General features: G+C 55.2%; 1 protein-coding gene and 1 long non-coding RNA gene across 4 annotated transcripts; one reads left to right on the top strand and one right to left on the bottom strand.

Annotated features, from left to right (window-relative positions):
• Positions 1–16,583: 16,583 nt before the first annotated feature.
• On the top strand, positions 16,584–104,564 carry NECTIN1 (nectin cell adhesion molecule 1). 3 transcript variants are annotated; one of them, XM_048063374.2, is made up of 10 exons: positions 16,584–17,865; positions 58,123–58,473; positions 59,156–59,458; positions 59,829–59,946; positions 63,321–63,472; positions 90,804–90,951; positions 92,245–92,332; positions 92,803–92,913; positions 97,349–97,533; positions 103,997–104,116. In XM_048063374.2, the coding sequence occupies exons 1-9, from the start codon at positions 17,784–17,786 to the stop codon at positions 97,487–97,489; spliced, it is 1,494 nt and encodes a 497-aa protein (XP_047919331.1). In that variant the 5' UTR covers positions 16,584–17,783; the 3' UTR covers positions 97,490–97,533; positions 103,997–104,116. The 3 variants fall into 3 exon arrangements, with proteins under 3 accessions (XP_047919331.1, XP_047919330.1, XP_066837160.1); XM_048063373.2 differs by lacking the exon at positions 97,349–97,533 and having other exon boundaries at positions 103,997–104,564; XM_066981059.1 differs by lacking the exons at positions 90,804–90,951; positions 92,245–92,332; positions 92,803–92,913; positions 97,349–97,533; positions 103,997–104,116 and adding an exon at positions 71,782–75,966 and having other exon boundaries at positions 16,608–17,865.
• On the bottom strand, positions 94,654–101,405 carry LOC106039801 (uncharacterized). The gene is made up of 3 exons (XR_010826136.1): positions 101,292–101,405; positions 96,389–96,558; positions 94,654–94,816 (listed from the first exon to the last, which is right to left on the bottom strand). It is a non-coding gene; the product is annotated as an uncharacterized lncRNA (long non-coding RNA).
• Positions 104,565–138,268: the final 33,704 nt, after the last annotated feature.

Below are 138,268 nucleotides of genomic sequence, written 5' to 3'. Positions count from 1 at the left end.
TAGGATTTACTGCACGTTTGACACCCGTGGTACAGAGCTGGTGCACAGCTGTGCAGATGACAAGGGATGGTGCACAGCAGCGAGTTTTGGACCCCGGCAGCACCCCAACACTCCCCCTGAAGGTGCTCCTGCCCTGCGGGTTGCACCACAAGAAATCCCCTCCGTGGGAAGGGGCTGCGGATATTCACAGGGATGAGGAACGAGGCAGTTGTGGCCTGACACTTACGGAAGGTCCCCAAAGAGCCTGGAAGGTGCTGAGAGCTCTGTCTGTCCTGTGCACTGAAATCACCCCGCTCCCTTACCACGGCTGAGCCCACCCCGCAGACCCAGGCCAGCAGCTTTTGTGCAGCCCTTCCCTCTGCGTGGCAAAAGCCGTTCCCCCTTCCACCAATAAAGCCTGCTAGCGAGGTAGCTGGCTACAGGTTCCTGCCCTCCCCTCCTGCTCCTGTAAAAAAATCTTCACCCCATCCCCACGGGCTGCTCTCAGCTGCCTCCAGCCGCCCTCCGCAGAGCCTTAGTGCAGGAGTCGCGGGCAGGCACAGACATTTCTATTCGCATCCACCCCAGCGCCTGCGCTTCATCCGCTTGCCGATAAAATGCTCCCCGCCACACAAACAAAGAGAAGCCTCTGAAATAATCTGCCCGCCTTCTACCTCCGAACCACGCTTGACTTCTGACAGGCAGCCCGGGAAAGTTCCTAATGATGTCCCCTGGACACTTCAGAGGCGACCCGCCCCGGAGCGGGATTTGATGGCTCAGCGAGCGGATGGCCTCGTTTGTACTGCCGAGCCAGATCTAGCCTCATCAGCCGGGCCTGACCTAGTTTCTCTCTTGCATAGGTCAATAACAACACAGCAAACAGAGCTAATCAGACACTGACGATGCACAGTTAATCTGGGCTGTTCCAGACTCCCAGAAACACGGCAAACCCTGCTGTCACGGAGAAGGGGAAGATAAATCTTTCCCTAAAAAGTCAAAGGGAGCTGTACAAAGAACATGCTGCAGATAATGCACCAGCTTTGCTTTTCTTTCTCTTTTCTTTTCTTTTTTTTTTTTTTGCTTGCTTCCTTTTTTGTCCGCCAGCATCTGGAGGATGCTGCACGCTTCTTCCTCCCCAGACAGCAGTGAGGGCTGGTCCCGAATAACCAGGGCTATGAGCAATCACCAAAAGGGCATGAAGTCAGACAAAAAAAAAATAAAAATAAATAAATAAATGAATTGCGCAGCTGGCTCTGGAGTGTCCAAATAAATCCTGGGTAAATGCCAGGCTGCCTGAGTCACCGGCTCTGCGGGACAAGGACGGCCTCTTCCAAGCTGCCTGCGCGGTGCGGGAGCAGCGGCCGCACTCCGGGCACGGCCGTGGGGGCACGGCGGGTGGGAGCCCGGGGGGGACGCACGGGGAGCAGACACAGGGGACATGCACGCCGCAGAAGGCACCCTGAGGAGCAGGCACGCACATCTGGGGACCCACACGGGCACCCAGGGCCATCCTGACCCACTGCTCGGTTCACAGGGGACGTCTCAGGGACCCGCAGACAAACACGTCTGCAGACCGGGCTGCGGAGAGCCGCGATGCCTTCCGGCCACACACATGCCATCCCTATGCCATCCCTCCTCAGCCCATCGCACCACGTGGACGTGATGTCTGTGCTCAGGTGCTGGCATAAACATTTCCAGGGCAGGATGCGTGCCTGTACCGCCCACGTACGGAGGCGGTGCGCAGGGACCTGGTGTTTTCTGTACGCACATGGCTGTTTTGTCCCCCTGCGGTCCCGCTGCAAGCACACTGCCGAAGAGGTGTCCCCTGTGCAAGACTTGTCCCCTGGCAGTCCCACTCATCAGGCACGGTACACGTGCTGGCCAGTGTCACAGCAGAAATGCATCACAGGTGGGCATTGTGCAGACCATGCAGATGCCTGTAACACAGCACCGGCACACACGTGCACACCTCTATCCCATACGGCCCCCGTGTGCAGCCTCCTTAATGATTCTCTAAGCAACCTGTGTGCTCCCAGCAGCTCCAGCAGCCCTTTGCCTCCCAAAAGCAGCCCCTGAAGGTGCTCCGTCCCCTTGTCCTGCCTGGATTCACGCCAGCCCTTGCCCATGCCCTCTCCTGGCTTATTCCTCATGCCAAGGATTTCCTGCCTCGAATTAAGGCACCCAGGGCTGGGCAAAAGCCTAATGAGGGCCTCCCACATCCCCTGCACACCCTGCTCAGCAGCTGGAGAGAGTTTGGGGCTGCCTGGGTCGGGGCTGAATTTGGGAGCATCCGCTCCCCTAGGGCAACTGAGAGCCACTTTCTCCCAGGATGGATGTGTGCACGGCCGCTGTGCAAAGGGGGCGGGGGGTGCTGTGCCCCTCAGGCCCTGCTGCGGAGGGGTCAGGGTCACCTGCACCCACGCCTGCACTCAAGGGCAGCGCTCCCAGGAGGATAAAAGCTGGCACCAGCTCGCCAGCAGGGCTGAGCTCCCCGCTTCTGGATGGGGCCGCTATGTTCCGGCTGGGCTGGAGCCACCCTGGGAAGAGCATCAATCCCTGCGGGTGCTGAGCTCCCACTGCTCTCCTTCCGACCTGGGAGGGTATTTTGGCATCAGGAGGCAGGCTTCCCCCTGCTGCACAGGGAAACTGCAGCTCCGAGCCCAGGGCCTCGGCTTTGGCCTTCTGCTTCTGGGCGCGTGGACGGCAGGAACTCGGCAGAGCCTGACACTTTGAGAGCCTCGCTCCTCGGGGAGGGAGTTGTGCAATCCCAGCTGCTTGCAGTGACAATTTTGGAGGAAGCCAGGCTGTTACTCCAAAGTTATTCCAAAGATTACAGCACCTCATGTTAGCTTGGAAGGGAAGCTCCACCAGCAAGGTCGAGCTCCTAGGCCAGCCTCCTTGCTCTGATGCAAAAGCAAGTGGGAAATGTGGATGCACAGAATTAAAAATAGACCAGTGTTTAAGGACGCTGGAGGCTTCTGGATTTATTTCTTTTTCCTACCGCTCCAGAGAAGAAGCAGCACTCGCAGAGCGAAGCCATCTTCCTCCCTGCCGGCCCTCACCACGTCCCACTCGGCCGCGCTGTCCCCGCGTCTCTGGTGCCGGAGCATCAGCATAATGTGATGTGACACCTTCCCCCACACTTTGTTATAAATATCATGTGTCGCTGTAACTGTGTCTGACACCCCCTCGGGGGCATTCTCTCATGCTCCCAGCCAAGATGTGGGCACGTGCAGATCCCCCAGCGTGCGCTGTCCCTGCTGGCACGGGGCTGCCCTCCGTCCCCGCGCCTTCCCCACGGACAGCGGCACGGAAACCGGTGGCACTGGGACGGGTTGTGCAGGGTGAGCCGTCTGCAGCCAGTCCTCTGTGCTCAGCCTGGCTCTCCAAAAAATAACGCTGCTACATCGCGGATCTCTTCCTTTCTCCTCCCATCAGATGGACGCCGACAAAAGGGACTTTTATTCCCCAAAGCCTGCTATTTATCTGACCATCTCCTCACCGCCAAGCCTCACCACTGCCTTGCTACAGGGACACGGACAGCAGATGTGCCGTTCCCATGCAAGCCAAGGGCAAAAACAAGTGTGAAACCTCGTAGGAACTTGCTACGAGGACAAAAATATTCCTGTGACGAGTGGGGATGCCCTGCAAGTGCCACATCATGTTCTTGTCGTCCTGCTCCCAGGTGAACGCGTCCTGTCCTAAGCTCACCAGGTCCCAGCTGTAGACATCCTGGAGCACATCCCTGTCCCACCACTCCACTCTCTTTTTGGCTCTGCTCTCCTCGTCTTCTGGGCTCAGCCTGCCCACCCTGGGGACTTGCTGTGGTCCTGCTGGGAGCTGCGTCCCTCCATCCCAAGGGGAGCGATGAATCTGGCCTCACGCCGCAGCTGCTGCTCCACGAGATAAATCACGGTGACAGGAGCCCTCAGCGGCTCCTTCTTCATTTATCACAAACCCGACCCCTGTTGCTCCGAGCTCTGCACATGCCGAGAGGGGTGGCAGGCTCCGGAGGGCGGCAGCCTGTCTGGGAGGAGGAGGCAGCCGCCCTCACCCAAACACACATGTGGTCCCCGTCGGGTCCCCGCTCCTGCCTGCAGGAGGAGGCCAGCAGATGCCCTGCACGTGGCAGGGAGCAGGGGAGCTGCGGAGGCTGTGCCAGCCTCCAGAGCCGCGATGTGCAGCTGGGACGGGGCACCGCAGGCAGCTGCCTCCCCTGGAGGGGTGCCGGGAGCCGAGGTCACGTCCAGCAGCCGCTGCCCAAGAGGCAGCGCGAGGCTTTTCCCCGCGCCAGGACAGCTGCCGCTTCGCGATTTCACCTCTTGGGCAACTCTTTGCAGCAGATGCAATGCAATTACCATCACTGATGTAAGCGCAATTACTGCTCGAGCTGCTTGAGAAATGCTGGTTATTTTTCGGAGGAAGGTTGGGAAGGAAATCGTCTCTTCTTGCGTCTCAGGAAATTTTGAATTTCCACTGGCTTCTTTTTCTCTCAAAGGAAAAGCACGAGAAGGATGCTTTTCTTATTACCGTTGATGCAAAAACATACTAAAGAAACACAAGATTAAAAAAATGTAAAGTGGGAAGATATTTATCAGTGGAAAAGGGATCATTTTCCATATTTTGTTTTCTTTAACCAAATCTGTAACAACAAATTTTTATTTTTTAGTTCCAAGGGTGCTTATGTTTATACGCAATGAGGTTAGCTTGAGAAAGAATTGGACAGCTCTGTGTCCGGGTACACCCAGCATTCAGAGATGTCCCTGCCCACAGCAGCAAGGCCAAGGAGGCTGTGCAGGTCCTGGAACAGAAAAAAAAGCAAATTTCCTTCCCCATCATTTGACAGGCTGAGCACCGGGTGCTGAGAGGGAAAGGCGAGAGGCGGTTAGGAAATAATGAAGAGGACAGATGAAAGAGCCCCAGGTAGGTGCTTGGCTCCCAGGTGTGGGGCCGGGGCGAGCACAAAGCGTTTGGAAGTGCTCAGGGGCTGTGTCTGAGCGGCTCCCCCGGCTGATGCGCCAAGGAGCTTCCAATAGCCTTTCAAAAGCTTCCCTTCTCCCCGCCGCCGCTCGCTCCCTTTGTAATGGGTGGCTGTTTCTAATTATCTGTAAATGTTAAATGTTCCCTAATTCAATCAGAACAACTTGTTCACAGATGGCAAAGCCTTCATCTGCTCGGCTTTCAACTGAGGCTCCGACTGGAGAGCCATTGATCCCCTCCTTCCCGGAGAGGAGAGGCTGCCTTCAGATGTGCCAGGGGCGCGAGAGAGGAGGGCTGCGTCTCACGGGGCATGGCCGGGGGGCTGCCCGACCCCCGCACACCTCCTGTGCCCCCCTCTGCTCCTCAGATCCTGCATTTCGTATTGTATTGCCTGCTGGTGCATGGCACGTGTTGACGTGGTGTGTCCCTGTTTCCACTTGCTGCTCTCCAGACGTGGTTAGGGCACGGAGCTGCTGCCCGCAGCCCAAGAAATACCTATAGCAGGGACCCAAAATCGGGTATCTCCAGCCACGTCACTAAAATCTGCAATTTATACTATTCAAGCCAGGGGGCAGGGGGAAAAACACAAGGGGAAGGTGAGGTTTTCTTGTTAAATCTGCGGGAAACTCCCTTTCGTGCCGACTCCCAAAGATTTATTGCAGCACCAAGTCTTCCCCTCAGACCCAGGAGAGGGCCCTGCCTCTGATCAGCCGGTGACTCACCGAGGTGCTTCACGAACAAGGCGAGCTATTTCTGCACGTGGAAGGGGAGAAAAATAGTCCTGCTCATCACCGGCAGGGTGGGCAGGATGAGACCCAAGCCGCCCCCGAGCTGATGCCGCGTGGGCTTCACCCCCGGCACCGCAGCGCCGCACGAGCTGCCCGCGGCAGGGAGCTGTGGGGGAGACTCTTACATCTCAGAGGAAGGGCTCCACGCCAGGACGGGAATAGAAGAGCTGAAATTATCCTCCTCGCCTTGCGTCGCAGGGCTAGGTGCGGGTCTCCGTCAGCCCGTGCCGATGGATTAGGGCTGCGAGCATCGGCAGCCACTGCCAAACGTTTCGCTCACATATCCCGATCACACCTGCAGGTCCCAACCTGCTCTTTGCAATCCCCACCTCTCCTTCCTTTATATCGTAGCCAAAAGCTAATCTCTTCCAGATCAGGCAAGCGCGTTTCCTGGAAGATCGCTTTATTCAGAAATCTCTCTCCAAATCCTGGCACAAAACCCAAATCCTTCGAGACCCCAAAACCCTTTCCAGGACATTCCTAAAACCTGAAACATCACCTCCACTTCCTCCTGGTCTTCGCTGCCTGACTCTGCAAAAATACCTCTAGCTAGAAGACAGTTAGGAGAAGGGAAATGCGGTGGTGTTCAGGACACGAGCAGATGCACAGCCAAGAGCCAGCCACCCATGAGAGACTCTCAGCACAGCGAGCGCTGCAGAACCACGGCTCCGTATCCTCCGACAGCTCACCGAGGAGCAGCAAAGTCATTGCCGTGCACGTCGCGCTCGCCGGAGCAATCCTCGGGCAGAGGCTTCGTGCAGAGCCCCACTGGGCAGAGCGCTCCGCTGCTCGGGAGCAGTGATTAGGGAGGGCTTGTTAATGAAGCGGATTTTAGTGACTAAAGGCAAGTGGAGAGGGAAGAGAGAGGGAGCGGGCTCTTCATCAAGTGCCATAACGTGGGCTTGCTGCAGCTGATCTTCAGCGGACGTAAATCAATTCAGCTCTCCCAGCTTTTATCAGCCGAGGATCCGACCCACGGGACGCGCGCATCGTCGGAGGGCAGAGCACCAATCACGCCGTAATAAAACTGCTCAGCGCCGGCAGCCGCCTGCCGCAGGTCTCAAAGCATTTCGCAGCCGTCCGGAGCCGCTTCGGAGCCGTAAAAGCTTCGCTCGCGTCTCCAAACTCACCTTTTTTCACACTCTCCCTGAGGGTTCAGCTGCTTTAAATCAGGGCGATCCCCTCGGGGCATAGAGGAGGGGGGGTGAAGGTGAAGGGTCCCTGCGTGGCAGCCCTGCTGCTCGGATCTCGCTGGGCCACCCGCCTCTGTAATGAAAGCCAGCATCGCCCTGCGGCCGCCGGCGGGACGGGACCACTTTGCGCAGCCTGAGGCCCCGCTCCCAGCTCGGCGGCGCGCGGTTCGCCCTGCGTGAGACGAGGGGGCAGAGCAGTGGGCTGAAGGGACCCCGAGTGGCTTTGCCGATGCGCGGGGTGGTGTGCGCGGGGGGATTGCACACCGGCTTCTCACACAGCATCCCCAAGCGCAGAAAAACATATTTTTTGTTCTTTTCCTCCCTTCTCCAGTTCATCACCCCTCGTCCCCCACCTCCACACCTTTCCCCCCAAGTGTCCAAAGCCACAGGATAATTCCCATCCTGCAGCAGACTGCCAAATACCCAGGGACGAGCTTTTTTCCCCCCCGTGATGTAACTCCCCCAGCCCAGGCACCCCTGGAGCTGTGACCCCAACTCTTGCACAGGTTCGGCAGCAGGTCGGGGCTCCTGTGTCCGTGCAGACAGCCCACAGGGGAAAGGGAGAGCTGGGGGCGAAGGCACTTAGCAAAAGGAGAGAGGCAGGAGTCCCGAAGTCACTAGAAATGGAGCCCATGGGGGATTGCTAGCCCAAGTGTAGGCACCACCAGGACAAGCCCTTCCCCGGAATGACTCCTGTTGTATTCAGGAGAGATGTCCCAAACTGCTCCACAACACTTTCCAGAGGACCCAGGAACCTTCTGCATGGCTTCCCAGTGGATTTCTGTCAGAGCCAACCTTTATTCTTGGTTATCATCCACAGTGTGAGCCCTTCTATCTCTGCTCTCCCTCCCCACGCCGACCCCCTTGTGACAGGAGGACCTCGGGTTTGATGGAGACGGGTTTGGGGAGGCATCCCCTTCCCAGAGGGAAAGTGGGGAGGGAGGGAAGGAAGGCCCCCCATGGTGCTGGGTGCTGCACACGCATGAAAGCGAGAGGTAGAGAGATTGTAATCGGATCTTCCGCAGGCTTCCCACATGTCCTTCGGGCACAAGTCGCTCCTTTTGGCAAGACCTTCGAAATCTCTGCAGTTAGCAGTGAAAATGAAGCATTTTCCCAGCCACCGTCTGCTCCTCTTCATCAGGCAGTGCTCCGCACCCACCCAGCCCCCTGGTCCCGAGGATAATACCCACTTGGCCGAGCCCCTTCCCACACAGCCCTCCGCCACCAGGGATTGATTTCCCATATTGACAGGACAGCCCCAGCCATTAACGAGTTCATTTTCCATCACTTAGCTGCAGATGGATTCCCCCAGGAGCCCCAGGGTCACCAAAGTTTCATTAACAGACACTGCAAAAGTATTTAAATACGTTAAAAAAATGACTCAACAAAAGGAGTGAGTCCATAGAGCTGCTCCTCTCGGGTTATCTTGAAAGATAACAGCAACCTGTGGTGCCCACAGACGGACAGAGAGCCCTTAGCAGCTTGTCCCTGCTATTATCCACCTCACAACACATCACCTTTGAAGAGGTCCAACGTCCCACAGTGCTCCCGATGGAGACCATCCATTTATTCTCTTACCCAGGCTCTGGCTGAGCACCTTCCAGCCACTGATGGCTTTTGGCCTCCAAATTTTCCTGTTAGCCACTTTGGCTGGTCATAGACAGGTGCTGGTGGCTGTGCTGCAAAGTGATTTCTCATCCCAATATCCCATATCAGGGCAAAAAAATTATTCCCAAGCCCTATCCGGCCTTGGACACCACCCAGAAGATTACACAGGAAAATATGTGTCAGAAATGCAGGCTGAGCTGAGGAGTTATTTCTGCTGCTGAAACATCTCTGCCTTCTTCCCACAGATCCGTAGGAGACACGTCGAATTTTACTACCACGAAGCTCCACGTAGGTGCTGGCTTAGCTGTCACTCCGCGAGAGGGGGGTTGGAAGGCAGCAGCATTGCCAAACCCCCACCAAAAAACCCGGCCGCGGAAAAATTCAGCCCTGCAGACAGCTTCCACTGCGAGCTCGTTTGTGTCGAGAGCTCAAACTACACACTCGAAAATTTGCAAACAAAAATGTAATGTGACATTTTTTCTCCCTGCTCGGGAAGAGATGACTCACGGAACCGGGCTGCAGCTCTCGCTGGGCGCCCGGGATGGCAGGGCCTCGCAGCGCTGGGAAGGATGCTTGCTGTGGTCCCCGGTTATCCCCGAGCACTGGGAGGAAGGGGTCTGCAAACAAACCTCCGAGGAGCTCAGCGCGAGGAAGGTGACCTCCTGCCTCCAGCCTCTGCAGCAGGAAGGAGCGAAAGATGGAGGAGGAAGGTTGCTCCCTCCAGAGCTGGAGACCAGAGGAAACTGGCCCACGAGGAGAGGTTTGTCCTCGGGCGGGGGGAGCAGGAATGTCACTTTGCTGTCCCCACCGCTGTGACTCCGGGATGATGGAAACGTCCCCTTGGAGCCCCTCCAAATTCCCACCACAAACTGCAGCAAAATTCCCCCGAATAGGCATCGGCCAGCCCCGCTTTGGCATTTACAAAACTGGCTGCAAGGGGGATTTGTCCAGGTTCTCAGAAGCCCTCTTTGCCTTCCCTGGGATGGTGGCAGGGCACACCCGAGGGACCTCCCCGGCAGGCACAGCCCGGCAGTAGTCTCCCCCCGCTCACCCAGGGGAGATTCATTAATGCCGACAAGGTAAACTCAGGCTGTATTATTCATATCTCTATTTATCAAGTATTTATGCTGACAACCTAGAGGGCGATAAATCAGCATCACCGGGATGTGTTGATTCCTGCGGCCGATGGCGATGCTGACAAGGCTGATGCCTGCCTCGCTGCGTGGAGGGGGGCAGAGGCCCCGCTCGCAGGGGAACAGCTCGCTTGTGACAGCTGGGAACGAACGGAGGCAGAGGGTGCTCTTTGCTGGATGTGCCTCAGCAGCAAATGGCAGGGACTGAATGGGGAAGCAGCTCGTGGGGCAGAACTGTTTCCCACTCAAACGTGGATTTTTAATAAAGCCGGCACCTGGCTGCACCACCCAGGGACGGGCCTTGGGCTGCCCCCCGTGTCCCATCACACCAGCAGGACGTGGGGGGTGCCACGCGGCCTCACGCAGCTCCGTGACCTGCTGGAGCTGCTCCGTGTTCATAGCAGCAACTGTGCTAAACGCAGTTCGCACCACAGACTCCCGTGTCTGGGCTGGATTCACCCCAAATTTGCTGAAGTTGCTGCATTGGAGCTGCTCCAGCGGTACGTCTGGATGGGAGGACATGGTCTGGTCTGACCACAGCAATTCCCATCGGGACAGGAGAGTCACCCTGCTGATGGCAACGCGCCCTCCAGGCTCCCTGCGCTGGCTGTAGGGGCATTGCTCCATGTCCCAGCATCAAATTTACGCTCCCATGCTATTGACCTGAGGGCCTGCAAATGAGACAGGCCTGCACACCTCTTGGCTGCTTGCCCTGTGATCCGGAGATCAGGTCCCAGCAGAGCTTGTGCACGGAGAGAAGCCAATTTGTCCAGCTACTGGAAGCAAAGGGCTCGCTTCCACTTGCAAGTCTACAGCAAAACCCGATCCTGATGCAGATCCGAAGCAGAGCCTGTCAGTAAATTTCCAGCGCAGAAGAAATCTCTGTGGCTTTTCCCTCCTGGCTGACTGCAGAGCAGCTTCTACACCCCTCCGCCAGAAGGCTATTCTGGGTACCGGTTTGGGACTCTGTGTCCTGCCTTCCCCGCCACGCATGGGCATGGCCAAGGCTCTCAGGAAGGCAGAGCTCTGGTGCTGTTCAATAATGCATGCTATTTTCTAATACTGCAGCCGCTGGGGCTTGTGCACGCTGTGAGCGAGCTGCACCGGGGCTGGAGTGTGCATCGGTTCAGATGTTGGAGCTGAGAGACGAGCCTGGAGGAGAGCAGAGGCAAATTCCCTTGCCGGACCTCGTTAACAATGCCTGCAACACACGTCCTCTGAAATAGTTCTGCCGGTTCCGTTGTATATTTCCCCTCTGTTTTCCTTCCCTGTGTCACGGTATCTCTGTGAATGTCGCCTTCCACCCTCTGCCCAGCACCTCTGTGCAGGGCCATGTGCATGCACGATACCAAGGGGACACAGTCCCAAGGGCATGCACAATCCTGCACGCACACACAACCCCAAGCACACGTACAATCCTGAGTGCACGCACGATGCCAAGCACATGCATAATCCCAAGCACATGCATGATGCCAAGCACATGCATAATGCCAAGCACATGCACAATTCCAAGAACACGCACGATCCAAGCACATGCATAATCCCAAACTCATGCACGATCCCAAGCACACAAGATGCCGAGTGCACACACGATCCCATGCACTCATACAATCCCAAGCACACACACAATCCCAAGCGCACGCACAATCCCAAGCACAAACACGATCCCAAACTCGTGCACAATCCCAAGCTCACGCATGCTCCCAAGCACACGCATGATGCCGAGTGCACGCACGATCCAAGCACGCACACGATCCCAAGCGCACGCACAACCCGACGCGCACACGCGGCCCCACACACACGCACGATGCCGAGCACACGCCAGGTGCCCATGGGGGATCCAGGCGCCCCTTTCCGTGCCCTCCTTGCCGCCAGCTCCTCCACCAGCACCCCCGGCCCCCGGCCCCGCCGCCCTTCCCACGGCCCCAGGGGCGCAGCGGGGCGCGGGGCCGGATCCTGCCCGGGCCGCGGCCGCCTCGGTGGGGCAGCGGCGGCGGCCCCGCTGACACTAGGTGGTGCTCGGCGGTTGTGCTTGGTGCTCTGCCCGCCCTATTTCCTCGCAAGGTGCCGGCCCGGCTGCAGCTGCGCCCCTGGTCCTGCAGCTGGAAGCCGGGAGGCACCTCCAGGGCGCTCGGAGAAGGGCTGCTCGCCCTTTTCCTCACCTGTCCACGGATGGAGGCTCCATCCCTTCCTCTGCCTAGCTCAGAGGGGAGCCAAAGCTAAAGGCACCTCCCCGCAGGATGCTCGGTGGCAATGGGACAGGATGCCCAGAAGAAAAGAGCAGACGGAATTGCTGCACGGTGCAGTTGTTTGTACTAGTTATGGATGCTGCCTGCAGCAGCGTTGTGCCCTCCAGCCCAAATTCAGCCCCAGTTTGGGGCTGTAGGGTTGGGACAAACCCAGAAGCAGTGGTTTGGCATTTCCAGGGGTGCTTAACACTCAAACCCCACAGCAGAACCCACACCGCTTTCTGCAGAGCTGGGATTCCTAACCTCCATGGTCTTCTTTTCTCCACGTATAATGAGGATTATGGAGTAATTCCTGCCTCACAAGGGGGTTCTGTGGGGATTGAGAGGGTTAAGGCACTCATACACTGCAGCAAGGCCAATATAAACCCTTCAATGGAAGGGGGGACAGAAAAAAACACATTGCTGTTTGCAAACTGCTTAGAACTTGCATCGGCTTCCATTAACTGGAAGGCAATTTTCTTGCCAGTTCAGATTTAATTTCATCTCCAACTGCTGGCACTATCCAGAGAACGGCAGGACAGGAGCGACTGTCAGCCCTGAATTGCCTTCTGAAAGGATGGGGCTTTCAGATCTGCAGGAGTGTCTGCGCTCTGTGCGGCGTGTATGTGAGCGCATGTTGGTGTGTTCGTGTAAGCATGTAGGAGGCTGTATCAGGAGAGCTCAGAAGTGAAGCCAAGCAGAGAATCAGCTCTGGAAGCCCTTTGCACCTCTGATCCCTCATTGTTGACTGCGCCGCAGACACATTATGTGTGTTTACAGATGAAAAAGCAAAAATAAAACTGACGCTGGCTTTAAAATTCTGTTCAGCACAGCCTTCTGCACTGATTCAAAATGTTTATAAACACAGGAGTTAATGTAATCAGCACTGCAGCAAATACACACCAGGTACACGGCGGAGACAGGAGTGTCAAATGTGCTCCCAGCGCAGAATGACAGGCCTCTGCTGGGGGCTCTTCATCAAACAAAAGCAGCTGAAAAAAAATAAAAAAATACAACACCGAGGAATGTTTTAAAGAGCAATTTCTCCCTCCCCTTCCTCCCTCCTTCCAATCCCCTCTGGTAATCGTAATTGTAAAAAAATAATATAAGATACCGGTTCCCACTGAGCCTTTCAAGTTGCAGCGCTTGCGTGCGCACGGAGCCCCTGGAAAGCGGCCACTGCTCGGGGCGGGCACAGGGGCGCAGCCCCGCATCGGTGGGGAACTGGTGTGGGGGGGCTCCGGGGGGACATTTCTTACTGGGGGGGCATTTCATACTGGGGGGGGGCATTTTATTCCAGGGTGACATTTCATTGCTGGGAGACATTTCACTCTGGGGTGACGTTTCTCCTCCATGGCAGGGCGACGGAGAGGCAGCGCTCCCCTGGGGGCTATCCATCAGCCCGGCCCCATTGTTCCCAGGCATGTGCTGCTGCTGGTCCTGGAGCAGATAGGAGCTGCTTCTACAAAGCTTTGGCCGGGTTATTGTGCCCTGACTCCAACCCACCACTCTGCTCAGCCCCGGGGAGTGATGTCTATCTGCCTGCAAGGGAAGACCCCATCTGAAGGGGTTGTTTCGTCGCAGACCCCCCACCAAGCCCAGCCTGCGTCCTCCTGCGTGTTTTCCAAAAGCCTGTGCTCGACCATGTCAGCCAGTGGGCAGGATTTGGGGAGGTGCGCACGAAATGTCCTATTACAGCAGGTTGCTGCAGAGACGTTACCTCACATGTCGGCATCAGCAGAAAACTCTCGTGCCGGCTGAACAGCCAAAATGCTGGGTGAACAAAGCAGTGCTCACTACAAGCAAGCCCCTTTTTTTTTTTTTTTTATTCAGCCAAATGTTGTTTCATGCTGTAATTGCAATTTCCAAGAACTATATTAGCATGACGATTTATATAAGTGCCGGCCAAGTCACTATACCACTTCTAGTATCTGTGCCTAAAGCAGATTTCACAGGGGGGTACAGGAAAGGGCTTGTACAACTTTGGGGGCTCTGTTCGGATGGCCAGCTGCCATCTAAAATGAGACTTCTGCCATCCCTGGATACCAGGAAGGGGTAAATAGCACTTTTGTACAGCACTGGGAATGATTCTCCTTGCAGAAGGGGGGGATTCCTCCCAGCCCAGCCCTTCGGACTACCTGAAGCACCAGTCGGTGTGTTGGGTTGTATTTTTCTCTTTGTCTGTAGTAGAACATGTTTATAGATTCATGAAAGGGATTTCTGAGCCTCAGAGCCATGCATGTGCTGATGTATTAGGAGCAGAAAGGACGGGCAACCCTTGCAGCTCCTGCCCTATTGTTATTGCAGGCATAAAAAGTACTTAGGGCTCCTGCTCCCACCTCTCTGGCTTGGGACGAGCTTCAGAAACCCACTGCTAGGAGGGTTACAAACAAGGGAAAAAGAAAAACCAGCTGATACAGCAAAGCAGAAGGCAGCCCCATTAGCCCCTCGGAGACCATGCACACAGAGACCTCCCCAAATCAAAAAAATAAGTATGATGCAATTAAATATGTTACATATTATGATTTTCCTCCCTTAGAAATAACAAAAAACTGCCAAACCGAGGCATTCTGCTCCTGCCTTTCCTGCTCATGCAGAAGTCCCCTTGGGCTTCACGGAAATTTTGGACTCACAAAAAGCTGCAGAACAGGGGCCCCATGGCACTGTGTAATAAATCTTAGAAGTTAACAGCCAGAACTGTGCCAAATGTGATGGGTTTTGCTTTGTGCAGGATCATGAAAATAATACATTCTGGCTCAGTAAGTTAGGCCTGATGCACCAAGGCTAATGGCCCGCTGCTGCTGCTGCTGCTAACGGATTTACATTTTTGTCTCCTATGTTCGAGGGCTGTGATTTGGGAGGCCAAGGCCCGAGGCTCTATCAAACCTCCCCATCTTCCTGAAGGGAAATCCTAATTGTGCCCTAAATCCAGCCCTAAAGAGTCACCTTCCTTCGATCAGGCGAGGAGGTTGGAGTTTGCAACACAACATGGGGGAGCTTGGTGCATCCGCCACGACTCTTCTGAGCCACTGCAAGACCCCGGGAGCGGCGCTCCCCTTCCCAGCCCAGATTGGGGCAGTTTCGGTGTCGGTGAACCAACTCAGGATGTCTTTGTGGGGGTGTGCAGGAGGCTTAAAACAATACGCCGAGCTCTGGCCTGCCCCCAGCATCTCAGGTGCCGGTGGCAACACGTCAGAAAGGAGATGGGAGAGCATCGTGCTGGGAAGAACGGGAGGTGGACGTGGGGGGCCGGGGGACAGTGGGAGACCTGCCCAGGGGAGCCATTTCTGAGCAAGGCTCTCTCTAAAATGGAGTCGGGAAAAGAAATAATGAGATCCTGTGGATCAAGGGTGAAACTGGCCAGATAAACAATGCGAGGACTGGAAAACCAAGGGCTGAAACTACTGCTGAAGCGTGCCGGGGGCTCTCCAGAGCTTCCCTGCCCACGAGGGCAGGGGTTGTGCTCCTGCAGCTGTGTGCAGGAGGCAGCAGGCACGGGGGCAGCAGCCTCTGCTCCGCAAGCAGGACCTCCAGAGGAATCCCACTGGCCCTAAAGCCCGTGTGTCTATTGACTAAACCTCATTACTACGTAATAACTTTTGTTATTTTAGAACAAACCTCGCATCCGGCTAATCCGCTTTGTTCCAGAGCTGCCCATCCTTCCCTTGAACGGGAATTAACTTCGAAGGGAATTAAAAGGAGGAGGAGACTGCTGGAGGGGTCCTTCGAGGTGTCTTTTTATAGCTGCTGGCTGCCCCCCCCCCCCGCTTCCCTTCTCCGCGATGTGTGGTATCCTTCCCCACTGCTTCTGTCCTTTTTTGCTTGCCAGGCATTGATTTGTTCCCGTGTTGTTCTAATGGAGCTTGAAATCAACAGGACTTTTGTTGTCGGTTGTTGTCGTTGTTGTTCACATCTTTGTTTGGGGTTCAGCATCCTCGGCGAGGCCGAGGCGGCTCCGTTCGCAGGCTAAACACCTCCTTAGCAAGGGAGCCACGAAGGCTGCGTCCGCGTCCACAAAACAAGGGCTGCTACAGCGCGGCGGAGCAGTGCCTCCCTCCTCCTGTGCTTCAGCCCTTGCGCTGCTTCTGAAGCCCTTCCCTTATCGAGGCGCGCAGAGCGTGGCCACAACAGGCTCCTTCTTCCATAAAAACGCTGTATATTGGGGCTCGCACACAAAATGTATGTATATTTATGAGTGTGGCTGCAGATTCCGTGCGCCAGCCACATCCATCTCCCGCAGGGTTGATGTAAGGTGCATTTACCCGCCGTGTCGATGGCCAAGCAGGCGGCGTGCTGCCAGCAGCCATGTCCAGGCGTGCCACCACCGCCGGGGAAATTCGGAGGGCGAGCCTCCAGACCCCAAACCGGGGGGAACCGGGGACCCGCGGGCCTCCACCCCCCCGAAAGCTGGGTGATGAAGCAGCGGAGATGAGCCGGGGACCGGCGGAGGGGTGCCCAGCCTCTGCTTTCCCCCCCGCTTTGGGAACAAAAGGCAGCGGCGAGGAGGCTGCAGGGGAGGCCGGGAGGCAAGGAGCGAGGCCGGGCCTCGGCGGCGGCCTCCGGGCGGCCCCGGGCGAGCCTCGGGCGGCCGGGAGGAGGCTGCGGAGCAGGCAAAGAGTTAACGCAGCTCCCTCCTCCCTCGGCTCCGCACTGACATCACGGAGGAGAGGGCGAGCGCCGCCGCCTCCGCCCCGCCCGGGAGCGCGCGTGTGAGTGTGAGTGCGTGTGTGCGAGCGGCGGCTGCGTGTGCAAGCGGCCGGCCGTGCCCTGCGAGCCCGGGCAGAGCCCCTCGCCCGGCCATGGAGCGCCGCCACCGGCTCGCCCCGGCCCCGGCCCCGGCTCCGGCCCCGGCCCCGGCCCCCTGAGCGCCGCCGGGCTCCCGGCGCCCGCCGAGCGGAGGCAGCGGCCGGGGGCTGCCCAGCCCCGCCGCCGGAGCCACGGCACGGCCCAGGGCTGCTCCCTGCTTCTCTTCGGCTGCTTTACACCCCTCCAACCCCCACCCCCCCGCCCCCGATTTGATTTTTTTTTGGGGGGGGGAAGCTTTTCGGTCTTTTTTTTTTTTTTTTGGAAGCTTTTTGCCTTTTTTTAAAGGTTTTTGCTCGTTTTTAAACCTTTTTCCTCTTTTTTTTTAAACCTTTCTCCTCTTATTTTTAACCTTTTCCCTCTTATTTTTAACCTTTTGCTCTTCTTCTAAACCTTTTCCCTCTTTCCTTAAACCTTTCCCTCTTCTTTTAACCCCTTTCCCCCCTTTTTCCTCTTTTTTTCTAACCTTTCCCCTCTTTTTTAACCCTTTTTGCTTCTTTTAACCTTTTTTAACCCTTTTCCTTTTTTAACCCTTTTCCTTTAACCCTTTTCCTTTCTTTTACCTTTCCTTCTCTTTTAACCTTTCTCCTTTTTCCTTTAACCTTTTTCCCTTTTTTAACCCTTTACCTTTTTTTTTTACCTTTCCTTTCTCTTTTAACCTTTCTCGTTTTCCTTTACCCTTTTCTCCCTTTCTCCTTTTTTTTTCCCCCCTTTCTCCTTTCCCTTTTAACCTTTTTCCTTTTTTTATCCCATCCTTTTTTTTTTTTCCGGTGGATTTCCCCTCCCCTCCCGGCCAGCCCCTCGGACGTGCTCGCTGCCCGGAGGAAAGCACCGCGCCCCGCCGAGCCCCGGGGACCCCGCGGATGTGCCAAGCTCCCCCCGGACCCCAAAGCCTCCTGCCTGCTCTCCTGCCGCCCTCACCGCCCCTTTACCCTCCCGCACCTCCATTTTTTCCTTTTTTTTTTTTTTTTAAAGCAGCACCGCGGGCGGGGAGGGCTGAAGGAGGGGGGGGGGGGGGGGGCCAGCGACGCTGCCAGACCGCCCCTTGCCCATTTCTCGGAAGGAACTCTCATGGCTTCACAGCTGCACACAAGTTGCCCTGCATCTTGGTGGACTATCGGAGTTTGCATCCTGGCGGCCGCGCTCTCCCCAGGTGAGCCGCTGCCGGCCGGACCCCCCCCGCTGCTGGGTTGGGGCTCTGCGGGATCGGGGCAGCCCCCCCGGGGCGGGTTTTGGGGTGTTTTGGGGGGGTAAAGGGTGCTGGGAGGGACGGGAGAGGCTTTTTGGGGTGCGCCTCTGGAGCAGGTGTGGATGCATCTGCCTGGGGGTGGGAGGGGGTCGGGGCCGGATCCCCCCCCCCCCCGGTGTGGGGAGGAACAAGGCGATGGTTTGTTTGGGAAGCAGCTGCAGGCAGCGGGCTCCCCGGCCCTGCGAGCCCAGGCGGTTTTGTTTTTGCTTTTGGGATCGAGCAGACGGCTGGCGAGGCACGGCAGCCGGGCTGCCCGGGGAAGGGAGCCACGAGGCTGGGTGCTGAGCCCAGATGTTGCGGGAGGAGACAGCGAGGTTTCAGCCGGCCCCAAAGTGCCCCCCCCCAACACACACACACTTCCCACGGGCCCTTTTGCAGAGGAGCTGGGCTGCTCCCGGGTCTCAGACCTTCCCCGGCTTGCTTTGTGCTTGGCGTGCCTGGCTGGGGTTGTTGGGAAGGAGATGGGCAAGGATTCGGGCCGTGTCCCCAGCCGGGGCTCGGTGCCGCCCTGGGCTTCAGCCCAGCTCTCAGCAGCGGGTGGGCGACCCGTGTCGTAACGTGCCCGGGGAGGGGGGTTCTTCTGCTGCCACGCAGAAGGGGTTAACGCCATCCTGGAGGGCTGTGGAAACGTTCCCGTGGCAGGGCGACCAGCACGTCGGGTTTGCAAGGCTTGTGAACGAGCTGGGAGGCGAAAGCAGGACGCCTGTTTGCTTTTTCGAGGCGATCTGGGGGTGGCAGGGTCTGGAGCGGGGGCAGCGGGCGCGTGTGCCACCCCCGGGCAGGGGCGAGGGACAGCCTGCGTCTGCAGGAGTTGTGGTGAGGACGGGGGGGCAGTGCCTCTGTTCCTCCTCTCTTGGGGCTAGAGGAGCGGCCGGGCTGGCTGGGCTGTGAGCTGGGGCTGCGGGCAGCAGGGCGTGAGCCAAAGCTCTGGCCACCAGGGCAAACGCCAGGGCCCGGGGGCTGCGGGTGGCGGCAGAGCTGGAGGTGGCATCAGCCCGGGCACGGGAGGTGGGCAGAGCGCAGTGCCGGGGGGGGTCCGGCTGAAATGGGTGAAGGCAGAGGTGAAATGGGGGCTGGCTGGTCGAGAAACCGGGCGGCTTGGTGAGAGGGGAAAGGTGAATGAAGAGAAACCGGGTCTGGGTAATGCCTCTGTACTGCCGGTACAAAGGGATCTGCTGTGCATTGCAAAAAGGGGTGATGGAAGGGACAGCCTCGGGCTCCCTGCACTCCTCTGTGCTCCAGGCAGGTGCCTGGCTGAGCTCTGGAGGAGGCTCAAAACTTTCCGTGCAGTTCCTACCAGGGGCTTCCCTCCCTCCTGCCCCTCCACCAGGCAGCCCCGTGCGCCAAACCCTCCCCACGGCCCTGGGAAAGGCGCTGGGGCTGCAGTGACGCTGCGGTGACTGTGCCAGGTTAACCAGAAGGGGTTTATCCTCCCCCAAATCCCCGCAGGAATTGCTTCCACTGAGGAGAGACACTCGGGGGCAAGCCTGGCATTTCACCTTGCCCTGCCACAGGAGACTTCTTCTCCCCACCTCTTCTATTTCTGGCTGCTGTCGAGGCGCTGGCAGCACTCAGACAATCTCGTCTCCTGCCACTCCGCGGTAGCCCGGCAGTTTGTCCTGCCCTGACAGCTCTGCCGGAGCGAGCCGGCGCTGGGTGCACCCAGAAAAGCAAAGGGCACGGGCAGGAAAAATCCCTCCCGACCCCATCCGTCGGGATCACGGGGTGCCCTGCAGCCCGCGTGGGCGCCGCTCTCGGCTGGACCAGTTCGGTGGTGGCTGCAGCACGTTTGTGGACTGGCTGGTGCTCTGCTACGCGTTCGTTCGCTCGTCCCTCCCAGTCATTCGGGGGCTTCTGTGGACGCATCCCGGAGCTGCGGGGAGGGAGCAGCACGTTATGGTGCTGCACAAAGCCACCCCGTGCTGACGGTCCTTGCTGAAGTTCGGGTCTGGACGGCACACCGAGGCAGGTTTGGCAGTGTGTTGTGCCAAAAGAAGCTGGGGGGATATATGGAACAAGCCATATGGGAGCTCCGAACGCAGACGGGCTTGCTCATCAAGGAGAAGGGGAGAGGGTAACTTAGGATTCTCTGCTAGAAGTGAATTAGTGGCTGCGGGCTTTTTTTGGAAAATGCTGTTTGGTACCTAGCACCGGAAGGATGGGAGGAAGGCAGGAGACACCACGGGCTTTCTGGAAAACATTTGTGCCCGTCTGATCAATGCCATTTGATTTTTGTCCCCATCCACGCACACCGCTTCCCCTTTCTGCCAGCACTGCTGACAAGGAAATAGTTGCCCGCTGTAGCAGCTGTAAGGAGCCCCTTATAAAAATCTGCTTTACAAGTCGTGCTCAATGCAGTTGTCTCCATCATCCAAAAAGGGTTCAGAGCAGGGTTCCTGCAGCCTTCCATGCACGTCTGCCTGCCTGCCCGCCTGGGGCCCCTAGCCAGGTCCCACACGGCTGTGGGATCGGGGTGGCAAGGTGTTAGTGCGAACAGGGGCCGTGGTGAAGCCATAGGGTGCTGAGGAGGGAAGAGCCCCGCCAGCTGATTGTCAGAGGCTCCGAACACTTGTGGTTGGATTTATGCTCTGCAGGCTTTAACAACCTGCCCGTGTATCCCCGCATGAAGCTCGGTGCAGCTCGGGGTGCAGCCACGAGGAGCGAAGGCCCTGTTTTTGTCCCCTCTGGCTGGAGACAAATTCCTGCCTGCCATTGCCGGGCTACCTCTCGGGCTCAGGCAGGGCCCTGCGAGTCTTCCTCTGCGAAGTGCTTTGAGATCCCCAGCGGGGGAGAGCCGGGGAGGTGTTGGAAGCCGTGGCGTGGGTTTTTTTCCATCGCGGCTCTCGAAAGCGGCACTGGCTGACCCAGGCCTCGGGTCAGACGGGGCTGCAGCTGCAGGGCGGGCTCCTTTGGGGAGATGGGGCAGCTCTCAGGGCACGGGCAGCAGTCACAGCGTGCCGCTGCAGGATCCAGTCCGTCCTCTTTAATGTCCCGAAACAGCTTCCAGAAGGCCAAAAGTCTCTGAAGTTTTGTTCGGCCTTTGCTTTGTTCGTTTTTATTCGTTTCTGTCCTCCTGAAACTCCAAAACGACAACACCAGGCTATGTCAGGAAGCGAGGCAGTGCCCTTTGCTGATGTTTTCTCATTAAACCCGGCTCGCTGCAGGGGAACCGACCCGGCGAGTCCTCACCCGGCGTGAATTGGTGAGCGAGGCTGGGAGCCAGCTGAGCCCCCGAGCAGCCGTGCTCAGAGCCGGGGCACGGCCGTAGTTTGTGCTCCTTGCTCTCTCAACCAGCAGCACTAATCAAGCAAAAACCCCCAGCCTGATGCACACAGACCCATCCTCAAAGGGCTGTGCAGAGGCAGGGACGTCGCCACGTTGTGGCTAGCGCCAGCCGGGTGCTTGCAGCCAGCTGGTGGCCCACGAGGTGCCGGTGGCGGCGGGGCCGGGCGCATCCCTCCTCGCGTCGCCCCTCCTCTGGGCTGCAGCCGGGCCGGCCGCGACGCCGAGCTTGCAGGGAGGCACCCGAAGGATCCTCTGGGCACCGCGCACGCCTCAGCTGAATCACGGAGGGAACCTGAAGAGCCGGTTGGCGTGACCTGCTTCCCAGGCCCGCGCGTCCACGGGCACCCCGCGCCCTCTGCTCGGGCCACTGAGGCTGGGGACAGCGGGGACAGCCCATCCCAAGGCGGGCACAGCAGCCACAAAGCCAGGGGAAGGCTCTTTCCCACCGGCAGCACCCCGGGGAGCTGCACAGCACCGCCAGCCCTGGGGGGGAGACGGGAACAGCACCCGGGAGAAGGACTTTTGGGAAGAGCAGAAGGCTGCAGTGAGTGCTGCAGGGAGGAGCTGCTCGCTCCTCGGATGGACAGCCGCGGTCCTCAGGCCTCTGAGAAGAGGTTTGCATCTTGCAACATCATTGCTCAAGGTTGTGGAGGCTCTTGCTGCCATTTTCACAGGCCAGCAAGGCGCAGCAGTGTGAAAAGCAAGAGAGGGACACAGGGACTGCGACCCGCACAGCCCCTGGAGATGTTGCATTCAAAACCACGTCGTTAAATGAGGGCAGCGCTGATGCAGGGTGAGCTGGTGCCGCCAGCCGCTGGAGCTGGGACCCGGTTTGCACGTGAGACACCTCCGGTGTTAATTACCAGAGCCCCGCCGTCCCAGCACAGAGAATTCAGAGCTCTGCACCGACCCCAGATCGATATTGCAGGTGAACGTTTGCTTAACTAAAGCACGAAGCCTCCCGTGAAACGTTCCTTTGCTTTCCCTCTAGCTGCTGTTGAGCCACAGGCACCTTCCTGGCCTTTCGGTTTCCTCGGCTTCTCCCAGGGGAGGTTCAGGCCAGGGGAAGGTGATGCACCGAGCGTGCAAACCAGCCTGGCTCCATGGGGAATCCGTGACAGAGGAGAAACTCCTGCCCGAGCTGCCCAAATGCAGAAGTGTTGTCCGCGGGAGGAAGGACAGATTTGCCTGATCTGCAAGTTAAACCCCCGGGCAGGCAGACAGGCACCGCTCTGGCCTTTCACCATGCCCCTCTGCTGGGTTTCAGGTCCTGCCTTCCCACCGTGTCACGCACTAACAGGAGGGAAGTGAAAGTTGCAGGTTCAGGGGCTGTTGTTCTCAGCACCGAGTCGTGTTAATGCCCTCTGCTGCCGTTTCTGCCTCTCCCTGCCTCCATGGGCACCCAAGGAGTTTAAGGCACTGCTGTCCATTCGCTGTTTCTCCTCGTCCCTGGGGCTTATGCAGCGTTTATACCGGCTGGCATCGCAAAAGCTGCAGCGGCTCTCGGCTCTGCAGCAGTCCCGAGGCAGACGAGCAGCAGCTGCTGGCGTGAGAGGGGGAGCACGAGCTGCAGTCCCTGCTGCGTGCCCGTCCCAGGCTGCTCGTGCCCCACGTGGCACGGGTTTGGGGGGAACCTGGCCAGCGTCGCCGGTCCCTTTGGCTTCGCCGTGGCGTGCTGGGGCTGGACCCAACCTGCTGAACCTTCTCGTCTCCATTCCCCTGCTCTGGAAGGGAAGGTGCTGAAGGAGGTGACCGAAAACCACCGCACGGGGCTGGCCGTGTGCCTTCCCGACTGCAGGAGATGGCGAAGTGGCTCCGTCTGCTCCCAGCCGTGCAGGAATGTTAGGGACAGGCCCACAAATCACATCGCTGCCTCTCAGCAGCAGCAGGTACCAGATGGGCCACCTGGCTCGGAGACAGAAGGTGCTCCCAAGCCTGGTTAGCCACGAGGGCTCTGCCTCCATCTCTCTTCTCAGCACTTCTCTTTCTACTTGGGAAAACCCCGTAAATCGGACCGAGCTCGAGCCTGTTTTTCCTTTCCCGTGGAAGATCCCTTCCTCCCCCCGTGTTGGAGGGAGGCACCCGCAGGCAGGAGCAGGACAGAGGGGGCGCGCAGCCCGCAGCTGGTGGCCAGCATCCAGCCCCGCCGCGCTGGGGACAGGCGAGGACGGCTCCGCGCACAAAGGCGCAGCTGTGTGGGAGGCACGGGGCTGGCACCGAGCACCCCGCGGCCACCTGAGAGCAAACCCTGCCTTGTCGGGGGGGTCGGCACGGGCTGCCGTGATGGAGGGTCCGTGGCCACGTTGTGCAGAAACAGCTTTCAATTCTTATCCACCAGCGGGATACCCCTGGACTGAGAGGTGTGCTAGTTGGGAAGGGTTTCAGTGCTCATTTTCACTGAGAGACGGCCCGAGGAGGAGGTCTGGGGGCAGAGCTCTGGCTAAGGACTCGGTGCTAACATGTAGAAGAGGCCGATAGGGCTCGAGAGCCCAAGCAGAGCCCTTTGATTAGAGGATGTTGTGCCGAGTGTCCTAGCAAAGCCGGGGTTACACACCGTCCCTGATGGGCAGAAGTCATAGACCAGGGGAGAGTTTAATACGATGAGCGGGGATTACTGGAGGCAAACACAGAGAGCTGGCTAGGTGAGGAGAAAGGTCAGCATCTCCGTCACCGTCTTCTCACGGTTTCTGTGCCGAGCAGCTCAATATTTCGCCGCGTGAGACACGGCAACACTCGGGGCAGGGGCGAGCAGCGAGGGCGGAATGAACCCTGCCCGTCCTTGACCAGCCCAAACAAACTGCCTGAGCTCAGAGTCCGGGGCTGGGTGAGCTGTCAGCGCCCCGTGGCGTCACGGCTTCCCCCTAGCCCAAACCCACGGCGCTGCCGGAGGTCCCCCTGCCTTGAGACCTCTCCTTGTGCTCCCCTGGGTAGGGGCAAGAAGCAGAGAGGTGGTCCTGGAGTGCAGCAGCCCCAGCTCTCCCAGCTCCAGAGCCACTGTGTCGCAGGCTGATGTGTGCTGCATGCCCACGGAGTAAATGCCAGGGCAGGCAGGGGGACAACTTGGTGCCAGCACCTGAAATATCCTTGCAAAGCCTGCAGTCAGGAACACATCGGTTGCACTGGGGAATTAAGTTGCATCAAGTTATGGCTACTTCTTTCATGGTGAGATGTGTATAATGTTGTTGTTTTGTTTTTTTTTTTTGACTTTCCTGGGTTAGGTAATAAGCACTGAGACCCCTTGTAGCCCAGCCCTGAGTCACCTCCCCACCAGAGCCCTTGTGCTGATGGGCTGCGTAGCCTGGGGGAGAGCTAAGTCTGGAGGAAATGTTAAGGATGGATGATCAAAGTCTGTTCAGGGGCTGGAATTGCACACAGGAAAAAGATCTCCCCTGCTCCAAGTTGCTCCCAGCATGCAGGCTGCCCTCGCACTGCCGCTGCTCCTGCCCGTGTCGCCTACCCAAGGCCTGCGTCACTTGGGGCTGTCGTGGTTTGGCGGAGCCCAGCGGAGGCGACAGCACGAGCCGGCGGGTGCTGGGGCTGCTCGTGCTCTTCCCATCATCAGCAGCACCGGCACGGGGGCTCGGCACCGACCGGCTTTTTGGGGACGCGGGGGGGAAGCGAGGCTGTGCCCATTTATAGGCATTTGGGACAGGGCCGTGTCGCACAGCAGCATCCCTGCCATCTCCTAATTCGGATCAGCTGCCGCAGTTTCCATGGGATACGGGACCCCTCCGGGCTCTGCTGGCAGTGCTGCTGGGTGCTGTAGTCTGTGGTGTCCCCCCCCGCTGGACACGCTGGAGCTGGGGATCTCGCTTTGGAGGGATGAGCTCGTGTTCTTGGATTTTGGGGCTGAGACCTGGGGGTTAGGGGCTGAACAGGGTGGTCCCAGCGAGCCCGGGATGGAAACCTGCAGGACACCGATCGTCACGGCTTCAAAGCCAAGTGCTCCGCTCCTTGTGTCAGAGTGCACATGGTTTCTTACGAAAGCCTTTAGAAGAAGCTCCTGGCTTTTCCCTTTGAGGCCACGGTTATGAAAGGCACTCGTGCACCAACACGTGAACCGACACGCAAGCACCACTTCTGCCCCGGTGCTTGCCCCAGCGCGGGCACGTCCAGCCCGCGGGCAGCGCTCCCGGCTCCCCGTGCTGCTTTTCCCCTGGGTCCCGGGGGTATTCAGAGGAGGGGACGTGCTGCCATGGCTCGGGACACCTGCAGCATGGCCCAGCTCAGCCCCTGCTGCAGGGGGACGCGAGACCCAGGCAGCAGCAGCGCCCTCCTGCAGGCAGGGCACCCCATGCGGGACAGCCTCTGGCCATCCACTGCATGCTGCAAGGGGACCTGCACGCTGCAAGGGGACCTGCATGAGGCCTGAAGCTCTCTGGTGCAAGTGTGGTGCAGACTTTTACTGGTGATGGGTCTGAGCTTGCCAAACCTACCTCAGCGGGATCCCAGGGACGGGGCAAGGCTTAGTGGGATCTCCTTGCAGAGGGATGATTGCAGCGCGCTCTGATCTCGGGAGGCAGCTTGTTTGGGGATTTGCTTGGTGCTCTGATGTCTAATGGGTGTGTTCGTGTATCCCTTTGATACAGGCGGAATGGGATCCTCCTGGGAGGATGGCAGCAGTCCTGGAAGGAGGTGGGAGGGATGGGAAGGAGAGAGGCTTGCACAGAGCACAGCTCGTAAAAAGGGGAATGCTGTCAGAGCCTGAGGACCCGGGGGCAATTAGGGGCTGAGTTACGCAGGAGGAGCGCGGCAGCGGTTGCAGAGGATAGGGATGCTCCAGCAGGGTCTGGTTTATCCTCAGGAACCCAGAGAGCAAGGCTGAGGACACGGCGTGTGGCCATGCAGGGCTGCTCCACCTGCGCTCGGCCAGCCACCGACGGGATTTCCTAGACGGCTGCCCGAAAGGGAGCCGGCCCCGCTCGCCGCTCTGTGCAGGGACGGAAACGCTAACCGGCAGGGACGTTAAAGCATCAGAAATTAAAACTGGCGTGGTGATTCAGCGCAGGGTGCCGCCTGCATTCCCCTGCCCCAGAGCCCAGGTGGCCTTGCCACGCAGCAGGGCTGGGACGTGCTGCTCGGGGGGGGGGACACCACGCGGGGCTGTGCCGGCTCCAGGGCCACGTCCTTCACTCGACATCCAGCAGCAGGTCCCTGCGCCTGGCCCCGCTGCGTCTGGTTACAGGCTCGGGCTCCCAGCCCAGTAACCCTGGCTGCTGATCCCGTGGGGGTGCCGGGTCACCTCCTGTCCCCTGGGACCTTGTCCCAGGCACAAGCAGGGGCAGCGCCGGAGTCACCCCCCAGGATTCAGAGGAGCTGCTCTGCCTTTGGGACTGATCCAGCTGGGAGGTGCACCACAAAGTTGCCAGTGGGAGAGCCCCCCAGCCCCCAGTCCTGCTGGGAATTCGGCTTCGCAGCCTGCAAGAGCAGGATGGGGATAGGAACGAATTCTCCGGGGCTGATTTTTCCACTTATCACTCTCTAGAACGAATATTCTTTCTTTCTTCCTTGGCATGGCAGGAACAGACTTTCAAAAATGTATCCTGATTTTTAAATACTCTTTTCGCCTGTGGTGTAAATACTAAAATGTGTTTTTTTTTTTTTTCTCTCCCCTCTCTCCCGGAGTTTAAAAATATCGCTAGCCTGGGGAGGTGCATCTTTCAGCGAGATTTATAACGGCTGCTCTCAAGTGATGTGGAAAATGAGCCTCCCTCTGCCCCATCCAGCCTGGCACCTTCCAAGAATTTATTTCCTTTATTTGCGTGAGCCTAGGAATACTTAGAGGCTGCATCTCCGCCCAAGCACTCTAATTATTTAAGTTTTGTTTATGGCCAGGCTCTGGGGAGGCGAGTAGGTCCGGGCTGCCAATCCCTGCCTCGTGTGGGTAATGCAGCCCTGCGTTACGCCGCTTGATAATGCCCAACAAATCCCGGGTGCTGTGCCTGCTGGGCATCACCCCGGCTCCGTAAATCCGTCGAGATTTCGGTGTGGGATGTGTGTGGCCTCTGCTGGGCAGGCTCTGCAGGCAGGGGGGAGTTGCGGGGCCGGGGGCTCAGCCCAGTGCTTGGCACCACCCTTGGGTGCTCCCCGACCTGGCCGCAGCCCTTGGGTGCCTCGTACGGGGCAGCGAGGAGCGCCCTGAGGAGCGCTCAGGAGCGAGCGAGCGGGATTTTGGTTGCATTATGACAAGTGATGGGGAGACAGAGTGAAGGCTGTAGGCTGTCTGCCTGCTGTAATTCCAATTAGCAGGGGTAACGTGGGCAAAGCCTGGCAGCTGAATTGATCCCGACTTTGTACAGGGAGAACCCACAACACGTTTTGCAAAGGTCACTGGGCATGGGGCTGTACACATGTGCTGCCGTGACAGGACAGAAGCTGGGTATATCTGTATTAGATCATCATGCCAGAGCCAGCCAGGTAAATAAACCCTTTCTAGGGCTGCTTTTGCCTCAAAATACGCTGCGAAATGGCCTTGAGCTCCGTGGGACTGGCTGCGCACGGGGCAGGATGGCATCTGGGCGGGCGTGGGGTTTGTCCGGACGCAGCCGCTCCTCCAGACAGAGCGCACCCGGGTGAAGTCACCCGGCAGCCATCTCCTCATGGTGCTGGGGAACAAAAGCTGCTCGGAAGGGGGAGGAAGGAAGGAGGGGGAGTTTCCCTCTTGCTCTTCAAGGCGACCCGGCAAGGTCGGAGCGAGGCCCGCTGGCGGAGGCCGTGGGCAGGCTGCCTGTGCAGATGCTGCCTCAGCTGTGCCCTGTCCGCGGCTAAGGGGAGGACTCCAGCTCGCAGCTCTGCTGATATCGATCCGAGGCCTTTCACTGGCTCTAAATTCACCTCAGAAATATAAGGCTAAAGTCACACTTTTCAGATATATGTATATTTTTCGCATCCTTGACGTCCCAGCGCTGCCGTGCCCGCGGAGCACCTTGCAGGCCCGTGGTGCTCGCTGGCAGCGGGCGGACCTGCCACCTCACGCCGACTTCCACCGGGCGTGAATCAGCTTTTACTTCAAGGGAAAGCTTGGCCTGGAGGTGATGGCAAAGGCAGGCTGAGCTCAGAAGGGCTGGCAGCGTCTCTTGGCTTTGCCACAAGCTCCCTGGAATATCCTTGGCTAGCTCCGTTCGCCTCCGTGTGCCTTGCCCTGTCCAAAGCCGCTGCTGGCTGTCCTCGTCTCCTACCCTGCATCTGCAGGGCTCCTCGCCGTGCCCACGTGCCTCCCTTCGAGCAGGAGACCATCTAAAAAGCACGGGGGAAGGCAACTCCCCTTTGTTCTGCCATTTTCCCCAGCAGCCGAGATCACACAGCTCCTTGCCCAGGGATTTTAGAAGACATTTAGATTTTAGAACTGTTTTGCACGATTTGCACAAATCCTCTGCCAGGGCAAAGGCCGGACCCGGTTTCTGAGTGCGTGGTGCATGGGTTGGAGCTGTGGAGGTGGGAGGACGTGGTCCATTGGCTTCCCTGCTCGCTTTCCTTTTGATTTTCGCCCCGCCAGCATTGCATTTGGGTCACTTCTGGTTTGCAGTCATTACCTGGGGGGCGGTTTGATGGTAGGTGAGGGGTGCAAAGATGCTCGGTGCAAAAGCAAGGGGGCAGCGGGCTGAGCCCCAGCATCCTGCTGCAGCCCCCTCCCTGCCCCTGCTGCCCCCACACACCAGGCTGGCAGAGCTCCACGCTGGTCAGTTATTACAAAAGCCTTGTCGGGACAGAGAGAGGAATGGAAAGTTTAAAGTTCGATAATTGTTAATTATTACCCGTGCTTCCCGTGAGACCTGCTGGGAAAAAAAAAAAGAAGCAAACCCGCACATGCCTCTCTGCTGCAGAGGTGTTTTGTGGGCCATTTGTCTCTGTCCTGGCCACGCCGAGTCCTTCCTCGCTGCCTTCTTCCTGCCTCCAGTGGGATTAATAAAGAGCTGCTGGAGAGCTTCTTATCTCCGAGCCAAATAACGCTTGTAATACGGGGAGGGGAGGCAGCTTTGATCCAGGAAGAGAGCAGGGCGAAAAAAAGAGAAGGGCTATTGGGGCAGGGGGTGCGGGGCAGGCTGGGCTGTGCTGCTGCGTGGGAAGCTGGCACGGCTGCTGCTGTGCCGAACCTGTTCTGCAGAGACGAGCTGTGGGTTTTAGGGCTTGCCGGGCTGGGGAAGAAAGGGCTGGAGCAGCTCCAGGGCCGGCACGCCAGCCCCGCGCTCGGCTCCGCTGGGGGCTGTGGCTGCGCGTTTCCCTCTTGCAGCCAAGCCCGGTGAGAGGGCCGGGAGCCCGCTGGCCGTGGGAGGCTGGGTTTGGCTGTTTGTTGGGAAGGGCGTGGGTTCTGGTGGCGGAGGAACCCAAACACCTGGGGTTTGTACCCATTTCTGTCGCCGGCCTCCCGGGCTGGCTGGGGCGAAGCGCTGCGCCTGCCTGGGGGCCTGCTCTCATCACCGAGCACGTTCGGGGTGCCACAAACCACAGCCTCCCAAGGGGTCTGCCCCCCAGCAGAAACCCAAAATCCCAAGGGACCCCTTGGGAAGGAGCTGGGGGTGCTGCAGACGCCCCCATCCGAGCCTGGAGGCTGCCAAGCGCCTCCCGCTCCCTCCTCCCGGCCGCATCCAGGCTGGCAGCAGCGGGAGCCCGGAGGCGCAGGGCCACACCTGAGAGGCAGGACGGGCCCCGGCTCTTCTCACGGGTGTGGGCTGGGAGCCGGTTGGGCCGGGCCGGGCCCCCCCCGAGGCCAGGAGCCCCGTTCCCGTGCCAGGGCCGCGGGAAAGGCAGCAGCGTGGCGCGGGGAGGAGCGTTTGGCCCCGTGCATCCTCCCCGCGTGCCAGGGGGACGTGCCGCGCACCTTCCCGCACGTAGTCCGGGATTTTTGGGGTACCTCCAGGAGGGTCTGGGTGTTCGGCGGCTCCAAAGCCTCGTGCCACAGTCCCATGTAATCCGCAGGGGGATTAGCAGCCTGGTTTTATCGTCACCCATCCCAGTCTGAACCCCTCTGGGAGACCCAGCACCAGCTGAGCCCTGCACCCTCCCGCTCTGTGATCCCTCCAACCGAGGGCTGGGGAGGGCAGGGGGATGCTCCACAGGCCTGGCAGCACCCAGCTCACCCCATAGGATGGGGAGTCCATGGGTGATGGGTCCCAGAGGGTTCCTGCCCCTCGGGAGGGGAGCACAGGAGTCCCCCCGTGGGCACGTCCCTGTCCCAGAGGCGTGCGGCCACGGCCCCGCATCGCTGCCCCTGGGGTGGGCTCGGGCTGCCCAGGACCATCTGTTCATTTTCGGCCCGTTGCCGTGGCGACGGGGAGGCTTTGAGATGGGGTTTCACCAGCAGCAGCGGTTGGGGGAACGCCGGGAAAATAACGCAGGCGGGGAGAAGTCTTCCTTTTCCTGGGCGGAAACGGAGGGGAGAGGGAGGGATCCAGCCACGGAGCCTGCGTCCCGGCCCCTGCCTCCCCCCGCTGCTCCCATCCTGCTCCCATCCCCGACACAATGCACGATATCGGCACGCGCCCAGCCAGAGAGCAGCCGTTTTGGTCCCATTGTGCCCTCCAAGCCGCGGCAATGTCCCTGTCCCACCACTTTTCTGTCCACGGTGGCTCCCCAGGCTGAAGCCACCGGTGCGGTGCTGAGCCAGGGGACGTCTCCAGCATCGGTGCTCGCGCTCAGCCCCGGCGGTGGGAGCAAGATTTGGGGTTCCTGCGTGCCGGGCTGCATTGGGGCCCCTCCTCTCGCCATGCAAAGCCTGCGGTCGCAGGGGAACACGTCTGCAGGTGGGCAAGTGCTGGCAAGCGGGCTGCGAGCTGCGCCCTGCCTGGCCGCCTGCTCTGCCCCGGCACCGGAGGCGAAAGCGAGCTGGAGGAGGCTGGGGAGAGTTTGGCCGTGGGATTTTACACGCAGGGTCCCTGCTCAGAGCTTTCCCTGGTCCTTTGCACTAAATAAGCCCGGAGCAGAGAGGCCGGAGGATGTGGCTTGCTGCTGTCTGCGTATGGATGCGTGTATCCGTGCGTGGCTGTGTATAATTTGAGTGGAAATGGCTTTTAAAAAGCAAACGAAAGAGGAAGCAACAAATAACTATCTGCTTGTAGACAGTGAGATCCGGGCTAATGTGTGACAGACGAAAATGAAGCGAACGCAAAGTGACAGATTGACAGATAGACAGACATGTTTGTGCGCCGCTTTAGCATCCTTGTGGAAACAGGAGATAATTCGGGTTGCAGAGGACCTCGTCAGGTCGCCTGCCTACCTGCCGAAGCAGACGGCTGTGCTAAATGCCTTTTTTTTGAACCAAATTCCCGTGGAAGAGACCAGTACAGGGCCGTGCATGGGATCGGCGGGCAGGAGCCTGGTTTTTTGTGCCCACGAGCCAGGCGGGGGGCAGCAGGCATCGGGGAAGCTCTCCCCACCTGGGTGCGATGCTGGCAGGAAAGGCAGCCGGGGCTTCTCGATGATGAGGCTTTTTGTTTGTTTTTACTAAATCTAGGGAAACGGGATCGATTAAGTGAGTTATCGCTGTGTACCTTGCGCTGGAGGCCCGCCGTGCTGGCTGCAGTCCCTGCTGGGGGATTTTCTCTGGCTTTAAGGTTTCCACTGGACGTGTCCCTGGACCTGTCTGCTCCCGGGGCAGGACGGGGCACTTGGGACCAGAGCCGAGCCTGTGGCCCTGAACACAGCCCCGGTAGCCCAGCGATGGCTGTGGGAAGCAGAGAATCAGCCCCGTGGCCCTTGTGAGTGTAGAGCTGGCGTAAAGTCACCTTCCTCCCGCCTCTCGTGTCCCAGATCCGAGTGCAGCAGGGCTGAATGTCACCTGCTCCCCTGGGACTCGCGATTTACAAGCGCTCATCCTGCTCCTTGTTTGCAGAGCAAATGCCCTTTTCCTGCTGGCTCGGCCCTCCCTGCAGTGGGGAAGCAGCATGTTCTGGGCTGGAAGCTTCTCCCAGATTTATGAGCTTGCTGTTCACCTTGAGAGTACGGCTTCCTTGCCCCGAGACAGGTCTGAAACCCAAAACACCACTTGCTGACTTAAGCAAACGCCATTGATCCTCCAGCAAGTAAAATTTCTTCCTTTTTGTCTATTTTAGGACGCGAGTCGTTGAGATTCTGTTGTTGGCCTTTCTGGGTTTCTCTTTTCCTCTGCTGACAGGAGTCCCAAAATATTCTGAGCAAAATCAATACGATTCGAAGAGAACTCTTCGGTAACACTTAGGTGGGACATCGCCTCCTTGCCAGAGACCAAAAGGAAAAGAAAACACCAAAAATCCTCCCCTCGGCTCCCTCTCCCCTTGAAAAGCAGCGTTCTTTAATTGGCTTTTAATCCGGGGAAGAGGAGAGCTGTTTGCATTGAATTGGTAATAGGGGATAATATCTTACCCTGAGTGATGCGTTATTTGATCTCTGGGCATCAGAAACCCGAGCGTACGGCTGTGAAACCGGGGGGAGGGACGCCGGGGCTGGCTCGGGGCCCGAGCAGGAGCACGGCTGCTTTTTGATTTCCAATCATAATTAGAAATAAAATGGGGAACAATCACCTTCTGTCCTGTTGCTCCGGGGCATCGTGTGACACTAGGAAGCCCGGGGAAAAGCCTTCGAAGGATGGCACGGAGCGCGCGGGCGGCGTTAGCATCACCTAGCCCCGCGTGGCACGGGGCGAGCCGGGGCTGCAGGCACAGCCTGGCTTTGAGCTGCAGGATGCTGCGGGGGGTGCACGAAATGGGCAGCGCTGGCCTGGGGGCTTTGCCTTTGGCTCCCACCCACGTCCCACGCTTGTGCCCCCCCTGCCCCTGCTCAGAGCTGAGCGATGCAGGAAGGCGTCTGCACGGATTCCTGCGGCTGCACGCTCTGGTTGCTGGCTGAGCACCGCTCAGCGTGGTCCCACCCCCCCACCCGCACCTCTTTTTACATCCCCAAACATCGTTGTCAAGCCACGGCCGCCACTCTCCTTTGCAGAGGGAACAAAAGGCCTGAAGCACGCGGCAGCGCCTCACCCTCCCGAAGCCGTGCTAGCTCTGCAGAGCTCTGCAGCGGGGTCCAGAGGGGAGAGCATTGACGTGAGCAGCCCTGGATGGGGCTGTCGGTGGCTCGGCCCCGCGTTCCCAGCAGAGATCCCCCCCAGCAGCAGCGCTGCGCCCAGTGACACGTGCTCTGAAATGCCTCCTGGCTGCACGCTGACTCAGGCGCACATGGGAGGCTCGGCGGGGACGACACCATTCGTTCCCGGCTGGCTCTGTTTGGTTTGCTTCTTGCTGCAGCTGCCTTCGGAGCAATAAATAGCTGTGGATCCTGCTTGTGGTCTGCGCGAAGCGGTTAATATTTAATCAGAGGGCTGGAGCTGGATTCGGTTGGTCGGCGAAACACGAAAATCACTTTTTCTGGTTTTAGAGCTAGGCGGATAGGGCCAGCCGTTCCAAAAAGCTCAGGGTCAGCTCTTAATTAATCAGTTATTCTCAGATTGCAGCGCGCTGCTCGGCGGCAGGTTTCCCAAACACCTCGGTTCCCAGTGAGCCACCTTCCCAAATGCCAGAGCAGCTGAAACGACTGGCACCCAGGGAGAAGTATTATTTATAAAAGAAGTGCCATGTCCCTTCTCCTGCTCCTTCTCAGGGTTTTACTGCAGGTCTGCTCACGTGGTTGGATGCAGGTGGGAGGGATAGGACCTGGCTTCCCCGGCGAGCCTTCCCTCTGGCTCCGGTGGCGTTAGGCAGCCAGGCCCTGCACAGCCATCAGTGCAGAAACCCTGCCGCAGGCTCCTGGGGGAGAGAAGCTGAGCTTTGATTCCCCCATTAGCAATTCTGGCCACCGACAGAAACGTTTGCAGCGGGCACCTATGGTTGGAAGCATCCTGGAGTCCGCAGCCGGGCCATCTGGCTCGTTGCTTTACTGTTCCCCACAAAAAGCCACCTTCGGGCCAAGGTCAGCCCACAGAGGAGGCACGCAGGTTTTTGGGGGGCCCATTGCCAAATTAGAAGGTGGCAGCATTCAGAGGGGAGCCTCCAGCGGCTCTCCTTGTCCCCAGCCCTGAGCCGAAGGCAGTGCCGCAGGCAGGATACCACCCAGCGGCCGGGCTGCAGCATCCTGCCCCTCCCGGGCCCCGGGGAGCTTCTCTTCTCCCCTTCTCCCTTCTTTTGGAGAGACGCTGGCACACTAACCTCCAAAACCTGCTGCTCACCTCCAGCTACAGCCTCTTTCCAGGGAGACGGGGGCGAACCCTGCCCGTGCTGGGAGCCGCCAGACCCCACAGCGCCGCGCTGGCAGAGCTCGCTCCCAGCTCCTGGCTCCTGCGCCCCTGCGCAGCGCCCACGCAGGATCCCGCTTGCTCCCGTTTGCAACATTTCCACCCTGACTTGGGCTCGCTTTAGGAATTTTGGCAATCCGTGGAGATCTCCTCCAGTACGTTTTGCAAGGCGAGGCCTCTGGATTTACCATCCCCTGGGAATAAGCAGCGGGACAGCCGAGGCTTAGCCAGCTGGTGTTTGCCGTGTGTAGGAGGGCACGGTTTGTTTGCGAGAGGGACCAAGCACCGGCACGTCAGCTCTGCTTCCCGCTGATGGGAACATCGTGCCCGCTAAAAAACAGCGACTGGATTAGGTCAGGGAGGCCGGCAGCCCACCCCCCAGGGGCCAGCGCCGTGTCAGGTCTTGTTTCTGCAGGAGCAGGGCGCTGGGTGCCGGCCGTGCCGGTGGCTGCAGAGGTGGAGCTGGGGCTGTGGCACGGCGCTGGACCAAGTGCAGCAACTGCTGTGAGCTGCTGGGGATGACTGGAAGAACGGGGAGCGGGGCGACTGCCGGGGATGGGAATGCAATGCTGGGTTTGGGTTTTTTCACCACTGGTAGAGGCACCGAGTGCCTGCTCCCTACCGTCGTTAGAAAGGCTGGGAGAAGCTGACCGCGCCGTGCTCTGGCATCTGTCACCCGTGGTCTCCTTGAGCTGTTGTTCAGGCCATAAAAGAAGCAGTGAATGCGTCTGAAAAATGCATTTTCAGAATGCATTTTCTGAAGCCGAGAGAAGACCAGCCCCCTTTACAGCCCCACCAAGTCGGTCTCTTGTCCCCTTAACCGAACAAAGCATGGGAATTCTGCAGCTCAGGGCAGATTTGAAATTTTTCCCTAAATATTGCTGGTGTCCTGAGTGCCATGTCCTGTAGAGATGTCAGAGGAGGAGCGGGTGAGAACCTGTACAGGTTCTGGAGGCCATGGGGGACAGGGCTGTTCCTGTCCGCCACCTCGCACGGCCCCGTCCATCGGCGTGCAGGGGACACGTGGTGCAGGATCCGGCCCCATCCTCTGCACAGGCGCGAGGGGAGGCGAGGGTTCGGCTCTGCTGGAGCATCCTTTGTGCTGGGCAGGCCGCTGAGGCTTGGGGATGGAGTCCAGGGAGTGAACAGCACAAAATCTCTCTGTTAGCACTTCACGGTGCTGATTTTCGGTTGCAGCGGCCGTTCCGTTTGGAAAGGTGAACGCGTACTCCGGCTTCGTAGGAGTCAATTAAAAATAAAACCGAGGGAGCGGGAGCGGTGCTGGAGCCCAGCGACGCTCCTCGGACATTAAAGTTGCGTCCTTTCAAGCCTGGATTTTCACTTCAATTTGCCACAGGCGGCGGGATCTGACTCGGAGCGCTCATTAGCATAGAAATGCTGTTGGTTGCTCTGCATTCCTGGCCCCATCGCTTTGTTCCTGCTCATGGCGGGAGCCGAGATGATAAAACCTTCCCCCAGCATGGCCCCCCCTTCCCCCGGCTCTGCCGAGCCCCCTCCCCATGCTCGGGGATGCTCGTGGTGGGGAGAGGGGCCGGGTCCAGCAGTGGGATGGGGATGGGGAGAGGGGAATGGGGACGGGGATGGGGATGGGGATGGGGTAACAGAGGGGAATAGGGATGGGGATGAGGAAGAGGATGGGGATGGGGGTGCAGATGGGGATGAGGGTGAAGAAGAGGATGGGGATGGGGATAGGGATGGGGATGGGAAATGGGGGTGTGGATGGGGGTGAGGAAGAGGATGGGGATAGGGATGGGGGTGGGAAATGGGGGTGTGGATGGGGATGGGGCAAGAGAGGGGAATAGGGATGGGGCTGGGGATGGGATGGGAAATGGGGGTGTGGATGGGGATAGGGGTGCAGATAGGGATGGGTATAAGGAAGAGGGTGGGGATGGGGATGAGGAAAGAGGATGGAGATGGGGATGGGGATGGGAATGGGGGTGGGAACAGGGATTGGGGCCAACCACCGTGACCTCCTGCAGTGTGACACCGCTGACCGAGGCGGGAGGGAGCTCGGTGCCTGGCTACCCCGGCGGATTAGCCAGCAGACAGCAGACATCTGCGGGGAGTGGGGCAGGGGGCAGGGCTGCTGTCCTTTGTTGTTGCTTTTCCGCTGTATGTGGCCAGAATATAGGTCGCCGCCTGCACAATAGGTTCGTGCTGTCTTTGGGGGATTGCCTCTGCTTTCCCGAAGCAACGAGGGAGGAAAACGTTGGCTTTGCCCTGGGTCTGCGTCAGTGAACGTCCTGGTGCACAGGATGTACCCCTGCTCTTATTCCCGGTTTGAGTGCGTATTTTTGGGCGAGAATCCTCCCTTTGTCTTGCCTCTTTTTGCCAGCAAGAAACAGCAAGCGAGGCTGGGAAGTGCAGGGGCTGCGAGGTGGGGTGTGTGCCTCCGGGAAGGAAAAGAGCTGATGGACCACAGTGGGATCTTAGGGATCCTCCCCTTCCTGCTGCTGCTCGTGGATGCTCCTCCTGAGCCCCTGTCTTTGCTGAGATGGGGAGCAGCATCAGGTCTCGCAGTGTCAGACTGGGGGTCACAAATTCCTCCCCTAAACCAAAGGCAGCTGGCTTGGCGCTGCCTCCGTCTGCTGGCGCTTCAGAGGGGCAGCCGGGGTGGGAGGCAGAAGAGGCCGAGCATCGTTTTACAGGGGCTGGGCTGAGCGCCGGGCCCGAATGCTTCATCTTTAAGTGATGAGTCAGAAACGCGATCCGCTCGCGGGGTCGGCTCCCAGAGAGGGGCAGTTTGCAAAGGGAGAAGGAAAAAGCCCAGAGCTTTGCTTAGAAATCGGGGTAGGAAGTCGCCCTGCCAGGGGGGCTCTGGGGGAGGAAGAGGTCGGTTCAGCCGATGTTCCTCTTTGCGGCTTGGGATTTGGGGTGTCCGGGTTAAAACATTTTCAGGAGGCCGGCACTTTGTATGTCATTTGTGGACAGAACAGGCTCTCATGCCATGGGCTCTCCAGCGAGGCAGCCCCTGTAAAAAACGTAGAGCTTTCTACAGAGAGGGCCGGGTTTCTTCTCCTCTTGCCTTTCTGCCCCTGCAGCCTTAGGAGCATTTCCCTAGGTTGGTATCATTTTCTGGAGATGCTCAGGAGCTCTGCAAGGGTACAAGATGGGTCCTTCTGTGAAGCCTCCTCGATCACCCCTTGTGCCTTCCACCATTTCTTAGTAGTGTTTGTGTGACAGGAAGGGAAAACACAGGGATGGGAAATTAAATCTGGAGAATAGATGAGAGATTTATTAATTTATGAATATGGCAGAACTAATTAATGTCTCTCCAAGATTCATCTCCTTGCCTGGGTTCCCGCATGCCAGTGACTCAGTCCCAGGAGTGACATTAAAGTGATGGAGAGGCTGAGAGGAGCTTCATGAGGGGAATGAAGAGCAAAGCACGCAGCCTGGGCAGGCCGGGCACGATGGCGGAGAAAGCTGCGGATAAGTTAGAGCAGGAACAAGCGGGCAGGAGCCGAGCCATCGCCTCCCTTTCGGCTGCTTGTGCCCACTGGGGGTGATGTGGCGGGGCAGGGGAGAACCCAAACCCAGTGGTGTGGCTGCAGGCTGGTGTCTGTACCCCAGGAGAATCACTCTCTCTTCATCTAAAGGTGTTGATCCAAAAGCTGAAGTCCCCGGGTGCTTCTGGCAGCAGTTTACATGGATTTCGAGCTGCTGGAAGGCCTCGCTCTCCTTTCACTTCTGCTCCTGTTAATGCGTGATTTAATGTGAGGGTGGGCAGAGTCCTGCAGTCCCTCGGGATGCCAAAACATGCTGATGAATCCCTTGGCTTCAGCCCCTGGCGTTATCAATGAAAAAGCCATTTGTCCTCAGTACACAGTCCCTTCAAAAGTGCTCGGTTCATTTTCTTCTCCATCACCTTCAGCGCATCGGGGCCTGGGACTCCATTTAAAACCTATTTGAGCAGTGGTTCAAAGGCTCCACCACGTCTTGGTGAGGTTCTGCAGGCTATGTATCTAGTCGGTGACTTTTCTGCATCCCTCAAGACCTTTTGCTCCGTTTCCACTTTACAAAAAAGCGAAGGCAATGGACTGAGATCAGTTTTCAAACAAGCTCGCTGTGTACTGCGAGGGTCCTTGGGCCTGATCCTTCCTCAGCAGGCAGCAGCAAACAAAGGCAGCCGGGCTCTTTGAAGAGCCGTGGCTAGAAAAGGCTCTTGTGGTGCTTTTTGTTGCTGGACATCTTTGCCTTCGTGTTTATGACGTGCGGACGTTTCGAGGCAGTGTCGGCAGGGGAGGGCCGCTGCAGCGGGATGGGGTCAAGTGAGCATCCTCAGCTCCCTGCTTCCCACCTTCTGGGTGCGTGACCGGCCGGTGGGCAGCAGGGCTCGCTCCCCGGGCCGCCCTGCACGGCGTCCTGCGTCCCAGCGGGGTGTGTGGGCTTTGCAAAGTCTCTCCTTCACGGGATGTGAAATAAGGCAGCGGGCAGCAGACTGTAGGACTGGAGGCTGACTTCTGCGGGCGCTGGCTTTGGACCCAGCTCCTGCCCTGCAGCACGAGGGCTGTGATGCTGAACGTGCTTCTTCCTCCTGAGCAGTGCCTCAAGTCCCCGTGGGTGGCCTGCCGGGAGGGACAGGAGGATGGCCGCCATCTGCACTGCTGGGAGGACACCCTGGGAGGTGTCGAGGTGCAGCTTTTATTGCAGAAGCCCTCTTCCAGCCTCACCCTCCCCTCTTGCTGGGGAAGCAGGAGGGCAGAGCAGGAGCCGAAGCGGACGGGAAGCACCGGGAGGGCAGTGTTTGGTTTGCAGGGATGCAGAGGAAGGTGCCGGGCTCCGGCCCAAGGCAGCTGTCGCACGAAGGAGCTCGCACCAGGAAGCCCCGGCCCCGCTCTGCCCCGCGCCGCCGAGCTGCATCTCCGGGAAGGTTTCTCATTTCTGGGCTGGGTTTCTCTTTTGGCTGCTTTGTTTACAGGGGAATAAATGACACAATCAGGCGGCCTGATCTTCCGCGCTGGGAGGGAGGAGAGGACTGATGCAGATCTTCACTGCTGCTGCAATCAGCTTAGCCGTTCCCAAGGTTAAGGGGCTGCCGGGATCAGCCATGGCAGGGAGACAGAGACCCTGCTCTGCCTGCAGGGAGGGCAGCAGGGCTGCAACCACGTCGCTTTCCCAGTTTTCCAGCCCTCTCCTTTCTCCCTGCAGCAGTGCCACGCTTTCTGAAGCCCATCACAGTGGTCGGGCACCAGCCAGCCTAGACCTTTCCTCTTCTGTCCTCCGTGCATCGCGCTGCTTCGCTCCGTGCCCCTCGTCCCTGGGTGGCACCCCTTCCCCTGCAGCTCCTGGCTCTCTGTCCCACCCGGGATTTCACATCTGGTATCCCTGTTGGCTCAGATTTGTTGGGGTAAAGCAGGGAGAGCAGCCAGCACCTGAACGCACACCTGCCAAGCTGCTGCGGTAGCCACAGCCCAGTGCGGGATGGAGAGGGTGGAGAGGGAGCGAGCGTGGGAGAAAAGGGCCTGTGTACGAAATATTCCAAGTGGGGAAAATTGGCATGTTTGCTAATGCTGCAAAGAAGGAGGCTGCCTTTTCTCAAGCCCTGGGGTGGGTACGTAGGCAATAAAGGAGAAAAAAACCACTAGGAGTGAGAGCCGCCAAGCTGACAGCCCAAGCAAGCTGAAACCTGCCTGGCGAGGAGGCTGCTCCGGAGCGGGAAGGGGCAGGTTCCCTGTCCCGACCAGCTCTGCACGGCCCTTTCTCATGGAAATGGGGCCCAGGGTTTCCAGGAAGAGCTGGCCTTTCGGTCCCTGGAAGGAGCTCTGCCCCCTGCCCTCAGCCCTCAGTGACTTCAGGCTGCTCCAAGCCTGTGACCCCAGTGTGTGCCCAGGTGGAAATGTGAGCCCAGCTCCCCAGCTCCTCTCTGCAGGTCCCAGCTCCCAGAGCTCGCCCGGGTCCCAGCTGGAGCCACGCTGGGGCTAATTTGCAGTGATCCCCCCCCGGGCTCCTTCCAGCACCGTGCCGGGGCTTTTCCCTCGTGCTCAGCTGCGGAGAGCCCAGCACCGAAGGAATCAGAGGGAAAGCTTTATGGGGCATCCTGCTGCGGCAGCTGGATGTCTCCCCTCCAGAGGACTGTCATAGCCCTGCACAGCACCGTGCCCGCAGGCGCCGCCGGTCCCTGCTCTGGTTCCCATGCCACGCTTGCAGCTCTCCTCCATTCTTGCATCAGGGCTGCTGAGCATAGCCTGGCCTCACTCCCTGAGGCTGGAGCAGGAAGGACAGTGGTTCCCCTGCCCTAAACCATCCCTTGGCATTAAGCTGGGAGCTGGGGCAGGTTCCTCAGCCAGCCAGAACAGCCACGCATGCCTCCGCCTGCTTCGCGCTGCCCCATGTCTTTGGTGGCCCTTGGTCCCCAAGCCACGGGGACTCGCTCCGTGGCCCTCCTCGCTGACATTTCTGACTGAAGCTGCATTTCTGGGGCAAGTCGGAGCAGGCAGCCCGGTTTCTGGTCGGACTGGCTTTGTTTGTGCTCTGGGAGAGCCGGGGCCGTTGGCTGCCGGCCCCGTTGGGGAGCGGAGTCGCACGGTTGGGGTTGGGGATTGGGGACGTGCCGCAGCTTGCTGCCTGCTGCTCCCCCTCTCCCCGGTTCCCTCCCAGGGTTTTGAACTTTAGGAGACGTCTTCCTGCAGAAAAGGGCGTGAAACGGTGCCAGAGGGAAGCAGAGAGGGGAAAAGGAGAACGGCAGAGACAGGTGGTTCTGTCTTAGCGGGAGAAACGTGCTGGAGGTTGAGCACGGAGCGCCTGTTGGGGACGTAGGGGTTGGAGGCGTGGGGGTGGCCAACCACCCCCAGGAGCTCCAGGCTCTGGAGACGCTGGGCTTGCAGGTCCTGACCCTGGGGGATTGCTGAATCCCCCATCTCTGGTAGCCCAGGCTACTGAGCCCAAGCCTCCTGCTTGCCTTCTTGTTGTACCCTCTGAGACCTCTGTGCAGCTCGAAGCTGCTCCATGGAGAGCTGGACATTTTGCGGGTAGCTTTGGTTTGGTGGGTTTGGTTCCCTTTCTCCTGTTCCCTCTCCTCCATTCGGCCCTTTCTCCATTTTTTACCGGTTTCTCCAACTCTTTTTTTTTCCCATGCCTCCCCTCTCTCCCATCCTTTTTTCTCGTTTCACCCCCTTCCCATGTGTCTGTAGGATGCCTCTGCCCAGACACAACAGACGCTGAAGGGCAAGACTGGAGCTACTCTAGATGCAATCTCCATTTTGCTCAAGGATCATTAATTACCTTGATGATTAAATACAATTAAAGATCCGTAAGACCTTTCTGATATCAGAGCCATTAGCAAGGGCAGCTTTTAGGAACCTTCACCAGCGGTAAAACAAAAGGAGGAGATAGACCAGTAAATCAGGGGATCCCAATTAAAATCCGTGCTTAGCTCATTAACCTAATTACGCATTGCGTCGTGCTAGCCTGAGCTCCACCGAGGGGGCAGAGAGGGAGCAGCGGGGGCAGGCTGCCCCTGGTGGGCTGTCTGTGCCCGGTGGCTCTCGCCTCTTCGAGAAAATGGCCTTGGAGGGGGGATTTCTGCACAAGTCAGAGAAACGTGTGCCAAGCCCTGGAAGCTGGTGCAACGCCACGTGCGCCTCCTCCCCCCCTAAATGTCCTTTCTGCTCCCACCCTCCTCTGTACCCCCTGTGTCTGGTGGCGTCGCCAGCACCAGGGCAGGAGCCCCGCCACCTAATTCGCCCTCCGGGGACGGCAGATGGCACGGGGGCCTCCCCTTCCCCTGTCCCCAGGCCAGACGCCTGGCCGTGCTGGCGATCCGACGGCTCCAGCAGCTCCGTGCAGCTGAGGTCTGGGGCTGAGATCCCGCTCCCAGCATCTGTCCCCCCAGGAGCTCCTGCTGGTTATAGGATCGGGAAGGGGGGGCACGTGCTGCCCGGGGACCATGGCTGTCCCACAGGGCGAGGGAAGGGAAGAGAGCACTGCTCCCGGATCCCGGTGACTCATGGATTTCGGCGTTTTCCACACCAAAGTGTGAGCGCTGGATCCCGCGGTGTGCAGCTGCATCCCGCGTGCCTCGCTGCCTACGTGTTTGTGCTCAGAGGGCCGGGAGGAGGAGGCAGGCCCCAGCACGTCCTGCCCAGAACCAGTCCAAGTTGGAAAAGCAAGTCGGAGCTCGAAGGGGTCAGGGCGCGGCTCCCCGCGTGGCAGGGAAGGAGGAAAGGGAGCGTGCTGGAGCCCCCGAGTCCCGTGGGAGCAGGCTGGGGCTTTCCTGCAAGCGTGGAGAGAGAAAGGGAAGGAGGCAGGGAGCCCGGAGCAGCTCCTCGTGGAGCTCTGCGTGGGGCCCGTGCAGCTGGGAGGGAAGAGGTTTACCGCGTAACATCGCCGCGTCCCCATCAACTGCTCCGTGGGGTGCTTGGGGAAGGGGGCGTGGGGAGAGCAGAGAGGGGAGCCGGGCGTTTGCGTACCCTGGGATGGAGACACACAGCCTGCCGAGCAGCCTGCCACGTGGGGGTTATTTGAGCTCCTGATGGGGAACGCTGCCGCGGCCTCGTGTGGCTTCCCATGGCCGGGGTGACTCAGCTGCAGGGAAATGCCCCTTGCCCAGCGCTGCCTCCCGTCTGGCTCCCCTGGGAAAAATCCCTCCCTTCCCTCCCCTCTGCCCGCAGATAAACACACCCAGACACGTTTGTCTTTCACTCGGGTGTGCTGCGGGCTTGTCAGGGGGATGGCAGGGATCCGGGGGGACCAGAAGCCACGGGGAGCTGCTGGGAGCTGGGAAGGGCCAGGCAGGGTGGGGACGGATGGGCTCGGATAGGCACGGGGAGCCCGGAGGTGCGAGCAGCCTGCGGGTGGCTGAGATGGGATCTGAGCTTCATGGGGCCGGTCCGGAGGGCTGCGCAGTGGTGGGGGTGGTTTGAGATCGCAGCCTCTCCTTGCTTATTTGGTCTGAACGGGCACCGAAGGGGCATTTCCCTGGGGCGTCTTCTCCATCTCGCAGCCCCTCGTCCCCGTGCCTGGAGCTTGGGGCACGAGGCAGCTGCCTTGGCTCCGTCCCCTGGGCTGCCTGCAGCAGAAATCCATGGCAGAAATCGGGATTTCAGCAGCCCTTGGTGGCGAGGGGGGCTTGACGGAGGGGTTCCCCTGGCACAGCTCAGTCCCCTGCTTCTGTTTCGGCCCCGCCGAGCCGTGGTGAGGGTGTTTGTCCTGGCAGCAGGCTGCTCGGTGCGAGAGCAGCTGGCCAAAAACTTGCACACCTGGTGCCAGCCAGAGCGGGGACTGCAGAGGCAGCCAGGAGGCAGAAAGGTGACCAGAACCCTTTGAACCTCCAGCAAACAACAAACAGCAGACAGGTTGGGAAGTTCAGGACGCGTCTGGCTTCTTTTTTTTTTTTTCCCTTATTAATTTGTCCTTGCTTTGGAAGGAAAAAAAAAAAAATCCCACTCTCTTCATAAGCTGCGCGGCAGTTTTTGGGGTTTCTGTGCTAGCCATGGCATGTGCTGTGTCTGGCCCAGCAGTGGCTTTTTCTGGGATGACACACTCCTGATCTGAAACTCTAGGGCTTGGAGAAGTGGGGCCTGCCTCTCTGCAGAGCTACAAGTGGAAAAAGACAGCTTCAGGCCCTGCTGAGGGCACAGGGCTTGGGGCTTTGCAGTCGTCCCACTCTGGGGTCACAGGCATTGCCCCAAACCAGACAGCAGACCCTAGGGTCCAGGAAGGAGGTTATCCCCACTGCCATGAAGCCGTGGGCCAGCTCTCGCAGAAGAATTTAATCTAGCCGGAGATCGGCAGGCAGCCTTCTCGAGCCATCCCAGCCCGCTGGGGCAGCAGGGCTTGCTTTACACACTGCCCAGTCTTTGGCTGGGGCTCTGCTTCCAGGTAATTAAAACGGCTTAACCCTGCAGCCCAAACAGCTGCTGGCAGAGAACGTGCCTCCGTGCCCAGGGGACCCTGAGCTCATTGTCTGGTGCACAGCACCCGGTAGCTGCAAGGCAAGTCTGGAGGATGCAGGGATGGCACGGAACAGCGAGGGAGGGAGGGCAGAAACTCGAACACCCTTTTTTTCTGGAATAGGGGCAATGGGAAGACAGAGAATGTGAGAAAAGGAGAAAAAGAAAAAAGGAAAGAAAAAAAACCACATATCCTAGCTAGAAGGATGTGGAAGAGCGGAAGATTTTCAGGTCCTGCAATGGGAGCATGGAGTCTATTTCTCAGTTACGCCGAGTGCATCTGGAGTATTCCCAGAGCAAACAGTGCAATTACTTGAGATTCACACTGCGCCAGTGAGCTGTCAGGCCCGAGGTTCAGGCTCCCAGAGGGCCCTGTGCAGGCTTGCATATAAGCTCTTACACTTCCCTGTGGGACGTGGAAGCTCTTGGAGGCCAGGCCAGGCTCACTTTTCCGAGGCCAGCTGTAAACTTCCTCTCGGGCTTCCGACTGCTGCCCTGTCGAGTCCTTCGCTGTCCAACAGCCACAGCCCAAAGCCCAGTCCTTGCCTTGGTGCTTGCTGAGCTCCTGTAGCCCACGGGGGTGAAAGCAGCCTCAGGGATGACACTGGTTTGGCCCTTCAGGTTGCCTTTAGCCCCACAATTGGCAATTATTTTCCATTTCACAGGCGGTTTCTGTGTGGGGGCAGTGCCAGGGCACAAGGCTGTGCCTTGTAGCACTGTTCCCCTTGCTGGGATAAGCCAGGCTGCTGAGCACAAGCAGAGCCTTCTCCCGAAGATGGCTGTGCCATTTTCCAGTGGCCAGGCTTATTTCTAACGAGCAAGTGAATCCATTTCTGCACGGCACCGTGAGAGCTGGCATCCCTTCCCTCCCAGCTTCGCCTCCTTTCGAGTCTGTGCAAACAAACCTCTGCTGCCAGACACAGCCCATGGGACTCCCACCCGTCACTGGAGTGACCCTTTGAACTCCCTAACACACGCTAATAGGAGTTAATGACATTTATCTGTAGGCTTATCTCTCTCTCCCACTGCCTCTCCCAGTGCTCCTGCCACTGCAGTATCTGGGTACCTGACTGCCAGGAACTGGTGGTGGCATCCAGATGACGTTAGCTCTCTTCCCTGATGGGAGAATTACAGTTCAGAGACATTAAGAAACCTTCTTTGATCTCTTCTCCCTGGTTTCTTTTCTATTTTTTTTTTTTTAATTTTTCATCTGCATTCATTCAATACCCATCTGGTTATTTCTGGAAGCCTTCCTCCACTACTATTCTGGTCATTTTTTACAAGGTTGGAGATGGGACTTTTTGTCCTCTTTTTCTCTTGGCTATTTATATCCTTCCATCTGTCTTTTTAGGTATTCAGGCATCCAGCTGTGTTCTATCTATCACCTTGGAGATAGCAACAAGTGAGGATGTTTCTTAGCAGCTGTTAGCTCCAGCAGTGCCTGCTCTAGAGCAGGGGTGGCCAACGAGGGACACCCGAGCTGCTGTGCAGCTTGTGAGCATTTCAAGCCCAGCTGCCGTGCCTGGAGGTTGGGAAGCCCCAAGGGGAGCCCTGGGCAGGCTTGTCCCCTTCTGGGGAGCACTGGGGGCCCAGGTTGGGTTTGTGTTATAGGGATTAATTCCCTCCTTGCCCCCCTCAGTTGTGTGGTGGCCATCTGGTGGTCCTCAGCTATTGTGGGACCTGGTGTGGCAGGTCAGGGAAATCCATCACAGCGGTGCTGGGAGGGTCTGTCCTTGCTCAGACCCCTAGAGGTGTAGGATTTTTTTTTATTTTATTTTTTCATTTACCTCCCACCGGGAGAGCTGGATGACATTTTCTGGGTAAAGCTTATCTTTAAAAAATGCAGGATTTTCTGCGGGAACTGTGTCCGTATTGTCACGTCTGCTAAAAAAAAAATATACTAGTCTGCTTTGTGTTCTCTTTCTCCCTCTTTTTTTCCCCTCCATCTGAAAAGAACACGAGTTCTCATAAGCAGTCTCCCATGCAGCTGTTAGCAAGTGGGAAGACACAAACAGCAGACGGAGGAGGAGGAGGTGGGCACCCCAGGCAGGTGGAAGGTGGGAGCAGATCCGTCTGTTGGTGAGGAGCAGGGAGCTGGGCTGCCTGGCACGGCCGTGCCGGGACACCCGAGGTCCCCAGGGAGCTCCAACCCTGGGCCAGGGGCTCAGGGTGGCCGTGGGGATCGAAGGGGACGAGATGCAGGCGGTGCCTGGTCCTTGGGTGTGAGAGCTGTTGGAAATGTCAGCTCTGGAGGTGACTGGATCAGGCTGGCACGTGGGGATGTTGGGCTTTCAGACGGAGCTTTGTTTCTGCCTTGAAACATACTGACGTGAGAATTTCTGCAGAAACGAAATTTCTGAAGGAAACGTTGGTCTGCTTTAATCCAAAGCGTCCCATTGCATTGCAACCAAAGCATTTCATTCTGGTTGCAGTTCTGGTCAGTGTTTTGCCATTTAAAAGGAATGAGAGTCCGGAAGAAGTTGTCCTAAAATAAATATAAGCCTTCAAAAAGAGAAAAAGAAAAGAAAACTTGTTTTAAAGTGGGAAAAACTAACACCACAAAAAAAAAGGAAACATTCTGTTCCAAGGTTAGCACAAACCATCTCAACCTTATCAAAAAGCTTTTTAGTTTTTGACTTGAGTTCTGTCAAAATCAGCACGTTCCACCGGATAGTTTTGGCTTGGACCAAGTGGCACTTTCCATCAGAAAAACATGCTGCGCTGGAAAATTTTCCACTAGCTCTAGTTTCTCTTTCTCGCATGCTTCCCATTTTTGTGGCCACTCTGTCAGTCCCTGGTCCCTGCTGGGACCGAGCACCCGGCCGTCCCGTGGGAGCAGCTGCCCTCCAAGGGCGTTGTAGGGTGGGTGATCCACCAGAGCTCTACCACCCTCAGATCACCACCTGTTTCTGCATGAGAAGGATGCAGGGAGCCCAATACTGCTGCAGTTTGAACAGGAGTCAATGAAGGAACTCTGAACAGCAATGAAATATGCCAATTAGGGCCGACAGAGCTATTTAACCCCCGGTCCCTGGGCTTAGTTTCTCCAGAGTGAGGCTGGGAATGGGATGTGTACTCTCAGCTTGCCCCGTCTTGTCGGCTGTTAATGTATCTTTATGGGGAAGTGATTGCTTTTTGGTTCTGGCTTGTCTCTACCATAAATTTAGACATTAGGAACACTTAGATTTAGAGGAAATATGTGATTCACGCACGCCATCAAGATTCAAGCCTTGTAGCTACCCACAGCTCCTGTCACAGTTGCTGATATCCCAGCCTTCCTGCTCGAGCATCCCCAGGTTGGGCGAAAAAAAAAGTGAGACTGAGCCTCCTCTGTGCTGGGAGAGGCCCCAAAAATCAGCCAAAAAAACAGCATCAACTTGATGTTGGTGCCTTCTGAGGCATCCCTCAGAGTCGGGGTGATGCGCAGCCGAGATGCTCCTGGGATGTGCATGGAGGGACATCTCTGCTCTGGGGCCACAAGAGCCCCGGTGTCACTGAGTTTCATGGAGGGACATCTCTGCTCTGGGGCCACAAGAGCCCCGCTGTCACTGAGTTTCATGGAGGGACATCTCTGCTCCGGGGCCACAGGAGCCCCGGTGAGTCACCGAGCACAGCTTGTGGTGCTCAGAGCAACTTGATTTAGCAGCAAGTTCCCTGAATGCTCCGTCACAGCTCAGTTCCTCCCCGGGGCTACCTGGAAGCACAAAGCCACCTTGTCTGAGGAGGGGGTGGATAATGAGGGCAGGAAAAGTCCCGGGTTTCTCTTCACGGGGGTTTTCTGGCCCCTCCTGTTGCACTGAGATCACTGACCCCGTCCCTCTGCCCTGCCCTCTGCTCTGGGCTGAGCACTGCGTCCCTGAGCCCTCACTAGCTGATACGAGTGGATGTAGCAGCGTTGGTCCCACTTATCTACCTCTCCCAAAAACCAAATCCACGTCCCGGGGCCGTGTGGGGGGCAGGAGGAGGCAGGGAGCGTGACCCCTCATGGGGGGCCTCCCCGCTAGCTCTGACCCTCGCTGCTCCCACCGGGCCAGCAGGGGCTGCCTCCGATGGGTGGTCCTGGCCCTTGTTTACAGCCCCACATCTCCGAAACTCAGCAGGCTCCCCCAAAACCCACCTGTGTGGCCCTTCTGAGGCTCAGCAGCCATTCCCGCAATGGCCTGGATGGAGGCCGCGATGTAGGCCGCAACCTTAACAGCAACCCTAATAGCCTCGGTGCCTCTCATCATTTCTGGCACGTTAACACAAAATGTCGTGGATTTTTTCATTGCCAGGAAAAACTCAAGCCATATTTTGGGAATTTTCGTGTAGCTGTTAATGTGGATAATGCTTAGGGTCTCTTCCAGGCTCTGCCAGCAGAGGTTTTCCACTTCATCTCCTGTGCCTCAGTTTCCCCAGCCATAAAAGTGAGGGTGACCTTTTCTGTTTGCACGAGCTGTAGGTGGGGCCGGGAGGCCTTACCGCAATGCCTCCGTGCCTGCTTCCTCAGGTGAGAATTGTCACCAGAATATGCAGAGGCCCACAGCAAGCCGAGGCCATTGAGGTGAGGTTGCCAATGATTACCTGGGTGGCCTTGGGCACATTTCTTTGTCATTCAGCACCTCTGATTTCCCCATCCCTGAAAGCAGGGGTAATAATACTTACCTGCCTCTCCGGTGCTGGAGGATTAATTAGTTACTGTCTGAAAAGCCTTTTGAAGATGCAAGGCTGTCCATAAATATGCAGAGTTATTCCTACAGGTGGGGCGGGGGCAGGACTGAGGCGTGGTGTCACAGTGCTGCGGAGATCATAAATCCGGGAAAAGGAGGAATCTGTAAAATTGTTTCCCCCTGTGCAGGGACTTCGTGATAAGAAGTCCGAACAGCAGCAGCCCGGCAATCAGGCCGGGCACTGGGTTTGGTTTACATGTACACACTGTTCTTCACAGCCTGTTGTTCACGGGCAGGAGTCCACAAACAGCCCAAACAGAGCTGGGAGGTCTGAGTCTCCTCTACTTTCCTGCAGAAAGATCACTAGGGCAAGAGAAAACACGCTATGAGAAAAGACACAGGCAGGCAGCCAGTGAAGGGTGCCTGTCCTGGGCATCTGGGGGTGCCGTGCTTGCGTTCATGATGGTTGCAAAGGTTTCTTGCCAGCTCTGACGGGTCGTGAGCCACCAGAACTTATATCATGTTTGTCTGGTCACAAAAAGAATGAGATGCTTCTGTCTGCAGACAAATTATAGTAGCACAGAGCATGGCATTCCCACGTGCAATTGTAGAAAATATTTCTCTTTAACTTTAGGAGCTGGTGAAATATCCAGCAATACGTTATATCCCCAAAGGATAATGAGAGGAAAGATAAGAGGAAAGCAAGACCACAGTCAGAAAGCTGTGCCTGGTTAGCAAGCCTTTAAACTATAGGAAAGCAAATAGGAGTTTTGATCTCCTCCGCAGAAATTCCAGGCCTGGTCACCACCAGCATGGTTTGGCAGGGCTGCTTTTTTTCGCCATGCCTTGGCCAGAGGACCCGGAGGGTTTGTGCGTGCTGTAATTCCCTGCGACCCGGCACCTCCCCTGCTGATAGAAGAGGTTTGGTTCGAGTCAGGACAGAGGGAACCGGGGACGAGGCTGGTGGGGGCAGCCAAAATGGGGCTGCCAGCCACTAACCCCTGTGCTGGAGTCACACCTGAGTCAGCAGAGTTTCGGCTTTGTCGCGTTCCCATTGTGGAGGCGAGTGAGTCACCAGCGGGGCTGGGTTTCCTGCTCTGAGCTGGCAGCCCGGGGAGGGAAGGATTTCGTGCTCTCTCCTTCTGTGCCGTCAAGTTTATTTTCGTTTTTTTATTGAATCTCTTCAGACTCAAGTTCCTCCATTTCGGAAATGAGACTCTCTATGGGTTGCTATCTTGATCCCCTCTTCACAGCTCTTCATTAAATCCCTCCTCCTTGGCACCTGGAGAGCTCTAATAGGGAGAATATTTGGCCTCGGACCGGGGCTCTTTGAGCAACATCCAAGGTACTGCAGAAAACCAAGGAAGAGGCAAGGCAGAGAAAATACTCATGCACATTTTAGGGGCTCAGTCCATCACGATAAGGTCTCGGTACCTTCAGTCTCAGCTGAACGGGCTTTCCCCTACTCAGGGCTTCAGCTTCTCTCCCCTCCTCTGTACTCACTTTTCCAGCTGTGCCGTTCTTTTCTGCCCTTGCTCCCCCCCCAAGCTCCAAGTAGACATTGTCTCTGAATCTGGTCCCCTTTCTCAGGCCATCAGATATGCCCAGGCTCAATTTTCCCTCTTGCTTACGCGTCAGAGTTGGTGAGCAAGACGAGCTCAGGTTATACCTTGCTGACAGACAAGGGATGACTCTTGGGACAAAGGTCTTTGAGGTGTTGCTCTTTGCCCACCCTTGCCTCTGCCTGCCCCCCCGCCTGCTTTTCCTGGCACCGATTTGTGACCGTGGACACATCCACCGGTACCCTTCCAGAGGAAGGGGTGGGTGGGAAGAGGAAAGTGAGGTGATGATGGTGGAGAGACACAGGAGGGGTGGGAAAATTTGTAAGGCTCAAACAGAGAGAGGACAAGTCAAGGAAATGAGCCTTGTGGACCAGCTTGAGAGGCTCCTCTGTAATGGGGACAGGTCGGGGGCAGAAGGGAGATGCGCCTTAGCTGGGAGGTGTCCCACGAGGCCGCGAGGGGAGAAGAAGGACCAGACAGGTATGAGCAAGAGCGCACGGTGGGAAAAGAGCTGAGGAAGGAGCTGGAGCGGAGTCCAGCCCCGAAAAGCCCGGAGGGACGGGCTGCGCGGCCGGGAGCTGGTGCACGCCAGGCAGCGGCGAGGGGCAGCGGCTCTGCGCTGCTCAGGTGTGTGGGAACCGGCGGCTCCGCCGAGGGATTAGCTGACGTGCTGGCGAGGCGGGGCGGGCGGCAGGGGCTGGCTCCTCCATCGTGACTGAGGAGCCTTTGTGCTTTGTTGCTGAGCATGGGATTTGGCGGCTTTATTGCAGGAAGGCCTTTCCCAGCGCTGCGTCAGCACTTCCAGCCAGAGCCCTGCTCTGCCAGCCTCCCTGCTGCTGCCACGGGGCATGTTCCCCTCCCCTGGTCTCGGGGGCGAAGCAAAGCAGCTGTGTGAAAGTCGGGGAAGGTACGGCAAGGAGCGAAAGCCGGGAGCAAAGCAGGCATGGTTGTTGCCTTCCCACTCCTCCGGGTTGCAGCCCTGGTGGAGAAGTGGGAGGCCGGCTGCAGCTGGGGCTGTTTGCAAGGGGGAAGCACAGGCAGCAGGAACTGGGAGCCGAGGCTGGGGTGCATCCCCGCTCCTCGCCGCTGTTTGATCTGTTTGGTCTCACCCCGGCGCCTGCTTTTCTTTCATCTCTCTGTGTGGAGAACACCCAGGACAAGCGTGGCTTCGGTCTTGGTTGGGGCCTTTGTGAAGGCTCGATGACTAGGCTTCCCAAACCGTAACGGAGAACGCGGGGAGCATCAGCGGATCAGACCCCCTGGGAAAGATCTTTCATTCAAGGGGATCCCGAGGCTGCTTCGTGCTCTCGTTATCCAAAGAGGAAATGCTGCATGGGCAGCAGAAGGCAACCCTGCTTTATCCCAAAGGCATCTCCACTGTCCCGTCCCAGCAGACAGTCGGTGAAGGGCTGACGAGAGCTCACCCAGTGTGAGCCACCGACTGGCCTCAAACACCGCTGCTGTCGCTGCTGTGCGCTGGCTCTGGACGTGAACCAATGACCCAGAGTGCAAGGCCCCGCATCTCTCATTTGCAAGCCAGCACCGAGCCTGTTCCTTTTTTTTTTTCCTTCTTTTTTTTATTTTTATTTTTATTTTTATTTTCGCGAGGTACTTGGGTGAGAGCCAGATGGGCCATTGTGCACGCTGCCATCTCCTGTCAGCTCCCATAAAGCTCCCGGCTCACGGCTGGGGGCAGGGACGCTCAAGTTTGCAGTTCCTCTCGGTGTGCCCCTACCCGGTCACCCTTATTTCAGGCCTTTCACCTGCAGCCAGCCCACCCGGAGCTGCAATCTTCCCACATCTCCTTTCCGAGGCCCCGTCCCGTTGTGCTGGGCAGGCAGCCTTCCCCTCCTAGCCCCTTTGGTGTCTGGGATCCGCACGTAAGAGGGGGCTGAGCTGGATCGGTGTGGGATGGAGACCTGCAGGGGAGGTGTGCTGCTGCGGGAAGTGCAGCAGGGAGACCTCTCCTGCTTTGCAATGAGCTGCAAGCCATCGACAAAGCAGGCAAGGCGAGCTCTGTCCTCTTCTGGAAGAGCAGCAGGGTACTGAGTACACCTGGCAATCCCTACCAGGTCTCCCTGGCAAGAAGGAAGGTTTTTAACCCCAACATCCTGGCCCAGCGCCGGCTCAAGCCTTTGCTTCCTGCCACCTGAAATTCCCCTGCTGGGGTTTAGGATCTTTCTTTCCCATTTCCCACCCTGCCTAACGCACCTGTGGCGTTCCTTTGGGCTGTTGGGTGCTGGGTGTATGCTGCCCTGTATGCTGCATCTCAGACCTTGATCTCCGCTTATAAACAGGGAGGACTTGAAATAGGAATTCAGAAATATCAGGAGAAAAAAATACATAAATCATTACCAACAGCTGGAAAGTTCTGAGTTCCTGTTTCATCCCACTTGTACCATCATGAGGAGCTTGTGGACATCTCCTTGAAGTGTCTCTGAGGTGTGCGAGCCCCTGTTTAGGGCAGCATCCCTCATACCAAGGTGCAGGGCAAGGGGCCAGCTCGAAGCCAGGTGCTTGCTGCAGGGTCTTTTGTAGGTGGCAGCATGAGGCATCGTCTTGTCCTTCTGGGAGGTCCAGCCGCTGTGACCTTCTCCACATCCCCTTCAGTTCTAAGTGACGCAAAGCCTATTAGGACTGATCCTCTGACATTTGCATCAGCCGTGATATTGCCACACCAAAGGGCGGCTCATCACACCGCTGCCAAGGGCAGTTTCAGTGCCCTCGGGGTGAGATGAGTATCAGGGAACAGGAGAGCGAGAAATCAGCGAGAGGCTCAGCGGAGGCAAGGTTGTGCAAAGCAGAGTGGAGTTCACATGGTGCTTAACAAAGAGGCATTGATTGGAGGCTGGCTGTTGTGACAGAGCTCACTAATGCCTGGAGATCAGTTCCAGAGCTTTCTATACGAGGGAGCAAGAACCAGGTCTTGCAAGTGTGGGAGCATCCACGTAACAGCACCTCCTGGGCTCTTCGGAGAAAGGTTTCAAGGTTCAGGAGCCACCAGCTGCCTTGGCTGAGTCAGCCGCCCCTGCTGCATGGTGGCGTTACGTGCAGCTGGGCGGAGGGGAGGAGGAGAGGGATAATGCCCCGATGGCAGCTAGTGGCCTCGAAACCTTTGTGTCCTGGGCAGGCTGAGTGCTTATTGATCATGGCAGGACTCCACTGGCACCTTTCACATGGCTTTTCTCCCGCTTTTCTCCTCTCTCTGCCTCTTGGCCTTTGCATCGCACTTAGTACCAGGCAGCAGCTGGACGCTGGTCCCCTCTCGGTGCTGAAAGGCACTGCTGAATTCTGCAAAGCCCCAAGGGTCAGCAGGTTCCTTGTTTCTTTCTCAGGATCCAACCACCGAAGGGAACACCACCACCTCACGCAGGGTGCCCAGACCTTCGCTCCCAGCCCCTTGCCTGTGCCGGAGGGCACCCGAGCTCTGCACAGAGCCCCCAAGGCCTTGCATGACCCAGTGAATATCTGGGCTTGGGATCGTGGGGAAAGGCAGCAACGCAAACCACTTCAGAAGCCAGGGTGGAGGAGTAGGATCCCAGAGGTCCCCACTAATGAGGTCTTGGCACCAACATGTCTTTGGCGCTCAGCTGGGCCTTTTTTACTGCTTTTGGCCCTTAAAAACAAAACAAAATGAAACAAAAAAAAAAATCAACACACCACCAAAAAACTAATGAGTAAATTGCAGCTCGGCAAGCTTCAACCTATACAGCTCATCCTTCCTTGTGTGCCGGCTGCCACTGGGAGGTGTCGGAGTGGATCGGTGGGCACCAGGAGATCTGGCATAGGAATGGCAGGATGTATCCCAAGCCTTTTCTCTGCCACGTCGACCACACACATCATTCAGCAGAGAAGCAAGGCGAAGAACCCCAGCACTGCACATGCACACACACATCCTGCTTAATATGCTTGGGCCTCTCCAGGGGCTGATTAGGGATTTTAGTTTCTCCTCCTCTCTCTGGCTTGCACACTCGGTGCCATCAATAATCTATGCGTTCACCCTGATGAATTATTGAGTGCGTAACGGGGCGAGGACCCGCCGTCCCGGCTCAGTCACCTTGCAAACGAACGCTCCCAGGAGCATGACAGCACCCGGTTTGCCCTCTGGCTTCTGATTTAGGATGGGGAGCATGGGAAGCGGCTCCAGCACCTTGCAAAACCCCTTTCCTCCGTCTGTTCCCGTTCCTCGCCGTCCCTGTTGGGGTGTGGGTGTTATTGCTGCGGTGCGGAGCAGAGCGATGGATGCCTTATTTCCCCTGATGGGAGGTTTGGAGGAGCAGCACACGAGGAGTTTACCCCGTCTTGCAAAAGAGCCGTGAGTTATTCAGTCACCTGGAAAGGAAACGCGATTTCCGCACGGTGTTTGTGTTCTTTTTTTTTTTTGTTTGTTATTTCTTCGCTGCCTTTTTTTTTTCCCTTTTCCCCTGAAGCCTCTAGAAAGTTTGGAATGTGTTTTTGTTAAAGCTGCTGCGTGTAGGGGCCTGAATCGTGGCGTTGGCAGCGCTGCGCCCTTGGCAGGCAGTCTGCAGCTGGCACCGGCTTTTTCCCCGGCCGAAAGTCTGACACTTTGCACCTGGGACGCGGAGGGTTCAGCAGCACCGTTCTGGCTGAGGGTCGTCAGCCCTAAAGTTTGCTTTTTCCCCAGTTTGTGTCGCAGTACAGTCTGTGCCGACGTGTGGATCCCATGGCAGGAGCAGGGCGAAAGGGGGAGGTCAGAACCGGGAGCTCCTCACCCAAGGTCAAGGAGAACCGCTGGCTTTGTGAAAAGGCCCTTGGTTAATTAGCAGAGAAATCATGGCACAAACGAGAGCACGGTAACGATGAGCGAGGGGTTGGGTTGACCCCTCTTGTGCTACACACTCACCTCTGCCAACCTGGCTGACACTATATATTAAGGGGCACACTGCTGGTGGCCATCCCCTTGGCCTCAAGCCTGGCACAGCCTCCTGCATGCCGTGTCCCTTGTCCACTTCAGGGAGCCCACACGGCCCTGCAAAGCACTTCCGAGCAGTGCCCGGTGGCTTCCCCATCCTTCTGCAGGGTCCAGCCGGGCTCCGGTGTTTGTGGCACCGCGAGGCCACCACCGACACGGCCTCTTGGAGTGGGGTTTCGAAAACGTGGCTCAGAGCGAGCAGCTGGGGCCTGTGGGGGGTCAGGGAGCTTGTGTGGGAGCAGGGCCAGCAGCACCAGCGCCCCAGCCCCAGGCAGGCCCCGCTCGGGGGCCCCGGCCCTAAAAGAGGTGGGGACCGGCGCTGATGAATCCGCTCCGCTCCAGCGCTGGGAGGAGGAGGGCGTGCTGAGCGCACCGCAGCGCCGGGCGCAGGTTGTTCCCAGGGCCTGTGCTACGTGATTGCTTTTGCTCTGCGGCAAGCTCCCACACGCCTCGCCAGGCGCGGAGGGCTTCAGAGCCGGGCCGCTTGGCAGAGCTGCGGCTCAGCTCCGCAGGTGTGGGCAACTCGGCGAGAGGCCCTCTCACCTCCGGGGGGAGAAGGAGCAGCTTATGCCGCAAAGCCAGGCGGAGACTTTTAGCTGTTCTTTCCCCGGATCCCAGCACAGCGTACCCAAACCCAGCCCTGCTCTGCACCCGCTGCCCCCATTTCATCGGGAGGCCGTTGCGGGCCGAGTGTCCCATGGGGTGCAGGTTGGGCTGGTGTCAGAAAGGTTTTATGGTGTCTTAATGCTTGGACATCCTCCTGGAGGCCTGACCCTCAGATGGCACGGAGATAGCTGGTCCAGCTGTGACTCCACTGGAGCAGGAACATCCCTTCCCTCTGGTTTCTGGTGGGACACACATCACAAAATGGCCCCGGCTGTGCTGGAAGGGGATCGTACAGCCCTGGCAGCTCCCCTGACATCTCCGAGGACTCGCTGGCTTCACTCATGCAGGCACATGAGGGCACCAGTGCTTTGCTGTGGCTGTACGCCGCGCCGAAAAAAAACATTCCTCAGCACCCAGCCGGCGTGGTAGGGTGTGGGGCCAACTGGCGCTTGACTCAGGAAGGGGGCAAGTTCACACAAAGCTCCAGAGACTGAGTTTCGGGCTTAATTGCTGCTGACTGTGGTCAGCTGCTGGCGTCTCATGGCCGGGCTGGGTTGTTGAGGCTTGTCCTCGGGGTCACGGGCTCGGCGTGAAGGAGAAGGGGAGAGAGGAGAGGCCGAGGTGGGAGGTGGGGGCTGAGATCGGGCCGAGCAGGCGTGGAGGGGGCGGCACGGCGGGGAGAGAGGTACAAGTGGTGTTTGTGGGCGAGATGAGGTGCGTCTGGCTGCGTGGGAAGCTGCAGGAAGGAGCCACTCGAGGCCACGTTTGCGTGGGGACGGCACAGGGAGCAGTGCTGGGGGCTGGGACCAGGGGGTTCACGCTGCTCTAGCGCTCGGGGAGCCCTCTGGTTCCCTGCAAGAACATCGTTGGGGTGACTCCAGAAATGCTCCGTCCCCTCAGCTAGAAGATGCTGTCCTGTTTCTCCTGCTATCCGTTTTTCCCCTTTCCCCAGTCTTTCTTTCATTACCCTTTCATGTTCCTCCCTCTTTGTACATTTCTCTTTTCTTCTTACCCCTTTCTTCCCTTTCCCCTCTGTCTCCCAGAATACATCCCATTCCAGATTGTGCCAGGAGTGAGCAGAACCCGCTTTTCTTGTTCTCACCACCTCGCTTCTCCATTGTATTTCTCATATAAATACCGGCTGTATAATTACCAGCACATTATCTCTAAACATACAGATTAGGGAAAGACACGGTGGCAGCCAAAGATGAATTTCGGGGTCAGTCTGGTGGGAGACATTTTTCTCCATCTGGCAGGGAGGAATCGAATGAGATAGAAAAGCAGTTGTGAGCACCAGCCACCACTTCTCCCAAGCACCTTTCATCTTCCCTCTGCAGAATTAAGATGGAAGGCTCCTAAACGCAGTCACTTCTGGGGTTAAAAAAAAAAGGCCACAGAAAATATCCGGATCGTGCAGATAGATCATGCAAGGTGTATGGGCGCCGCCGTAAATCTGCTCTTCTCCGGGAGCTGTTGCTACTCTGAAATCCAGGCCTCGGTCTTTGCAGCTCATTTAATTACTGGTGCACTTCCAATAGGATTAAATGGATGCCTGAGTGTGTGTTAGCATATGTTAGTACATGCTGTGCTGATAAATATCTGCGCCTTTGTATGCCTACAGACACGCAAGTTCTGTGTAACTTGCAATAACTGATGCAGAGCCTTCCAAGGTTGAAGGCAAAAGGAAGGGAAGTTATTCCTGATCCAATCTCATGCCTTTTGGTGATCCCGAACCCCAGGGAGGCTGCAGAGCGCTGGGGCTGGTCGTGGTGGAGGCAGAGCACCAGTGGTGGGGCAGGAGGTGCTTACGAACGGGAACGGAGCTGGAGGAGCTGCAGGTGGAGGCAGGTTGTTACTGACAGCCTGTAGCCATAGCCTGCTCTTGGATCGGCCGTGACAAGAAGAAGCGAGCGAATAAATAAAGGAGTTCACGGGCCCAGTGTCCACGAGCTGTTCTTTTGTTCTCATTCCCCGAGAAGCGTGTGTATATTCACGTCTTTCCGTGTCGTTGCAGGGCTGCAAGCTCAGACTGTCTTAGTCAATGACACAGTCTCGGGGTTTATCGGGACGGACGTGGTCCTGCACTGCAGCTTCACCAACCCGCTCCCCAATGTGAAGATCACGCAGGTCACTTGGCAGAAAGCCACCAACGGCACCAAGCAGAATGTGGCCATCTACAACCCGGCCATGGGGGTCTCCATCCTCTCACCCTACAAAGAGCGGGTGACTTTCCGCAACCCGTCCTTCAAAGACGGCACCATTCAGCTCTCCCGGCTGGAGCTGGAGGATGAGGGGGTGTACATCTGCGAGTTCGCCACCTTCCCCACCGGCAACCGGGAAAGTCAGCTGAACCTCACCGTGCTGGGTAAGAGACCGGACAGGCTTTGGGGTGTGAACTGTTTTCTCCAGTCAAACATGCCTAGAGGGACCTGAGGCTCCCATCCTGGGGACTCGGGGAGAAGGCGAATCCTGGGTGTCAGTGTTACCTATGGTGCTCTGTCAAGGTGACTGTGAAAAGGTGAAGGGCTGGGAACGCAGGGCAGGTGGTTCACTGAGCTGTCTCGGGAACGACTCCTCCTTCCAGGCCTCAGCTCCCCTGTCACTTACCGCAGGCACGATACGAGTGACCTGTTCCCCAGGGGAGTGGCGAGTTAACGCACCTGTGCCTGTCAAAGGAACTGGGAGAAAAGACAACAGAGAGGCCCTGAGCACAAGCAGAGCTCAGAGTTATGAGTGAAGAGACCCCACCCAAGGTCTACATGATTCATTTGCTCTCCAATTTGGGTTTCTTGTACAAACACGGGGCTGAAAACCTATGGCAGGAAAGGACCAACCTCCATCATGTACCTGTGCATCTAGGGCACCTCCACCAGTCTTTCCCTGCTAGCAGTTTGCAGCAGTTCTGGATTCCCGACAGGGTCTGTCACAGGCTCAGTGGTGCTAGATGTCTCTTGGGTTGTAGCAGAGAAGGTAGCGTTGCTTTTCTAACCATCCCTTCGTACCCTTATCTCCTCCTCCTCCTCCTCCTCCTTTGCACTTCCTTGCAGCCAAGCCCACGAATCGGATGGAGGGCACCACGCGGCCCCTCATCGCCAAGGCTGGCAGGACAGAGAAGATCCTGGTAGCCACTTGCACCTCCTCGAACGGGAAGCCCCCCAGCACCGTCACCTGGGACACCAAGCTCAAAGGGGAAGCGGAGTTCCAGGAGATCCGGAACAGCAACGGCACCATCACGGTGATCAGCCGGTACCGCCTGGTGCCGAGCCGGGAAGCCCACCGGCAGCAGCTCATGTGCGTGGTCAACTACCAGCTGGAGCGCTTCACCGACAGCATGACCCTCAATGTGCAGTGTAAGTGAGCAGGGGCAGGGCCGGGGAGCAGCTACCCAGCATTGGTGCATGGGGTGGGTGATAAAACCTGGCCAAAAAGGGGTTTTCTGAAGGGATGGTGCTGGGCTGGTGGAGGGGCGGGAGTGGGGGCTGCTTTCTTGTTCTGGAGGGTGAAGATTGAAGTCATCCCTTGGAATAATAATGTTTTCCCTTTCTCCTACCTTCTTTCCCTCACTGCCTCTGCCATGTCCCTTTGTTCCTCCCTTTTTCTCTCTCCTTCATTCCCCCTCCCTCTCCTTGCCCCCTTTTCCTGCTTCCTCCCCTTCCCTCCCCGTAACTCTTCCCTCTGCTTTCCCGTCCTGCTTTCCCCACCTTTTCTGCCCCGCTGCAGATGAGCCAGAAGTCACTATCGAGGGGTTTGACGGCAACTGGTTTCTCAATCGGAAGGATGTAAAGCTGATCTGCAAGTCTGACGCCAACCCCCCCGCTCACACCTATGAGTGGAAGCTGTAAGTACCCGCAGCGCTCCTGCCCTCCCCAGATGTCACCTTCCAACAGGGACAAGGAGTCTCTGCAGGGGGCTCAGCCACCCCTGCTCCGCCAGCTCCCTGTCCCCTTGCTGTCACGGTGCCACTCCGAGGTGAAATGCACCCCAGGGAGAGGAGGGATGGATGCTTGCAGTCGCTGGGGCTGCGCCCTTGCAGAAAGCCGGGAGCTGGTTCTGGTTTCCTGGCGTATTTCTGCCAGCAGGGACTGGGTTTTAGCTGAGCCACCCCCGTGGAACAGGCAGAGCTCGTCCCCTGCCTTCCAGCCGGGTCTTCCCCAGCATCTTCCAGTTCAGAGGTGGGAGGAAGGGCAGTGGTGAGGATCCTGACCCCCTGCCTCTGGGCTGGGCTGGAGGTTGCTCAGCACCCAGCATAACCTCCTACTACCATAACCTCCCAGTGCCTCTGCATATATTTTTGCTCCACTGCAATAATATTCTGCACCGGTGACATGTGAGGCGTCTGAGATGGGGCACAGCACCACGGAGTGCTTCAGTACCAGTGAAAAAAAAAAAAAAAAAAAGGATTTCCCTTCCTTAAAGGGGCACAAATAGCACAAAGTTCGTCTGCATGTGAAAAAAAAAAAACTTTCCCTGGAACCAGCCCTGGCTGTGAGCAGGAGCTCCCCTTTGGAGCGCTCATCCCCACGCATCTGACATTAAACAGAAGTAATTCCTCGTCCTCCGGGGCTCCAGCTCTTGGCTGAACACACCGAAGGGACTGAGCAGCGAGCGGGGGATGCCCGGGGAGCCGGGTGGGAATTGATGGAACCTGAGGTGGTTCTCCCTCCCTCTCTTCCTTTTCTATAAGCACTTATGTAGCTTTAAAAAAAAAAAGAAAGATAAAATGGATCCTTTCTTCTTTTCATCTGGCATTTGTCATCAGGAAAGAGGCTCTCAAAATGGCTTTGCAAGGAGCTAGGCATATTCTCTCTCATTTTGCTTCCAGATCAAACTGCTCACAATGCAAGTCTGAAGAGGATTGTTTTTCTTGCCTTTTTTTCTACTTCTCATCCCCAGCTCTCTCTGGTGGTTCTTCTAGCTTGATTTAAACTCCAAGGGGTCTCTCCGGGTTCCTCTCAGCATTGCCAGGCAGGCGTTGGAGGCAGAGATGCCCCTTGTGGCACCCGGGGCAGAGGAGATGCCGGCTCCGGCTCTGTGTGCAGCGGGGCTGGGGAACTGAGCTGAAGCGAGCCCTGCGGGATGGAGCCGGGGACAGGAGGCAGGTTTTCTCTCAGCTTTTGGGCAAGTCATCCCTTTGTTCTGCTCTTCCATGCAAGGCTGAGCTCTTGCTGGGCTCCTGAACACCAGGCTGTCCGCAGCAGGAGCTCACAGCCAGCGGCACGAGCATCTCCAGCTCCTGCCCCGCAGCCATGCTGAGGGCAGGCTGAGAGCAGAAGCACGGGGCAACGCGCTGCCAGATTTCTCAGCCAGGTGATGTTCACGTAGCCCAGGGCAGGAAAAAGGGTTAGCTACCGACTGGGCTCGAGCACAACAGGGGATGCAGGTGTCAGGGCTGAGCACGGCACAGCATCACCGGCGCTGGCGCTTCGTTTCCACACCTGGTTGGCACGCTGGGGGGAATAAATTCAGCTCTGGCAGAAATAATTCTTGGCAACTTCGCATTTCCGAGCCAAGCACTGAGTTGGTTCCTCTGTGCTGGTGGGGTTGATGATTTATTTTTTTTAACACTGGAAAGAAAGGTTTTCCGGTGAATTCTCCGTGAGCTGTGCGTGTGTCCATTTGTCTGTCTTTAACCTGCTGTCCTGGTGAGGGTTTCTTGATGTACAGCTAAGAGGCAGAGGGAGCATCGATACTCGGCTTTGAGGAGGACCTGTGGGGAGAAGAAGGGAGAGAGGGAGAGCACGGAATTAAAGAGTACAGGTTTCTAAGCCCAACGGCACTTCGATCCAATTTCCCAGCCCCTCCCTTCGGCACACTTGTTGGGTCAGTTAGGACGGAAAATAGGATTATTGACCTGAAAGAGGCTGCAAAGGAAAGGTGGAGTGCAGCTGAAGGTAAGGAGTGGGGAGGCAGGAGACAAGGAAAGTAGAGGGTGAGAGCGAGCAAGGCTGGCCCTGCTTCCTCTCCTCTCGTTTCCCGGTGAGGAGCTGACAGAAGCAGCCCCAGCCTCCCTTAGCACCCCACAGCAGCTTCCAGGTGTGCCTTGTCTTTGTAAATTCAGAACTCCAATTCACCTCCAGGCGGAGGACCAACATTAGGCTGCTCTGCTCCTCCATCAGCATCCCTGGCTCGATGCGGCTGGGGAGGAATGCCCCTTTTTCTGACTCAGATGTTTGCTCTACGTATGTGCCCGGGTGTATATATAGACATGCAAAATTTGCCCGTGTGCATTTAGGCACTTCTTTGCAAATATAATTATACCCCATTATTGGCTTTTGTTTCTTACAAATTGCTGACAATATGTGCACATTTTTGTTGGGAGGAGGGGAAAGAATTACTTGAGTAATTTTTAATTGCCTAAGAGAAGTAATTACTTTACTTTGCTTCAGTAATTAAGAATAACCAGGCCATGTGTGTCGGTTCCTAACACACAGGCTTTTTTATTTTTATCTGCCTTTGTTCATTTATTCTGTGTACCTCTAGACTTAGCTTTGCATGATTCCAGCTTCACACTTCTCTGACTCTGCTGACACGGGCAGGCCAGAGATGGCAGGGCTGTAAATTAGCACCACTTTACTCGAGCTGCAGTTACAATTAACACCGGCTGATCAGCCAGGAGTTACACGGGCAGGAAATTGGAGTAAAGCAGGGTTAGGTTGGTGTCCCATTCCCGTATTTTCCATCAAATGGAAAGTTAAGGCTGGAGAAACACCCTGAAGATGAGGCTGGTAGGGGTGAGCTAGCTGGAACAAACCCATCAGCTGGCTGTTTTACACCATCCTTGCACCTGCACGGGGATTGTGCTGGGAAATGAAGCACTTTAAGGCTCCCAGCCTGTGTTCTGGACAGGGAGAACATGGACTAAAAGCTCTCCACATCCCATTAGCCAAACCCAAGGGGCTAGATGTGACCCAAATATTGCCAGTCTCCCTTGAAATCACCGAGAACAAAAGATCTGTGCAAAGAGCCGATCCTCATCACGCAAAGGATTTAGCCGGAGACACCCCAGGCTTTTCCCCGTAACGCTTCAGCCCGAGGGTTTGGTTTCAAGCCTGACTACGTGGACATGGACGGGTGTTTTCCAGCCAGCACCACCAGGATCTGGACCTGCCCAAGGGCAGGAGCAGAAGCAGAAAGTCAGCATCACCCCTGCAGGGCTTCTTCGCCCTCCTGAGCACCACCTCCGGGCTCTGCCACACTCTTTCTCTCCCCTAGGCCAAACGGGACGCTGCCCGGGAGCGTGGAAATCCAGAACAACACCATCTACTTCAAAGGGCCCGTCTCCTACAGCGTGGCTGGCACCTACATCTGCGAGGCCTCCAACGCCATCGGGACCCGGTCGGGCTTGGTGGAAGTCAATGTCACAGGTAGGAAAGCACTCGGCGTGCTCTGGAAGAGGAGGAGGAGGTGGGGAGAGGAGGTGGGTGCGAGCTGCTGACCTCTACCAGCCAGCGATGGCTTCTGTGTGTCTGTCTGAACCCCTGGTGTCCCCAGGGGGGGGAGAGTCGCGGTGCAAAGGGAGCAGGGGGTCTCTGCTTTCTCCTGGGTTTGCTTGGATTTTTTCTCCTTTCCTCTCGTCGTCTTTTCCTTTTTACACCAAGACGCGCTCGGTCTCGTTCCCCTCGTCTTCTTCTCTGCTTTGGGCTCGGATGGCTCATTGGACGTGTTAAGAGCTAAGACGTGTCAGGGAAGTGTTTGCTGGAAGGTGGAAGGAGTGGGATGAGGACAGAGGCTGCCACCGAAGCAGTAAAGCGTGAGATGGGCGAGTCATTTGTTCGGGTGTGTGGCGTTTCTGACGGCAGAGAGCTCGGGTCAGTTCTTAATTGTGCTCCTCCTCTGTCCGTGCACTTGCTGGCCCATGCCAGGAGCAGCACCCCCGGGTGCAGGCAGCGGGATGTGGTGCTGAGCGGGGCCCTGAGGGACAGGGGAAAGGATTTGACAAGCTGCAAATCAACGTGGCCACAGGAAGGGAAAAAAAAAAAAGGCACACGGATATGTTGGGTGGAGAAGGTGATGCCCAGAAATGGACAGGGAAGCTCGCCCCGCTCCTTCGGGGTAGGAGCGATGGATGCACTGGGTCAGGAGGTGGCAGCTGGGCAGTGACCCTAAGTTGTTGCACCAGGGAGGCTTGCTGTGGGTAAAGGAGCTCTCAGGGAGGCACAGGAGGGATCAAAGACCTGCCACAGCTGCCCGGGGCACCTGCCTGGTAGCTGGGGTGATGCGCTTGGGCTCCATGGTGGGCTCCTCCGGGTGCCCCCTGTCCCCAGGGGACAACATCCAGGCAGCACAAGCTAGCGGGGCTCACGCTGGGTGCACGGGGGTGCCGGGGCTCCAGAGCTGTGCCCCCCGGGGCTGTGGGTGCACAGGAGGGCTGGGGGGCAGCAGTGGTGAGCACTGAGCCGGTGAAACTGGGGGAACTGGGCGGCTGGCCTCCTGCAACCAGCCGTGACACCGCACCCGGCACCCTCGCCGCTGCCTTCCCCTCGCTGTGACGTGGGGAAAGCGGGCTAATCTTCCTCTATCCGAGCGCTCGGAGGTCAATGGATGGGATGTGCTAATTAGATGCTAATTATGAAGTATTTATTTATGATCATTATCACTGTGGCAGGCCTTTAATTCACACCTCCTGTCCTGGATCCGTGCCTGCTGAGTTGTTCCCGGTACATGCTTTTCTCTGGGGGATTTTTTGTTTGCCGGGGGAAGGAACCAGGCTGACAGAGCTCTTTGCTGAGCACGGACGTGGGGCAGCACCCGCCCTGCCCCATCCCAGCCCAAAACCCCCAAAACAAGGGCAAGGTCGTGGCCAAAACCCGTCCAGCTGCTGGAGGTGCCCACCAGAGCGCCGTGTTCCCGGGGCTCTGCAAACTGCCGGCCCCACAGCAGCAGCGCACCTCGGGCACCTGTATGGCCACGGGCTCCTCTGGGGACATGGGGTTTTGGTTCCCCCCCCGGGCTTCGGTGGATGCCCCCGTCCCGGTGGTTTTCAGAGGAGAGGCAGCACATCGTTCTCATGCTCGACCGGAGCAGCACTGGCAAGTGGAGTGGGCACTGGCGGGGTTCCTAGGGAACAACTTTGGGTGGAGGTCTGCCCGTATTCCCAGTTTATTCCCAAAAATCCAAATTGTGGTGCTGAGATTAAGCAAGAGGGACGGAAGGACACACCAGCAGCCCCCGCTAGGAGCAGGGAGCAGCCAGCACGCTAAGCCAGGGCTCCACCGTGTTAAAAAAAATAAAAACCACCACGCTTTTAATAATTCATTGGATCTGAATATGTTTATCCAGCTCTCCCTCAGGACCGATTAGGCCAGTGCTGGGGAGGGCTCAGCCGCCCTCTCTCAGCTATTACAGGTACATTTGTTTGGGTCTTGCAGACAATTTAGGGATTGTCAGCAGACCACGAAACATCTTTCAAGAGATGCATGCCATAAACGGAGTTCAATCTAGTGAGCAGCCAGCCTGGGGAGGAAAAAAAAAAAAGAAAAACACAAAAAACCACAGAAGGTTGGTGCAGAGAAAAACCTGCAGCAGCCGCCCAGCATCCTCCATCCCAGCCCCCGGGAGGAGGAGCAGGGCTGGGTCAGCCCCGATTCGTTTCGGGGGGAGGCGGCTGCACGCTTCTGTTCCAGTTCGAGCGTATTAAAGGGCTTGATAAGTGGAAATTTAATATTTTATTCCTGCAATCTGTTCCTGTAATAGCTTCTCCTGCCTTGCAGGACCTTTGTCAGTCACAGCCAAGCCATGTAGTGTGACATGTAGCTATTTATTACGGGCAGGCGGGTGACAGAATAAAAAGCTGGGGGTACAGACTGCCCGGGGCTGCCCGCGTGCCCTGCGTGCTTGCACACGCGTGTGGCAGCCCTGCACGGAGGGGAGGTCCCATCCGTGTGCACGGCTGCGTGCGACCCCCAAAAGCTGCGTGCCTTTTCTGAGGCTGCCCTGCTGCGCGGCCGCGCGTGAGCGTCGGTGCACGGGCACGTGGGAGCACGCACGTGTTGGTGGGGATGTGCCGGGGCGGGCCTGCTGGTGTGCGGCAGCGTTCATTGCCCTGCGGTACGATTATTGTATGCCCTGGCCCTCAGGCATACCCAGCGGGGGGTGTGCGCAGGTTGGGGGCATCCGTGCGCTCCTGCCGTGGCTTCAGGAGGAGGAGGATGCTCTCAGCGCTTCGCCTCTCCAGCAGGCAGGCTTCAAAGCTGAGAGAGAATCGCAGGGCTGGAGCTGGTGGGTGCCCCCCGGGTCGGCAGGGGACAGGGCTCCACGTGTGTGCGCCCCGCAAGAGCGGTGCAAGGACGGGAGGCTCCGTGCTGGCCCGTGCGGGCAGCGCCAGCCTCGCTGTGCCCGTGGGCAGCTCTGGAGCCCTGCCTGCGGGGGGGGGGGAGAGCTGCAGGAGCTCGCAGCAGGGAGTTATTTACGCACCGCCAGCCAGCCCAGCGCAGCAAGGTCGCAGCAAACAGCCCGTGGGGTTGTGACGGGCTCCAAGCACGAGAAAAAGCGCTCTCTGGGCAGCGTCACAGCCCGTCCCCCAGCAGGTGCACCCCAGCCCCGCCACCAACCAGCACCCAGGGCTGCTGCAGCTAAGAGGACGCAGGGCAGGGGGCTAAGGGCAGCCGGCCGGGGGGGCTCTGCCTGATGCTGACCCTCCAGACGGCGTCTGCTGCACCCCATCTGCTGGCACCCGTGCCAAAGGCCCCCGCGGGAGCGGCGCCTGATCGACAAGCGGTAGGTGACCTGGCGGGGAGATTAAAACCTCAGGCTCGCTCGGCATCTGGCCTGAAAGCCGTCACACTCTGACACGCCAGCGGCAGCTGCTGCGCTGCTGGATTAGTCGCCAGTGGTTTGTTCTCCCCCCCCTCTGCCTCCTCTCCTCCCTGCGCCGCTGCGGCACAAGGAGAGCGGGAATGCCCTGCTCGGGGACGGGAAGGCAGGACCCCCCCGCAGCAGGAGGTGGGGTGATGAGGAGGAAAAGAGCAGCAACGCCGCCAGGTTCTCCAACCAGCCCTGCCCGGGCTGGGGCAGGCACAGAGGTTTCTCCCTATCGTGACTCATGAGCAGAACGGGTCAAAGTCCCGGGATAATTTGGCGTGGACAGTGCTTGCACGGGACGCCAGCAATCTGTCTCCTAAAAATAATAAAATGAAACCACTGCGTTTGCTTGGTGCCACCCGGGAGCTGGGAACCTCTCGGTTTTAGGGCTCCTGCTCCTCCCCAGAGCTGCTGCTCGCCCCTGCCAGCTGCTGCTGCTGCGGGGGGGGCTCTGCGAGGCAGGAGGAAATCCAGAGCCTTCCTCTGGAGGAGCTCCCTGCAAGGAGCAGCTTGGGCTGACACATATCCGAAAGGTGATTTCTCATGGAGTTTGACATTTGCCTCGATGCCTCCGGCTCCAGTGAGAACCTCAGCTGGTGCTGAGCTTCTCCTTGGCCCTTGATTGAATGGAAGAGGATGGGATTGTGACTTCACGAAGAGACGTGTCTGCAGGAAGCAGCACCTTTTAAAATATCCAAGCAGTGCGATGCGCAGGAGAAAAGACCCTTTCCTGCATATCACAGAGGAATAATTCAGTGGTTAAAAATACATTTATTTTTTTCTGATGGGGGCCCTTCCTGCCCTTGGGAGCAGGCTCTTGTCCCTGTGGGTTCTCTGATGTCTAATGAGGTTTAGGTGCCACCTCTGCCGGGGATCCCACCTGGGATCTCTCCGAGAGCTGTGCGATTGGGATAATCCTGGCCCCTTCTCCATCAGATAGTACAGAAATTGGCCAGCAGGTTCAAAAAGCCGTAGCTGAGGGACGGATGGGCGGGCGGCGTGATCTGCATAGGTCCCTTTTTGTGCTGGAAACCAGCCATTAACAGAAAGGAGCGATTTTACCACGTGCATTTCCTGAAGCCACCCTCGTGATGGGGACGGTCGGCTTCGTCCGCGCTGCTACGCCCCTGGGCGCTGCCAGCTCCCGGTTCCCAGCAGCCGGAGAAGCCCCCGAGCCCCCTCCCGGGGGAGGCAGGAGCAGGACAGGGCGATGCTGGTGGGATCAAAGGGAACCGGAGCGAAGCCCCGGGGCCGTCCCCAGCCTTCCAGCTCCCAGCTGCCGCCCCGAGCCGTGCGGGAGCTGGCACGGGGACAGGGAGCTGGGCTGAAAGCAACAGCTGGCAGAGCCGGGCAGCGGGCAGATAGTGTTGCTGCTCTAATTCCTATTCACACAGCGCTCCCTGTTTTTATGAGGGCTGGGGAGGGGGGAGCAGGAGGAGGGGAGACTCTTTATGCTGGCATTAAAGCCGGGCTTGTTCCCCCTCCCTGCGCCCTGCCGTCTCCTGTTTCCCCGCTCCGCTTTTCACAGCGGCTTCAATTCTCTCCAGACTCTTCCTAATGGATTTCGCACATGGGGGCCCCCAGCAAGCTCAGGCATCGCACCGGTCTCCGAAAATTTCACGCGCCCCTCGGACACAAAAAGGGGATCCTTTTCCCACACTTCCCCCTCTGTCCCCGGCCCGCGCCTGCGCCGTCCTTTACACCCCGTGCGCGAAAGCGGGTGGGCAGCACCCTGCCTCCCCTTCCTGGGGCTGGCGACGGTGGCTGCGTGCCGAGAACCAGCCCCGTCCCGAGCCACGAGGGAGCCTGGCGGTGTCCTTGGTGTCCTTGTCACAGCACAGGGGCACCCAAGGGTCCCTCTCCCGTCCCGGCTCATCCGAGCCTTGCAGCCCGCAGGAGGGTGCCCGGCGCCCAGAGGCCACGGAGAGGGGCGCAGGGAGGCAGCGGTGGTCTGCACCGCCATCCAGCGGCGGTGGCACGCCTCGGCCCGCCCTGGATCACTCTTTCCTCTTTTTTTTACCCATTTTTAATGCCCCCCCCCCCCCCCCCCCACACACACCAGGCTTGGCCCCGTTCCCCCTCTGCGCCCCCTGAGCCCCTCGGTCCCGCAGGCTCGGAGTGCGGGTGGGCGACGGAGGGGGACCGGTTTGGGGAGGAAGGGGGTGATTTTGGCTGCGGGCTTCCCGTCTTTCTAATCCCTCTCTTCCCACGGTTTGGTTTTGGTTTTCTCTGGCATGGGAAGTGGGCCACTGCGAGGAGGACGGGGATGGGAGCTGAGCAGAAAATAGGTTCAGCCGAAGAAGGTGTGAAAGCCCAAGAGCGGCGCGTTGGCCGCCGTGTCCGCGGCGGTGGCCCTGGCACGGGGGTGGCAGGTAGGCGAGCGTTATCTCAGGGGCGGGCAGCGCAAAGGGCAGGAGAAAATAAATATCTACGGGAGAGGTAGGAAAACATTCGCCCTTCCGTTTCGTGCCTCCAGCCCGGGCTGATAACGAGGCTCGTCATGGAAAAGTGGGCCAAGCGCCTTTGGAAGGAGTGCGCAGAGCTTCAGATCCGAGTTTTGTAGGTGGGGGAAAACATCACCGACATCGCCCCCGGGGTGTGGGGCGGCTCGCTGGCCTTTCCCTGCACCCCTCCAGCTCCAGGCTTTGGGGTCTGGGCTCCACGGGACTGCAGGGCTGGGGCGGGAGCTGGCACGGGCAGGGCTGGATGCTGCGCGGATGCTCGCGTGGTAGAAGCGGAGCCCTCGGCAGCCAGGACTAGCAGGGGATGGACGTGACATTTCTTGCTGGCTCGGCAGAGAGGCTTTGCATTAAGCAGCTGGCTATGACAAGCCTTCTGTTGAAGCAACATGTGGTTTTGGCTTCCCAGAGCCCAGCCTCAGCTCCCTGTGCTGAAATGCATGCCCTCACTCCTGCTCCGGGGGCTGTCTTTGGAAAGAGATGCTGACTCCTGCCTGCGCGGCATCTTTCTCCTTGTTCTGGCTGCAGCAGGGAGCCTTCCATCTGCCTGCCCCCCAGCCCGTTCTGCCCACTGTGCTGCTCTGCGCCTGCTTTCAGGCTCGTGAGGCTTCGCTCGAGGCAAGTCAGCGCTGCAGAAACCACGATGCTGTTGCTGGGACGATGTCTCAGGAAAGGCAGGAGTGAAACAGCTCTCAGGCACGAGCAAAACGCTCGCGCCAAAAAGATCAGGCCAGCGATTGCTCGGGTTCAGAACCCTTGTCCAAAACGTGCAGCTGTTTTCTGCAACTGCCTCTGCGGAGAGGAAGCAAACGCTTTTCTCCCCTCTCCCGTCGTGGCTGGGCTAACTTGTGCTGCAGGGCAGCCCCGCTCCCTGCACTGCTCTCCCCTGTTCAGGATTTCCTGCCCTAACGCAGAAACTTGGCTGCCAGCAGCAGACTCCCATGGGCCCGTGACGAGGGGACAGAAGGCAGATTCAGCCTCGTATCCGCTTTCTTTCAACCCCTCCCAGCCCATCGCCCATCCTGGCTGCTCTCGTAGGAGGACGTGCTGAGGTCGCTAGTCCTTCTGCGCCTGCCGGGTAAAAAGTGAGGGCCGGGAGGGTCCTGAGCAGCGTTAAGGGCTTGTGGCTCCGAGCAGGGCTGGGAGACAGGGCTGGGGTGTGGAGGGAGCGGCGTGAGGGGGGCCGAGCTCGGCGTGCGAGGGCAGGGCTGGTGGTCGGAGCAGCCCAGGTGCCGTGCTGCTGGTCCTGGGATGCGGCTGGGTGCCGGTCCCGCGGTCTGTTCATGCTGTCAGTGTTTCCTCTCCCTCTCTTCTCCCACTGCCCATGTGGATGGGGGTCAGGGGTGGAGGGTCCGGGCACAGCAGAACCCAAAAGTGACCGGCATCACGCAGGATGGGCCCTGGGGACCCCCCCTTCACAATACCTAGGGGTGCCACGGGGTGTTAACCTGGCATCTGCTGCTGAAATTCGGAGGCAGGTGAAGGACAGAGACAGCCACCTGGTGCCTGAAGCCTCCCGGACACCGCTGCTCGACGGGCAGCTGGAGAAAGCAAAAGCAGAGTTTGGCCAGGGGCCGTGACTGCGCCGAGGGAGGGCTGGGAAGGGTGACTTACGTCCCGGGTCAGACTTTTATCTGTGCCAAAAAGCACAGCTCAAACTGCGTGAAAGATGAGGGAGCCGCTTTCCCGTCCCTCTCCTTCTCTTTTTAGCACTGTTTGTTTACGAGCGGGTCAGGGTGTCTGTCGGAACAAGATTAGCTTGAGCCGTGGCACCGTGCCGGCCGCAGGAGCAGAAGGGGGGGGAGGTTGGTGTCCCTGCGCCGCCGGGCAGCCAGCCCCCACCCCGAGCATCACCGCACGGCCGTGGGGTGTGGGTGGGGGGCGACGAGGTGCTGCTGCCCTCGGGGTTGGGCTCAGGGTGGGCTGGGACGCCGAGGAGGGGGTCGCGGAGCACCGCGGCCGCTCGGTGCCCGCCGCTGGGTGGGTTTGGGGTCCTGCTCCCCGCGCCGGAGCATCGTAGGGCTGTCGGCACGCGTGAAACCTCCCCGTAAAACGGAAAGCGCCCGGACCGATGGCGTCGGGGGTGTGGGATCCGAGCACGCCTGGAGGAACTGGGAGGGGGTGGGGAGGGAAACGCCGCTTCCAGCCTGCTGGGCTCCTGCATGCAGCTTGGCGAGCTTGGCACGGCATGGCCGCATCCCCTTGCTGGGGCAGATCTCCTGCTCTGACCCCTGCTCTGACGCACCCTTCTCCCCTTTCCCTGCTTTTTCCCTTCCCTGTTCCTTACCCTCATCTTCCCACCCCCACCCCACCCACCCCACCCAAAAAAAAAATGGCAATGAGAGCATGGAGGGAGGGCGCGTTTCCGCATGGTTTGACACTGTTCCCCCTTCCATCTGTCTTTTCCTACCCAGAATTTCCCTACACCCCGTCTCCAATCGATGATCGCAAATCCATGGTGCAGCCGAACATCCCCACCCCCGTGATCGGGGGCATAGTGGGAGGCGTCTCGCTGGTCCTGGTGGTGGCCGTGGTGCTCTTTGTGGTACTCCGGCGCCGGCGTCACACCTTCAAGGGTGACTACAGCACAAAGAAGCACGTGTACGGCAACGGCTACAGCAAGGCCGGCATCCCGCAGCATCACCCCCCCATGGCCCAAAACCTGCAGTACCCCGACGACTCGGACGACGAGAAGAAGCCGGGCCCGCTGGGCGGCAGCACCTACGAAGACGAGGACGAGGACGCGGGAGGCGAGCGCAAGCTGGGCGGCCCCAACAAGTACGAGGAGGACGCCAAGCGGCCTTACTTCACGGTGGACGAGGGCGAGGCGCACCCCGAGCCCTACGACGAGAGGACACTCGGCTTCCAGTACGACCCCGAGCAGCTCGACATCGCCGAGAACATGGTGTCGCAGAACGACGGATCCTTCATTTCCAAAAAGGAGTGGTACGTGTAGCTCGCCTCCTGGCTCCAGCCACGCGCCCGCACGCAGACACGCGCCCGCCAGCTCCCCCCCGCGTCGCCGCCGAGCCCAGCAGCGGGGCCCCCGCGCCCCCCGCACGCGCCCCCCGCACGCCCCCCACGGACTTCGGAGGCTCCGGCGCTGGCGAGCGGGTGGCCGGGGGGGGGTGGACATGGGGGAGGGGGGGGGGGCGCGGGGGAAAGCTTTGCTTACGGATCGTTTTTTGTTTTGTTATTTTTTTTGGGGGAGGGGGGGACGGGGGGACGGGCCGGGAGGTGGGAGGTCGGGTAATTATTTTCTCGGTTTTGGTTTTGCCTTTTTAATTTCTCTCGACGACTTTTTCGTCCCCTTCTGTGGTGTTTGTATTGGTCGGTGGCGTAGGTGTTACTATTTGCTTTAACGACTGGTGCCCAGCCTGTATATTACACTCTGTTCGTGTCTTCATAGCTCAGGGGGCCCTTCGGCCCCGCGTCCCTCCCCGAGGTTCCTCCTCCCACTCCCACGCCCCTGAAACACTGGAATTTGTTTGTATGTTGTCGTCTTCTTCTTTGTTTTAACCCGGGGAGGGGGCCAGCCGGGCTGTCCGCAGGACAGAGGCCAGAGAAGCTCGCGGCGAAGGAAACGGAGGTGCCATTGTCGGGTGGAAGGACTTTTCTTCCTGAGCGCGTTGTTCCCAGCGGGGTCTGGGTGCTGTTCCCATCGCCCGCTGCGCGCCTGGGGGACCCGCTCCCGGGTTTTAATGACTCAATAAAAGGAAAATGAGGAGAGAAGGGGGGAGGAAAGCCCCGAAACAAGCCCCGGGTGCGCGGGCTGATAGCAGGGCAGGGAACCGGAGCTGCCATTTTCCTCCTCCCATTTATCACCTCCTGCCTTTTCATTTTCCGTCTTTGTTGGAGCGTTCTTTTTAAAAGAAAGACGAGGAGTATTTATTGCTGACATTTTTTTCCCCCCCCCCCGCGATGGCTCGAAGCAGCGCTGGCCCCTTCTCGCAGCCGCTGCTGCCCTGGCTGCGGGCGCGCATCCTGCAGCCTCCAGCCCCGGGCCGCCCCCAGGGGGGCAGCGCTCCCACCCTGCCCACGGTGCTGCAGGGGCTCGGGACAGGCCCCGTGCTTTTATTATACCACTAAGACTTAATTGTCATGTGTTTACACTTGATTTTTTTTGTGTTTTTTTTTTTCTCTCTTTCTTTCGGTCAGAGCATGCGGGCGGCTCATAACTCTTCTAGCAGCAGCCCGAGCCCGTAGATACGTTGCTTCGCCTGCATTGATCGCCACTTTTCCGATATCCTCTCCCTCTGATAAGCAAAGCCTTGGTAGATAGGGCAGGAGGGAGTGAGCCTGGGGTATTGATCTCGTCCTCCTTCCCCCCGGGCTCCTGCGCTGGGATGGGGGCTCGGACTGCTGCTATCTCTGCTCCGTGGGTAAATGGGACTCCAGGCTCCTGGGCCCTCTGACACTGACCTTATCCAAATCAGATTCACTGGGTTGGGGATTATCGCTCTTCTTCTTCTTTTTTTTTTTTAATTTTTATTTTATTTGTTTTTTTGTTTTGTTTTTTTAATTTGATGTATAAATAAATCTTTTGTTTGAAAAGAAACCCCCAGTTCTCCGAGCCGTGTTATCACGCGCATCTAAAAATAGCAGGACTAATTCTCCCCCTGCCCTACCCGCTGGGTTTTGTTCCCTAGCATCCAGCGGTTATCCTGCTGCAGGAGGGCGGCTGCAGAGCCAGACCCACGCAGATGAGTCAAGGTCAGCTCTCTGATCCAGGCGGCCTCCGGTGCTTTCCTCGGGCATGCGGCTCTCGGGCCAGGCAGCATCGAGCTCAGCCCGAGCCACCCGCGGTTTGCAGCTCGCTTTTATTGCATTAGCGGTGCACAGGAGTGGGAAATCCGATTGCTGCCCCGGAATCGTGCTGCTGTTCCTGCCAGCCCTGCCTGCTTCCTGGCTGCTGGCAGAACAGCCCCGCGCCGCAGGAAGCGCTGCGTCCGCCTCAACCTTAAGGCTGACCCTTACCAAAAACACGGCCGGACCTTCCCCTGTCCCCCCACCGCCAGCAGGAGCACCCCACAACCAAGCAGCCCCCACAGGGGATGAAATCTCTGCCGTCCCTCCATCACGGATTGCTCGGGGCTGTTGCACGCTGCGGGGGCCAGCAGCGATTCTTCCGCCTCCTGCAGTGCTCCCGGGAGGGCTGATCTGGCAAACTCGCCTTGCGCTGGCTCCCCAGCGTTTCAGAGCCCCAAACTGTTCCCAGTTTGCTGATGCCATAGTTATTACCCTCACTTTGAGGTGTCGTTTTGGGGGATGTAGCCTCCTTGGCTCGCCCATTGCCCATCTGGGGGCTCGGAGGAAGAAGAGGAGATAGCAGGTGGTGCATCGCCAAGGTTCCCTGGTCCTTTCCTCTCCTCCTCGTCCCTGAGCCCTTTGGCATCCCTCCCTTGGTGCACTTGTCCCCAAATGCCACCTCAGGGCACTGATTTGCTTCTTGCCGTCCCTTTCAAGGTCGGCTAACTGGCCAAAAGGACTCTTGGGGTGGTAATTACCAAGTGATTAGCCATTAATCTATAGCAAGGTAGAAGAAAGAAGTGTGTGTGGGGGGGAGAAGCGCTGCAGATTGATGTTTCATCTGAGAGCTGTTTTGATCCGGTAACAGCCTCACTCCCTCCTCTGGGTTGAATTGCTCGGAGGGGGCCCTTGCAGGTGATTAGAGCAGGGCTCGCTCCAGCTGCAGGATAAAAACCGTCCCTGTCCCCACCTCACACGAGGCTGTGTGCACCAGGGGGCCCACCAGGAGCCCCTCCGGCTTCCCAGGAGGGTCTCAGCTGACCCAAGCCCAAGCCCCCTGCTTCTCCCCTCCCGTGCCACCACAAAGTGCCGAGGAGGTGTAAAACGGCCCCGCTGGGCCCGGCCGAGGGCAGGCAGGAGGATGGGACCCCCCCTCCGAGCACGTCCCTGTCCTCGCCCACCCATCACCTGCTGCGGGCATGGCATTGCCCAGCCTTGCCTGGGTGCCAGGAGCTGCTGGAAATGCCCCGACTGATGCTGCAGCTCGTTAGTTGAGCTGGCTTCGGGCTTGGAAGGGGTCCCCAGAGAGCACCAGCGCCCTGCTCGGGGACCGGCTGCTGGCAGAGCGCCTCGGAGGCAGGGACAGTTGCCTTACCTCCGCTCGAAGGGATTGATCCCCGTGCAGATCCTTTCCCCGGGTTCTTCCCTGTGAAAAGACAACGCAGCGTGGCGCTTCTCCCTCCCCAAACCTCGACCCTGGGGGGCAATTTGGGGCAACACCGCAGCACCTCCGGAGTCAGCCGGGTGGGCAGGAGAGGCGGGCAGGGAGCTGGGGGCTGCCCCGAGCCCCCCGGGCATCCTGGTGGATCTCACCCAGCGGGACAAGGGCCGAGCCCCAGCTCCTTCCCTCTGTGTGCCCAGGAGCAGCCACATCGGTGTCACAACCCCAAACAAATCCTACAGTTTATGTACAGACACCCCGGCTGTTTTCCTGCTGGGGCTTACGTCTAGGATTATTCATTGCAATTCACCCTAGTGATGTTATTTTCCCTTATTTAATTACTTTTTTTTTTCCCCCCCCCACGGTTGTTAAATCATTTTCATTCAGTCCAGGGGAAAAAAAAATAAAACCTGAAGATTTCTTTAGTAAAAAAAAAAAAAATCAAACTCAAATGGTAGCACCAAATTGATTGCAAAGACACGAGGGACAAAGGGAGCCATTTTCCTGGTGTTGAGTCAAAAAAAAAAAAAACACAACTGTTCAGCAGAAATCACCGAGGGGTTGAGGGGGGGAGAGAGAGAGAGAGAGAGACTCAAAAGATTGATCTTCAAGCAATTAGAGAAGGGAATGCAATTAGAAAGGGGGCTGCAGATCTCCTTCGCTGTTTGCCTTTCCCGAACACAAGCACACAACACGCGGATTTGGGCACTTTCAGGCTCAAAGCTCAGAGGGAAAGCCCCCGTGGCCGAGAGGAGGGGAGACGGGTGAGGGCGTCGTGCCGGCAGCTGCACGAAGCTGGGGGGGGGTCCCAAATGGGTCGGGGGTCGCAGGAAGAGGAGGAGCAGGGGGGATGCTGGCGGTGAGGGGCTCGCGGTGGCACCCGGTGCTGCGGAGCCACGAAATGTGCTTGGGGTGAAGGCAGCAGGCATGCGGAGCCGGATCCTCGCTGGCACACCCCGGTGCTGGCCGAGGTGTTCTCGCTGAGGATCTGCTTTGTCTTTCCTTTTGCCTTTTTTATTTTATTTTTTTTAAACGCGATTCCTTAACTCCGGTGATTTTATCTCGTTTTCTTCCTCCTCTTGCTGTAATTATCAGTGTGGAATAAAGACTGCAGACAGACAAACAGCCCCAGCCCCACTTCTTTTTCTTTTTTTTTTTTTTTTTAATCTGTGTTGTAAGTGCTTTTGTAAAAAATAAAAAATAAAAATAATAATAATGTAATGGACTTTTATGATTATTTTTGTTTTTTGTTTTCCATCCTTTGTAATAATTTGTTTGTTTGGGGTCCAGGGGGACATTTTCATGGTTATAATTTGTGTGGGCGGGGTGTTGCATCACCCTTCCTTTTACTTGTACAAAAAACAATAGTGGCTCAGCTGTGGAAAAAAAAAATGTACTTTTTTATAAATAAAGAATTTTAAAAAAAGAAACCCTCTCCTCTTTTTGTGCATCTCTGACCGCGTCGTTCTGCATCCCGTGGCTCGTAGCTGTCAGGAGTGGTGGGGGCAGGAATGGCATCTGCTCCCCAGCATCCCGGGGCTGCTCCCGTGCTCTGCAGCGCTTCGCAGTGGGAATTCCTTGTGGATGAAGGCAGAGGCTTAGGAGAGCTCCGAAACAAGTTTGGAGATCTTGTAAGCCTCCCAAAAACAACACCCGAGAAGGTGGACACGGAACGATGGCCTTTGCCGCTGAAGTGGGTGGTATTATGAGAAATTCTTGGGCAACGGATTCAAAATAAATAAAAGGAGAGGGATTTTTTCCCTGTTTATAGTGTAAAAAATAAAAGTTTTGTGGTTTTTTTTTCCTGTTTACAGTGTAAACAGTGAAATTCCTTGTCAAAGGATGCTGCTGAGGCTGAAACTTAGCTTGAGCTGGAAAAGTGATGAGAAAAGCCAATGGAAGAAAAATCTATCAAAGGCTATTAAACTGGTGACAGTCGCTAGCTTGGGAAGTTGTTAAGCTGCTGCTAGCCCTGGCGGATGGGCGGGCTGTGGCAGAAGTGTCAGAGCACCCTGGGGCTCTCCTGCGCCTCCTCCAGGCACGTGCAACGAGCCGCTGGCAGGGCCAGGACACCAGCCTGGGACATTTGGGCTGAGGTTGTAGGATGCTCCTACAGCACAGCGCTTGGCTACCGTGGTGATCGGGCACCAAAACCGTGCAAAAGCTGTAGGGATGCCCGGGGTCCTTCGGGAGGAAAGATCAGTCAGGTCGCTGGTTTGCCTTTCTCTTTTCGGCCAGCTTCGTCGCCGTGAGCGCACGCTGCAAAGGCAGCCTCGTTCCCAGAGATCAAGGCAGACAGCCCTGCGAGTGCCGGGGTTTTGCAAGGGAGTGAGAGACAAAGGAAGCAAGAGATCAGAGAAAATGCGCACGTTCTTCCTTGCGCTGATACCAGCAGGAGCTTTGCCATGCCTCTGGCCTGGAGAAGGCTCCCTGGGAAAGCATCCTTGTGCCCGACTGCAGCACGTGGCTCGCTGCTGGAGGCACGAACCAAAACCCAGCACTCCCTGCCACTGGGGGAGAGGACAGGGGATCCTGAGCCACGTCTGAGCCTGACCTGGTCTCCTCCAGGAAGGGATGAGCTGGACGGAGAGGGAAGGTTTGGGGTTAGGCACCAAGGAGAGGTTTGGTGCAGCCCGTGGGCTCCCTGTCTGCAGGCACAGCAGCTTGGGTCACTGGTGGATGGATGGATGGATGGATGGATGGATGGATGGATGGATGGATGGATGGATGGATGGACGGACGGACAGACGGATGGGTGGAGGCTCTGTGTGTGCCTGGCAGGCAGCTCCCCGGAGCCCTGCCCTTGAGCATCGCCCCCAAATGTGAAGGGGGAAAAGCCAGGAAGACTTGTCATCAGGCTGTGCCATGGCCGAGGGGGTTGTGACCGCTGTCCAGGCTGGATCTGTGTGTTCCTGTAATTACCGCCCTTGTTTTCCCCTTTCTGCCAGCCCCTCCCAGCAAGGACAGACGTTGGAAGCGTAGCTTTGCTTCAGCTGCAGCCGCTTGGGTCAGGAGCCCCAGGAGGGGAGCATCCCGCAGGGCTGGAGCCCCCGCAGCTGGCCCAGCCCCATCAGCCAAGTCTGGGGTGGGGGTAAAAGGGGAGGAAGGAAAGGAGCACTGGGGAGCTGGGGGTCGAGGATGGTAAAAAGGCTGCCTGTGCCCATGGTCCTGCTGGGATGAGCCCCTGGGAAATGCCGCGCTGATTTCCCAGGCCGTGCCTTACAGTTAAGCGATGATGGATAAAACCCATGGCGGGGGGCCTCTTCTGGGCAGCTCCGGTTGCAGAGCGCTGAGCGCAGCGGGAGCTGACTCCCCTGGAGCACCCCCAGGTCTCGTGTTTCTCTGGAACAAAACAGAACCACGCTGGGGGCAGGAACGCCAGCAATGCGTGCAGCAAAGGTGGCAGCGTGGCTCGGATCTCTTCTCACAGCCACAGCTCTGCAGGCGAGCGCTGCTGGCCACAAAAGCAACTTCAGAGGCCAGTCAATGAGCAGAGCAATGGGGAGGCAGTGGAGGAGTGAGGTCAGGGTGGCGGGAGATGAACGAGGGGATCGCGTTCACCCCAGCTGAGAGCTCCGAGCAAGCAGCAGGAGATGTACCTGCCTGGAGCTGGTTGTGCACGGGGTGCAGGGCACAAATATCCATGATGAAGGTACAGAGCCAGGCTCCCTGTTGGTGTAAGCACACCCAACTTTTCTGACGACGACGGAGTTATGCTCATTTCCACCCACGCAGATTAACGTAGCCTAAGCAGGATTTGTAGCGAGTGAGAGTGAGACACAGCCCCGCGTAATCAGGGAACCACCAGGCAACCTCCCCGACACCCCTGGGCACCGGCACCTGGGAGTGTCCCTTCTTGCTGGGACTGAAGCCTTGCACACCGCTTACAACCAGGTGGATCTCCCAGGGATCCGCTTCTGTGGCTGCAAGGGCCAGAGGTTCCCAATTCCCCGTGAGGTGAGAGGTTCAAGGCAGAGCACCCAAGGTCACACAACCCTCCGAGTCCCCTACAGCTGGTGCCCAAAAAGTCGAACCGAGAGAACCTCGCTGCTTCAGAGCAGAGCTGGGTGAATTACTTGTAGTAACAAATATGTCTGATTAATTTTTTTTTCACCGTGTTTTCAGATTATTTGCGAACTTGAGTTTGATTTGTATGAACGTATTTGTTGGAGGAAATTGCTTTATGCAAATGTATTCCAGCTGGGGGACCTGTGACACCGAGAAGTGCTGTTGAGCCTCAGATGCCCTCCGTGGTGCCTGGCAGAAGGCGAAGAGGGGCTGGCTCACTCCTCCTCTGAACAAGGCATTTCACAGCCTTCCCGGACGTGTTTGGATGCAGGCTCCCTCTTATATAGTGTTTGCAGAACAAGGATCAGCCTGTAAAATATCAACGGGTGTTGCACTCCTAAAATTTTACACACTAGCTCGCAGAAAGAAGAGAACCAGGCGTGGCTGCGCAAGCAAAGCAGGGGCACTGCATTGTGAATGTGTACGTGATTTAAATGTGCATGGAAAAGGTTGCATCGGCCCCAGGGGGGACTGAAAGGTCCTAATTTAGGGATACTGGTCTTCCCCTTTGCAGAAAACCCTGCCCTGTGGCTTGCTGGGGGGGCTCAGGAGGAGCAATTCTGTGCTGGCGAAATCCCTGGAAATGAACATGGACCAAATCCTAGTGGATTGAGGGCAGGACCCCCTGAGCATCTGGGAGGGTAAAGGCTTTCTCTTGATCATTCACGCATGTTCACCAAGCCTTTTTCTAGCCTAGCACCTGAGTGCTGGCTACATCTGGGGCTATGCAAAGCAGATTTTTTCTCCATCCATCGCGAGCCCCACGGAGAGAGGTGCCTGAACGTTTCTATTTCTCCCTTATCTCTCGGCTCCTCTCAAACTCCTGCCAGCCTGTTTATCTCACAGTTTTGAAAAGAAAATTGCCAACTTCACACCTGTCAGGTTTAACTGATTGCCTGTCGCTTGGAGGGAGGGAGCCCATCTGTATGGCCCTGGCCTCACAGGCTCGGCTCGCCAGGGGAAACATCTCCATCCCTCGAGGAACAAAATGCTTCATTTCCCATCTCCCGGCCTCATTTCATTGTCCTGCTGTAGCTCCCAGCCCTTTCAATTACCGCTTTACAACAATAATGAGCAGGAGCTTTCCGCTGGCACGCAGCTTTGTCCACCCGAGGAGCTGGAACACATCCTGCGAGGTCCGCGATCTCCCCACTGTGCAAAAAGTGCCCTTGCCCGGCGGCGATGCGGAGAAGTGATATGATTTCGGCAAAAGTGTGGAGGGAACCAGGGACAAGGCTCGGGGAGGAGCTCAGAAGGGCTAAATCCTTACCTTCTGCCCGTCGGATCTACACAAATACACATTATTGCCATCCCCAGCAGGTGCCTTGCCATGGGTCTGGTGCATCTCCCTTCCCTTTTCCACTCCAGAACGGAGGAGATTTAATCCCGGCTGCGCCTCCCTAGCAGCTTAGCCAAGGAGGAGGTGGGAGAAGGAGCAGGGAGCAGGGGCACCCGGCCCAGCTGCTGCCAGCTGTGCGAGGGCCCCGGCTGCTGGATGAATGCTGCAGCTGTCTGGGATTACCGATGGATGCCGGAGTGGGAATGCCGAGTCTGAACGGCTCGAGTAAACACCGCCGAGCAGTCCAGAAATAATGGCATGGGGGCTTTATAATAGGAAGGAATCATAATTAAATAGAAATTAGTTACTTAAATGGTCACTTCCTGGGGTTTCGTTGATGTCCGATTAACTTTTTTAATTTGCATAAGCAATAAATGTTTAATTATGTTATTAATATATTTGAGTTGAGGAGCTTATGGGGTTTTATAATTGGCATTTAACTAGATAGTTCCAGCATATTAACTGATGTTTTATAGCTCCACGCGAGGTTTCCCAATTATAACTGACCTAAAAATTTGCTTGGAGGACCTGCCTTGCAAGTGTTACCTGAGCAACAGGAGAGGAGCAGGCACGGAGCAGCTCTGCACCCTCCGCGACAGCCTCAGGACCCCTCTCCCCTCCCCAGGATGGTTTTTCCTTGAGGCTCGCCACCTTCCGTGTGTCGGAGAGGAGGTCACATCCTCGCTCTCAGCATTCAGCTGACTGCCGAGCCGAAAAGGCTGACACACGGCAAGGGATTAGGGTGGGGAGAAGGAGATTTTGGGATGGGGAAGGCTCGTCGGGTGGTTACGGCGTGACCCTGGGGCTGTGCTCTGGCAGCCCCTGGGGCTCTGTGTGCAGCTCCCAGCCCTCGCCCGCTGCCTGCTGCACGTTGCCACCAGTTTATTTCTTGCAGGGAGGTGTTAAGGAACACCCCTTAAGGTCTATTCGTAGTAGACTTATAGGGAAGCTAGACTCAATTATTTTCTCATTTCTTCTCTTCTGTGTGCTCTTCCTTTTAAAAATAAGCATAAGGATGCAGATGCAGGGTACTGTAGCTGTACAATTATAATTGTGATTGTATTACAGCATCCTGCATCCATTACGGCCTTCATGTACCAACCTCTGCCTCACCCAGGACTGCTGAGGCACCCAGGTGGCGATTATCTGCCCACACCTGCTGAAAGCACCGAGCTGGATCAGGCCCACCACTCCTCCCCGCATTACCCCGGGCAGAAACGTGTCCATCGACGGCGATTCCCTCCTGGCAGCTCCTCCTGAGACCTGTCAGTTAGTCACTCTTAATCTGTTTTCTGTTCCATCTCTATGCTTACTTTGATGAGATGACTGGTTTAGTGGGCAAAAAAATGACATTGTGGTTGACTGACAAGACCTGTTTCCATGAACCGTGTAGACTGGCATTGATTATATTCCTGCCTTTTAATACTTTATTAACTGGAGCCCGTGTTAGCTTTTTCTTTGATGCCAGCAAATCAGCCTACAGGTCTCAGGTCGTTCTCTGTGCCCTCTTCCAGTCTGCCAGAATTAACCTTCTAGAATTTAACTGGTCCAATGTATTTAAAAACAGAACGAACTAACAGAGGTGAGATAGGGGGCTCTTTGGCTAAGTTTCCAACATATTTGCTTATAATAAGTGGAGTATCCTAAGAGATGCTGTCCAACAATTGCTTGGTTCTGCCATCTCCTAACATGCAGAAATTGTTTTGTCATCTCAAAAGCCACGAACAAATTTCTGTTTCTCTCCCGAGACAGATCACGAACAGTTATTCAAATCTTCTGCCTTTTCTGAATGATCACTGCCCTCTTGACCATCTCCATCTGGTAAAGTGCCTATATAGCATTGCAAACTTTTTTTCCCCCTGTTGCATTCCCCAGGGTGACTTTAGCTTTTGTATCAACAGCTTCACAGCTTCTCGTTCGTACTCACTGGTCTCTCTTTTTCCAGCTTTTCTGTTTGATCTGCATTGGAGGTGGGGGCAGCTCCCCATGTGGAAGCTAACACATACCCAGCTGGATAAGGTTACGTGAATAAATATTGGTGGTTGCACACTAAGGCAGAGGCTGTCCTGCAGGGCTTGTGAGATGTCTGGGAAGTTGGGAGGCAACCTTTGTTAGGAGCCTTTTCCTTCCCGTGAGCAGGAGACAGAAGAGCAAGAAAAGGGCCAGGAAAACAATGCCTGGGCTGCCTTTTGTGAGAGCTGTGGCCCTGTTCCTCTTTCCCATTTGCACAACTCTTTGCTTTTGGCCTTGTGACAGAGAAGCAGAGCAGTTCCCCCTCGTGTCACGCACACCTTGTGCCCGCACCCAGCCCCAAGCAGCCTCGAGCTGATGCCAGCAGGGAGCTGAGCTCATCCCTTGGGGACATCCAGGATGCAGCAGTCCTGGGGTGCAAGCACCCTGCGGGCAAAACCAGGTAAAAGTGGCCCAGGACCTGTGGCCGAGCAGAGTGAGATGTTCTCAGGAGCGATGCTGAAGATTGCTGAGCAAATTAACTCTATTAACACAGAGCCCGAGCTGCAGTCCCTGTGCCGTCTATCGGACACAATTCATCTGGTGGCTGCTTGTAATAACATGACCTTAATGGGCTCATCAAGGAAGCGAGGCTGTATCTCTGGCTAAACATGGACTTGAGACCTGCTGCTCTCTGGGCAGCTAGAGTTAGCTGCCGAATCAAGGGAGACACACTGTGGTGTAAGGGGGATTGGGATCCGGCCCCTTCCTTCCTCCAGGAGAGGCAATTTCAAGTGTCATCACCTCCTCGAGACTGTACAGCAGAAGAAATAAATTACAAAAGGGATTTGATTGTTCATTACTCTTCTGAGCTGCAAGGAAATGAAGCAGAACTAAAATTAAGGGTTGGGAGGCAGAGGAAACATCAGATAACCCGGGGCTCATCAGCCCCCAGACCGGGCTGGGCACTCTCTGTGTAACTGCACCGAGACGCAATGCCCTGGGGAGCCGGGCGGTCTCTGGTGTTGGCTGCAGAGAGGGCAGAGTTGGAGACAGCAGAAACAAGGTCCCCCTCTTTGCTAGAGCCACCAAGCGCCACGGAGAGAGAGGGACATCACAGAGTCTGGAGGTAACACGGGCAGATCCTGGCTGGGATGCGGCATGTGTGTGCAGAGGGGCGCTGCCACTGCTGCAAGTAAGCGGCTGCTGTCGCATCCTCTGGACTCGTGGCTCTTCCTGCTGAGCTCTGTCCTTCCACAAAGCGAAGAGCTTCCTTCCTGAGCTGTCAGAGCGCGTTTCCAGGTGCTGTTTGACAGCTGCCACGCTTTGCTCCAGAAGCAGGAGAAAAGCCAGCGCAGTGAGAGGAACCTGCGGGGCGTCTCCCACCACAACTCGCCCCACCTCTGCTGGATCCCATGGGGTTAACGGGCTGCTCCTCCTGCTCTAATCCAACATCCTCCCCATTAGTGGCTAGGAGGAGGCTCGGGAGGCATGCGAGGGAAGGTCAGCAGGGGTTAAAGCCGCATTCCAGACGTGCTTTTGCTGCCAGCAGCTACTTAACCAGGGGTGGCTCTGCGCTTCCCATGCGGGAGAGGAAAGGGAGGGAGCTGGTGGTTATGGGACAGGGCTGAGCTGCCCCCACCCGTGGTGAATGGCAAAGAGATTGCCTGTGCAGGAATGTGTGTGAAATCCCTGATAAAACCCAGCTCGTCCATGTGTCTGCTTGCAGCTGGGCACGCAGCTCAAAGCGGCACCCCGCAGAGGGCTGGCTCGGCCGCCGCTCTGCCAGGGTCTTCCCCAAACCACATCTGAGATGGACGAGTGGTTTGCAGAGGTTTTAATTACTGGTCGGGCTAGTAAAAATTACAGAGGGGAACAAAACGGGCAGGGATCTCAAAGGGATGTCACGATTAGTGCCCAGACAGCGGGGTACCCGTGTCCCTGCATGCTCTCAGGAGACCCAGCCCCTCGGTTCCCAGCAGAGCAATTGGAGGGGGATGCACCAGGTCACTCGCGGAGGGGTCTGGGTGCACCTCCAGGTCCTCAGGGGATATAAAACCACAAAAATCTTCTCCTGTGGCCGGAGAGGTCCTGGGCCCCTTCTGTGGTTGGTTGAGTCTCTGGGGAGGGCTGCTGGATCCGCTCTGCTCTTGCTATGCCTTTGTCACCAGGCGAAGCCGTGAGACTCTTCCTGCTCCGAAATCCCTGCCAGCAACCTTAGCTAACCAAACTGCTCCTCTTTTCCCCAGGCTGAGGTCTGCCTCCCCCAGTTTCTCCCAGCTTAGGTCACCAGATGAGCACCCGGTAACAGAGCTGCTTCTGGATCCTGCAGGAATTAAGAGGCACTGCAATCCCCAAACTGCATGCCAAGCATTGATGTGTGCTCGCCGCCCTGCACTTCACTGTGAGATGTTTTCTCAGCCATTCCTTGCAGCCTGGCCACCTCCACCTGCACCTGGGCGAGGGTCTGGGATGGAGCAGGGTCTGAGCAGGGCTTTGGTGCAAGGGTCTCGAGGTGGCACGTTCCTCTTCTCTGCTCTGCTTGTGGCCATTCAGCAGCAAAAGGGGCACCAAGATTCTGGGCTCAGCTCTGAGCAGTCAGAGGAAATGATGCTGCTGCTGGACAGGAGACTCCAGCCTCACACCCCAATGCTCCTGTGCCACTGGCCCAGCTTTCCAAGCAGTCTTCCCCTCCTTAATCCCTTTTATCCTCTGGACACTTAGCTGTCCCTGCAAGGGCTTCACTTAAGATACACAGTGAGCGGGGCTGCCCCTGAGAAACCCACCTCCCTCATACTTAAAATCCCTTTAAAATCTCCAGGGACTGCTGCTTATCCCACCCTTTGGCCACCAGCTCTGTGCTCACCTCCCCTGGGAGCAGACTTTCTTGAACCCATTGCAGACACGAGGTGCCACGAGGCTCCCAACCAGCTTGTGCCCGGGGGTGTGCGCGCTATTGCAGCGTGTCTCAAATTAGACAATCCTGCTCGTCTTTAAAACCTAACCGGGGATGTATTTGCTCTGCCAAGCTTTTCAGCTCGGTTTAATTTAGCTCTGCAAACTCGCTGTGTCTCAGGCTCCCTGGAATGTGTCAGGTGGGGTGCATTATAAATATGCATCGTCTGATCTCATCGTGTTACTCGGAGGTTCAGCGGGCAGGAGGAGTCCAGCAAAAGGGCTAACCCCTTCCACTGGATCAGGACGGCAATCCAGGTCACAGACAGGCTTACTGGGAGCTGGCGCTGTACTGGGACAGCCTGCTTTAGCCACACGGGCTCTATGTGCCCGAACAGGGGTGCAATTTAGTGCCGAGGCTGCTTTAACTCTAGCAAGGCTGGCAGCTTTGAAGCTCTGCTAGCTGCCAGCCTAATGAAAGGAGAAGAATCACGACTCCTTCCCATTGATTTGCAATGTGTCTGCGAGCAAAGCTGCACGTTGCTGAGTGCCTTGGCTAGCCAGCCATGAAATAGACGGGGATTTGTTTTGTGTGGGGAGGGGATAAGCAGAAACGGAACCCTTCTTCGCAGCTGGTTACAGATGCGGGCAGACCTTTCGGCAAATGTTTTATTAGAAGTGCTGGGCGTCGTTATGCTGCTTCTCTGTGAAGCACTGAAGGATCAGGCTGAAGTTAGAAGCAGGCAAAAGCAGACGAGTGTGAGCTGCAGTGAGCTGGGGCTGGGGACAGACCCAGCCTCAGATTTCCTGGGGGATGCAGGCTGAGCACCAGCAGCTCGATGGGGCTCGGGCTCTCTCTGAGCTGGCCCCACGGGAGATGGCCAGGACAGAATTCTCATAAATGAAGCCTTCCCTTCCTGCCCAGCAGCACCTCCGTCCCACCCCGTTCATGCCAGCAGGGCATGCAGGACCCACTCTGTGCTGCTGGAGCACCCCTGTGCACGTGCTGTGCGCAGCTTTACAAGTCAGCCCCAGGGCAGCACAGACCCTCGGTGGGGATGCGCTGGGTCCTGCTCTCAGGATCCCAAGGCCATCCAGGTGCTTCACGACGCGAACATCCCAGCCACAGAAGCAGCTTTAAGAGGAGACTACCCCCAAAAGCGTGGCAGACGCTGTCTCTCCTTTCTGCTCCTCCCGTGAAGCCCTGCACATCGCTCCCCCCGCGCCGAGAGCATGTGAGTCATTTCCTCTGCTCCGGCATGCCCTCCTCTGGAAGCTTTCCAGTTCACCCGTCTTCGCCTCACTTCGAGTTCCCTTTGGGAACATCTCCCTCTCTCCTGCGAGCTGGTTCTCCAAAGCCTTCATTGTTCCCCTGTCTTTATTTACTGGTGCGCTCTGCAGCTGCACTATTTCACCCCGCGGGCACGGCGCGTGTGGACAGCTCCGTCCCTTTGTCTCGCTGGTTTGAAATGCTACCACGGCTGTTTGCAGGGCCCGGGCAGTAAATCACAGCCACGGCTCCATCCCAGCAAGTGGAGCCATCAGCCCTGAGGTTGTTTGGACAAGGGGGGGTTCACAGCCAGAGCTAGGAAGCTCTGCATGGGCTGCGCGCTGCGATTGTGCCTGGTGCGGCTCTCCTGTTGGTGGGCTTCCTTCATTTGTTTGGGAGATGGGGACAGCCAGCACCTTTGGGCTGCTGGATGTGATTTAACTGAGGATCCGCGCTGGTGGATTACAGTGGCAGCATCTCAGGAAAATGGTTCAATCGGTCTTCTTGCTAGAAAGATCCTCATCTATCGCTGGTTCCTCTTGGAAACCCAGACACGCTACCAGGTGGCTGGAAGGAGGCTTTATGGACAGATAACCGCATTTCTTCCTTTCCTGTGTCTGCTTCCATCTCCAGAAGAGCCGTGGGAGAACAAAGCAACGAACCAAACTGCTCCGAAGGAGGCTGGGGGCGGGGTGTCCTTGTTTTCTCCTTAATTGTAATACTTTGAATTAATTCAGTTTCCAGCAGGAACAAGGAGTTCCCAGCAGCCCTCAGACATCCAGATAAGGCTGAGCTGTTCATTCAGCCCCTTTGGGTTCTCTGGTACCTGCCTCCCTGCCAAGTGCCTCACACAAACTTTTTGGAGAGTTTTAAATTATTTGAGCGTGACACAGAGCAAGGGGTTTTGCATTCTTAATTGGCAAAGCCTTTTCCCACTCCACTCTGGAGGCCCTTGAGCTGTCCTGCCAATTTATTCTGATCCCGATTCTCGAGCCTTGCAAACATCTTCCCGGGGCTGCCCAAAAGCCCTGTCAGCGTAACCGAATCCTCATCCACTGCTTTGTACAATCTGCTCTTGTGGTTTCCCCTGACGGACCCCAGCAGCCTTCCCGCAGCCCCCTGCCCTCCAGGACAGCAGGGTCTGGCAGGAGGTGGCCAGAGGCACCCGGGGAAGCAGCCCTCCAAAATGTACCAGCTGCAGCCCTGCCCCAGGAAGGGGAGAGTGAGGAAATAAACAGCTGGGGATGCACATGAGAGAAGAATTAAAAAAAAAAAAAAAAGGGGGGGGGAAGAGAAAGCAGAAGGGAAGGTCTCTCTCTGCCTCTTTCTCCTTTCCTCCTAGCTGGAGTCCTGCAGAGATGAGCCCAGCACTTCTGCAGGCTGGCTCAGCCCTGGGGGAGAAGACCTGCACGTGCAGGGGCAGGACTTGTGGCAGGATTTTGTCATAGCTCAGCCATCTCTCTGGAAGAGCTGCATTGCTGTGCAGCCTTGTCTTAGGCAGCTGGAGTGGGTACCAACAGCAGGATGCTCACACCACAGCCGTGAGAGCTTGGCAAGAAGGAAGCACTGTGATAGACCCCCCAAAACACCTGCATTTCTCCTTGTGCTCCCCCATTTTTCCCTCTCCTCATCCCCTTACTCTTTACCCAGTGTCCTATGTTTACATCTGCAACCTGTTGGCTGCATTTCCATTTCTCCAAATCTCCGTGCCCCCTTTCTGCTGTTGCACAGCCCCGTTCCAGCTCCTGCAGACTCGTTTCAGCTTTATTCATCTGCTTCCCCATCCCTCCTTCTCCTCCCGCCCCCGTCCCCAACTCACACACACATACCTGCTGATTTACAGCGAGAGCGGGAGGCTGATGGTCCCTGCTCGTTACCTGCCAGCCAGAGAGCCATTAGGGGCTGATCCATCATGGAAATGCCCCAGCCAAAGTGACTGGGAGATTCTTCACCGTCACCATCCCTGCCACAATCTCAAATGCCGTCCGGGGGCTTGGATTGCGACGTGTCAGCTGTCTGCCCGAGCACTGCTGTAAGCAAGCTGTCTCAAGGCAGAAATATTATTTACTAGATAATGTGGAGAAGGGAAGAGAGAGAAAAGTGGCTGCCGGTGCCGAGGACGCTGGGGAGTGGAACCTTGCGTCTTGATGACTCCGGCATCCTGCCACTTGAAGACATCCAGCTCAGAGCTCTTAATTGGGGAGCGGGGGTGTGGGAAGGCAGGGAGGGGGCTGCCGGCTGCTGCAGGCTCTGGGGCGTCCTTGTGAAGCAAGGGAAAAGCAGGTTTGCATGGAAGTCATCAGGAAATGGGTGCGGGATCAGTGTCAAGGCGGTTCTCAGGGCAAATTCCTCATCGGTTGCAGTGTCTTGGTGTGGTGTTGGAAATTCCCGTGTTTGGCACTGGTACAGTAAATGCTCCGGGTCTCTGGGCTGCAATTTGCTGGAGAGGGGATTTCCCTGGGAAAAGCTCATATACCTCAGTTCGCTCCTGGATGACAGCAGGGAAGATGGATGAGGAAGGCTGGCGGTGAGGTGGGCGTTGGGAACAGGGCTGCTGGCAAAGGGTCAGCACAGCCGGCTCTGCACCAGGCTGGTGGGGGCACGATGGGTCCAGCCTCAGGGCTGGGCAAAGGCTGAGCCCCTGCCTGGGGGGGAAAGTCCTGTATAAGTGGTTCTCGATGGTTTGGGAATGCGTGCTTATACATTTTATAGCTGTGCAGATTGGGCATCACTTTGAGACCTTGGGGGTGGGCAACATAGTGGAGACACCGGCCACCCACCACTGACAACCAAAGCCATAAATGTTGCAGAGTGCAGTCCATATAGTCCAATATCTACTCTCTGAGAGCAGCCAGCAGCCAGGGCAGCAAGAAAAGTACAAAAACTTGGTGTGACAGACAAGTTCTACAAAGCACTCTTTTCCTTCTTCCCTGTCTTGCTCCCTTCCCCTGGATTTCTCTTCCTTCTCCTCCTCCTCCTTCTTCCTCCTCCATTCCAATTATCTCCTTCTTTCATCACTGCCAGCGCTCTAAGTACAAAGTACCAATTAGCTAGTTTTCAAGTTTAATTAGGTTGGAAGGTAGAGCAAATTAAATCCTTTTATCGTACGTTTCAAAGCGGTTTCCCATCAGGCCCGTGGGATTGGCTTCCTTTGAATGAGGTCCACGGTAGTCACCGAGGAGCCGGCCCATGCCACAGAGCGATGGGCCAGACAGGAGACGGAGCATGAGATGTGATCCCTCTCTCCCTCATCCCCAAATCCTACACTCAGGACACCTGTTTTGTGAGGTTTAGGGGTGCCGAGCTCTGATGCACATCCCTCTGCTCCACCTCAATAAATTGAGCATTGGTCCTCAGCTGTTCTAAGCTCCACATGAAAAGCAAAGCTCTTCTTCGTCTCAGCAGTGCCAGGAACTCAGTGAAGAGGCTGTGACCAAGTCCTGCAGAACACTTTTGAGATAATTAAATAATATCGAGTGGCAGGTCCGCATGAGTCCCACAGGGGTGAATGACATGGGAGGCTGCTTTGGGGCACCTTTATTCCCTGACCCTTCATTCTTCCAGGACAGAACAAGGGTGCCTCCAGGAATAACCACCCAATTTAAGGGGAAATAGCAGAATTAGGAAGCTGTTAGCCCTAGGAGGCACGGTGGGCTGTGAACACAACCCCATCATGTGGTCAGGGGCTCTAACCCTCTGCCCTGTGCTTCCCTGTGTCTTGCAGACAAGCCGCTACCTCAGGGCGCCCCGGGAGGCATCATTGGGATCATGGGAGGCGTCATCGCCGCGGTGCTCATCATCGGCGTGGCTGTCACGGTGTTTGTCGTCTACAGGAGGCAACAGAAGAACCGCACGGAGGCGGACCACGACCTGTGAGTAGTGCTGTGCTGCCTGCGGGTGCTGCGGGATGGGGCAGCAGACACGGAGCACTGCCGGCCCTTTCCCTGCCTGCACACAAGAAAATCCAGGAGGCAAACATTTCTCCTGGATTTGCCACGCTGTGGCGTGGAGCTCAGCACCAAGTGTGCAGCACGGACAGAGCCCTCTGCAGAGATGTTCTCCCTGTCCTCTCCCTGCACAGCTCTGCCTCGTCGCTGCCGTGCCACCGCAGCACCCCCTCCCTTCCCACCTTGCAGCGAGGCACTGAGAGCCCGAAGGCCACAAGTTGCTTTCATCTTCCACACTCCCCACCGCACTGTTTTTTACATGTGGCCACATTTTGTGCTCCATTTAATCCCATTTGAGAGAGGGCAGCGGAGGATAGCGAGGGAGGGAGGGAAGGGAACCGCGGAAAGCGGGAGGAGAGACAGAAAGGCACACGAACAAAAAAAAAAATAGCACCACAAGGTGAAATTGCATCAACAGCATCAGCCCCATGACAGAGACGCATTCAGACAATCCACTTCCCACAATGGCCCTCCAGGAAGGAACAGGGAACAGCCACTTTAGCTGAGAATAGAAACACAACGGTGCCCTGGACTGCAGAGGTGCTGCCTCTATCGTGGGGTCTGTTCCAAAGCCTCAGAAAGTTAATAGCCTTTCTTTTCTTTAGAGCCATAAAGCCCATGTTTTGCAGAGCCTCTGGGACCCATTTTGCACTTTCTCTCACCCATAAATTCGGGTCCCATGCTGCAAGCCGTTAGGCTGCCCAGGAAAGCCGCCCCCCCCTATCAGAAGATCTGGTGAATTTTGGAGAGGGGGAGCCGGCTAATTAGTGGATCGGAGTTTTAATAAGTTTTGTAACAGGATTAGACACATCTGCGCGCACGAACAGAATGCAGAGAGACAGGCTCTGGGCTGGGATTACAACGGCTGCCAAGCCCTGTGCCCTGGGACAGAAGCTGATCCCCTGATCGGGGGGTCAGGGACAAAACCACTATGTGGCACGGAGGAGAAAGATTCAATCCCCTAATGGAAAGCCTGGGGCAGGGGCTAGGGCTCCAGAGCAGCTCCTGAGCTTGCCCTGGGTGTGATACTACCTCCTGCTAATTACCCGTTACCACTGCTGGGTGCTCTGTGGTGCCCCAGGAGAGGAGCCAATGATTGCATTGGCAGTTTGGTGACAAACACGATCAGACCCTTAGTGCACGCAGGCACCAGCCTGTCCCAGCATATGAGACCCCTTTCTCCTGCCCTCTAACCAGCAGCCGCTTCTTTACCTGCAGAATTGACTTGCCTCCGTCCCACAAGCCTGCCCCTCCGCCGAAGAGGAAACAGGAGCTGAAAAGCCACCTGACTGCAGAAGACATCCAGGTACGGCTCCCCAGCCTCGCAGCGAGCCCCTTCCCCCGACAAGGAAAACTTGAGCCCAAAGTGCCTAAATTTTGGGGCATGGGGTCTGCAAGAGCAAAGGAGCCCAAGGCCTGAGTATGAGGGGCAGCAGGGAAGGACTTGTCTGCCCACAATCCCCAAAAACTGGCACTAATTGAAAGCTGTAATTTGGATCCTGTTTACTCCCTTCAGGAGGGATTGAATTCTGAACAAGCTGGTGTTCAGACGGGCTCTTAGGTGTGAGGGCTTTTGAGCATCCTCACTTTTTTGTATGGCACGAGTGGTCGTGATGAGAAGAGGAATGTGAGAATGAAATAAAGAGAACAGGAGGCAAATAATATGGCCAGGGAGAAGGTGAGAGGCACTGCCCTTCACGGCAGCACCTTGTGGTGTCCCAGGCTGTGGCAGGATTGTCCTTACTCCCCTCACTCCTCTTCTCCCTCCTGTTACAGGTTGTTCACCTGGACAACATGAAGCACGAGGAGGAAATCCAGAAGCTCCCTCTGCAGCCTCAGTACTACGACATGGCAGCCAGCGAGCCCTCTCCCTACACCGACAAGCTGGTAAGGAGACGGGGTGCTGAGAGTGCTGCTGTCCTCATCCTCGCTGCTCTCCCCCAGGATCCCTCACCCCACGAAACCAAAGACCCCAAAAGCCAGCTGGTGCACCGTCAGCCTTCAGAGGCCAGGAGCACCCCAACCCAGAGGGAGGCAACCCCCACACCCAGAGCACAGACTGGTCGCCCTGCTTCAGCACCTGCCCCTTGGCTTCCATAGGTCCTCCAGCTGGGGCTTTAGGGGTCACTCCCCCCTGAAACACCCTGCTTCTTCCAAATCTCCATCAGAGGACCTCCTCTGTAGCTACCTATGAGAGTTAAACCCCTTGTCCCACCCCGGTCACCTCCTGCAGCCGAGCCCCGCGAGTGCCTGCAGCTGAAAGCAGCAGCTCCTCAAAGCAATTATCTGCCGGGCAGAGCGTGCCAGTGTTTGACTCAATCGACAAGTTCTTTAAACCCCCTTGTTTTGTGTGGATTTGTTCAGCCTCACAGAGAGAGGGATGCTAATGTGAGGCAGCAGCAGCAGGGAGATTAAGGGTCAGGGAGAGCTGCTAGCAGCCGCACGGGAAGGGCTGCTCGTCCAGGAGGGAGGCTGCTGGAGAAAAGGTTGGGTACAGAAGGGCAAAGACATAGGAAACAGAGCACAGGTAGCTCTGGAGTCCTTCCCTGAGGAGGAAACCGAAAACTTTCCTCCCACCAGGCCTGGGACAATGAGGGAGGGCTCAGGGTGCTGCGCATGAGCCGGGTGCAGTGTGAGCCCGTTTGTTTGAGGGGGCAGCAGAAATACCAGCCAATACTGAGTAATATTTTATGAACGCAGCTAATTATTCCCTTCCCTCCAGCTCATCCCGGAATGACCCCTCAATGCGCATTCCTGTGCAGATAATGGAAGGATGGGGCCCAGTGACCTTTCGCTAGCAGAAGTCTGCAGCAAGGCAGGCGCCGAGGGCTCAGTGATAAAAGGGCTCAGACACGGCTCTGTGCCGATGTGATCCTATTTACTTCATCCTAGCTGGAAGTGGCTGGTGTCCCCAAAGAAAAACTTCCCCTTGGAGCCCTCCCGCGGTCCCGGGGCTGGTTTCCAGCCCTTTCCAACCCTTGCTGAGTGGCAGATGAGGTTTAAATGAAGCAGGGCACTAAAGCCAGACGGGCTGCTCTGTGGAGAGCATCTGAGAGCTGAATTTCAGGCAAGCAGGAGGATGGAGGAGCTCATTTCGGGAAATAACGAGCAGTCAGTTAATTAAGTGGCAGAGTTAGTGATGTGAGATGTGGCCTGATGGGTAGCTGCTCAGTAACCATGGGAACAGAGTTTGCTGCTCTCAATCCTGGTCTGAGAAGATGCATCTCCACATCCCGTGCTTGGCACTCGCTGCTCCTTCGCCATGCTTCGAGCCAAGCAATGATGAGCTGCGCAGCCCTGGCTTCCTCTGGCCCATGATAAAAGTCCCTCTGCGCTGGGGATGCAAGGTCCGGGTGTCTCGGCCATTGCTGCTGCAGCTGTGACCGCTCTTGGCACCGGTCTGGCACAGCTGTGGGTTGGACGTGTCCCCTGTCCGCTGGTCAGCTTGGCTGCTGGCCGTGCTGGTGCCCTCGGGCTCCCATCACACGTGCGCACTGTGCTGTGGCTTCGTGCCGTGGGAACGAGACAAAGCTTGCTCCTGCTTCTTGCTAAATCGCCGTATCCTTTGGGCAGGCAGCAGGCTGCGCGGGTTCGTGGCTGGCAAGGGGAAGGAGGGTGTCCCTTTGCTCCCAACGAGGGCTGGATGTGCTGGATCCTGCTCAGATAACGCAGCCAAGGCCAGGTTTGCAGCACATTCCCCAGCCATGCCTTGCAGAAGAGCCAGCTCCTGCCCCTCTCCCTGCAGGACCACTCACAGGCATCCCATTTCCCTTTTTGAAGGGAAGTGATTCTGCAGGAAAACAGGACGGACACATTTGGCTTTGAATGAATTGGGGGAACCTCATCATTTGGGATAAACTGGCTTCATCGCCAGGCTGCGTGAGAGCCAGTGCCTGGCGTCAACAACTTCATGGCACGAGAATGGGAGTCAGGAAATGATTAGATATGGCAAAGAGTGAGGGTGGGGGGTGTGGGAGAGGTGCCAGGAGGAGAGAACATTGGAGAGGCGGGGGGGGAGCAGCCCCGCGAGCAGGGACATGCCAGCAGGGAAAGGCTGGGGCAAGTCTGCAGGGACAGGGGATCTGAAGGTTCGGAGGCTACAAGTGAGTACGGATGCTTGGGTGTCACAAGCTGTGGGAAAGATGCCATGAACACAAAGCCGAGGGCACAGACACTCAAGGACAGTGCAGTGGAAAATTAAGGGTACCGAAGTGTGCAAGAGGTGGTGGTGTTGCCTGCAGCACTTGTCTCCGAGCACTCGTGGGGCAAAAGCTTCGGTTGATGTGAGGGCAACCAAGCAGGAGTGAATGGGATGGAAGTGTGTGCTTCAGGTGACACCTACAAGCAGTATGCGTGTCTGTGAGTGGTGGTGGCCGTGCACATCAGTGTGAACAGCAAGGTGGGCGTGCAAAAGCAAGGTGGGCGTGCCCTGCGTGCCCAGCAGTGTCTGTGCCATGCAAATGCTGCGTGCTTGGCAGCAAGGAGGAGCGTGAGGGGTGGAAGCACGAGCGCATGTGGGAGCTGTGGTGTGATTAGTGTAAGTGTCAGCGATACCCATTTGCGGAGCAGAAAGGAAAGTTTCATTGCTGCAGACAGCAAAATAATTCCTCTCAGTTTACAGGGCAATTACCAGGGTGCCGATGCTGAAGATTTACACAGAGCGCTTGCATGTAGCAGTGCTAGACCTTGTATACAAGTCACATTATTGATATTGTAATAAATTTTGCTCCAAACAAGCAGCAGGGAGCAGGAGCAAGCCCAGGAGTGGCAGAGAGCAGGAGAACTCCACAGAGAAATCACCGCCGGAGGAAGGCAGCACTAGTTTGGAGAAGGAGAAGATCAAGGCTTGGTTTGCCCACTTCTGAGACTGGAGAGGGTGCTGAGACACAAAGACCAAGGGGACAGTTCTGCAGGGCATAGATTTAGGCTTGAGACCAGAGTTGGCACTACTAATCCTCTTCAACGTCCACGGACAGTTAATCTGCAATGGCCAGAGCTGATCATCCCCAAACAGCCCCTTCCAGCAACGGGCATTAAGCCACATCATTACAGGGCCACAAACTCCTGAGAATGGCTCTGCCACAGCTGCTGCGTGGCTGAGGACAGCTCCAAACCAAAGGAAGAGAAACATTTTCAGACTAAACACCTTTTGCATGCTTTCTGTGCAATGTGGCCATTTTGGAAAAAGGATGGGGAAATGGGAAAGCTGTTTCATTTGGAAGAGCAAGCTCTCTCCTCTCAGAGAGGCTCAGCAGATGTTCGGTGGATGCTGGCACAGAAATTAAAGCAACTCCACAGGGGAAGGAGCCAGGGCACCCCTCACACCTCGGCTACTGACACCAGGGCTGTCCCAAAAATGTACCTTTCATCTTGCTGGTGGCTCATTTCCCCCACGGAGCACTGAGGGCTCCAGGCCCTCCTGCTTCCCGAGGTCCTCTGACCATTGCTGTTTGCAAAGCATGAAGGATGTCTGGATAGGAGTGATCAGACAAATTGGGTAATATTCCATTCATGCAGCTCTTGCTGATAAGCCTGCTTAGAAAGGAAAAGTCCATAAATATTTTCATGCCAAAAGAAGGATGCTTTTAGCATCTATTACATTATCACAATGACAAAATCATGCTGCAGAGTTAATCCGCAGCAGCATAATGTGCAGTAAAGCCTTGTGCAAAAACACGGCATGTAAAAAAGACCATTACAGCCCCCACACTTGGGCAAAAAAAAAAAACAAAAACAGCAGCACAGGCTAAGCCGTGGCATTTCCCAACAGTAAAGTGCCTGCAGCCTCCCCCTGCCCTTGGCGCTACAGCTCTGGACCCACTCCCTGCAGGCATCTCCCTCCTGACACCCACACTCAATCCTTCCCCATCATCACCACCCCAAATTCCTGGGTCACAAGTGCCAGCTCAGGTACCCTGTAAGGTCGGAAATCACTGAACCAGCCCCGGGTGAGGAAGGTGCTGGTCCCAGAGGGGGGCGAGGAGGAGATTGGAGAAGCGAGGTGCTGCTGGGGGCAGGCACAGGGCAGCGGGGCTCACAGCTCAGCTCACCGGCAGCTTTGGGGAGCAAAGCCAGGGGGGCCTGTGGTTTGATTTGGGATTTTACCTGACTGATTGTTCATTACGTCCCTCCCTCCCTCTTTTTAACTCTTTTTTCTTCCTCCCCCCTTCACCCTTCTCTTCTTTCTCCCCGTCCCATCACACCCCCCCCCTCCCACCTCATTCATTCACTCCCTTTGGCTCGGCTCCCGTGTCCTCACCCTCCCCGACCCCAAAATCCCTCCTCCTGTGTCCCCACCGCCTTGCTGCTCTCTTCTCTCCAGAACTCTGGCAACAAGGACTGTGATGTCCACTATGCAGAGCTGGACACGTCCGCTCTGGCCTCGTCACCCAGCCCTCGGAGCTCCATCCATGCTGGCGGAGACCTAGTCGAGTACGCAACCATCCAGCCCAACTTACGCTAGCGCATGTCACTCTAGGCCCTTTCCCCTCAGATTCTGGCCTCAAGGTACACGATCGCACTCTGCCTTCCTCCCCCTGCTCCTCTGCAGCCAGTGCTTCCCCTGCACCCCCTGCCCCTCTCGTTCAGCAGCCCCTCGGCCCCATCCTGCCCGCCCCGTACCCCTGCACGTGATGCTGCTCCTCTGCTACCCTCGTGCCGCGGGGGCTGGCAGGGATCTCCTTGCCTTGCCTTCCGTGCATGCTCTCTGCAGCGTTTTCCTTTGCTTTCTGCAGCGATGAGAGGCATGGTGTGGGGGAAGTGTTAACGGAGTGGTTTCTGACCTGGGCAGCCCCTCTGCAGCCAGCGGGGCTGGAGGCACAGGGAGAAAAGAGGTGGGTTTGAAAGGCACAGCTTGTTTGGGGGCTTTTTTTTTGCAAAGCAAAGCAGCAATACTAGGACATGCAGAAGCTCAGGACAAAACTTTGGGAAGATGTTAAGCAGGCCCTCCCGAGCTACCCAGTACAAGAAGGGGAGGGAGAGAGAAGGGGACTGAAAGAAGGGGGGAGAAAAAAGGGTTTGTGTGCGTGGAAGAGACTATAGATAAGAGGGAGCATATGTGCATGTGTGAAAGAACAAGGTGGGAGAGTATGTGAGAGAACATGGGAACACGGAAAGGTTCTTGCATCTGAAAGTGAATACGAGGCAGCCAGGGAGGGACTGCGTATGCAAAATAAAGAGCTTGCGTTGCATGGGGCTGATGCAGATGGCATGCTTGAGTGCTTGAGAGAGGGAAGGAGGTTTTCCTTTGGTGCTCTCCTTCTCAAAACCAGAGATCCGACCAGCTCATTTCCCTGTTTGTTCCACTTGCAGTGTCACCGAGGCCCTTTGAGCTCAGGTCCCACAGCAGGGACTGCTTAGGGCTCAGTTCGCATTTAAACCCACCAGTGGTGGTTCTGGGGCCTCTCTAGCTACCGGTGACACTGTGAAGCAGAATGGCACTGAAAAGGAAAATGGTATCCTCAAGGTCTTCTCCCACTCCCTTACCCTATAATCGTACCCATTTCCCAGGTATTAAAACCACCAGTTCCCTATCCAAAGTAGAGACAACTCTCCTACCTCCCCAGGAGATTTGCTGTGTGATGCCAAAGGTTTTTGACCAAGAAAAAGCCACGGGCAGCTCCCTCCTTGGCTATGACTCTCCCTTGCTTCTTGTCCACATGTGTTTCCCAACTCGTGGTGATTGCAGCTTCTACCCTGCTCCTCTCCCTTTATTTTACTGCCTTTCAAATGGGAGGAACGGGCTGAGGGCTTAACGGGGCTGCAGCCCCACAGTGGCGTCAATGAAGAGGTGCAGAAGAGGGTGGGGAGACAAGTGAGGAAGCAAAGGAAGTGTTGGGGTGCTCTGCAGCACCCTGAGTCTCTTCTGGGTCACCAGAGGGTATCAGAGGAGGTGCAAGGAAACAGGAGCTTGGGAATGGAGAGGGCTGGGTTGGAGGAGAGAATAAGGGGCAAGGGAATTGAATCCTTGGGAATTCCCTTAGAAGGAAATAGCTCTATGCAGGGGGATGAGTGGGAGGAAAATGGCTTTAAAAAAAAAAAGCCCCAGTGGATGTCCTGTGGGCACAGAGCCTCACTGCAGACCAGGAACATCAGTGCCACCAGGTGGGTGACAGTGGGGCAGAGCAGCCTGAGAGGAAGGCGCGTGGTGGGCTGGTTCAGTTTGCCTCTACCCCCGTGTCCCCTGGCTTTCCCGTGCTGGAAGGAGCCCTGTAGTTCCCCTGCTGTAGCAAAGCCTCCCTAGGTAAGTGTCTGCAGCGGGGCCAGCCCCGGAGCGGAGCGGTAACCTCTCTCTCTTGCGGTGTCTTGCCCACCCCTGCTCCCAGAATGAGGATCAAGGTCTTCGTAGACGTAACGAGCGAGAGCGGACAGTAAGTTCTGGGTCGCTTTGGGGTTGCTTTTTTCTCCGTTCAAGTTCTGGGTTCTGTTTGAGCTGGTGTTCAGGCACCAGCCTGCCCAGCTCCAACAGGCAGCAGCCTGGAGGGGGCTGTGGTTGGAAGCAGCCACTTTTCTTTACGCCTTCACCTCCACACCCCAGCAGCTCCTCGGGCTGCACCAGAGGACCGCTCGCCTTGGTAGGAACGAGGCAGGCGCTGCCTAATCCATCCTGGGAGGTCTCACCTCGTCCTCCCCAGGATGGGGGATTTTACTGTCAGCAAAAGGACAGTAATCCTCTAAATCCAAATTTGGAAATCCTCCCGGCTTCTCTGAAGCAAAAATAAAGCCAGTCATATGGTGCTTTGAAGGTGTAATCTCACCGCCACGAAATCTCCCTGCTATGACACACCACAGATCAGGGTGATTTTTTTTTGTATACGCTTTTTAAATTATTTCCTCCCCCTTCACCTCCCCACACTCCTGTTCTCACTTTTGTTTGGGAATTTCTTGTCCCTGTTAGAGCAAGAATAGCTCAAACCTTGAGACTTGCATCAAGATCCCAGTAAATCAGAGAGCAGGGATCAGATTCCCAGCTCTGCTTTCCCTGTAAAAACCACTATAAAACCACTAAATCTGCACCCATCGCAGATTTGGCACAGTCTGAGCTGGGGATACTGAAGAACCACCAAACACTGGCTCAGCTCCCATTTACCACTTCTCCTTCCTACCAACACAAAAGTTGCCTGAATACGCCCCTGTTCAATAACGCATTTCCAATTTGTGGGAGGAATAAAGCAAAGTGCTGAGGTGGCTCCCCATTAGTTGCCCAGCTGTGGGATGAGGGCACCAACCCTGTCCTGAATGTGAAATTTTAGAGAGGACAGCTCACAAGGGAAACAGCATGGGGGCAAAGGTTTGAGGTTATTGATGGCCTAAGATGCTGTAGGAAGAGAGAACAGGTAAGTAGCTATAGCTGAAGACCTAAAAGCATGCTGTAAGGAGGAATGCAACCTTATGAGTGAGCTTACTGCATAAATAATACTTGCATATATCTGTGGGTGCATCCTTCATCATAGCTCCTTCCCTAATTTGGGGGAATTTCAGCTCTGGGATTTTCCAGAGACTAGAGCAGGTAAATCCTTGGGACACTGACAAGGAATTTTCCTCTTTTAGATCAGTAAGAATTGATTATTTAGGGATGGTAAAAAGCATTGCACATGGTCAGATTGGAGGGAAAGCTGTGGCACATCTAGTCCTACCAAGGAGGTGATCACAAGTGCATAGGAGATGGAGAAGGGATGAGAATAAGTCATAGCAGAAATGAAAGCTCTCTAATTCAATCAAATAAAGACCGTTTAAAGGTAATCTGCCGGGCTGTCTGAAATGGATAGATTGCTGACATCCCCTTTAATCAAGCTCTTGAAAATAAAACTGAGGGGGGAGGATGTAACCCAGATAATGAGGAATTGTATGCAGCCATACTGGAAACAAAGACAAGTAGGAGAAGTCAGGTGGGGGAAAGTGGCAGTTCAATTTAATTAGTTCATTATCCCTAATTTAATTTCAAACTTTGTTAAAGATAAATTAGATTTGGAAAAAGTCACAGTGGGACTGGGGAAGGAAGTCAAAGGGCACCGGCTGCTAGATGTTAATAAACATCAGGCTGATTCTCTTCTCTTCCTTTTTGTTACTTAGAAATGAGATAAGGGAACAAAACAGGAGCAATTGACTCCTGGCTTCACAGGCTAAAGGAAGGTGAAAAGAGACAGGGAACTCCCTTCCTCTGCCCCACTGCTGGCATTCTCCAGCTGCCCAGCCCTGGCCCCACTGACCCACAAAAAGTGAGCACAAAATGGCAAGAAAGAAAACGAAAGCATGCTTGTACTCACCTGCCCAGAAGACCTGACAGAACTGCACTGATTCTCTCTAGCCTTGCTTCATGGATGTTTGTTTCATGGCCACATTAATCATTAGACAGAAAAAAAGGAAAGACGTTTTTGCTGAACCAGCACATTGCTAATGGGCATCCCACAAAGTAGCATCTCATGATGCGCTTCTTGCAGCTCTGGATGCTACCCACGAGCTCAGTTTACACAAGATGTCTATTTGTGTTAACTGAGAACCTCTTTCCTACCAGACCTTTTGAGCACTCATTTTTGTATGAAGCCCTATGGTTTTCCACTGTGTGCCCCAAACACATATAAACCCACCCTCCCACTTAACTGAGAATCGATTGCTGGCTAAGAGCTCCTCTCTCCTGCTATGTCTCACTGGACTCCAGTCACTGAGACCACTTCCCTTTCAGGTTAGCTTTACCCTAAAGGTTCAGTTACCTATTATCAACTTACCACTTAAGGCAGGAGAGCAGAGTTAATACCTTTCCCCCTCCCCACAGGTATGGAAAGGAGTTTTCTGCTGCATCTAACATTTCCTGAGAGCAGATTATGCTGGGAGAGCATCTCTGCACATTCTGTGCTGGCTAACACTCTCCTTGACTGCTAACCCTTCTCCATCCATTTTTATCAGCTGCTACAATCAGAAGAATAACAGTCAGCTGTTCTTTGTTCCCTTCTCCCATGGTGGTACAGATCCCTATGCCTGCTATGGGATTTGTAGGGAGATAACTGCCTCCTTTTCTACGCGTGTGTTGCCACAGCCTGCCCAGTTTTCCAGCCACAGGGCTGTGCACGGTTCAGCCTTCAATCCTTTAGAGGCCTCAACTTGCTGTTTAAATATAGCTCCCACCTGAGAATGGGAGAGCTGTATGTCAGGGCTGCCTAAACCTGCTGGGAAGAGCTTATAGGGGTTAAGGTTCAGTGCTGCCGTGCCTTAGCAGTAAGGGACCAAGCTGTACCTCAGAGCAGCTTCCTCGTGCCCCCGGCTTGGATTGCTCCTGTTAGACAGCTGTAATGCTGCCCAGTTTCTCTTCTCTTTTTCACTTTGTTCTTAGAAGCCAGAAGTGGATGAAAACCTCAGGAGATAGGTGTGGGATTTGCTCACTTGAATTTCAGAGATACCAACGCAGCAGCTCCAAATAGAAGGGATCTAGAGCTGAATACGCGGCCCTTTGCTGTCTGCCCAGGTCAAGATCACTGACTTTGAAAAGCTTGAGCAGTGGGCGCAGAGTTTTGCCAAGTAAAGAGAAATGAAAGTCAGATTGACCTTAGCACTGCAGCTCCTTTCCTGGAGCTCCAACTTCCCATCCTCCGGTGGCCTCCACGGCTCTTCGTGAGGCTGCTGCTGCCTTAAGACTGTGCAGCACTTCGACTTGCTTGTTGCCTCTTGTAGCACTCTGAACCATCAATAAATTATTGTCGACACTTTGTTTTTTATGTGATTTTTTAAGTGTCCTGGTGAAATATTTATCCAGGCACTGGCAGCAGAGGAGCTGAGTAGATTGTTCTGTTCCTTCAGGCTTTTTCTCCCGAGGGTCAAATCCTTGTCCTCTTCACTAAACTGACTGTTTCTGGTACTTTGAAAGAGAACAAGGAAGGACTCGAGGGCAAGTTACTTGCTCCAGCCAGCCCCAAATCAATCCACAGGCATAAAAGATGATTGCCAGTGGATTTGCTGCCTCTTAGAAATGAGATTACCCCTTGTTGAGACCAAGACCTTGGTGAGTGCTACACGTCCCTCCTGCTTGGGTCATTTTGCAGGGCTTCAACAGGGAGGAAAGGGAGTTTGAGCAGGAGGAACCCTTCCCACCCGCTGCCACCCCTGGGGAGCAGGGCCCAGGGCTGTGGGATTGCTCTGCACTACTGGGAGCTCACGCTGGCATCCCAGCGCCCGTGCTGTTTGCCCAGAGCTTTTTTTGGGAAAAAGGTGTCTCTGTGATTTTTGCACTCAAACAAGCAGCGTTTGTTCAGCATTGCTTGCTGCACCTCCGCAAAATTACCTCGATGGGAATCAAAGCACTTTGGACTCCAGGAGCTTTTCATTTCATGTGGCACTTGGGGAGGAAGAATCACATTTCGCAAAGCGTCCCTAAGAACGCTCCATGCACCCCAGGAAGGTGCTGGGACCACCTCCGTCTTGCGAGTGCTTTATGTTTTCCACAGTCCCTTTGACTCACAAACGTGGCTGACAAAGGAGCTGCTCACCCAGGTAAAGCTGAGCACAGGCACTCGGAGCTGCTGGGCAAACACCGGGCACAATAACCCATTGTGCCTCCAGAGCCTGCGGTCAGAGCAATGTGACCTTTGTATAAAAGAGCACGAGGCTGTGTTGGATCAGCGATGCGTACAAGCAGTGCTTTTTCAAAACTCAGGTGTGGAAGAGTTGGGAAGACTGAAAATAAACCGCCCTTTCTTGCCCTGACTCTTATTTTACTGAGAGAGGCAGAGCCCTTACAGGCAAGGGGGCAGAGAATGCAAAATTCTTTATTCTTTAGCAAAATATGCTTTTCAGGAAGTGAGGCACAATGTTCAAAATGCGAGGATTTATCACCCGGGTTTCTATTTTGCTGAAGCAGTAAGCAGGACTATTTAATTTCCCACCCTACTTGTTACACAGGAGTCTCAGCAAGGAACTGAGCTGCGTTTTCTGGCCGGCGGTCCCGGAGTCCTCACCCGCTGCTTTTTGTCTCTGCTTCCAGGACTTTGGAAAGTGTCACTCAGAGATACCGAATGCGAGTGATTACCTGACCCGCTGCTACTCACGTGAAGGTCGATATCTGGAGAAGATCCCCCACGTCTACGCCCCCCTGTCAGACCTCCCGCGAGACCCCTACCCTCAGCACCCCGACGTCTCCTTCTGCTGCCCGCCTCCCGGCTCCCGGGCTCCTTACATCTGTCCTAAGGAACAGTACGTTTAAAGTGTCAGCACAGCAAAAAGACGAAGCTAATGTTTTTCACATCTCCCGACCCTGTCGCTCAACAGCCAAGGCCTTTTAACCCCCCACACACTTTGCCGTTGCTTATTTTATTTATTGATTTCTGAATTTCGGTGCAATTGTAAGCGACGTGATTAGGTTAAGTATCTGCCTGGCTTGCTAATGCTCGAGGGAGCACTGCCTTCGCCCACATCTCATCCAGTTCGTGCATCTTTCTTCTCTCGTGCTGGCACTCCTGTACCAAGCTGGCTATGTGCATGCATGCATAGGCGGGTGGCAGCTGCCCAGCGTTGGATGGGATGTGCCCGACCCGATTAAACGTCCGTAGGTCCCCTTGTGTCCCTCTCTGCACTGCTTGCACCAGAGTAGCCAGGTGTGGATTCTCCACAACCCTTCTTCCAGCTCGTGTGAAGTTTCAAAGCCCAGCCAGTGCCCAAAGCTGAGGCTGGAGTTTTTTTTTTTTTTCCTCCTTTGGAGAAAACTGTTTTCCCTCTTGGCAGTGGGGATAGGAAATCCCTGTTGCAAACAACTAAGCAGCCAAGGTTGCTGAACCAAATAATAAGATGCTTACACTGAAAGATGCTCAGAACCAACCAAGAAAAGAAAGAAGGGCTTGGTTTAGGGCTTTTGTTTCTGTCTTTTCTCCCTCCTACTCCCACTCCAAATTTTTCTGATTGACTCTCTTTAATCCAGATGGCATGGGGACATAATTTGAAGCCAACGCTTTGGAGAAGGCATCCTTTAAAAAACCTTCTTATAACCTGCAACCCAGAGAGGAAAAAAAAATTAGAAAGAAAAACATTCTCTCTAATTTTGCTTTTCAAAGCCTAGTGTGACCCCCCACTAGCTTTTCCCCCTCTCCTTCTTGCATCTGTTGATTGGAATTTCAAAATGAACTCAGGCAGAACACGAAGAAAAAAATCATGATTTCAGGTAATCTTCGCACTCTTAATGAAGGATAAAAGCCAATAGAGGAATCTGGCCTTTTAACTTTTTTTTTTTTTTAAAGCATCTTAGTTTTGGGACTACATTTTTTTTTTGATATTTGGAATGTGTGTGGCTATGTAAATCCAAATGTGTACATTACTGTGACCACAAAGTGTTTTAGAGAAGGGAATTTATCTCCACATCACATTTGTGTTCACGTGTATTAGAGAAAAAATAAATATAGATACACACTTATATGTATATAAGAGCAAAGAAGAGGAAGTGGAGAAAAAGGAATGAAAATCCTGTAGAAGAGCTTGGCCTCGAGGATGAATTTCATCTGTTTCACCCAGGTATGGCATATGTCAGGTGGGGGCTGGGAGAGTTGTGAACAAGGGGATGTGCCCGCCTGCTGAATGGGGGTTTGCTTTCCTATCTCTTGGGTTGGGTATTTGGCATTCTGCAGACACTGCACGCTTAGCATCACTCTGAGACCACGAGCATGTCAGAGCAGAGTGTGTGTGGGAGGGAGAGAAGGGGACCACAGCATCACCCTGCTGCCCAGACCCCAAACCACGTTCCAGTGCCACTTCTGCATGCAAGAAATGAGCCTGGCGCCGAGCTAAAGCCTCCCCCGGGAGGAGGTGTGAGCACTGTGCTGGTCGCTTCCAGCCCAGCTCCTGCCGTGCCGCACGGACTGAGGCACCCTTTTATTTCTGTATATCTGAATCTAAGCAGCTATCGTTGTTCTATGCACTTTCTTTGGCCCCATCGCCTTCAGCAGCCTCAAGTCTCGCCCTGCTTGCCCCTCTCCCTCCACCGAGAAGCACACGTGTGTTCGCACTACCTCGTGGGCTCCCTGCAGGCTGCCACATAGATCTGTACGTAAGGGAGAGGTTTATAACTCAGCTAGGCAATATAGCGCTGAGGGAGGATGAAGCCACGCTCACAGCACCAGGAGGCCGCTGCCTCCTGCAGGCACAGCAGCCTCCACGTGTGCTGGTGCTCCCATCCCCGAGATGTCAGGGACTGTACAGACACAGCCTTATAGCATTAGGTGCCACTTTTCCCCTACCATCCGTGTGGTTTCGACTGACTGGAGCCTTTTTGGAGTCACCTGGATTCACATTTCCCTGCCAGTCTCCATAGGATTCAGCCAGGAATGTCCCTACACCGACGGACTCGGGTGCTACGTGTTCTGTTCCAGATAATGTGTTTCTCTCCTGTTTTCTCCTCAACACACCTTGGGGCACTTTCTGGTTACCACAGAGCTACAAATTGGGTGTGCTCGGAGCTGAAACCATGGCCAGGACATTCACCCCAGCAAGGGAACCGTGCTTTGGACTCTGCCAAATCTGCCTTTGGTCACCCTGGTGAGAAAGGTGATGCAGCACGGGAAAACCCAGGGCTCTCTGACATCCTGGGGCCAACCCAGCACCACTGACCATTGAGGAAAAGCTTACACATTTCCCTTCCTGCGTGCCTGTAATAACAGGATGCCGCCTGCACAGCAGCAATTAAAGTAGATTTGATTGGGAATCTTCATCCAATGCAGCTTCAGCCGGATCTAAAAGTTTAAATGAAAAGTGGAATACGGTCAGGTCTTCAGGTGCAATAGAAAACCAGGCAGGTAAAATGGCTGTTGGCAGAGGAGGAAGGGAACATCTTGCAGGTGGTTTCCTCTGCTGCCAGCGGCTGGGGCCGGCGCTTTGATGGGGAGGGGGAAAGCAGAGGCACAGACTGCAGCATTAGAGGGACTCCGCTCGCCTTGTGCAGCTTTGAGTTTGAGCTGCCCACAGATGACTGCCACAAAGGGTTTTGCTGCGCTTTTCAGCAAAGTGAAAGGATTTCAATCCTCCTCAGAAAGGGAAAACGCAAGAAAAGCCTAAATTCAAAGAGGTCGTTTGACAGCACATACATTAAGCTGAGGGATGTCTTGGTTCTTGTTGCCTCTTAACATTCTCTCTTCTCCTTAAGAAATGGGTTGGTCTCAAAAAAAAAAGAAAAAAAAGGGAAAAGAGAGCCTCTGCATACCACTAAAGTCCTTTGTACCTTAGGGAAAGGGAAAAATCTGTACCTGAAGAAAGGGACAGGGTGTGATTCAGGACGGTCGTCTCCGTTTTACAATCTGCATTTAGAAATGTTCCAATTCGGGCTCTGATTCCTCCCTCCCTTCCACACAGTTGCATGACATTTGCCCCGCGGCTGGTCCCAAACCTTGCTGGACCCGATGCCAAGGGCTGGACGCAAGCTTTGCTGCGTCCCGAGGCTGCCCACGTGGAGCTGACCTCGTGGGCGCACAAATCCTGCTGCAGCAGCGCTAATGAGAGGCGTTCCCCTCCTGCCGTGGTGTAAAGTGATCTGGAGAGACACCTTTTCTGGGAAAAGGGACATCCAGTAAGGCTGCTGGGGCTGGATGGCTGAGCGAGTTGAGCAGGGAACTGGCTGAGCCTGGTGGTGGATCCGTGGGCTGGCAGGGTGCAGGAGGATTTGGTGTGTTGCTCCCATAAAACCATTCTTCCTGCTGCTGGGGTGAAATGTTGGGATTTCTGTTCCACGTCTTGGTGGCATTGACAAAATAGCTCTTGCAGATGGAAAAGACTGATCACAGACCTTAAATAAAGGTGAACTGAAGAGTTATAACTCCTTCTGTCGTGGCTGTGAAACCCGGGTGAGGGGCTTGACCTCTTCCTTTCTGCTGATGCAGACTTATTACTGAGACGTTCACTACATATATCACCCCCTGTGCACTCATATCCCAAAATGTACACGCTTGCACACCCATTTCTGTCCTTGCACGGGCACGGGCTGCCTGCTCGCCCCGGTGCCCTCCGGAGCACACCGAGCCGCCTCTCATCTTGCATCCTGCCCTGGAAGCAGCACCAGCAGCGACAGCCTTGGAGGCACAGCTCACGGGGAACAGCGAGTAAATCCAGCTGAACACGAACCTCATGCTTCCTCAGGAGGTGCCCAATCAGCCAGGTTTGATCGATACGCAATTAGAGAATTTTTAGCCCAAACCACTAACTCCGAGAATGAGAAATCCACAGGATATTTTTTAATAGAAACGCTCCACTGCCTAAGGATAGTGCCTCTGCCTCTGGGTAAAGATCTTCTGGAACAAGACTGCCGTAGATCTGGGCAGGAAAATGGCAGGGGGCTGGTGGGGGGCCATAAAGGAGAGGAGAAGGGTCTCTGCCCTGCAGTCCATGGCCTGAATACAGCCTGGGTTAGCAGCAGCCAGAGGCGATCACTGTCGGGTGGGTATCTGCTGGCTTGCCTGAGATAAGAAAAGATAAGATAAGATAAGCTGTCAGGCCCACAGCACACATTGCTCCCAACTCCAGAGCTTCTCTTGGTGGTTTCTTGGAGGGGCTCAAGGAGCCCCAGCCCACCCTTGGGACAGCACAGCCAGGACAACAGGCAGATCCGAGCAATGGCACAGGGTGGGGAAAGCAGACTTCTGGCAAGGCTCTCCTTGCTCTGCACAAAGTCAGGCAGGTTTATCCTGTATTTCTGGAACCTGGCATCTCCCCCTGGGACTATCGTTGTTTTCAGAACAGGAGAAAGGAATTCGGGATCACCTCTGCCCGGTGCCTTTTGCACAGAGGCTCCCACCACTGCCCTGCGGAGCGCACCAACAGCCAGGCTGATAGCCGGGGTGCTTTTTTTGTTCAGTGGGAACAACACCTGCTTGAACAAAGCTGCTCCCAAACACACCCATCCCTGCTTTCTCTTTTTATTTCCCCACCGCTCCTGGATGTGGTGCAGGGCCAGCACTGCAGATGAGGTTTTTGGTGCCTTTCTCTGCTGTCAAACGTGCTATGATCAGTGCTTCTCCCATAATAGAGCACCTCCTACTTGGCCACTTAATGTGTATACAGACATTTAGGTATAAATATATATGTTTAAAATTAAAATATTGTTGTTACTGCTTCTCAGACTGCATAAAATATATAAAACATACCAAAATACTTCTGCAGCTAAAGAGCTGTTGTCTTATCCTTGGAGCTAGGCAGCTTTATAAAGAGCTTTTCATATAGAAGCAAAAAATAGGCACCGTGGAGGGCAGACAATGCTCCGAGAGCATGGAGTGGAATGGGGGAGCTGCAAATTAAAGGACAGCGCGGGGAAGAGCTGCATTAAAGATTCCACATCTCTGCTGCAAACGGGGATGGCTGATCTCTTTCCTACTCTACTGTCATGCTCTATTTTCTTTCTCTTTATGGCGGAGGGGAGGTGAGGTTTTAAAACCTGCCAAGAACGCATCCAGCCCCGTTCCTCTGGGTGAGCAGCACCACAGGCTGAACCAGCTTTCTCCAAGCTCCCTCCCACCCCCAGGCCCCCCTCCCCCTCGTAATCCGGGCTCGAGTACCATCATTTTCATATCAGTACTAATTACATTAATTATTCTCCTCAGTATAAAACTCATTAAGCTGGAATTTATGGTTCATTAACTCAGAGCCGGAGTGCTAGCTCCTTCCTCGGTGCGGTGGTGTGGGGCCAGGATTATTTCTGTCCTGGCTCGGGGCAGGCTCTGATCCGGGTCCCTCAGCCACAAAGCAGGCAGGGAAGGGGTTTCTGAGGCACGGAAGGAATGGAAATGTCCCCACAACCCCTGGTGCTGGCCCAGGGAGATGTGGCTTGTGAGTGAGAGCAGCCAAGGGAATGCCTGACGGTGGGCTACGTGCCAGGGTGGGTCAGGACCGAAAAGGATGGGTGAGGTGGCATGGGGAGAGGGTTGTGCTAGTGCAGAACATCCACCCTGGCCTCTCCATCAAGGGTTGTACCCCGGTGGGCTCTCCTCTGTGACATTTCCACGTCAGCCCTTCCTGGTGGTGGAGAAGCTGCCGAGCCCAACCTGCCTGCTGCGGGGACCCCTGTGCTCTGTGATGAGCACCCCCTGTCCCACGGGGTGATGGTGGGAGAGGACACCTGGCTGCCACCATCCCCCTCCATCCAGCTCTGTCCTTGTCTTCTGGAAGAGGGTCCTGGTCCTGGAGTGTAAAAGCAGTCCTGGGGATGGGAGGGAGGGAGGGAAGGAAGAGGAGAGATCGCACATCCCTGCCTAGGGCTCAGGGTCTGGTCCAGCTTGTCCCCAACTGGCCTCCCCCGGCTGAGCACGGGCTGCCCCGGGAGATGGAAATGACGGGGAGGCTGACCTCCTAATGGACCCGACTGACAGAGAATCCATTTCCTGCGAGCGGTACCTCCTTCGCGCTGCGCAGGTTCCTATCACGCTTCCTAATTACTGTAATTAAGCAGTCATGCTGAGTGATGTTAGACAGAGGGTTCAGAGTCATTACAGGTCTGCAGAAGATTAAACCAGTCCTGGCTTCAGTGTCGGAGCTCTCCTCGGTGATGGCGATGATGAAGATGGGAGCTGCTGATGATGGGAGCTGGAGATAGAGCTCCATGACATGGGGTCATGGCATTTGTCACGGCTCGGGGGTCTGCCCTTGTCACTTGTGGCCAGAGCAGGAGGGGGGACAGCCCCGGTACCCTGCCCATTCTCTGCATCCTCCTGGAGACAGACAACTGCCCTGCGTGGTAGTTGTGAAGCTCTGGAAGGGGCAGGTCATTGTGACTAGCACAGAGCTGCTCGTAGCCTGCAAGTCTGTTTTGTCATTTGTCAAGCACATGAATAAAAATGCAGCTGGATTTGTGCAAGTGAAGGAGTCCTGCGAAGCAGAGGGGAGTCCAGCTTACATTATTCACTCGGTGTCCACCATTTATCTTCTGGCTCCCTTGAGCTAGGGGGTCTGAGGTTAGTCTATAACCACGTACGTCAATACCATGGTGATCACGGAGTTTGAGTCTCTTTCTCTATGGTTTTATACAGCAGCCTGATTAGTTTAGGAGTGGCCTTCCCTGAGGCGCTTGCTGACAATAGCAGAGGGCTGGAGACAGCCATTTAGTCCCACAGCTGCATCCCACCCTCCTCAACCTCTTTCTCCCCTTAAGGGCACCCAGGGTTTTGCAGATGTCCTTCTATTCACACAGGCAGCGAGACACGCTGCGTACAAGAGACCATGGCTCAGTTCGTATACAATTGGCATCTAATTCATTTCTCCATGAACGTGAAAATCAATACTGTTTGCAGAATGCACAAAGACTCTCCTATCGGTCAGTGTCCTTGTTAGATTCACTTCTGGCTGCCAGGAGATCCTTCCAGGAGGTAGTTCTGTGAGCTGAAGAGGAAAAAGGACGGTCCCATTTCTCTAATGAGCCATGAGAAGACTCTAAGCTTCTGCCCCCAGTGGATGGAAAGCGTTTCTTGGTAATCAGCTGTATGAGATGGACTGGCCTGCCTTGGAATTTTGCCTGGCTAGTCAAATTCTGGGCCTTGGTTTTGCTCCAGTTAAGGTCAAAGTGTCTTCTTACACATACAGGAACGTGCATCCCTACAGCAGATGTTAAATGACTTCAGCTCTGTTTGTGCTAGCAGATTTTGTGGGCGAAGCCGTAGAAGCCAAGTTTCATCTGTCCCAGAGCATCAGAGCTCCGCAGTTCCCTGCAGTTCCCCGTGCCTCTAGTTGTATCCCTAGCAAACATCTTCAAACCACTGCTCAGCCTCCACATCCCACTCACTCTGCCTGTGCCAGGAACAACTCCAGCCCCGTGGTCGGCGCGTCCAGCGATGGCTGCTTTTCCACCTGGAGACCTTCCAGGGTCTTGCACAGCTGCCGACAGCTTTCCCGTTTCTGCCTGTTTGCCTTCTCGGTGAGTCACGGGCTCAGCCCACAGCTTCCAGAGCTCCTCTCGTGCTGCAGTTACGTGGCACCACCTGCAGCTGCCGAGCCAGCGACTTTTCGCAGGGCAGGACCCCCAGGCTGAGGGCTCCAATTTGCAGCTGCTCCTTTTGCAGCTCTTCCCTTCCCAAAGCCTGCAGCACCGTTGCCCGTATCCCATCCCTGCGTATTGACGATCAACCAGCTGGAGTGTGATTGCTTGTTATGTCTCAGGGTGTGCTGATAAATGTCACCGGTAGGCTGGCCATTTTCCTGTCGTCGGGCACTCAGCACCAGAAATCCTTTATTTTTCTTTTCCCTAATAACAATAATAATAATAATGATAATAATAATAATAAAGCAGCCCTAGACTTCAACATTAATGTTAGTTTTACCTTTTCCTTTCTTTCCTCTGCAGTCGAAATAGATGGGTGTTGCTAGAGCAAATACCTGCCACGCTTCTTCCAACTGTTTCTCTTCTGCGTGGTTTTTACCACATGGCTTGAGCTGATGCAGAATGCATTCCTCTGGACTGAATTTTTTTTATTTTTTATTTTTCAAAATGCAGTCACAGAACTCCACAGAATTTTTAGACTTTTTTTTTTCTGAGCGCTGAATTCTTCTCTTCCTGTTCAGTTTGCTAATTATCCTTTTTAGCTTGCTTTTGCTCTGTTTTCACAGATCTCTTGGTTTATTTATATCTACCTATCTATAATGATTTCAGAACCATTACTCACAGCAGCACCAGGAAACATTACATTTCCCAATTTACAATTGCAATTATGATATCCGTCAGAAACAAATGCAGCTGCCTTTAATTTTAAGCAATATTTTGATCATAATAATTAAAAAAGGAACTTATGGCATTGCGCACATTAGAGAAATTAATATAATTTCCCGGCTGCTTTAAAAAGCGTGCAAAGTAGTGGTCGCTGGGTGAGAGATTTAGGGGGAAAAATTAACCTTTTTAGTTGCTTTTACCACTCTTCAGGGCACACGGCAAACCTTAATGATGTTGTTCTTGAGAGTTAACTTCTCTGCAGAATTTAATACGTGAGTTTCTCTGTCCTTCAACTTATTTTCCCCCTACTTTTCTCTTCCTGAAATTGCTAGTTATTAAACTGTTTGTGTGCAAACAAGAACATTTTCCTGTCACCGTTCATTTCAGCTTGCCTGTTTGAATGAGCAGGGACAGATGAAATCCAGTTGGTGATATAATCATTCCCACAATTGCATATTACAAACTCAGTAAAAAACTGTGGCAGATCCTGAGTCTTGTGTGCTTTATTCTGCTTTACAAGACATAGTATGTGCTGAGCGAGTCTGGATTAATGACAAGTGTCTTTGAGGGAAGCAAGGATGCAGATGAACAGCTGTGGAAGAACATCCCTTTCATGAGTGCTGGGGCTCGTTCAATTAATTTTAATGTGCTCTTTTAGTCAGGAAAGGTGAAAGTTGACTTCTTGTTGTCTTGGTGGCAGAGGATTCACCTGTGTATGACTTTTCTTGCTGTATTCTTCGCTGCTTTAATCTCCCAGCTCAGGACTTCTCCTGGGTAAGATCTCAGCCCCGTGCAGGGACTTGCCAGAGGCCCCTGAGCCTCTGCAAATCCTCCATCAACGCGGTTCCTTCCCTTTCAGTACTGATGTGCAGACCAACGCCAGAGGCTGCAGCTCTGTCGATACCGGGATGCGATGAGCAGAGGGCAGGGTCCCATGGCTGAGCCTGTCCTACTGCCCCCAGCCACCTTCCATCTCAAAGCCATCAGCACTGAGCACCCTGGGTCTCACTCTGCTTGCTCCTGCTCCTTGGCTTCTAGGGAATGATTTACATTTACACCGAAGGAAGACGCAGCAAGCTTGGCTGTTTCTCTGCAATATTCAGGCTGATGCACACGACATGGCACAGAGCATGCAGGCTTGAGACAAGGATGAAATCCAAGCTTCCCCCTTTGCTGGCTGCTCCTGGTCTGGAGACCTGCAGGTCCCCGTAACGTGCTTGCGTCTCATCCTGCCGAGCTGTGCCCCCACGATGCTCATTTAACCACTGTGTGCCTTTCTCATCAGGGAGCGTGTTCTTCAGTAGTGGGATGTTAATAATAGGCACACAGGAATTGCCAAATTCGATCCGCTCTGTGGTTCATCCAGCTCACTATCCTTCCTGGGATGACGCCTATGCAATACCAGATATGCATATATCCACAAATATATGTCTTTAAGGTGCAAGGATCCATGTGGGTGAGCAGACCAGCCAGGAAAAGCACTCCTTGCACATTCCTGGCCAGCAGACATGGCACCCCATGCCCTGCCTGCAAACACATCCCATGGCAAGCCCCTCTGCTCCCACATCACAGCGTCTTTTTTTGTTCTTCTTTAAGCACAAGCACATACAGCAACAATGCGGAAAGAGAAAATGCCATTTCAAACAGAAAAAAGGAGGCATGTGAGAGGAAGCACTGATTTTTTTATGAATTTTCCTTCAGGTTGACACCTCATTTTAGCGGCCAGTGTGATCACATTCTTAATTTCAGCCTCAAAAGGTCAGTTCAGTTAAAGAAAATCAAGCTGTAGTCAGTTCTCTCTGCACATCAGTGCTTGGAGCAAGGAGCAATAATCACTCCCTGATCAGAACTTGTTTGCCATTATCTGCCTGGTGTTGGTCTATGATATATGAAGCAATTTTGGCTGCGACAGTTCTGTTCTGTGTGCATGCAGCTCTTTCCTGGTCAAAACTATACAGGATTGCTTTTTTTTTCTTGTTGCTTTCTTTTTTCCTTACCGTGGAGCAATATTTTAAACTAAAAGGAGTTTTCAAACTGTAGTCACCATCATTCATCTTTACAGTCTCAGGGTACGAACAATCCCTTCATTAGACACTGAATTTCTCTCCATTACAACACTATCTGAATGCATTTATTCGGTCATTTATTAGAAGTCACTTGATGGGGTGTGGGGAAGGCGAGAACTAAATTAAAGCAAAAGGGTCGCGTGTGCGTACACACGCCTGTATATTGTAAGCGGGGAAGTCTATAAAAATATCCAAACTTAATAACTCCCATAACTCTGTAACTCAGACAAATGCTCGGCGGAAAGCTTCCACTTGCCGCGAGGATGGCGAGGGAGGCGGAGGCAGAAGAGGAGGCTGACACCGAGCCTCCCCTGCCAGCCGTGAGATCCGGGGACCGAGCTGGGGCTGGGGCAGGCTGGTTTCTCTTGAAATGATGCAACCAGCATCCGAGCCTGTGCTCTGTCTGTCTCAGGACATGAGCGTCTCGTTGGCCGTACTTGGCTCCTGGATATGCAGGCAGACGGGATTGAAATGTAACATGGACAGACAGGTCTGATCGTGCTGAGCCAGTGCTTTTAGGATTCCCCAGGCCTGTCCTGTGCTTTATGTTTTACTAAAGGCTTAGGATCAGAGGCTGAATGTATAAATTCAAATGTATAAAAATGTATAAAAGACCGTATGTGTGTGCAGTGGGCAGAGCAGGCGCCTCGGCTGGTCCCACAGGTCAAATCCCCTCCTGGCTCCGAGGGGGCAGAATGGGCACGTTAACACAAGAAAATAAAGCACTGGAAGCTCTGCATGGAAACATGAGGCATCACCAGGTTAATGCTGGGAATTTCGGACTGCTCCTTTATCGACAGCTCTTGTTTTTTGTCTTTTTTTCTCTGGAGTCAGGTTAGCCCCTCGGCTGGGTGAGCTCACTTTTAGATCAGAGCATGGTAAAGACAGAAACCAAGAACCTCTCACAGCACAGGCACAAGTCATGCACCAGCTACACATTCTCCCCTGTGCACAGCACGCGTTTCCTCTAAGCCTACTTTTCACCCACACTTCCTCCCCATCCCTTTTGCTCCTTATATTTCTTCTCTGGTGCAGATCCTCATGCTGGGAGATGCCCATTTCCCTCCATGGCATGAATTCAGCACATCAGCTGAACATCAGTGCTGGTGGAGCTGTAACAGAGATCACACCAGGGCTGTGTCTGAGCAGAGTAAGATCACTGCCTTTCTACCCGGCGCTGTCCTTGGAGCACGTCTGCTGAGATCGAATCCTCTCCCCTTTCTGTGCACGTCACCCTACCACCCGCAGCTTTCTTGCAGTGGGATGCTCACGGCGTTGCTATTTTCAGGGGATGTGCAGCCATTTCTGGGTTTATTTTGTTCCCCCCTTCTCACTTTTATTAAAAAAGACAAGTCTTTCTTGCATCTTCCAGAAGGCTGCTATGGTTCCTCAGAGGAGATTTGTAAAAACTAAACAACAAAAAAAAAGGGACTATTTCCATCCAAATAGTCTTAAAAATTTAACAAAACAACAGAGCAGCTCATCACTCAACAGGAGCATCGAGTCTTTTGTGCTTAATTTCCACTGTGAATCTTTCCCTCAGAAGTGTGCTCATGTAGCAATTGCACGGTGGAAATGCCAGACTGAAAAACAAATGCATGCAGGCGTTTGGCCTATCCAAGAGATACCAGGACATAAAGCAGGATTATGATCCCAGAATGCAATAAAAAGCGATAAAAAATTCAGAAGAGATCAAAGTAATTTCAGAAGCAAATGAAACATTTACATGGGAAGCATGCCTTGCAAACGGAAACACAGCAAATGACATTAGCCCGTATTATTTACAAGGATAAATATACCTAGCATAAGGCTAGGGATGTCTCCAAAACTTAGTTGTGCGGTAGGTGCATCCCGAGAGCCAAAGCAGGGCCAGGTGAAATAGGAATAAGGAACTGCTAGGTCAGGTCAGGTCCCCAGAGAATTTTGAATGTGGCCTCAAGTAACTAAATTGTTGGGAAGTGGCAGCTTGCAACTGGAATAGAGTCAGTAATTAGTAGTTTAATTAGCGTTTAGGTGAGAAGGCTTTTAATGGACTACAGCTTGATAAATACCTGGGTCAGAGAGATTTGTAGCTCTCCCCGGCTTGAAATCCTTGGTGTGATGAGCAGACCTGGGGGGAGCTGCTGGGGGAGCAGCCTGCACCGAGAGACCAGCAGTGTGATTTCATGGGGCAAGGTAAGGAAGCAGCTGTTCAGATTACATGGGTGAACAAAGCAGAAGCAGGTGGAGATGAAATTATTAATATAGCTGTCCTCCAGCCCTTACACCAGGACCTGTAAGCAAATGGAAGTCAGACAACCTCTGGGTTGCAGGTGATGAATATTGTGCTCACAAAGCAGTAGCCAAAGCAAAGGAGGAACCCATGGTCCTGCCTGAGAAGGAGGAAGGGAAAGCAAAACGAGCACAGAGAAAGCCAGGCACCCAAGGAAGGAGAAACGGCAGCCCTTGGGGAACTCCCCCAAGAGCAGCTCTTTGCTGAGATGGGTGACAGCAGCAGGGCTGGGAGACCTGGGCACTTGGGGCTGCACGAGCTCTGCATGGAAAGGGCCTGCTTGAAATTGATGGATGGGGGTCTGCTGGCAGTTGGAGCCGAGCCTCTGAAACAAAGCCTTTAATTAATGCCTTCGACAAAGTCTTTAATTAGGTACAGTGCCTTATTGCCAGCGTGGGTCTCGAGATATTTCCCCACCTGAGTTAGAGTCCGCCCCAGATGAGAGACAAAGGGAAAAAAAAAAATCCCAACCCCAAACCAAGCTGCGATCAATTCTAATTTGTCTGGGACATGATACATTTTTTGTCTCACTTGACACAGGCTCAGAGAGAAGCAATTTTTTAATGTCACAGCTCATGACCTCCGCCTCTCCTGCCCGCTTATAGGATTCCTCCCTGCCCAGGCTGGGAAATGAGACTCCCCGTGAAGAAGGTGCAGCAGCCCTTGGGAGATGGTTTCAGTTTAATGCCCAGCATGTTCGGCTTTGGGTATTCTATTGAAATAGAGGGAATTTGTTAAGCTGATGAGGGAAGGCTGCAGTAGAGAAACACAATAGCAGAGTGGGATTAGGCCTGGAGTAAGTGTCTGTGCTTTGGAGGATTAATGAGAAAACTGCAATGGATTTTACATGGTGAAAAGGATTCACTGAATGCTTTAGGTGAAACAAAACTAGTCCCACTCATGCTCTCTGAGCTCTCGAGCAGGAGAAGAGGCAGAAGCCCGTCCATCCCATGTAACAACCAGATCTCCCATAAGGAAAACTCCATTTGTGTCCTCACACACGAGGCTCTCTGGGCATTGTCTCTCCTAAGGGGTCATGGGACCCTGCCAAGAGCATCTCTGGTCGAGACGGTCGACATCCCAGGGCCAAAAAGCTCTTCTCCCCATCTCGACTGCCTGCCGATGGACTGCACGTTCCCTTGGAGAGCTCAGCTTTGCTACCAGCCTGGGGCAAGCCTTGTGAAGCCAGCTCTGTGCCCTCGCAGGAGGCCAGGAGAAATATTGGCCTCAGAAATTCGAGATGCTCAATACACCTGCAGGAGAAGAGGCTAGGAAGGGCAGGCACTCGAAGGAGATGGGGAGGGATTAAGGGACAGGAGTTCCATTAACGCATTGATTTTTTTCAGGAGAAAGGTAAATGGAATAAGCGAGCGTGGGGCTGGATGAAGTCTCCTCGGGGTCATACCGACACATGGGGGCTAGCAGCAAGGGGCTTCCCAGCCCCTGGAGGGATGGGGCAGACCAGAAAAAGGGGATTTGTGATGTTGGAGCACTTGTGCTGCATGCAGCTGCTGCTCCCGGAGGCACAGAGGAGGCCGTTAAGAGCAACTCGGGCTGGCTCCTGCCTCCTGTGTGTTGCCTTCCAGTCCATCATTCTTTCTAATTAGGCACCTCTGACACACAATTAATCCTATTTGCCTTCAGGCTTTTTTATCTTTCCTTCTGCTTTTATCAGACAGGGAATTAGACTCTGTTAGTATGTAAAGTGCATTGCATGGACCTGGCTCTTCATGGGGATTTGGAGACTTTTAAGAAGGCAGTGCCTAACCCATGATCTTAAAAGTTTCTTATGAGTAATTAATTTATTTCTCTTCTCTTCTTTTTCTAATCACACTGCCTATTTCATCCATGCTCATACAAGCAAGAAGGCAAAGAAGTGAGCGTGGGACAGAGCAAAAATTGATGCTGCAATGCCCTGTTAACCCTAGTTCTCCACCTGCCGCCCTCGGCTCTCACCAGCCACCATCAGCAGAATCTCAGTCCCACCCTTCCCACCCTGTCTGCCCCCAGCCCAGGCTTTACTGGCAAAGTTCAAGGGCCTGCTGTGGACCACAGGAGGCCCAGCTTCTCCCACATCCCCTCTTCAGCACTGATGTCCCATCCAAACCGACTCGGTCTTGCTGTCCTGGTGTCCCAAGAGGAGCCTCCTTGTGAACCTCCAGCGGTGCCTCTGTCTTGCCCTGTGCCCTCTCGAGTCAAAACACAGCATGATGCCTCTCACCACTGGGAAGTTAATAAAATAATGTTAATGAAACACCTACTCCACTCGATGAGCTGTGATCGCAGGCGGCAGTGGCCACCACGCCGACCATTTATCACTGTCAACGTCCCCTGCAGCCCAAAACCATTTCCAGTCCCAAATGGAGAAGGTTTGGCTCTACCCGGAGTGTAATCTGCCTGTCATTTCTAATACATATTCCTTTGTATTAAGTGATGAATTGCAGGGGCTGCCAAGGCTGAAGGGTTACGAACCACTGAGAAATGAAGTGCTCCGTATCCTCCATGGCTCACTTCAGTCGGTGATGGTCAACATCACACACTCCTCATCTCCAGCCCTTGCTCTGCTCAGAGACCACAGAGCTGCACTTTCAGGCCACAACTTCCCTACAGGGCAGGAGATAGGAATGGAACTGTCAGTTGTCTCAGGCTTTTTTTGCCTTTTGCACACCCTGGAAGGATTAGGTTCATCAGCCTCCAACAAAGAGAGGAAGAAAAAAAAAAAGGAACAAAAAATAAATAAAAATAAAACAACAGTGCAAGTCTTGAGCTTGTGGCACAAGTTTTTTGCAATGAGGCGGGGTTAGATCTCACTCCTCCCTGGGATTTCCCATTTCCTTATAACTGAGGAGGCGGAGAACTCTTTCAGCACTAAGGCAAGGTGAAGGTGGACTAGAGATAAGCTCCAGTGACAACTGAGCTCAATGCTTCTTCCCCTGAGCTACGTCAGAGGCAGAATAAGACCTAAGCACAGCCTCATTCCCTTATTCTGGGAACAGGAATACTTTCCCTTCTCTTAGACAGTGAGTTCCCTCCCAGAAAAACTCATACTTCCTGGCCCAACAAGATAAATCTCCAAACACACTCACAGCTGCACCCTCAGCCACTTTTGCTCGCTTTTGTTCTTTAAAGAAGTGACGAAAAAATTGCAAGGGTGGCGGGGGGGATAACGAGGGCTGCAGGCTCGTTTAGGAAATGGAGAAGCAGGGAAAGGTCACGCTGCTCGCCCTCCCTGACATCTGCTGAGCAAGAGCTGTCCTTCCCTGGTAACCCTGGTCTCTCTGCAGGCCAGCGTTTGTCTGATTCCTGTACGACAGCGATTAGCAAGAGTGAGCAGGTACCGCAGGAAGCGGCTCCTTTGCAGGCTTCCTCTGCTGCCTCTTATATATCAAACTGAAATGTAATTATCTTCACGGTGCGGGGTGTAAATCAGGGTGTGTGTCAAGGCGATTTCCTTCAGGGTTTTATTTTATTGCGTAATAATATTTGACACAGGGCTTAAAGGTGCTGTTACCTGCCTAATCGCATGAAACAATTTCATGTGCAAACAGCTGGTAAGTGTAAAACTACCATAAACCAGCTCCAGGGGATTGTCTGCTTCCCTCCTCTCGAAATCCTTCTTGGAAAACACTCCCTGCCTCTGAAGTTTCCCCATCACAGAAACCAGATGGGGAGGAATTGCTGGGGGCCGGTGCCGTGCCGACACATGGAGGAAGCAGCCTGTCCTCCCGGGGGTGCCGGGGTGCTCCGTGCCTCCTGCCCTTACATGATGGGACGGGGAAATGGGAAATCAGGGTCTCCGTCTGTGCTGAGCTGGAGGGGATGAAGTTAATTGGGAAGGAGGGCTGGCTGGGAGCGTCATCCATGAGTGGGAGCCATCCGCAGCCGGGGATGTTTCCCCAGCCTCATCTCTCACAATCAAATAGTCAGTTTTGATGGGATGGGGATGCAAAAAGGGGATGCAGAGCTCCCGAGGGCTGCAGGGCACGTGCAGGCAGGAGGACACTTTGGAAGCTGGGGGGGCACAGGGCAGAAAGGATTCGAGCGGCATCCTCTGCTTCTCCCCGGCACGAGCAGAGGCCTCGGAATCTGCCTCGGAGAGCGAGCGAGCAAGATGGCAATCTTGGAACAATGGTGGTTATTTATAAGGCTTTTTTTGTGCATGGCAGATCATAGCCAAGAGGCATCTGCCTGAGGTCTGAATTAGGCAGAGCGGGGCTGCGAGAGGGGAGGTGGGCAGCTGGTTCAAATCGCTAGTCTCCGAGTCACTGATTTTTTTCTCCTCGGGATAGCTGGCTTTGTCGCTGATGGTTTAACCTACTTACGATAATAATCCCTGTAATAAAGGCATTTTTTAAAAAATCTCATAGCCCGAATGGCTGCGTGGAGGGGCACGGGAGCTGCAGAGAGGGAAGGCTCTCTGTGTGGTTTGCCAGGGAAGAGCCAGCTCGATGCTGTAATTCCTTCGCTGCACTCCCAGACCCCTGCCCCCTGCGAGGCAAGGGAATTCCTTCCCAGGGAGGGAGCTGGCAGGGACCTTCCCTTCCCCAGAAACAGCTCCTCCCCGTGGATTTAGGCATGTCACATCTGGAGCGATATTAGATCATCGAAGTTCCTGATGCATTCTGCAGAATCAAACGCCTCTAATTCTGCCCGCCATCTGGCCCAAGCCCCTCGCCAGCTGCTGGGCTCCCCCCTGCACACCCAAATGCCAGGCATTTGTTTGTGGCAGTGCCGTCCTGCGTAAAAACAGCAAGATCCGTGAGTCTCCAGCAGTCCGAGCTGCACGGAGACCCTCCAGAGGCAGTGCACAGAGCTGGCCTGGCTGTTTATCTGTGCTTTGTTTCTGCTCCTCCTCAAAGAGCCCTCTTCTCCCCTCTCCTGCTTTCAAGACTTCAAACTCTCCTGCAGAACACGTCTGCCCACACCGTCACCCTTCCTAAATCCCCTTAATGAGGTGCAGACCTCTCCGTCTCTCCGGCTGCAGCTTCAGTAGGGTCTTGGCTAAGCCCTTCCCTGCTCGCCCACCTGAGCATCCGTGGTGCTGAGCTCAGCCGGGTGCAGTGGCTGGGTCCTGCCCTCCCAGGGCATCTCCCCTGGTGCTGGGTAATGGGGGGCAGGAGGAGGCAGGGGGCTGCAGGGCTTGCGGGGAAGGTTGGGGAAAAAAACCCTGCATGGTGTGTGATGCTTTAGGTACAAAACCACCAGGAAGGTGACAGGCTGAGGCTGGCTTCTCCAGCAGGGCCACCAGACAGACGGTGTGACCTCAAACCATGGCAGCCCGGGGGCTCTGAGTGGTGTCCTCCCCAGACACATCCTTTCCATACTGAGTAATGTTACTCACGAAGGTGCCTGGGGCCCCAGTGCTGCTACGAGGCTTTTATAGAGCTACAATCCCAGCTGCTCCAACGGGGAATAAACAGCTGTGGGCGAGGGAGATTTACCCGTGCTGGGGCTGTGGAGAAATTCATGGAGGCTCCCATGGGATTAAAGGAGAGGAAGGTGATGGCCCCTGCATGGTTGGGTCCAGGGGGGATGGGAGCAGACAGGGTCGTGGTGGGCAGAGGGCAGCGATGTGTGTGTGAGGAGCAGGGAATGCTACGGAGCCTGCTCAGGCCGAAGCAGAGCTTTTTATTCCATACCACTTGTGAAACATAGCTTGGAAATTGCACTTGCTATTGCTACCTCAGCCGCTGTGATCAAAGCTGCAGAAATATGCAGCTCGGAGAGCGGCGAGAGGCAGCTAAAAATAAGGCAGGTCAAAAGGGAAAGTGAGCGGGGCTGGGCAGCGCGGCTGGCAAGGGGCTGGGGGGCTGCAGGGGGCTGCAGGGGGCTGCACCCTCCTGCTCCATCACCACAGCACCCCAGGGAAGGGGGCTTGTGGTCAAAATAAGAGGCAAGAGCAAATTTGCCTCTACTTGCATGGTGAACGATTTGGGTATCCCATTAATCCTGCGTAGATCATATTAACGCCAATAAAATACGTAGACAGCTCTCCCTGTAAAAATGTCAACATTTATTAAGTCCCGTAGGACAAGCAGCAGGAGCCCATCACTGTCTTTTTGTCTGGGCTTTTGGTCAAGAGAGGGCTGGTGTCTGCTTCTGCCAGCAGTTTGCAGTGACCAGGGTGTCTCAAAACAAGGGTGAGACGCGGTGACCCCAGAAATGTCTAGGCCCAGCAAAAGGACCTTCCTTACCTCTACGTGGGGTGATCTCATAAGCTCCCTGGCCTTAGGAAACCAGGCTAACATGGGTATGCTTCAAGCATTTCAAAGCTTTTCTGTGAACGTCTACAAACCCAGAAGTTTAGCAAAACTGCCCTTTCCAGTGCAAAGGGCTTCAATTTAGATAAATTGTTATTTTCCAACCAAAGTCTGATTTTACTGGAAAATTCCCAGACAGCTGTATTCAGCAGCTCAGAGAAACCGGGGCTTCTTTATGATGTTTCATTCCATGTTCATATGCAATTCTGTATATTTTAAGCATATTTCTGTCTGTTTTTAAGCTGACATTGGTTTCTCATCCCTACCAAGTGTTTTAAGTGTAATAACGTTGTTGGAAGACGTTGTCAAAACTGCATCTCTGTGTTTGCATCTACAATGCCTGCTCTGAAAGGCACATTTATTTCCAATCTGACCCGCTGAACACTGATTGCAAGCAACGATTTCTTCTGCTTTCCCATCATCTCCGCGACGCCCTCCCTTTTGTTGGAGTTTATGGTCACTGACTCCGGATTGTGCCATTCTTTGTCTTTGTTCCGTGTTTTAACCTTTGTTAGAGACTCAGCCATTGTGCCGTTTCTGTTCAGTGACCTATAATACCCTAATTTAGTTGGCATTTTGGTCTTGGATTCCTGGTGTACAATCCATCATATGCAATGCTCCTCTCCGTTTCTCTTTTCATCACTTCACCACTCTTTCTTCATTCTTTCCTACCTTTAAAAAAGCTCTCCCGTGGCTTTCTTTACTCTCTTCACAGCCCACTCTCCCTTAGGTGCTTCTCAGGTTAGAGAGGGTTTCACCCATTCTTTCCTTGTCTCTTTCCCTCTCTCTTCCTTCCAAATCAGCCTCCCCATCCAACTCTGCTTCCCTCTCCATGCTGTATCATGTCAGTCATAGGTGCTGCAGTGAAGGAAGACACCCGTGCATCCTCCCAGGATCAGGCTGATAAGGAAAACGCTCTGCTGCTACGGATGAAAATTTTGGCAGAGCCAGTAGATGAGATAGTGGCCATGAAAACGAGCTCTGAGGAGCGCAGCCGGTCCATCTCCTGAGGACAGCAGCAGGTGTGTGCATGTGCTCTTCGCCATCACAAGAGGGAGTTGCTAGTGCTCCTTTGCATTTTCCTACCGGAGATCGATATAAAGAAGGACCAAGCAGCTTTCTGGCCAGTTCCTGGCGCTGGAGCCCCACTCAGGATTGCCACTCGCTGGCAGCAAAGGCAGGAGCTCAGTCCACCACATCGCGCCAAGCGCGTTGCAGGACCCTCTCGCAGCAGGGTCTGGAGGGAGCAGGCTCAGCTCGTGCCCCCACGGAGCAGGAGGCCTGAGATCCACTGGGGAGATGCTGGAGATGCTTAGTGGAGGAGGCAAAGCAGGAATATGATGTAGAAATGGGTGGAGGCCCCTAATTGCAATAACCACCTGCTCGTCTTTGTGCAGCTGGAGCCACGTCCACAGTTCCCAAAGGGATGCTGTTGGTACCCCCGTGTGTCAGTGGCTGGCAGCCCCGTGCCCACAGCCCCGTGCTCGTGCCCCTCGTGCACCAAGGCAGCCCTTAGACAGCATCCCGGGGAGCCGTGCGTGGCCACGGTGTGAGCTAGCAGAGCTTAGGGCCAGCGGGAGCCACGCTTCGCCCTGCGTGCCCGCAGCTGGGCAGGCACACGTGCAGAAAGCGGCTCTGCTGGCAGCTCCTGGATCTCTCCGTTCCTATCACCATGGTGGCATTGTAATGAGAACATGAAAGAGGAAGATAACACTGAAGGGAGGAAAATAAGGCCTTTTTTCTCCCCCCTCTCTCTCTCCTGTTTAGGATGAAATGCAAACCGTGGCGGGCAGGCCCATCAGATCTGTCGGCACAGCAATTGGCAGCAGGAGCAAGGGGGAGATGCTATTGTGCAGCCCCTCTGCTTGGCGGGCTCCTCTCGCTGGCTCGGGGAAGGCGAGAGAAAACAGAGGCAAAACAAGATGCGGGTGTTCAATGGGGAGCCAGAGACATTTGTTATCAAAATGGAAATGCGTCTCTTTGTTGATGAAGGTGTATCTGCTTCCCATTGTCTCTGGTGCCAGCCCAGTGAAAGGCTCCTTTGATGGCTCCGTGTTTGTGCACCGGCTATGAAATTGCTTCAGAAGACAAAGGCAGCGCGTGTTTATTGGTAATGAAAAGGAGGTGAGGGCTATGTTTCTCTAACCCCGGCTCGCCATGCGGGCGTAATTTCACCGGGAGAAGCTGTCAAAGGCTTGCAGAGAAAATTGGAAGGCTGAGGCTGGACAGGGGGCTGGTGATGCACCGGGAGGGCTGCTGCTCTTTTGCAGGGGGTAATGTGGCCATCTGCTCGGGTTTAATGGGTCTGCCCGGGGCCAAGTGCTTCGAAACCCTTCAGCGCAGGGCTGGGCTGAGCGGGCGCTGCTCTGAGGTCCCCCAGCTGGGGAGAGGAGAAAGAGAAACCAAAAGCTGGCTTCTCCAAGAGCTGAAATCTCTTGCTGGGAGACCCTGAGGGCTGCACATCTCTCCTCTTCCCACTCGCCCTCAGCAGAGCTCTGAGCTGGATGCACCAGGACGTGCACCCCCAGGGATCTGGCATGCTTGCAAACACCATGCGTCCCATCACACATGTGCTCATTAACTAATAGCGGCCCTAATGGGAACGTGCTGCTTTCTTCACCTCTCCCGCCTCGTTTAATCGCGCCGCCCCCCTCAGCCGGCCCCGCTCCTTTATCTGTGCCGTAGCGAGGCGCTTTGTGGCGGAGAGACGCCGCGCTGCCAATTTCACACGGGGCCTTATCAGCACTCACACATGGTGTACGGCCGTCGGAAAACAGACACAGGATTCGCATGTCTAACAAGCGGGGTTAAACACTTTATTATTTTTTTTTCCCCTCCTGCTTCTCCCCTCCACTGCTCCTTCCTCTGCCCACCCTCCTTCGCACCGGTTACACCACCGGTGACGGCTTCAGAAGAACTACCTGGCTTGGCTCCTGGTAAAAGATGCTTATTTACTGTACTCTGCTCTTTATTTGATTATCGGTTTATTAAAACTGCCAAAGGTGGTAGCATTTCTGACAGTTTTTCTATCCTCTACCCTCCGCTCTCTCCTTTAATCATCACCAGCTCTACCAGCAAGCCAACGGCACACTTGGGGTCTGTGCCCCCTGGGTCGGGCCGAGGGAGGCAGCAGCAGCTGGGAGCAGGGCTGCCTTTGGGCATGGAAGAGCTGCTGGCTGCAAAGGTGTCCCTGGTCAGCTTCTCTCCTTTTCTCTCCCTTCTCTCCTCTCTCAGCTCGATTTATATTTGGGGAGCTCACCCACACCCTGTAGAGCTGTTGTGCAGCGGGCACCGGCTCCCCAAGGATGCACTTGTTGCAGCCCGAACCTCAGGGACCTTTCTCCTGCACCAGAAAGGCTGTTGAGCTTTTCGGCCCTCAAAATCAAAACCCAAAGACCTGGCTTCATGCCCCGACCCACAAGTTTGCTGGAAGCCACCACAGGCCCACTACTGCTGTCCACCTGCAGGAAAAGACGTGGGTGGCGCTCTCAGGCCCTCCAAACAGCAGCGAAGTCCATCTGCATGCAGGGAGCCAGCCTTGTCTCCTGTCTACACCTCTGCCATCACCTGCAAAGCCTCAGCCCCCTTCACCCGGCAGCTGCAAATGCTTTTTCTGTTCCTGATCTGCCCTCTGGCTCAGCCACAAATGCGCAGGAACATTTTTACAGTGACAGTAGCTTGTTACAGATTGCGCTGCCTGCCACATAAAAGTCAGCAGCAACACCGAGGAGCGATTAATGATAACGGCTGACACTTTACACAGCGCTTCCCAATCTCAGCACTGCTGGTTGCATCGAGATAGGGCCCCGTGTTTCCACCGGAGCCAGAAAACCGTCCCAGGGACAAGCACAAGACCACAGCTGGGTTGGGGGCACGTGGCAGGCACAGGCCGGGAACCCGGGCAGGAGGAGAGGTCGGCTCCCTGCCTGCTGTCGGGGGCACAGCACTCAGATTTTCCAAGCAGCTTCAAAAATCTTCACTTGCACACCCAACAACGACCCCGTTCCGGTCATTTCTGAGGATGCTGCCGTAGCTCCTGGTTTCATCCGTCCTAGGGAATCTGCCTGTTGCCAAGGCTGATGTCTCCCGCTCTCAGTGATGTTTCTGAAATATCTTCATCAAAACCGAGGCCTGTCTCAGCTGACCCGTAATTTAATTTTCCTCCTTTCTCTCTTAGACGTGCACAGCTGGGAGGAACCTCGGGAGAACATCGCATCCCTCCCTCCTTCACTGGAGCAGAATGAAACACGTCCAAACGTCCTTGTCAGGTGCTGGCTAAGCCCACCTTCGCACGCCTCTGAGGGAGGAGGTTCAGTGACTCCTGGATGACTTGTTCCCATGCCTCGCTCCTCATACAATTAGAAAGCTTTTCCTTACACCTCACCTGAGTTGTCTTGTTGCATTTTTTCCTCTCTCACTCATTACAAATAAATAAGTAATGAGCCGAGCAGTTCTCTTGCCCTCCTTGCTCAAGATGAACTTCTGATGTGAGCCATGGGGGATGAGCCCCACCCAAAACTTCATTTTTTTGTTCCCAAGCAGGAGGCACTTTAGATTAAGGCCTGAGACCTAGCAAAAATTGATTCGCACAAGCAAGAGGCGTTTATGCAGTATGTTGATTATAAACCAGCACTCCAGGATTTGTACTCCCACAATGAATGTGGTGCCTCAGGGCATTAAGCTCCTGACTCACATGTCAGTGTTACAGGCAGAGCTGGCTGAATAATTCATCAATAATCCTGCAATTTGGCTTCCGCTCCTGTCGGCAAGCTCTCTGCACGGAGATGTCTCTCCCAGAGTCTATTCATTAGGTGAGGTTACTCGGGAGAATGGCAGGGGGACTCTGGGTGTGAAACCCTGGCCCTGGTGGAAGGCTTGAATTTGCTTTGCTTTGCAGCAGGAATTCATTGCAAACATTCAGGGCTCGGAGCGAGAGCGGCTGTGGATTGGCCATGCTGCTCACATGGCACCGTGTCTGCCTCCCGAGCGGCTGAACTCAACCCCTGGAATGAGTTTCCAGGGTGAATAAGAATATCACATTTGATTTCCACTAATGTGCTGTAACATTGCTTAAAATTCACTTCTCTCAGGGAGACGGATCCATCCATCTATCTGCCTATCTATATAATTTTGTTTCTGGAGTACCCATCACCGCTCCATCTAATTATTAATTCATCCGCTAGAATGTTTGCTGCAAGCTCACATCAAAGGCATGTAGATACAACCAGAGTCAATCTGCTGAAAAATGCAAACAGATATTGTCTGAAGCCTGCTGGCCAAGACATTTCCCTTTATCTAACCCTATAGGGCCTGGAAACCCTTTTATAGGTGTTTTTTTTTTCAACTGCTGAACTTTCACAATTCCAAAAAGGGGTGGGGGATAATAGATGGGAAATGAAATTTGTTCATCTGTTGGCTCGTTTAGGGAATGGCAAACCTCGCAGAGAAGGGGCTGGCGTCCTTGTCTGACAGAATCGGAGTCTGAAAAGGCACCTGATGCCCGTGTCTAAAAACAGCAGGGGACAGAAGAAGGGAATTCAGTCCTCGAGCTAAACAGTGACAAAGAAGGAGATGCCACCAGGTGTTGCTCGGTGCCACCAGGGCTGCTTCCACAGACCTCAGCTCCTGGTACAGGTGTCCCCATCCTTTTTCTCGTGGACCTGAAGCCTTCTCCAGCATGATGGGAGGGAAGAGGAAAGCACCCCACCGCCGGCAGACATCGTTTGTGTGAGTCACTTTCCCCTCGCCCTGGATCCCCGCCGTCTCCCCCCAGGTGACAGTTCACGTGGGAGGATAAATATAAATAAAGAGAAGGAAGCTGGAGCATTTTGATGACTCATGTAATATTCATTTTGAATTAATTTGTACATGATTCTATAAAAAAGATACATTCCATAAGATTATTTTTGTGAGCTCTAATTTGCTGCTGGCAAGGAGCAGCGTTGGGTCTTTTATGGGTATTAGTTCCATAGTGTATAGCAGGAGGCAGAGGAAGTTTAATTATGATTCAGTGAGCCACATTGTGGGTATGTTTTAAAGCCACTTAATTACTGTAGAAATATACAGCTGTAATTATCCTGAAATATGGCCTAATTAACCTATGGAAAACCCATACACGCGGCTCAGGAAACTTGGAAGCGTTAATAGTCTATTAATACACCGGAGCTGACAGCCCGTCGCGCTCACGTTGGGGAGCAGGAAGGCAGGAGGAAAAGCGATGTCCCACAGGGCACGGCTACCCGTGGGAGCTGCCACGGGACCTTGCCCTGCCCTGGGAGGGATGGTGGTGGCTCTGGCATGTTGTTCTGCCATTCTGCGTGGCCATGAGATGCTGAGATCCGACCCCTGTCTGATCTTCCCAGCTCCTTTCCCCTGCTCTGTCCTCTTCTTCAACCCTGCCGTGAATCTGCTCATCTCCTGCCCCCTCTGCAGCTCTCCCTAGACACTCAGGGAGGCTCAGGAAGCACAAAAGTTGTCCTAGGACACAATCCACCCTGCTCTGGAGTTTCCCTGCAACCAGAGCCGATTCCACGCCGCACAGGACCCTCCTCTGGTGGGTGAATTCCCAGCCCTGCAGCGCGGAGGAGGTGATCACAGAGATAGCTGGAGCGTGGCTAAAGCAAAAAGGTGATGGAAAAAGGCCTCGTGGTTGTTCCTGGGTGTTAAACCTGACAAAGACGGGAAGAAGCAATTATCGCTTCAAAGCCACCTTGATCTCGTAGGGTTTCCCAAGCAACCTGCAGACCCAACAAACCCAGCTTGCACGTTGCCCTCGGGACAGTGCAGGCTGGAGCCTCTGCAGAGCCAGGCACCAAGTAACTGCCCCATCCCTCGGCCCTGTTGTTTTACAGATGAGGAACCCGAGGCACGCGCCTGGAAATTAAACTCCCTGACTGCGCTCTCCTGAAGCTGTGCTCTGCCAATCAGACCATGCTGCCTCTTAGCGGGGAAAACATCCTGATTTTAATAGAGCTTCGTCTGTCGGAAAGGGGCATTTGCTGCCACTTGAGCTCCAGAAGCAGCAGCAGGACAGACCCTGAGGCGGGGGGGGCGAAGGGAGCAAGGTGGGGAGGGAAGGGGGAAGGAGGCAGCTGGTGCGAAGCTCTTCTCGAGGCTGAGCACATCACCAAATATTCAAGGAACGTCTTCGTCCTTTGGTGATCAAAGCAACAGAAATTGAATCCGGCTGTAATCATCCGCAGGGTAGTTTGCTTAAAATTCCCCTAATTATGGAAGTGCAGAAAATTACTGCTCCATGATGCGCTGAATAGGAAATTGAAGGCTCCCACAACCCGACTGCTGCCACTGCAGCTTAAAGAGAAAAGGCAAGGGAGGTTCAGGGGAAAGGAGAGGAAAAAAAAAAAAAAGCAGATAAATGGGAAGGTGTCAGGATGTGTGAGCAGGGGCCAGGGAGGGGAGAAGAGGGCCAAAATGGGAAGGTAATTGTCTCTCTCCCACTGCCTGAGAGGCCACCAGTTTCGGAGGGCTGTGAGTTGAAGAGAGCAGTGAGAGAAATACGAGCCCTGTAAGTTGGCCCTTCCTCTTCGCCAGCAATTCTGCCACGGCACACTTGACACTGTACCACAAGCAATGTTTTATCCAGAGCTTCTGCCTGAAACTCAAAGGACTCTTCTGAGACCCGTTCTGCTTGCCTTGCAAGGGCAGGGGCTCCCTTTGTACAAATAATCTGAATTATTGCATCCCAGAGAGCTCTTCCAGCAGCGCTTCCTCGCGACAGGTGACAGCAGGTACCAGGGAGGGCTCAGCCATCCCGCAGAGTCACCTGGGGACAAGGGGCTGAACGAGGTTATTTTGTGTTGAGAGATTTTCTGCCTAAAAAATCTCTCTCTTCATGTGGTTCTCGCAGGGAAAGCCCTCCCTGCGTCCTCCTCGTGGGTAACTCCATCTGCTGGGCTCTGTCTGTCCAAGGCTCCTGATGTCGAGCATCATCTCAAGGGGCTGTTCTGTTCTCCGTGGGCCCTTTGTCCCTATAGGCAGGCTGCATCCTTCAGAACATCTGGGTCCCTCTGCACCTTGCTGCTTTGTGGGGTTAGTTCCCTAAAAGGACTCAGAATAAAGGAGGGTGAGGATGCAGGAGTGGGTGTCCTTTGCCACCTTTGTCACCGTGGTGACTTATCCACCTGGATGCTCACTACATCCATCACAGGAGCATCCCTACCCTGCCTTCTCCCTTCAGCCCACTCCATCAGCAGGAAGATGGTGCTGATTACGGGCGATTGAGACCCCACGTTTTCTGGGACAGATGTTCTTTTCTTTCTCCTGTGCATAGAAAGACCAAGGGAAGCTGCAATTCATCCCTCTGAGTGGATTCTGGCTGTAGCTAAATCTATTCAGTAGACAAAGGGCACCTCCAACTTCTACTCGGTTTTGCTCTCCACAGTGCCTCTGTGCACTCCCTTTTCACCCTCTGATCTCACCTCTGACCAGTGCTTGATCACGATTATGTGACACAAGAGCAGCTGAGTGCCAGATAGATGGCTCTGGAGGATGAGAGGGAGGCAATTTTTTGGATGCTGATGAAGGGCTCCCTAATAGCCCTTTAAATCTGGGGAACTGTGCAGACAGCAGAGCACGGAGGTGACGGTTTGCATATCTTTAGTTCGGTGTCAGAAGAAGAAACTCCACCAGCCTGGGATATGCCCACAGGAGGAAAGCACCGGCTGCAGAGGGCGAGGAGCAGTTCATTGTAAAACCTCTTCTCCGATCTGAAAGCAGTGTGAGCCATTTGGTTGCCACCACGAATGCACCTGATGGCATCAGCAGAAAGGTGCCCGTGCACTTCCCTGCCCACCAGCGACACTGGGACAATTTGTCTCTTTGCTCTCAGTCCCAGCAAAAACATCTTAACCCAAGAGATGAAAAAGCAGGAAAACCCCCCAGACAAGTGTAACCCACCCACCAACGTGCTTCTGTTCTAATAACTCCTCCAGTGCTTTTGAAATAAACAACACCAGAAAATAAGCAATGACCCCAAAACGTGGATTTTTGCCACTCTCCATCTGCAGAGGTCTCAGCAGCCGTGGCGTGGCACCCATGAGCAGCCCTTGGCCAAGGGCTGAGGACCCTGCCCATAGCAGGATTCAGGTGGGAAGGGGCCCAAGGAGGACCCTAGCCCAAGCAGAAAAAGGGGGCTCAAAGCAGGGCCTCTGGTGGGTTCAGAGCAGGGCCCCCAGGACTTGGTCCTGTTCAGCCCTGAAAATTTGCAAGGCTGCACACATGCTGGCGGCGATGGCAGCGGGTGATTCAAGGACTTAGCAGGCACCGGTGGAAGAGGAGGATGCTGAGCCTCAGGAGCATGTGGCACAGCAAGAGAGGAGCTTTTGCTGGAGAGCCTTGTGCTCCCCGGTGCTGTCACCGTCTCTAGCTGCCACCCACCGGGGCTCTTTGCACACATCCTGGCTCCTGTTCGACTCGAGGTGTCTGCAGCTCCCGGTAATAACATGGGACATTAGGCTGCTGATGACTTTGCATAACAAGAGGATTGCAATTAACACGACGATCCCTTCTTGTGTTCGAGCACGCTGGCATGGGTCATGAAGCCGGTGTAACGAAATGATCCGAGGGGAGTTATTTCTTTGGCTGTAAAGGGGCTGTGCTCCTGCCGAAACTCAACCTCCAGCATGAGACAGCTGCTGCAGGTGGCAGTGGTCGCTGTCCTCCCCCAGCGTGGCACCGAGGGGACACATTCACCCTGTGCATCCCCATAGCAGCTGCTAACAACCCCGTACGCAGGTTCCCCAGCCTGAAGAACGTCCTGACGCCTGCCAGCACTGTCCTGGCCTGGAAAAGCCAGGAAATCCGCCTTTTGCAGAAATGCCTGGCCTCTGCCTGAGCAAAACAACACGTGCCCCGGTCATTGCATGCACAGAGCCCCGCGCACCCAGGCACACGAGCACCGCGCAGCTGCAGGCTCTGTGCGATCTCCTGCCACCTTCCCGTGGTGGGAATCGATGCGCTGCCGCTCCCTTCGCCTCCACCTCTCCTGCTGCTGCTGCAATAGCTGGCCGGTAACAAATGAGGGGTATTTATCACTACCCTGTGGTTAACCAGCTTATGGTAATTAATGGAGACGCACCTGAAAGTCTTCTGGCAAGTCCCCAGGGCTCCTGAACCCAGGCTTTGCCCACAGGGCCTCCTGTTTGACAAAGTCCCCACCACGGTGCTGTTCTTCTAAGCGATGCCCAGACATGAGTTTTCACCCCTTTCCACACTGCCTAAGGCCATCCTTTTCCCTTTTCCCTTTAGGTGTTACTGACATTTCTATGCAAGCTTCCCCCAGAATGAAGTTTCACCCTCTGCAGCATCTTCCTAGGTTCCTTAAACACTTGTAAAAACCAGGGAAAGCATTAACCACGTGCAAACTGTTCTTTCCCAAAGAGGAGCAGTGGTTTACCACAACATAAATCTCCCTAATGGGACCAGAGTCTGGATGTCCAAATTACCCATCCCTCCTGCTTGTACTTCAGCTGCAGCATGCATGGTCAGTGCCTCTTTTTATGTCTCTCGTTGTAAAGCCAGATGAATGCAGGGTTTTAAAGACTTATTACATGCTGTTGCACAGTAATATCTTTCCATTCCTCTAGCCTGTGTTTTTTTCCCCCAAGCTGTGTGGTTCATAGCCAACTTCCAACACAGTTTGTACCTTGCTTTGCATAACTCTAAATCATTTCATTAATGAAAAAAAAAAGCCATTATAAAACAAATATACAAAATACGAACAGCTAATCTTTCCCTTATATTGCAAGGATTAAATAAACAGAAATATTGGCAGAAAGTATTCTAGACACGTTGGGCTGCTATAAAACTTACGAGGTAAACTGTTAATTTACATATTCCCCAAATGCAATAGGGTGACACTTTTGAAATTAAAAACTGACAATACAAATGGCATTTAAAGTTCATTTAATATTATTTGTTAAAATTTCACTGACAAATCTGTCATACGTATAGCAGATCCTATCACTAGAAGAGGAATAAAAAAAAGCAATTGAAATCAAAACCCACCCCAGCACTGAAGGGTCTATTAAGACAGTAGATGAGAATTTGCATTATCAAATAATCCTAACAGGAGATTTTATAAGTGGCAATGTAAACTGTAGAGGGTTTTAAATGATAATTTATGCCGATAACAAGTTTTAGAAACAGACTTGACTATGTTTCTCCTAGAGACAATGAGAAAATGTTTCCCTGTGGGACTGGGGTACCCAAATAGCAGCAGTGTGTTTCTCAGTAACAGATCTGCAGCCACCTGGGATGAGGCTGAAGAGCTGCAGTGGTGGCAGCACTTGCCCCTAAAATGATACCCTCAGCCCTTTGATGCTGCAGCCATAGCAAACTCTTTTTCTCTCTGATTTAATGCCTGGTGTGGGATTTCATACACTGTAAGAAAACTCATCCTGCAAGGACTGCTGTTGGCTCTCCCAAAAAATCCCAAAAAATTGGTCTCTGGATCCTAAAGACCAGATGATGATAAAGAAAAGGATTCCTGCTGGCCAGAAAGGCGCAGAGAAAGTCTCTTTGCATTCTGATTTAAATGACAGGTAGTTCATGCACCGTCTTAAAGAAACTAGATATTTGGATTTCTTTTTGTTTATTTATTTATTTTCCCCTTACATAAATATGGAAGGAAAGCATCGCAGGTGAAATGGTGCATGGAAATTAATCTGGTTCATAGTCCTCATAAATATTAACAGGCTGGCAAATATGTAACCCCATTTCTTTTTCCCTCTGCCCTCCTCTCCTCCAAGTCATTCTCAGCAGGGGATGTTAAGTAGCTGGTGTGGTCATGGTAAAGGAAAGCACGGCACACCTCTGCAGAAGGGAAGGGCTTCATCCAGGCTCGGTGCCCACAGCAGTGCTCAGCACCCTGCCCTGTGCATCCCACCTGGTGCCTGGAGCTGTACGAAGAGCAGGGACCACATACACAGCTCCTGGTGTCCTCCCCAGCTCAAAGCATCGCCTTTCCTGCAGTCCCTTGCTGCAGGAAAGAGAAATACCACCAGGTTTATCTTTCTTTTTTCTTTTTTTTTTTTCCCTCTCCCTTTTAATTCAGGAGAGCATCTATCTGCTCTCTCCCTTTTCAATAATTTCACCAGATAAACAACCAAGAGAGAAATTAATAGACACTTTCATTTGCACTATAATAAAGTGTGTATTTGGGGGAGGAACAGCGGGGGCAAACTTCGTCGAAAGATTAAAGCAACAGGCCTTGTCTCTGATGAATTTGGGCAGGTCTTTGGAGGGTGGTGATACGTGCCTCGAGCTAGACGAGAGCTCTGTGCCCATGGAGCAAGGGGAGTAAAAGGGCTGTGTGGCAGGAAATACACAGGTGATTCTATAGGATTTTTCTGGGACTCCGAGCTCTCACGATATTACTAATGTGACTACTGGAAGAGCAGAGGGATGCAGCCGTTAGGCCACGTAATCCCCCAGAGCGTGGCCTTGGCCTTAAGAAGTGAGAATTTCTGGGCAGGGCTCCCAGGTGCATGCAGGCGATGGATAACCAGAGTGGGACCGAGGGGAGATGGGCATGGGGAAGGGTCCGTGCTCATCCGGGAGCAGCAGAGTGGGGGAGGATGTTCTCCCCTGGGAGGAAAGGGTCTGCAACAGGGAGCAAAAATTGTCCACCAGCAGGAACGTCGGTGCTGTTCAAAGCCAGAAGTGAGCAGGAGAGGCAGAGAGAGACCTACAGGTGCACTGCGTCGGGGGGGATTGCTTCTCCAGTAATTAGCACTGGTGTCCTGCTGGTTTCGTTTCATGCATCCGTGTTTCTCCACGCAACAGTGCAGATGATGTAGGTTTCAAAGCAATCGTGCCATTTTCTGCTAGCTGATCTTTTAATGCCTAGATTTATGAAAGATGGCACCCTGTATTTTGGTGTTTACATGGATCGTTGCTGAATTGGAACTTATCCTGTTTTCATGAAAGGATTCCTCCTTTTTTGGCAGAGAAAATGAGTTTGTTTTCAGATCTAGCCTATGTGAAAGATCACGTGGCCGAGAAGAAAATCTTGAATGGGTTCCAAATGGTGAAAATCACGAAGGCAGATTTGTACCAAAACCTCTAACATTTGCAGCTTCAGATATTTGCAGCAGGGAAAACCCTCAGCTTGGCGAACTTTCACAGAAAAGACATATTTCACTGGCATGAGTTATCCCAAAAGACAAAATTGTGAATCATATACAAAAGAGGAAGAAGAAGAAGGAAATAAAAAAAAAAAAAAAAGCTGCTGAGACTTTTTACAACGTTGCTGTGTTTACACTCTGAGCAGCTTCTCCGGGAAGCAGCTGTTGGGTGGAAGAACTGAGGTCTGCAGAAATGCATCAGGTGAGGGTGAGGATGGGTTCCTGGGAGGTGATGCAGAATGGGAAGAACGGGAGGAAGGTGAGGAAGGTGGCTGAGTTGGACTTGGCACCAGCTTGTGTCCAAAGTCCCCTGAGCCATCTGATCCTGGAGATAGCACCTCTCCAAAGTCAGATCACCCACCTTCCTCGTGAGACTGATTCACCACCCCAGCAGCCGTCCTCTGCCCCCGCTGCATGACACAACCTCGCTTCAGTCCCTTCATGCCCCAATATTTCCTCTAATTACTCTGGGGCGATCCATCCCCTCTCCGTGCTGCAGCCGTCGGGCCCCTTCAGAAGCGCCGAGCCTGGGCAGTAATTGCTCTGTCGCGGGCTGACACCTCCAGAGAGGCAGCTCGGGTCTCAGCAACAGAAAATCCAGAGGCAAAGCTGGAAAGCTATTAATGTTTACCACACGGGGAAGCTGCTGTCTGTCAGATGCTCCCATCACCCCGAGCCTGGCAGGCAGAACGTGTTAGCACATCTGAAGCTGCTGGAGGATTTTATCAGCCTGACATCCCCGTCTCCCCTTCTGCTGGGTACCTAGTACAGACACAATGAGGGGGACCCTGTGGGATGGACACGGCCGGGACCACGAGTAGCTTCAGGACATCAGCCCCCTGCGCCCTCAGGTGAGGTTGGAGTTGCGTGGAAAGGCGGAGATGAAGAGGGTCCTCTGGGGCTGTGGTGGGAGGCAGAGCACGGGATGGATGCTCCTTGCTGCTCCCGGTGATGCTGCTCCTGGCACAGACAGCCTGGGACTGGTCCTGGAGAGGAAACGGGGATGTAATTTCAGTCCGAGATAGAGCCAGTGGCAGAGGATGGTTTCCTGACCCTAATACACTGAATTAGTTTTGTTACTGTGGGAGCTCAGGGCTGGTTCGTCTGTCTCAGGAGGTCTGGCGTGGGACCCAACACAGAGCCTGGGCCTGCTGAGGAGAGCCCAGCCTGGAAAAAATAGAAGGAAATTAAAATTAAATGGACTGAAAGGCTCTCCTGCATTACCCTTGTGTTTGAGCACTTAGCCTCAGTCACATACCAAGCTTTCAGTCTTTTTTTTTTATTATTTCTGATCCTGTTAAATTTCCCATTGAGGAATCATTTTTCTGACCCCTGAAGACCTCAGTTAAGCCTGCTGACAACAAGTTGGCTTTTCTTCCTTCCTTTTTGCAGCTCCTCAGATATAATCTGTCGACCCCCAACAATCTTCAGACTGCAGGTTGAAAATCACTGACCTGCAGCATTTTGGTGTCTGCCACCTCAGCACCAAGCTGAAAACTGCTTCCCAACACCAGGGGACTGAAAAATGTGCTGCGGACCCAGGTTTCTATATGGCATCACCCAGCCCTGAAGGAAAATGGTTCAGACTGAAGCCAGGAGTGGGGAGACTGAGCACTGGGCTGGATGGTGCTGGTGGGCCATGGTGACTGTCCTAGTGGCCCCAATTTGCCGTGGAGATGCTGGCTGACCCTGTGGCTGAGGAAGATGATGCTGCTGTACCTCGGAGCAATGCTTTATGAGCTCTGCTGGAAGATGCTGGGCTAGTGCAAAGCAATATTGCTTTGATAGCACCCCGTCTCGGTGGAAAACCTTGTGCTCTTTCACGTAGGAGGAAATATTTCTCTAGTAGCCCA

Source organism: Anser cygnoides, chromosome 21, assembly GCF_040182565.1.
Source record: "Anser cygnoides isolate HZ-2024a breed goose chromosome 21, Taihu_goose_T2T_genome, whole genome shotgun sequence".
Lineage (NCBI taxonomy): Eukaryota > Metazoa > Chordata > Aves > Anseriformes > Anatidae > Anser > Anser cygnoides.
Note: the sequence above shows the minus strand (reverse complement) of the source record. Positions and strands in the feature narration are given on the sequence as shown.

What these genes read in the sequence shown, in the direction of transcription:
- NECTIN1 (XM_048063373.2), top strand. Translation starts at nt 17,784, where the DNA reads ATGGCTTCACAGCTGCACACAAGTTGCCCTGCATCTTGGTGGACTATC. An exon ending in CACACCTATGAGTGGAAGCT is followed by an intron (nt 59,947 to 63,320) that starts GTAAGTACCCGC and finishes TCTCTCCCCTAG; the next exon opens with GCCAAACGGGACGCTGCCCG. An exon ending in ACGGAGGCGGACCACGACCT is followed by an intron (nt 90,952 to 92,244) that starts GTGAGTAGTGCT and finishes CTTTACCTGCAG; the next exon opens with AATTGACTTGCCTCCGTCCC.